Below are 121,896 nucleotides of genomic sequence, written 5' to 3'. Positions count from 1 at the left end.
CAAGGGAGGGGATTCTGCCTCTACTTTGCTCTGGTGAGACTCCAGCTGGAGTGCTGCATCCAACTCTGGGGTCCCCAGCACAGGAAAGACATGGACCAGTTAGAGGCGTCCACAAGAGGGCCACAAAGAACCTTAGAGGAAAGGAACACCTCTTCTACGAGGAAATGCTGAGAGAGCTGGGGTTCTTAAGCCTGAAGAACAGGCATCTTGAGAAGACCTCACTTCAGCCTTCTGGTACCTTAAGGGGGCTTATAAAAAGGAGGGAGATTATTTTTTTATAAGGGAAGACAGTGACAGGACACGGGGCAATGGTTTTAAATTGAAAGAGGGCAGGTTTAGATTAGATGTTAGGAAAAAACTCTTTCTTATGAGAGTGGGGAAGCACTGGAACAGGTTGTCCCAAGAAGTTGTGGATGCCCCCCATTCCTGGAAGTATTAAAGGCCAGGTTGGATGGGGCTTTGAGAAACCTGATCCAGTGGAAGGTGTTCCTGCCCATGGCAGCAGGGTTGGAACTAGATCTTTAAGGTCTCTTCCAACCCAAACCATTCTATGATTCTATGTTTTAGATGCTGCATAATAAAATTACGTTTGTTCTGCTTGCAATAATACATAATGCCATTTACAGCAATGTTAAGAAAATATCCACAACTTAAACATGAACAGAACAGCCAACAAAGCACAATAAATGAAACACACAGAGTTGCAGGGTGTTAGTTACAAGCTTCTGCATTTCCCTTTACATATTTTTGAGCTTACTTTTGTCTTTCTTTTGCAGTGTGAAAGGAATAACTACACCTATCAAACATACCACATAAACATACAGAAAACAATACACTTACTCCTTGGAGGACAATGAAGGGAAAATTTATCAGTTTCAGAACAGTAGTATAATACCACAGTTATGGAATCTATGCTGACTTTGCACACTACATCAAAAGCACAAAGGACTGGGACTCACATCTTCAAGGCTCAATACTTGACTGGTCAAGGGGAGAGGCCCAGCAGGCACCCTGCTGCCCTGGCAGGGTCAGAGAACAGGGCACTGGCCTTGGTTACCTCCTGGGTCCCTTCCAGATTTTCAGGAGACTTCTGTTTGCTTGCTTTTCAGCAATTTTTATTATTCTTACAATGTTCTTGCAAAGCTTTATGTCGGAACATTACTCAAACAGTTTCCTAAAAAAAAGAAAACTTGTGAGTCTGGGGACTGCTCAATTAAATTTGAACAACCTGGATGTTAAACTTAAAATGAACACACATTAACACCAAAGGCATTTTCTTTATGGTGTTTATTTTAAGCATTAATATTCCTCTGCAAAAAAGCTTTGGTCAGTCTCTTTAAACTTTGGATTGCTGTAATGTTTTTCTAGACTTCCTCTTTGATCATGAAGACTGTCTCTTCCTGTGACTTTCAGAGGCAATGCCTGAATTTTAGGCTTAATCAAATAGCCATCAACTCCATCAGTAGGTTTCAGGGGGGCTGGCCTGCTGGTGGGCTCCACCAAGCCCCTTTCAGCCACAGCGTCAGTAGGTTGTGGAGATGGTGGCACCTTGGTGGGTGTAACCAAACAGTCACCAGCCACAGCAGCAGCAGTAGCATCTTCGTGTTTCTTTAGCAATTGAAAAGTGCTGTCGAAAGGGCAGGAGGTTTCACTTAGGGTAAACAGAGTCTGGTCTGAAAACTGCGAGAAAGCACTGTCCAGAGAGCAAATTGATGACACAGATGGAGATGTCCCAGAAGAAGACTGGCTAGAACAGCTAAATCCTGAGCAAATATTTAATCCCTCTGGTGTTGGAGGCAGGAGACAATGGGACAGGTCTTTCCTTTCAATGTTTTGATTTGTGTTGTCACTTCTACCAACATTAATCCCCATAATCAAGCTCCGATTGCTAAGCTTTTGCCTTTCCATCTGCAATGATCGAAGCTGACAGAGATAGTCTTCATCTTCATGAGATAGGACAACATCACAGCTGGCTTTGCGTGTTGCCTTCTCATGACCATCATCAGTGTGGACAAAACTGGAGGCGAGGAGGGCAACTGCAGGCTCGGAGGAGCGTCTGTGTCTCCTCGAAGTTTTGAGAGCACCTGAGGTAGCGGCTGAGGAGAAACCCAGTGCGCCGGAGCACAGAGATTCATTCTGTGAGTTTTCTTGCGATGAAAACTTCAGGTGCATGCCAACAGAAATTGTCAACTGCTTTGATTTGATCTCGCTTTGGATTTCATCCACCTCTGTCTGCTCCGAATCACCATCACTCAGAGTGAAGACAGACTCCCTGCTCCGGTTATCTTGATCGCGGGTTTTAATCCAGTCACTAGAAGAAGAGTCAGCTTCATCATTCGCCTCATTTTCCAGGCTGTCATAGGAAGAGTCATTCTGATGGAGAGAAGCAACATCTGCAAGGACAAAACCAAGCGTTAACACATCAGTGACTGAACCCCCCTACTGACAAGCAGCTTCCTTTTTTTTTATTTTTTTTGGCAAGTATCCTTTACTTTCAGGAGTATTTGCCCTTTAAAGATTCTTCAAGCAGAAATACCAATAATTTCAGAAAAAATTACTATCTGATTTTGAAATGGAAAAGATCAAGTGAGTGCTAAGCTGCAGTTCAGTCAAGAAATACAGGATAATGGCACAATTAAGGGTTAGGTTTTTTTTTTTGTTGTTGTGGTTTCCTTCATTTGGTTTGGTTTGGTTTGGTTTTTTTAAGTGGTGAACTTTACTAGTACATAATCTAGCTGTAAACAATTATTTACATACATACATACATGTATTTAACGGGTAATTATCGAATTTTTCTTTTCATTATTGAATATTGAAAACAACATTTAACCTTTCTTTCCTTCTTTTAGACAAATGAAGAAAACAGGGCATACTTCATATTTCCATGGTCTTCCAGAAAACAATTTTCTTCCAGAAAATATATTTTTAAGAGCAACATGGTGAGTTTTAGTCTCAGTTTAAACAGGTACCTCATTTCCACTCAGCAGTGCACACCTGGGTCCTAATCTGTATTTGCGATAATTGGAATTACATTAAATCTCTTTTGCTCTGGGCCACTCTAAGCTGACTTATCTCACATTTGCAGCAGACACAGTTCCCACATGGACAGTTACCACACCTCAGTGCATGGCTGAAAACTTGTTCAGCTGTCACAACCTATTGTGGGTCTGAGCTCTCAGTCCCAGCACATCCCAGCACAACAGATCCCATGTGCTTCACTCTTGGGGAGGGGGCAGGCCAAATTTTACTGGATTTCATCAAATCTCACCTGGAGCATGAGGAATTCAGAACAGGCACACTGAGTCAGTCTGGCATGCCAATGCAAGTGCTATTACCACTTTCAGTATAGGCCAGCTGTGACAAAATCTATTTTACAAAAAATGCTGCTTTAGAAACACTTTAAGGAGAGACACAAAACTCCAGTCAAAATTACACAAAGTTGGAGAGAAAAAGAGCACTAAGAATAATCTGGAGAGTTCTGTCAACTAGTCTGTCAGACAATTTCACTCACCAGTTCCATCATTTTTCTGTGCTAGTAGCAAAATCTGGATGTCCCATTGAAATTATGGAGATCTCTCTCTTTTGATAGTGAAGAATAGACACTTTCAATCCTAATATAATGGTGTGACATGACAGCTGCATTATAACCATCGTTGATCATGACTTCATGATATTCTGGAGGCTGAGGCAAAAATTCTAGACTTAAGATGAAGCTTTCTCCAGATTTTTTTCCCTTTTTTTTTTCTTTGTTTCCCCTTCCTCTTTTTTACCTAGTGGCTCAAATGACTGGTACAGGAGCAAGAGATTCTTTGCAAGAGCATTCTGTGATATGGCTCAGGTCTTTGAATCAGTTTTTATGACCAATACTTTGGGCAGAGGAAATAGAACAGCAGTATCTGGAAACACTGCATGAAAAGGGAACAGCATTTTTCCTTGGAATAGACTGATCTTTTGTATGGATAAGTTTAGCTGTCTTAAGGAGATCAAAACATCAATCTGTATTACCTGAGCTGTTCTCTCTACTGCATGTCATCAGTATTTCTCCAAAGAGGGAGGTAATTTCATCTCCAAAAATCCTGCAGCAATTCTCAATGAGGAACTGTACCAGACTGGAAATCTGCAACAAAGGAATGGGAGAGAGACGCCTTGTCAGATCTTCTATTATTGCACTCAGGGCAAGCTCACCATACATATGAGGAACAGGAGCAAACTGTATTCCATGATGGCAGCCAAGAACTATTCTCTCAATCTGCTGGGCCCAGATAAAATGTCCTGGTATACATCATCATATGCACCTTCTCCATTTCTACTCTGTCCTGTTCAGAGGTCACCGCAACACAGAGCTTCTTGATGAGAGAAGCACTTCACTAATACACTGCGTATTGCTTTATGATCTCCCTCCCCCTCTTCCAGATTATGAGAATGGATAGATGAATGTTTCTAGAGCCCTGACAAGAGGACAAGTCCTGATCTGAAGAGGTACTGACTGTTTTCATGTTTGTAACCAACAGCGTGGTTGAACAGGAAGAAGGTTGGTTTGTTTTTTAACTACACTTAAGTGTGTCTTACCTTTTTTATAAATTCACTTTCTATATCAGGAGTGGAGGAAACAGGAGGCCAGAGCAAGCTAGGTGCAATGCAGATAGCCAGATTAAATGCATTCATCTGGTTCTCTTCAGATCTCATTTCTATACCATGCAGCACTCCAAAGATGTAACGTAGGAGAACAACATTAGCTCTGGGAAGCTGCTCTAATAACCTGAAAACATACACAAATGTAATTCTTCAAGTTAGTGACCATTTTCCATAGATACACACAAGTCAAGGTAATGGAATTACAGAAACAGGGTAACATGGTCCACTAATTAAAGCTGGGAGCGTGTCAAAGAGATGTTGTTGCTCAGCTGCTTTCCCTCACTGTGTCTCTGAACAGTTTTCTGGAACAACAGAAAACATCATAACACATAATTAAAATAATGCTCTGTCAAACTAATGAACCAAGTACAACATATGTCATGAAACCTGTCATGTACTTCACCTAAGCTCCCTGATAATTCACTATTCACTTAACCAAAACGTTCAGCTGTCTCTCCATGCCATCTAGTTGCCTTAAGTATATATGTGTGTAAGTATGTGTGAGGTCAGCTAGCATACCAAGCTCTGCTTCCCATGACGTAAACTTTGCCTACTTTCTGTTTTATACCACCTGCAAGAGTAGAGGCTTCCCTTGTCACTCTACTCCAGCATTTACACACAATTCCATCTTGGCTTCAGAATGGTCACTAAAATTTGAGATGAATCAGGGGAAATATATGAGGAACTGATTTCAGCTTCCCTTTCATCCAGGACTCCAAAGTTCCCTGAAGGTGGTTTTGGATTTGATATCAGGAAGAAATTCAGGTCCTGGACAGCGTATTTCCAAATCATATAAGTTGGTTTTGTTTTCTTCATGAAATGATTAATTTATTTACTGGTATCCACAAAAGGCAAAAAAGTGGGACAAAAGAGTCATAAAACTGTCTCATACAGACAATCATTTAAGATTATATATAAGTTTGAATGTTCTGTCATATACACGGAGACTTTCAGCATCTATTTTTAAAAAATTAATTGTAAGTTGAATATTTGCAATTCCGCATTCTGGGATATACATTTATAGGAAAAGAATGCAGAGAATATAAGTATATATTATAATAGTATTATATACTATATCATATAAGCATACCTTTGTATGCTTTTTATCTTCTCTTCAGTATTTCCTTGATCCAGCACAGAGACCCACTTATCACACAGCTGGGATGACAAAATGCTGCCTGGGATGTTGCGAAGAAAATCCTTATCAAGAGAAAAGAATAACAAAACACGTGAACAGCTGTTCTGGAGCATGTGAGGGAGTAGGAGTAAGACATGTAGATAGAAGAGGATGTATCTGTGCAACAGTGCTCGTTGACAAGCATAGTTACACACAGCAACTAAAACCAGAAGAAAATCATCTGAGATACGGAAGTACTTTAGATTATGCTTAAAGTGAATATTTTCTTGCCCTTTCCTTACCCTTTCCTGTCATAATAGAGATATTTGGAAGCTTCATCTGATGTTGCTGAACTAAAAAATCTGCAGTGAGACCAGTTATTTTGATGTTGTATAGTGTCTGTCTTCACTTATCCCTTAACTTCATTCGTAGACCCTGTTTCTTCTCCTTAGCTGACAAGCTCAAATATGTCCAGATTGTAAGCACTGCAAGACATCTCTGTTTTCTCTCCCCTAATCAATCCCTTTTGGTAATGGAGTACTTAAACTAGTCATGAATAGTCATGCTACTCCTCTTTCCTAATACCTCAGCCACTGGCAGCGAAACTGTTGCAGCTTAGGAAGAAGTCCAAATCCTAGCTTTCCAAACAAGCTAGGGTAAGGGAAGCTATGATGCTTTTTTGCACAAGGAATATTGGTTTTTACATAAAAGATTGTAAGAAAAGATAGTGCATAAAAGAAATCCAAATATTAATGGCAACGCTATAAACTCACCATAGTTTATAGTGTAGGGTATTACTGACACGTAAGGAAACAGGTCTGCAAACATGCCTTTTTAGTATTTCATATGCAGAGACAAAGAGAGTAGTAGAACCAAGTTGTAACAGAGACCTCAGAAAAACCGGCAGAAAAACAAGCTGGCTAGTCCTTTTCCTCATCCTAATTCAGTGGTAAACGCATTTGGAGATTCTCACAACATTATTGTGCCAGCCCATTCTTCTTAATTCAGTCCACCAATTCCTTTTTAGGCCTATCCCTGGAGAAAAGCCCTACTTGCTTGTGCATGGGATCTGTGCTGCTCTCACCCAAAAAGGAAGAAAGGAACATTCTTCACATACCTTAAACAAAGATGCTGTCACAAATATGGATTCACAGGCTAGGTCCACTTCAGAGCCTGAATCAAGCTTCTCCTTGAGCTCTCTGAAGGTTTTTGCACTTCCAGAGCGTCTGAAAATACCCTTGGTGGAAGGGCCCTCTTGGTAAAGGAGAGAAAGCATGTCCTGAAAAGAATTAAAAGGCAGACAGGATTTCTTATAAATATATTTTATTGTCCAGTGCCATGAAAATGTAGTTTTGCCACTTCTGCCCCAGCTGAAAACCTTTGAGTCCTAAAACAGCTCAGAAATAAAACACAAGTCAAGGCTAACCCTCCAAACCATGCCAAACTGCACAGCAAAGCTGTGATCTGGGGTTCTCATTTTAGAAAATCTTATAAATACTGTGCTGCCACTGCTGAGCTCTAGCTTCCTGCATGATCTTCCAGGACCCATGCAAGTTTTAGCCAAGTCATTTAAATATATAAACATTGTGGTATGGGAAAAGGAGAGGGGTCTACCTAATTCAAAGCTCTGCATCTGATGGTGGCCTCAGACAGACATCACTTTGCATGAAGATATCAGACCCTCACTGCTCATCATTGTAGTCAATATTATCACTGACCAGAGATAGACTTCTGTTCCATTACTAATGTCTGAAAGAAATTAGATTTTTATCTAAGCTGAAAAGCACTTTGTTAATATCTATCTGCGCTTCTTCAGCAGATCAGAGTCAGGTTTTTACTTCCTTTGCTGCTTGTGAGTGGTATCATACTTTGCAAGCAGCTCAGGGCTGTCAGAGGGATCACCTCTGGGGCAAGGTGTTCCCTCCTGGGAGGTCACCCAGAGAGGGCTAAAGCTCAGCCTTACAGCTATCCTAAAGCCAACGAGGCTGCAAAGGATTAAACAAGTGGGCAGCTTACTACATGAGATACTTAAAAGGAAAGGGAAAACAAGTAGATTCCTGCCTAGCTTTTAAAATAACAGGAGGGACTGATTTCTTCTGCTAAATAAGAGAGGAAAACAAGAAGAAAAGGAAATGCTGAAACTTCTTCTGAGGTAATATGTTTATGATATTTGCCAGATGCTTAGTTCTCTGCAGTGTCCTGTAGGTCATCTCCCTGACATGCTGGTCACCTCTTGCAGGCCTGCTCCAAGTGATACAGAATTTGTCATGTTTCTCTCTTCCAAAGGAGAAACACATGCAGACAGCCCCTGAGATTATGTGTATATACACAGTGGCCTGAGGACCAAGTTATCAAAAGAGACAGCAAGCAAAGGGACACTGGGGTGAGCCCATCATCATAAAACTGAATTATAGAACAGTAATGGCTAAGAAGTGGGGTTTGGGGACTTTCCTAGTCTGGGCTGTAAGGTAGGTCTTCCTGACACACAGCAGTGCAAATAAGTCTAATGGAAACTATTATTTTTACTTTTCCTCTTTAATGTTTCTTTCTCACTCTTGCAGACATTGAAGGCCGAGAATTCATGTAAGTGCAGATGCTTTGGAGAAGCACCTTCATGTCAGCAGGACTCATGTCAGCATTTTCATTTTCTTTGCAGGAATTTAGAACTCTGCCAACAAAACAGGCTGAGTTCCACACCACAGGATATCAGCATGAACAAATGCTTTGAAAATATATTTTGAACAAAATATCCACAAGATAAAAATTGGAAGCCCCTGTTAAACTAGCAAACCCAGACAAAATTACATGAATGAAGCTAATGGTGTAAGACAATTCAACGTGGCCATGGCTAAAAGAGAGCCCTTCAGCTGTGAAAGCAAGCTCTGAAGCAGATATTAAACACGCCTGCTGAATTCATCCCTGGTATTTTCCTTCTCTTGTAGGTAAATCCCACACAGTTCCCTAGTATTCCATTCTCCAGAGATGCTGTATGAATTCAGAAATAAGTTATATTTTGTGGCATAAACACAATGTTTAAGATTCAAAGCATGAAGTTTACCAAGCTATGATTCTATTCTTAGTAACTCTGGGGATTTTTTCAGATAAAAATTTACTAATATTTATGTTTTGGAGAAATTTCTGATATGCAGCATTGGCTCATCTCTTAAACAGAGAGCATGAGGGATCAGGTGATCATATTCTTACAGAGTCTGTCTCTGGAGGGCTTATTTAAATAATCTAAATTATGAAAATACACACTTCTCCTTCAAAAGAAAATAACAAACCCACACTATTAAAAGACCTGAAAAGTCCTAGTATGATTCACTATTCAGGCAGTGATAAAGCAGCACATCAAGCACAAGCTTAGGAGACAAAACATCTCTTCTTGTAAACTGGTGTAACCCCACTGATTTCAGTGGGGTTCTGGCAAATTCTTCCAGCCAAAAGTCAGGCTATTAGGATGAAGGGGGCTCACTCCTACTCTGTAAATACTTAAACTGCTTCATCAACGACAGGGTACCCCTCAGTCCTGACCAAAAATGTCACATATCTGCCTTAATTATGCCTAGGAATGGGCTCTAGGAAACCCTTTTTCATGTTCTTAGGCTGGTTTTGAGAGCACCCACAGCACTAGAGCTCTCTCAAGACAGAAAGAAAAGATGCTTCTGCAGCCTCCAAATTCCCACCTGTTTTTGCAGTGGCGTTATTGGATCAAAAACGAGGACTCAGAGTGCTTGCCTGTCCTGGAATGCCTTCAAGAAAGGCTCTGAAACTGTCTAGTTAGGGGCAGGTGGCATTCTTATGTATGCGTGGGCTGTCTATATGGGACAGTAGATGACATATTTATGGATTTGGGAATTTTATAGAAATCTTGGGAGTGGTTTAAAAAGTATGTGAACGTGGCATTCATTTACACTGCGTAAGTGAGGATTAGGGAACCAGCCTTACAGCATGGGTTATAAAGAAGAAATAGCCCAGAGCAGCAGGCTGATCACATATGTTTCTCAAGCTGTTATTAACTAAGCCTGACCACAGCACATGTTAAAATCTGAAGTTCTTGCTGAGAACCACAAATGAGGTTTCCTTCTGGAAATCTTTCTGGTTTCTTTGCTTCGGTACTTTTAATGTCCCATAAACAAACATGTTCTCATTTACTACACAAAGAAATTCCACCACTGTAAGACCCAATTCTGAGCCTGGGACTCACCAACAGGGGTTTGGGCAGGTTGTCATCCTCACAGATGGTTGTTAGCAAGAGGCCAAAGAGCTTCCCAGGAGCAGCAGATGTTGTGGAGAGGGGTGCATTGTCCAAATGCGTGCCTGGGCCACGCCAAAAAGCCCAATTTATGATAGATCTTTTCCTTTTAAATGACTTTTGGCTTAAGTCTGGGGAAAGAGAAAGGTGTTTATTAGAAGAAATGCATTTCAATTCTAGTTCCAGTATTTGGTTTTTGGTGGTTGCTATGGTTTCAAAGGAAAAAATGTCATGAACTCAACCAACTCCTTGGCATCCAGCTAAGCCTAATCCACCATGAATATATCTGTGCATGCGTGTGTGTGCGTGGAGAATGTGTTGCCTTACTCACATCCTGAAGAGGATACAGGATCTGCCCTGCGCTGCTGGACCACAACATCAGCATTTACCACTAAGTGCAGGAGGGCAGACCTCAGCCTGCTGACATCACACAGAGCTGGACTCTGGTAAATAACTCATTTTCCACCCACACGAGCAAAACCAAAGACCTTCTTCAGAAAAGAAGGTTTCCATCTTGGCTTGCTGACCAGAGGCATCCTAGTGTCCCTGGCAATGCAGGAGAGCACCCACTCCCTCCACAAGTAACACAAGGAATCAGCTAATGGGGTGAGATGTTTTCAGACCATGAAAAGCCACTGCCTTTGCTCTCTTATCTGCAATGCAAGAGTATCACTAGTCTTCTCACTCCAAGCATTTGCCGACCAAGGCCCAAGGACAGTGCCTGCCCTTTAATCAACGTCTTCCAGATGGCATTTCAGCATGCTGCCCACACACTGATGGGCTCCGTTTGTCCTAATTTTAGCATATTTCATGAGATATCGAAAGATCACCACTAATTGAAGCTCTTATTCTCTTATTTGCTGCATATAGAGAAGGAAAAACTGGTATTGGGATACAAAAAGGGTTTTTTCATATGACCTTTCTCAACATCAGACAGTGTAACCTCTTCTTAACAGCATGGGCTACTGCTAAGTGGGGAGGAGATGGGGACTGTTTATGATAGAAATGCTAACTGGGAAAGACTTATTCTGATATTATTTTTCAGTTTCAAGGTGTTTTCAAAGCCAATCAGCATAGATTATTAGCTGGTTCTTCCACCTGGTCAAACATTTTACTTTCTGCTGTTGTGGAGGGCAGAAGCAAGGCTTGTAGAATTAAGGATTGTGGCATAATACCAGGTTTTTCTCTCCAACACTTTATTCTCTCCTACACTTTACTACAATTGGCTTTTCAGCTCAAAGAGTAGTTTTCATTATACGTCATTCCATTCCAGATCATGCTCCTTTTGGGAATGGGTGGAAATCTTTTCATTAGACACTATAGGATGAAAAGTTACAGTTTAATTCAAAATGTGAACATATGAATGTGAAAGCCTGATGAAAAATTCTTTTCATAAAAAACAACAAAGATATACATTTTAAGCAGCCCAAAGCTTCAAGAAGTGTAAGTCTGGCAGTATCTAAGGCTTTACTTGACTCATCATGTTCTGGAGAACATAACTAACCTGTAACTTTCAAAATTACTTTTTTTTTTCTTTCAGATGAGCTGGATATTAGCACACAAATAAGGTTTTCTTCACTTGGAGTTCTAGTCACACAGCAAATACATACTGGTGTTTTTTTCTGTCAACCCTGCAGGTCTCAGGAAGTAAAAATTAAGAAAAGATGCTCTTTTGGACAACAAGGAAAAGCAGAAGTGAATAAAAAAGGAGTCTTAAAATTAGGAACTCTTCTTAGTCTCTTACTGTTTGCTCCCCTCTTAAAAGCCATGTCTCAAACCGACAGTGTGAGCAAAAGGTAATTGTAACTAACTGGCTCTCTCCAGAGACAGGAAGGAAATCTTAACCAGTGCTCTTCAACATACCAAGGCAGAAACCAAAAACTGATGTACAGCAATGAAATGCCATGTCACTTAAAAAACTAACATTCACTGAACAACAGGAAAACTCATCCTTTTAATATCCCCTTTTTAAAAGGCTTGAGAAGTCTTAAGCTAAAGAGTAGATGAGAAGGCGTGGATGTACACTTCCTTTCCTTGAACCTCTGCAAAGCTGCAATACAAGGAGAAGCCCAGGCTCCTCTCAGCCAAGACAGTCATCAATTATTGCTCTGCACAAGTACTTCTGTACAAAAACCTCAGGACCCTGCTCTGGTGGATTATTCAAGGCCAGAATCAGAAGAAAAGCAACACTATTTTGATGGAAAACTTTGCTCAGAGCTCACACCAGCCATCTCTTCTGCTCATATTTTACATGAAGGCAATTCCCATTCATAGGTAGTGTTCCAGTCATGGAAGTGGCATTTCCTCTTCTTGAAACTAATCAGAAACTTCTAAACAAAACTTAAGATCTGTCTAACAGCGTAGCATTCTTTCTGATCAAACCCCTAACTGTCAACAGTTTTCAAAGACCTCCTATCTGTATTAAGACTAATTGGTTGAATCTTTGCTTTCTAACAAACAATTAAATAATAATTTGGATTACAGAGTAGCCACTGGCAGCAGTTGGTTCTTTCAATACTTTAGACATGTGCTCATAAGCATTACTTAATGGCTATGTTTAACTGGAAGGTGACCATTCCTGTTACATGCTGAAAGGCCACACAGGAGAGGTGACAGAAACACTCCAGTTCTTCCACACATTAAATTCTCTGTACTTTTTTAAACCATCCTGCCAGGACAGCTGATGTAACTACACCACCACACAGCTTCTTATTTGACATGACGGCCTAGTGTCAGTCATGTCTGCCTGTCAACACCAACACTGCTGTCTAACCCTGGTGCATACTGGTGCAGCTGGTCAGCTGCTCCTTGCTGCCTCCAGAAGGCACAGCATGTCCAGCATAATGGTATCGATGCAGGGAAGTGATGGGAGGGAGGATAGCACAGCATGTGGCAGTGAAATGTGGGATTACAGATGCCGTTCTCTGTAAATTTGCCCTGTATGTGGCAGTGTGTCTAGTGGTTAACCAAAAACAAACATAGATATTTTGGCTTGCTGATCTGAAGATGAGCCCAAAGCCAGATCATAGCCTTGGCTTGCAGACAGGTACCTTTTGCCATTTTCCAAAACCAAAATAGGTGAGAAGGAGTTAGGAGGAGCACAACAAACAGCGCTGTATGCGAGATAGCCTGCTTTGCAAGCAGTCAGACTACATATCCCTTTAAGAGGTTCTGTCTGATGAAAGAAGGAAAGGTGAAGGGACTAAAAGCCTTCCTCCCATTTAGACCAATCCCTGTGCATGACATGCAGGCTGCCCCAGGCTTCTGCTGCCCCAAGCTAGCCTCACTAGCAGCTTGCACAGCACCGATGACAACACATCTGCGTTAGAACTCTACAGGCCTGATTTGCATTTCTATTTTCTCTTGCCAGTCAACATCAGCTGCCAAAGCAGGGTCTGTAAACCTAATTACACCCCTTTGCTAGATTGCCTCATTCTTGAAACATGCCATGAAGTAATATGTGATACAAATTACTGTGAAGGGGGGGGGGATGAAGGCATGCAGAAAGGAAATTAATATATATAAAATGTAATCAATTTACAGAATAATTTATAATAGACACTAGTATAGTTTACTATATTTAATTTCTAAAAACATTACAAATGGATTCTATTCATATATTGTGGGAGATCTTAGCTACTGAGGAGTGCACAGGGTAACAGTGTACATGTTATTTTTTTATGATACAGTCATCAGTGGTGAAGTAGGGTAGAGTTCCTAATTGAACTGCGCATGCCAGTGTGTTAAGCACAATTAAAACACACCATGGGATGTATCCTTGCCCGAGGTGTAATGTCTCAATCCTGTAAAGATCTCCTTATTTCTTTTATCATGAGCAGTGGTCAGTCATTGTGTCATTGACAACGGAGTGCAAAATAGAGAGCAGGTGCTCATATTTTTGCAGCATCAAGGCCAAAGGCAGAAGAAAATACTACTTTCTTCAATTTGTTCAAAGAGTACTGAAATAAAGAAGTTCTATTTGCTCACCTCATCTAAGTACTCAAGGACACGTCTGGACTTTGCCACTTGAGGGTCCCAGTGAAGTAGGTGTACAGCCCTAAGTACCGTATTGAGATAAAGGATGCTGCCAAATGTTGCATGGGAATTCTGTGCCGAAGTCAAGCCTTGACACCTGAACCGTAAAACCACTCAGCCTTGCTACAGAGCACAGCAAGGGCTGCAGAGAGAAGAGACTTACAAAAAATTGCAGGGGAGAGATTTTGTCTTTCTTTTGCTTGTTTTAGAAGAATCATTTGACAGGCAGCTTGTCAAAATGTAACTTACAAGGATGACACATATACAACAGCACACTGAAATCAGGGAGAGCTACATTGCAGAATCCCTTGTGCAGCTGGAAGGTACAACTGCACGCTCCTCTTCACTTTCCACTACCCCCAGTGCTGGTACATTTGCCGAGCCAGGGAGGAAGCCAGGCTATGAGTGAATGTTGCTGGGGTGAGCGGGGCAACGTACCGTTCAGCTGCTGGCACACGGCCACTTGGCTTGGCTTCAGCACAAACTGGCACTGCAGCTCCTGGGGCAGCTGCTCCGTCAGGAAAGACTCCTGAAGCTGCCTGGGGCAGGCACAGTGCTTTGATCCATGGGGCACAGCATCGCGAATGTGGCTCATTTTAATTCCAAAGGGATATTCATGTCCTGTTCAAAGAGAAATCATAATAATCTGTGTTGGATTGACTGGAGACTTGCAAAACTCCATCTGCCCTGGATGGAAGTAGATTTTGCTTGCTGGCCTGCAGCACTTTCTCTCTCCGTAATCTAAGAATTGACATTTTTCTCCATATTTACACAGGCACAAATCATACACTGGCAGATAGGGAGTTACTGTGTTTGGTGTAGTTAAGCAGATGTAAAAGTAAAATCAGACCTATTACAGCTGTATCACATAAAAGCCCATCAGAAAATACAGATGTTTACTATTTCTACTGCTTTCCTTGTAGCACTGAAAGTTTAGGTATTGATTGCTTGTATCATTCTGGAGAGAAATGAGACTTTGGGAGCAGTCATTTTTGCTAAGCATGCAAAACTCAAAAAAAATCCAGTGTGAAAGTGATCTTCTTTCCTTCTCCATGTTAAGTGCAACAGCCATCAACTCAGTCAAACGAGATACAATTATGGTTCTCATCTGAGGCTGAAACAGGAAGGAAACGTTAATCACAAGGCTAATGCAAATGAGCTACGCTTGGCTTTAACCAGCATCTTTGGGGACTACACAGACACAATTCATTTCTGGAGGAGCTTTCAAAAATGCCACTGGAAAGATGTTTTTCAGACTTCTCTAAAGATCTGGCAGATGAAATATATTAAATATGGATGCAGTGCTAAGACGTTTTAGTTAGTAGTTAGACTTGAGCACTGAGATTGGAAGAGACGTTATTTGAGATTACAGGCAGGATTGAAGCTTTGGCACAGTCAGAACTCTGCTTCTGATGCCTACCTATGATAAAAGCTGGCATTATCTAATAAACCTTTGCATAAATATCAAGAGCAGCATCACTTTCATACTCCAAGGATTCTTCTTTTCCAAGGATTGTAACTTGAATTTGCAGTGAAAGTCAGTCAATTAGAAACGCTTTACCATTTCTGAATTCTCTGGCTCTATGTTTAGAGCTGTGGCTGTGATTTGTTCTGAAGAAGATACACAATAATGGTCAGAAAGCCAAAGTCTGGTATGTTTCAAAGGCTAAACAGTTTGCACTATCTGTAAGGTGCACTTGGTAGACCTTTTATAAATATTCATGTTATCTGACTCCAGCGAAGCATTTGTAACTAAGGCTGCTTTGAGAAGGAATGCTAAGATTTACTGGGGTTAGATCTGCAAGAGGTAAAACCAGAAAATTCGTAAGTTTTTCTTGTTATAATCATCTGCAAACTCATATAGCACAAGTAAAGCTGGGCTTCTACAGGGAAAGGTTCTTAATAATGGGAAGGGATTTTTTCTTAGTGAATCAAGGGCCAAAATCAAATCACTCCATCCAATCACTTTTGAGCTTTGGGTTGGTTCCTGAAGACAAAATGTTTTGAAAACCATTTTAGAAAGAGAATAAGCACTGATTCACTCCTAATCAGAGGGGAGCTGTCAGACAGTACAAAAAACAGAGGATTGAAAAGGACTTCTTGAATCAGTTAACTTGAGTTAACAACAGAACATTTCTCAAAACTCTGCTGAGTTTTACTGAGGAGGGAAGTAAACAATGCTATGGAGGTGTAGGAAGAAGTATGGTAAAGCTGGACAGCCTGGAGGATGATGCCACCAGGAGGGGGTGAGTGGAGAGGCCAACTCTGCAGAAAGACTGGGGCTCATGCAGCAAAACTGGGGCAGAAATAAATGACCTTTTCCAACCTCTTTGTGACAAAAGCTCTTCAAAACAAAGGATCATCATCTGACTAGCTCCCCAAATAGGCAAACTTGTGTGACAGGGAAGTAAGAGAAAAAACAGGAAAAACAAAAGAGGAAACTGCATTTCAGTCTTCTCTGTATTTCTTGCTTCCTTCAGCACTAAAAGCTGAGTGAATATTGAAAAACAAAACAACATCAAGAACTTACCAATAAGAGGGTAAGGAGCATGTTCTCTTCCTGAAATCACCCACAGCTTGTAATCTTTTTCAGAGCCCTTTAAAACCAAAATTAAGAATAAGTTTGCCAGTCATTAAGGACAGGTTCATGTAAGGTTTCTCACAATGTAAGGATAATCTGCACCTTGTCAACAGCATTTACTTTGCAGTGCCTAAGTTTGCCACCAGCAAAGTTTCTGAATTGTGTCTGTCCTGTGCAATCTGGTTATGTGACCAGGATTCAGCTCTGAACATTGAGAGGTGCTGGAGCCCATCATTTCTGAGGGTAAAGGGGGAGGTTTTCCCCAATTCTTTCAGTGTTCCTGAAAGAAGAGGGATGGATGTCTCAGCCCACTCTGCCCTGCAGCACTGAGCAGCACCCAGCACCAAGGAGAGACAGGTCTGATCCCCCAGAAGGATTACAGCTAAGCAGCACAAGGAGGAGGAGGCCTGCTGCAGGGCATGGGGTAGACAGCAGGCAGTTCCTGTGAGCTGAGGTCACCCTTCAGCTCTGTCTTTAGTACCAGGGAAATCACACTCTCTGGGATGTGCTCTGCCACACAGGGACCCCTAAGCCTCACATCTGAGAACTCTGCTCCACCATCTCCCCAGCTTCTCTACATCCCCCTCAAGCAGGAGGAGCTCAGGTTTATGAGCCTGTGACCCATGCTTAAAGGTAGGGTAGGAGAACCTTCACCCAAGTCCTGAGCCCACTCTGATGATGCCAAGGCAAGGATGGCACCCATGGGGCTCCTGGCATTCAACGTTGCCCCAAAATCTCCCTGTAGGGCTGCTGTCAGCCCTTTTGAGCAGCCCTTTTCTGTGGAAGGGCTTGGGAGCACTGGAAGGTGTTTTCAGACTGCCAAGCCCTTTTTAAAATGTACAGTGGAGAGAATAAATTTACATCAAAGGAGACAATTTTCAAAAGACTGAAGAATGTGATCATCTTTGTGAAAAGTTGTGTAAAACCTCTGATTTGAAAGCAAATTCAAAATATTGCCTTTAGCATAAATACAGAAGTCAGTGTTGCAGTTTAATTGAAGAAAGAGAATAATACTTATTTCAGATATGATGGTGAGACAACAGAAGTAAAAGAATGGCATTTAATGTAAACCACACTCAGGACAAAAGGAAATAGCAAGTGGATAAATACACTGCATTAAAAGTAATCTATTTTACCTTAAATTACTTTTCAGTGATACTGCTAAATCAGAATAATTAAAATCTAAAAGTTTTCTGGCTACAAAGGTGGTAAATACCTCGTGACAGTATCTATTTAGCTCTAAAGTTAAATCCTACCTCCTTTTAAACAATTTGCCTACTATCCTGCATTATCTGGACCTTCACCCAGTGTCCCCAAGCCTCTTGAGACTCTTCCTACTTGCTGCATGCACCTGGTGTAATGCTGATACATCCAATAAAGCCTTTGCAGTTTGCTCTCTGACTGACAGAGCTTTTTGGCCCATATTAGCACTGCTGTTAAGTCAGCTAGCAGGGGGTAGAAGGAAAATAAATAGGCTTTGTAGACATCTCTGATGCCTCAGGGCAAGCAGCCAGGAGCAAATAAATACAGCTGAGGAGGACAGGAAAGGGTATTTGCTTTTCCTTTCACACATATATGTGAAAGGGATTGTTGCCATCAAGGGGAAGCAGGGGAAGGGAAAGAGCTGGTAAGTATGGCTTTCAGGAGGCAAACTGTTCATATCCCGACTGCAAATCCTATCCTTTATGGGCTTTATGAGGCCATTTGTCAGTATAAATATGACTGTCCCAGAAAAGTCAGAAAGTGTAATTACAGAGCTGGGAAACCCAAGGCCCTTCCTTCTGCCACACTTGATAATTTGGAACAGATATCAATGCCATTTTGCATGAGCTAGTTGTCATTTTACCAGAGAAACCACAGACGAAAAAACCCTGATGTGTTAAACCAGAGTGAACTCAGCCAAAGTAATAGCCTCATTAATCACATAATATGTGAAATGTAGTTTTTATAATTGCCATTGAAAAGTCATAAAGCTTCTTTCAAGTGGTCCTCTCCGGACTAAAATAAAAAACCTCACATAAGGCAAAGCTTCCTCCCAGTCAGAACAATACTATGAGGGGTTTGGGTGTTTGATTGATACCCAGGCTACAGCTTAATTTATTTAGCTTGTTTGATTTTATCGCTAATCTTATGATATGCCTATAATGAAAAAAGGCCTTATGTTCTAAAGAAGCAGTGAAAAAATATAGTATATTACTTGGGCAAATAATTCTGCAGGCAAGATTTTACATCTTGCAGATGGATTTCCTTCTTTTTCCACTTGAAATAAAAATGTAAAGAGAAGGAAACGGTTGATTGTAATACATACAAAAGAACAATGCTGAAACCTAACCAGCTCCTCCTCCTGCTCATCTCAAAGTATTCTCTTTGAATACTACCATTTTCCTGTTTTTTCTGTACACAAAATGAGGAAGTGCAAATGACACCCATAAAATGGGTAAAAATGAAATACATCACAATAAAGACTTGCAGTTGTAATATAGCACAGTCTCCTGATTTTTCTTGCAGACAATCTGCAATTAAAATCCTAATTTTAACTCACATCTTATCCTTTTCACCTTGCAACCCCCTCCATGAACTCCAGCTTCCTTAATTGAATAGACTACTGGATTCTAAGCTCAGGCCAGAGCCCCAGCCCTGGTGTAAATGGGATGTCTGAGACACAACAAGGTGGGTAGACAGAAATTGCTGTGCCTGAGAAATGCCAAGCTAGCGGAATAGATCCCTGTATTAAAAGCCTGTATAAATTAGGGATAATGGATGTTAGTGAATGCTAATTCTGAGGTTACTCCAACTTTTGCTGTGAATGTCCAGAAGCCGCAGGGAAGCACAAGAGTGGCACTTTGCTCATATTTAACTCTTCACACCCAAGGCTGTGGTAAGGAAAGACTTGATAGATTCTATGCAATGAGACCAACATGTGTATCAAGAGTAAGACATTTAAAAAACTCTTATTACCCAAACAGTAGACTGGCAGGCCAGTTAAAAAGCTGTCATCCAGGATCTTCTATGTGATTACTGGTATTGGTTGGAGCCACATTGTGAAACAGAATAAGGGAGCCAGAATTCTGTCCTTGGCATTGATTCACTATTACACCTGAGGCACTACCTGGTCTGGTTTAGAGCAAAGGAAGCCAGCTGAGGCAGTACTTGATATTGTAGGGATCGTTGCATTTATTTGGTACTACCCTGCATTACCATAAGTCCTGTAAAAGCCTTTTTCCAAAACAGTTTCAGGACATTGCGTGAATTGGGCGCATTCAGATTTCGTGCAATCACTTAGTTACATTCTTGTCTTACATAACTCTCAAGGTCCATGGACATTTAAAGTACCTGATTCAGACACTTGAGAGCAGTGCTTGTACTTGCTATCTGGGGACACAACTGATGATGCGTCTGCACATTTTGAAACCAACTAACAGACAAGTCAGTAGGTTTCCTGTTCACACTGAAGCATGCAAAAGGAGCTCTACCAAACTCTCAGTTCTTGTGTCTAGATGTCTCCTCTTAGGCTTCAGCAAAACAGATTTAAAAGCAACTTGAAACATGACTGATCCCTTACAGGGACGAGAGACCTACTCAAAACTTTTAAAGCACTTGTTAATCTCTGGAGGTCTATATATTAACAAGGCACTTCTGCTGCACTTCAATAACTCTGAATTGCTATCTTAAAGGCTTTAATTAATGTTCATATCCTAAAACTTGGAAATAGTGCAAGGCAAGATCTGACTGTTATAAGAGACTACAAAAAAAGACTCAATAAAACTGGTGTAAGGACTTACATTAATTCCCAGCTGCTGCAGGGCCATCAGAATTACATCGTTTGCTGTATCAACATTGGTTACACTTAGGGTTTTTGACTGTGAACAGAAAAAAGGAGAAGGGGAAAGTGGCATTAAAAATTTGGATTTGCAAAGAGTATCTGAGGTGCAGTAGCTCTGCATAATTCATTGTTGGAAAAATTGAGAATATCCTGTTAAAATTTTACTTATTAAAATAAATTATACTATATAGATAAAGGTCCAGCTGCTTGGGATCAAGGTTTGATTTCCTCTGCTTTGTCACATACTTTCTGTATTTGCTCCCTGCTTCCCTAGCAGCTCCATCAGAAGAGAGAGTGCCATGATTACTGGGGACATGACTTCCACATTAAAATATGCAAAAAGACAGGACTACTAACTGCACTTCAGACACTGCGTAAGGGGAACGCAATGGTTTGATTCATTTAAAAGCACACAAGTTTCCTTTGAAAAAAATTAAACATTTCAGTGAGTTTTTTCAGTGAAATATCAATTGTCAATAATTTCTGTCCTTTTCAACTGAAGTTCTCCCTGGCAAGAAAATACTGTAAACAGGCCATTCATCTCTAGCACCTTTGCTACATTCTATATAGATTTCTCAGAGCTAGATCTGGCTCAGTACCAGAAGCACTTCCTCTTGGTAATCTTTCATCCAATTAAAATGCTACCTCTCCAGCAGCCTCTAGAATCTGCTGATGGGCAGTATGGAAAAGCATGGAGCAGCAGAGATACCACTTTCTAAATAGTTATGGTGACCAGCATGGAGTGCCAAGCTTTGGTTGGTGAAAGTGCTGCTTTCCACAGGGCAGTCTTTCCAGAGCGAGATTTCAGCATCTGCTGCCTGGAATCAGTATTCCTCCAGTACTGCTGTGCAATGCTCTGTACCTCAGCTCCATGGATTGCATCGAACACACTAGGATTAATGACTCTATCCTCAGCCCTGCTGGAATGTGGCAGCACCACTGCCTTCATGTTGCAGAGGCAAAAACAAGTGGTGAACATGTGTCCAGAGTGGTTTTTGCTTGCAGAATCATACCCATGCTGGTCTCACTTCCAAGCTAACAGGCAACTCCCACACACCAAGCACAAGTTACTAAGCCCTGTTGGCTCCACCAACAGCACTACGCAGCTTTTGGATTGCAGCGGGTTCCTGGCCAGACTAAAGCCTTGGCAGAACAAAGGCATGCCCACTGCAACAAACCACCAGGCCTATCTGATGGCCCAAACAAGGGAAGGTGGCAGAGCTGTAATGTAGATGTTCACTGCCAGTCCCAAGACAGTTTGTGATACGCTGATACCTTCTGTAGTATACCAATTTTATGCTGGCCATAAGGTGTTCAGGTGAAACAACCCCCTAACATTTTACATTTAGAAAAGATCTGAGCTGTACATTTGTGTAGGTTCCTGACGGTAACAAGCTGCCATGGCAATTAAAGGAAAGTAGTGAGAATACTCTATATCTTGCTTCAGGACATATCTGAACGCTCATACCATAAAAAATTTAACATTTGCCTGAAGCAATGACATCTGGCTCTCAGGAGTAGGTCAGCACATTTGCATAAGTTTTGCTCTTGGCTAGAATATAATAAAATGGTTTGTGCCTTGTGTTCAGCCTTCCTTACTATCCAAAACCAAAATAGCGGCATCTCCAGCCGCTATAGCAGGAATCACAGTGCAATAAGAACTGTTTGCATCACAGAATTTCTATCTGTTCCTCCTCTGTTTTATTACTGATAATATCCAGACTATAGTGTGTTGTTTCTACGACTGTCAGGATCAGAAGACTATATCTGGCATAGGAGCTAATTACAACTAAGGAGAAAAGGCATTTAAAAAACCCCCAACAAACTCTGGTACAAGATTGCAACCCGAGAGCATGTATGATTTAGAGACTTTTACACCCGAGCAGACCTTGATCTGCAGTCTTGCATTTGAACTTCACAATTTTTGGTACTGTTTATTAATTTTTATCTTAGCCACCTCGCAATTATAGTATTGTTTAATTATTATTTTCTGAAAAAAAGGCAGACTCCTTTATGCTTTCATCTATGCAAATACAGAATTCTAAGTGGAGATTCACCGTTGGGCAAAGACCTCCAATGAAATCTAACTTCTGTCAAAATTTCTCATTCCCTTGCACATGCTCCTTGGAGTTCTGAGATTGAAATACAGATGTTACAAGAAAGAAAAGACAAATGTAGAAGAAGCAAAGGAAGAATGGATGGATTATCACTGAATAGGTAGGGTATCCCTACCTAGTAGGGTATAACTAGGGTATCCCTATGGAATTGGCTACATGCAAGAATTTATTTTAAATTGGTTAATAATTACTTAGTCAAAAAGGTGCAAATCACCCCGTGAATGACCTTTTTTACTATTTATACTTTGCCTATAAATTTACCAGCATCAATTAGTTGATGAAAAACATGCTTAAGGCAATTTCAGGGTGTTCTTACACACTGCTTTCCTGACTTAAGATCGCTATAAACAATAACACGCTGCAGCTTCACAGAATTGAAAGAAGGCAGTTGTGGGTTTAGATAAGATTTACAAGCAAAAAAAGGGTACATTGTGCTGGTATTTCTGAAGATGCTTACGCGTAAGTTCCACTAGAGGTGTTTCTTGGGACTTCACACTGTACAGTCTTTAGTTTGTATGCCAGAACCATTATTTCTTACCAAGCACACTGTCTTTAAAACAGAAGTCATGTATTAATACATTAAACACATGTATTAAAGGGCACAAACATTTCAGGGCTGCATATGCCAAGTCTTTTCAAGGGACTGAATCCTTAAAGGAGATTGCAAACCAAAGGAACCCTTTCAATATCCAGAGGATTTGCAGGTCACTAGCACTCATAGGTGATGTGGATTTAGACCCCTATTTAACTCAAGAGCACTTACATATGCACAAGTTCCCACGTCTTTTGCAATTATCGTCACAGGGATCCTTTTAGGATTGTCTTTTTCCTTCTCTTCTCTTATTCGACTGACAAAACAAGTACAAAACAAGTAAATTTTTAATATTGCAAATATAAATAGCAAGACATATTTAAATAGCAATCAAGCAGTAACTGGATAAGAAGCAGACTGTTTGCAGATGTACTGCAGTAGAAAGATCTCTAAAGAAAAGAAAGCACCCAGCAGCAGTATCTGGAAGGGATGCCAGTTGTGGTCCCCAGTAATGCCCTGTTGTATCGAAGTTCATTGTAGAAATCAGAGTAATCAGCAGAGAAAGTGAACAGAAAAAAATCAAGCTAAAACTACCCATCATTGTGATGCCTCAGTCTACACTAAAAGCTCCTCCTGGAATCAGTTACCTCAGTATAGACTAGTTCAAAGGACTGAACAGGAGAAGAGTGAACTGGAAATCATCCCAGTAAGAATGATTTAAACAATCCAGGAACTCTGAAGAATCAGATCAAGACGGAAACCTCAACCAGAAGAACTGGTGACCAGAAAACAGAACTATCACTAATAGCTTTCTGTCCAGACACTGAATGACGTAAGACAGCTCTATTTAGACAAACCCTCCCACCACACCCTCCAGCTTGGGGTATGTTCTGTAAGACCAAAATATAGCTGGCCATGAGCAGCAGAGAGGTTAGAGCAGAGGTCCTGAGCTGGGCTTGCTTAGCTGCCATCACCATGGAAAGAGCTCCAGGCTCAACTAGAGCAACAGAGGCAGAGGCTTCTGACACTGCATTGGGAAGGAACAATGTGTATTAAGAATTGCTCTGGTTTTGTGCTGAGCAAGGAAAGCAATTCCCTCCTTGCACAGTGATGGATGCATAAAAGGCATGCACCATCTTCTGCAGGGAGAAGATAAGATTTTTCTTTTCCTTAACAGCACTTGGAAAGAGCTCATCTATCATGATGGCATAGGCACCACAGCTTGGGAACCACTGGTCTAGACTGGGACTCTTTTCAATGTCTTTAAAGACAATACAAAAAAAGTACCTTTGCAAAAAAGAGAGCCATGTTTCCTTTTGTTCTGCAGACCTGAAAATTAAAACAAAGCAGGGACAAATCAACCATCATTCTAATACCAAAATAGTCCTCGTACAAACCACAGTGGAATGGACTGTTTCTTGGCTGGAATTTTATAAATACCTACAAAAACTAAAAGATTTATCCAGATTTGAATGAAAAGTCTGCTTCCCTGCAAAGTCAACTGAAAAGCCTGCCCATGAAGACCAAAAGCCCCAGTTACCAGTTTTTGTCACAGAATTCAAAACTTTACCAATGAATTCAGCAGGAAAAGCATTGACTTCTTAAACTAGTGCCCAAATAGAAGAGGAAGGCACTTTAAAATAAGAGGTTAATTCAAAAGTTTAAAGGTATTTCTTCAGGTACACAGACTTCTTTCCACTTTCACTATTCTAATTATCTTCTTATTTGTTAGTTGTTTTGTCAGCACATCACAAAGTACACATAAGCCCGTTGTGCTTAGTAGGGTTTAACTTTGGACATTTTAAGGCTTATCTCATTTATCTTTATCTCATTTATACCCTTTCAAGGATATAAAGCTGTCCAGTTAAATGTAGCTAATAATAGGACTGTTCAAGGAATCTAACCTAATTTTGCATCAACTTTCTTGATTTAAATCCTGTCCCAGATGGAGTAACTGCTATTCCCACTGCTGCTTTTGTAAATCAAGTTCTTCAAATTTTCAGAGAAGGCATTTAGGAACTACAAACCTTCTGAATGATGCTGTGAGGGGAATGCTACAAATGTAAATGCTACAAATATGACTCTGCTTTGGCTATTTCAGTTATGTTGGACAGGCATCTATGGACTCATCCATGGCATTTTAGATTTTTCAGTGTACCTCCAGACATGAAATAATTTCACTGCTATAAAATCTCTGACTCTTTCTTGATTGAGGCTATTGCTTTCCTATTCAACTACTTTCTGATATCTATAAAGGATCACATACTGTCTCTAGATCAAAGCTCATGTTTATTGGCAAGAGTTCAACTGAAAATCAATAGAAAATTTCATCTTTGTTTCAGGGCTATTAAGTGTAAAAAAACATAAACAGCACAACCATCTCAATAGAGTGCAGTTTGTACACAGCATTCTCCTTGGCTAAGGACAATGTGACATAGAAATTAAGCTGGATACTTCAGCTTTTGCTCTCTGTTGATAAAGAAGAAAATGCATTTTCCAAGATTCAGGCAAATTACCGTGGTTAAGCAGCTGGGATTTCAGGGGGATGTGCCCTCCCTCCTCCAAAGTGACGACAGAGCCCTCCTGCTGAGACTAAAATTAGCCTAATCACTCAAATTACCTCTACAGCCCTTATGTGTACTACAGTCAACGCTGTGAAGACAGATGAAAAATCTTTCTATTAAAATTCAGAGACTCTGCCTTAAGAGTAATTTTGACATTTTCTCTGGCACAATTAAATTGAACAGACAAATAGGACAAGGTCAGTATTTCACTGTATGTTTCCTGTTATTTCCAACACATGCTCTTCTGTTTAAAACTGTCTTATGAGAGTCTCTTTGATCCTTTCATTAGCTTGTCTGTTTAATATTTGTAGTTCATCTTATTAATTAGTGAAGGTGTTCATCAAGTTATACAAAAAAAAAAAAAGATAATTTCCACTGAGCAAGTTTGCAGCACAGACAGTGGTTTGCCAAGTTACATATTTTCTCAATTTTTAAAATTATAAGAAAGTACCATTGCCCATTTGCAGGGAGACAGAAGATGAGGTGTGGAGGGTGACTTGCTCACAGTAGTAGAAGGAATTGGTTTAACAATCAGGAAGTTGCTGCGCCCCACATTCACTGGTGTTGAAATGAATCTGTGATAGTCTCATTACCTGCCAGCCTAAAAACATTTAAGTAACTTGGTAAATAAAACATATCTCAATTCTTACCTGAAATTTGCCACACAGTTTGTGGTGGGCCAGCCCAAAACAAAGGACCTCTCTGGGTCTGTGCTGCCTTCACAGACTTCTTCTGTACAAAATGCAGTCCACATCTCACAGAGACGTGCTTGGCACTTTAGTTTGAAATGAGAGTGTGACCTGCAGGCAGAAAATCATAGGTAAGTCACACACATGAAAACATAGCAAGACAGATTAAACAACTAGAGATTTTTCTTCCTTCAGGCACATGTAAAGCTTGCATTGAAGTTGATAGAAGAAACTCTTCTGCTTCAGTTAAAGAAAACAATGTTTTATTGGGTTACATGTAAAAACATATCAATTTCTTATTTGAATGGGATCAACAGACCTCTTATTTGTGGAATAAACAGACTGCTTGTGGCATCCCTGGGAATCACCCTTCTTGGGGGAAAACTTCCATTCATATCTAGAGTTCTCCAAACCTCACCATGAGGCAAAGATTGCCACTTGTACTTGAGTCTCCTTTCAGTGACTTTAATGCTATCGAGGAGTTTATAATACAGTTCTATTGCTTAGCCCCAGGGTCAAAAACTATGATGAGTTTAAGTAGTGACAACTAGGTCAGGGCAAATGAAGCAATCTTGAAGAAAGAACAAGCAGAAAACTGTCATCTGTGTCAACTACAGCACAGGTCACCATACAGCCTCCACGAACTAGCAGCATAGTAGCTTTAGGTCCACATCACTTGGAGAATGAGCCAGAACTTTGTGCATTCTCAAAATATTCACTCATCTATAAGGAAGATACAAAATTTCCCCAATTTTTAAAAATTTGGCCCTTCCTGTGTTTTATCCTACTAAACAATAAGGGTCAAATTTACACAATTTCATATTTTAATTTCAACTCTTTCTTCCACCTAATTTCTCATTATAAGTCTCCTTCCTTTGTAGGATTGGTGAGTGCTAGTGCTATGTGAGAAACAAGTAAAACCTCAAAGTCAGTGCAGCTCTGTAGCACTGCAAAAGCTGCTCACTTCAAGCCTTGCAGTCGGAATTACCTGAGCTATGGTTCTCCTGGGCCAGCAGGGAAAGGCTGGAGGAAAAGTGTTCCCTACCTGAAACCGAGGGGACATGCAAGCAAGAGCATATCAGCTCACCACTGTGTTGCTAACATGATGGGGACAGTGCTAGACACCATGGTGATTAGGGCTCTATAAATAAATATGCCACGTAAGCAGTTTCCTAGAGCTTTGATACACATGGGCTACCTTCTCTCAGATTAGTCTCATTTACAAGGTATTTGACTTAGAACAGACTGAACTAATACAGTCAGAAACACGAAAGTACTTGAACCTTGTGGCTTTCAAGAGGACATAGGTGAACTTGCAGTCAGCTGAACCCTGACTGTCTGAGGTTTCCAGCTGACACCGTACTAACACGTGTGGCGAGATGGTGTGCAGCAATGCTCGCAGTGTTGAGCAAGGAAGGACTGTCAGTGTATATCAAATCTGGTAAAAAGATACACTTCAATTTGATTGTCATAAAATACTATAAAATACCATGTGAAGTTCCTGTATTTTTTAAACTAAAAGCTAAACACCATGTTCAGCTAAACTAAGATCATGGTGTTTCCTGATCAGCTGAACGTTTCACCTCTCTTCACTATATTATGTTCTGCTACCCAATCAAAGTACAGGAGAACGTTTCAGCATGCTTGTTAAAAATTAGTTTATGATGCAACAAGTAAGGTCTGTCAAGAATACAAAACTAACTGTATTCTGACTGACCACAGAATGAACTCTGAAAACGTAGATTTACAAAAAATACAGCTGTGAATTCTAATGTAGATGTTAATAAATGGATGTCTGGTCTTATGCCACCGAATCAATCTGTTGACCCTCCCCTTCTCCCTAACTTTTTTTTCCTATTACCCAGTACAGTGAACACTCTACATGCTGTTTCACTTTTTTAACATTTACAGTTCCTAAAGCCAGATCCCTACAGTGCCAGTAGCAGGTGTCAGCAGGGTATTGGCAGAAGCACAAGGATGTTCTCCAATCATGCTTGATGTATGTTCTTACCCTTTTTGCCATGCCTAGTCACAGCTTTCAGCTATTATCAGTATTCAAGTGGCCTGGTTTCCAGAGGCACTGAAACAGTAGCCTTCATTAACATCTAAAGAGCCTGAAGTATATTTTTATCCCTATCTGCCATGTCCTTTATGCAATCCATGGGTTCTCAGTATTTGTGATAAGTGGGCCTTCTACTTAAGTGCCAGAGCATTACCTCTAAAAATGAATATATCATTGCTGACTAAGGAAGCAGCATGACTGAATGTTTTCAAAATGGCCAGACTAAAATCTAATTAATATTGTATATATTTTTAAGGAAGTCCCCTAGCAAACGCTACTGTAAACATCAGGCAGATCTCAAGTCCACTGAAATCAACAGAAAAATCATGAACACCAATGGTGTCGGTATTGATGCACTCCATGCAGGGCACTTGCAGTTCCTTTTGCTTGCAACTGGATACTTTGCAACCAATAACATATGGAAGATTAACTTCTCACTGGATTTGCTAATCTCCTTAATAGGACCCTCTGACAAAAGCATTAATGGATCTAATGTGAGATTGTTACCATAATTCCATGTATGCACTCAACCATTAATTTCTATGTCCAGACATGTTGGGAAAATAACCTTAAAAGGCATGTGTATATACACAGGTGTATATTACAAAGGAGAAAGAGGAAATCATTTCTCTGTGCCTTCCACACAAAAATTTACGTAAGAAACCTTCATCATGGAATTGACAGATCCTTGAAGTATTTACTCTGCCAAATAAAAACACATGCTCTCTGTAAGAAATCTAATCAATATATAGAAACGCGTATATAATATTTTACATACGTAACTTTGATTTAGTGAGAAAAACTCTTTCAATCAATTCATTTGTGACATAATCTCCATATGAAGGCAGTGAAGGACAGGGTAGCAGAGGAGCACAACATGTGAGTATTATTCTTGTTTTTTATAAGCTGGTATAAGGCACGATCAGAAAACATAACAGTCTACATTTCAGAAATTATTAGAAAGTAGCAAAAAATGAACCTAGATGCCCTTTGTCCAAAGTCATATATGGACCAGTTGTGCAGAGGACTTACCCCTCACGAATTTCCATGGGAGTAATGCCAATTGGCTGTCTTTAAGCAGGAGCTCAGTGCTATACAGTACTTTACTCAGCAAGCTCAGAGAACACAAGATACTTGTTGCTCTCTTTAGGAAAAACTTGTACCTGTTTCCTGATCATACGAAGACTAATTATACATGAGCTCCCTTTGTACAGTTACTGGCTACCTGCAGCTGAGCTGACACGAGCACAACACTGAGCTGTACTGAAGATACTGTAGGGGTTCATATGCCTCAAGCCAAAAAACTACTTAAGACAAAAAGAGTATTACAAAATTTTAGCACCTTCACAAGGAATAATTCTGAAGTTAAGTCAGATTCAACTGCATCATTAAGTCTGTCCTGGTCTGACTGCTTTGACTCTGCACCAGGCTATTAAAAAGTCAATAGCAGTCAACAGTCACGGCCACAGAGCAATACACATGCTCAGATCTTCCTTCTAGGAACCAACACTGGTAAGACAGCTTTCAAAATGCTGATTTTTAAGTAGTATTCATTAGTGACAGCTCTGATGCTTTAATTGCTGACAGAGCAGCTGTAAAAAGAACATCCCAATTAGATCTTCAAAATACATGAAGTAATATCACTCAAAATACTATTTTTACCATTTCTAGCAAAGACTTGCCCCCCTTCCTTTTTCACATGCAAAAGCACAGTTTGTTCTCTTCCATCTTTTTCAAACATTGCAGTCTCTGCTCCACATTAAATCACATGCTGTAAGAGCTATTATTACTCCCTGGGGACCAGGTTTTTGTGCAGTTACACTGAGTAGTGCTTTCCTATGCAAATAGTCCCACTGGGACCCAGTCAAACCTGCAGTAATGTGCAGCTCAGCTTGGGGCTGTAACATAGCTTCTGCTCAGCATGCTGACCAGGGTGGGAGGGATTTATCCCTTCTGACTTCAGTCTTCTACAATTTAGGAGCTAAACTATGGCTGGATAGCCAGTGTATGGAGTGAGAGACCCCCAAGAACCTGACTCTCCTCACCCAGGAGAGGTGAGTTTGCTGCAGTAAGGTGCTGGTTTTGCCTCAGTGACTGTAAGAGGGGCCTAGAAATCTGGGTAAGTTGCAAATAGTTCACGTTTTAAAGCTGAAATCAGATGAGGTGAATTCCACTCTAAACAAGCAACAAACATAAATCAATACAGTAACAATGTTGTTATTGCTACTGCTGGTAGAATAGCAAGATTTCCCCTAAATATCCTTACGTTCACCACCCACCCATAGTAGAACATGTTTTGTGTAAAACATCCTCTGTGTTGTCACACCACATCAAGTGAGGGAGTTCAGCTGGGAGGGTTATGTTTACCATGTGTGATTCAAACAGACATGGCTCAGATTTCTACAGAAAACACAGATTTCTTCTGGCTTTTCCCAGAAGCCCCTGAAACAATTGCTTAAGCGAAATGACACATTGCAAAAGCCCAGGATTCATATTGAGATTGCCCACCCTGTGAAACCACAACACAGTGCCTTACAGAAAGTGAAGCTACATCAGGATTTTTTATTATTATTTCCCCATAACCCATAACAACAAGTGAAAGCACCCTCTAAAACTGCCTTAAACCACAAATGCTGCATGAAGCTGGCATGCTAGACACAGCTTGTAAATGTGACTTAATTGTGAATGGTAGAGTGAATAATCAGAGCTCAGCAGCAAGCCTGATTACACATGAACACTACCCAGACTGCCCAGCATCGCCTCCCCTTCCCCATGCACAGGACAAACTGCAGAGACATACACTGTAATGCCATCTGCAATCTCTGTTTTCTTACAGCTGCTCATCACTGGTGTGTATCCGAAGCAGCTTCCAGGTAAGGGTTAAGACCTCTAACCCCACCAATGGTGTTATGCACATCCCATGGGACTGAAGATGCCCTGTCTAAAACATGACAAGTTGAAGGTAGCACAATGGACATAGCTGAGCACCAGTGAGTCTTTTCTGTGACGGTGCACTCCCAGAGCAGAGAAGATTACTCAATGCAAGCAATACATCAAAGAACATCTGATACTTCCTTAAAATGTTGCATCCTGGAATTCCTCTATGGCTACGGGCCATACTCACTTGGACTTGGCAACAACCAGAATGTCTGTGAAGAGAAAAAGGTGTCGCTCCTGGGTTTGCAGACTTGTCTTCAGCTGCACATGGCCATCCAGGATGAACGTTCGGTTGTGACATATGAAAGACTGCACAAGAGGCCATGCCTCCGGGCTGATGGGGGACAAGCAGCCTTCCCTGAAAAAGGAAATGAAATAAATGGGATAAAGAAAATCAAATCAGCCAGTTGCCCGTAAATTGAGAACCAGGCAGTGAATTCCCATATCTGCTGCCAAAAGGCAATTTATTTGACCACATTTCAGTGAAAGGTGAAAGGGACTAAGAGGATAATTCAGCAGTCAGATTCTGACAGAAAATCTATTAGGGACTGTCTTCACTGAATCTTTTACAGCCTAACCACATCTAGCATTTAGCAAGGGACAATAATTTAGACATTTGTATTGAAGTCTTAGACAAAATACTTCACCTTCTGTAGGCTCTCCAAAAAGAGAGGAGACATATGCATGATGAACAGATAACTGCACAACCACCTTGCTCAGAATAGGACTCATATTCAGGGTTAAAAGTGATTTATAGAAAGTATTCCAACTAAGGACAAACACAAGGTGTAATCGAACCTTGCTAGAGATAGACCATGTACTACATGCAATATGAGATAAGGCTGCTCGGCCTTTCTCTCTCCCAGTATAAAATCCACAAACATTGAAGTAAGCTCCTGTTGCAGGTTTTGGTTGTGTGACCAGAGCTATGCTTGTCTAAGGCTGCTGGGTAATCCAAACCCAAGTCTATAGGGAAAAAAATCAGACTGTCTCCTGGAAGACACTGATCTTTTCTAAGGAGGTATTGCAGAGTTTATAGCCCAAGGTGGAGACATGATTCTCTCAACCCCTTCTGTTCTCCATAAAGAAGTGGAATAGTTATTGAAGCAGAAATAGAGTTTCCCTAGCATGATGGTCAGCTCACACACCCAAACGGGATATCCCTCATTTCTGAGTCTGGCTCTAACAAATGACTATTTATATGGAGCTGAACCGAATGAATGTGAGGGTCTGAGAGGATGACACTCCTTCTCTAGGGCTCACTAGATGCTTGTTGCAGGTCAGGCTCTCCCTTTCAAAGCCAGAGACACGGTTTCCAATTCTTACAGAAAAGTGCAAGAACTGAACCTGGGTCTCCTACACTCCGGTGGACCTTAAATAATGAATTTCTGGATTAAAACCAGGACCCATCAGTATCTTTACTCATGATTTTAAAATCCAGCTTTCCAGTTATTTGCTCTCCCTAGAGATGCCTCCAAGTCAACTATTTCCCTTTGGTAAAATGGATCAGTTCCATTTTTATTAAAATGTATTATTTTTTCTTTTTTTAAAAAAAAATAAGCTAACACTTGGCGGGATCAGCTTGGCAAGGACAGGCTGCAGTGAACAGCTTTGCAATTCTAGTTTATTCCTCGCCCCATTGGAATGAATGACAAACACCTAATGACTGCTGGGAGAAGAAATGGAGCTCATACAGTGAAAGTCACAAAACTAAATAGGAGGGAAATGAAAGAAAACAAGAGTGAGCAGAGAAAACCTTCAAGGAAGGTCATAAACCTTCTTGTACCTCTCTTAGAGCCTAGATGACCCACAACCCTCCTCTCCTTGATACTTGTGGCTGGATTATGAAGGATATTATTTAGGAAAACCTGACAGCTGGGAGAGAAAGGATAAGCTCCTAGACTGGCCTACATTAGCAGGACACACTTTCACTGATGTGTAAGGAGCTGGTGAGGATCTCTGCCTGCTGGGGAGAGCCTTGCATTCCCCTTTCTGGCTGGGAATCTGAATTTTTGAAAGAATTCCTCAACTTATTTTGTCTTAAACTATGTCTTAATCATGTCTTTCATTACATACCCCTTCAGGGGAGAGAGAAAGAAGCAGAAGGGATGTTTAGGAGTGTGGAGGTTAAAGCAGAGAAAGGAGTTTTGGAAAGGAGCATGTATCACTGTACAACAGTGATATATGCTGTGTGGCCAGCAACAGGAATTAGGGGAACAACAAGCACCTCTTCTACCCTTCCACTTCCATGGGATGGGAATTTGCCAATTCACCAGTTCACTGGTGAGTGTTAGGCAACCGGGACTCCATTTCATTAACTCCTTAGCAGGACTTGGCCCAGAAACTTAAGCAGAAATCAGGAATGATGATGAATTGACCTGCGTGAAAGCCATCCATGGTCCTTACCTCAAAGATTAAGGCAGTGATATAGTCACTTGTATTTGAACCCAGTACCAACAACAGCTAGGAAAGCCCTCTCCATGTTACACTGCTGTAACCAAGTTAGCAGAAGCACTCTTAAAATCATAGGGTCAGGTTTTGCTGTCTCCATATACGCAACTCTGTTTGATTATTCCTGTTTGTGTATTTTCTACATCCTGATTTGTAAGCCCAGGAACCTCTCAAATTAAACTAAGCAAAATCTTTTTCATATAGGTATGCAAATGAAGGTGTAGTAGGTTTAGTAATGCCAGTAGGGTCAAGCAAACTGAACTGCATTTTGACCCAGTGCCTTTTAAGCACATCTGTCATCTGAACTCTAAAGCACTCTTACATACTCTAATATTAGGGTTTACCTGATAAGCCTTATTTAAAAAAAAAATAATTTTCTTCCCCAGAAACAAAGTGGAAAAAAAAATCAAAGCCATTAATTCATCCAGAATCTTTTAAGGCCTCAGGAACAAGAAACATGGAGGAAATTCATGTCAGCAGTGCCAAAAATGTTGTTTGGAAAGCATGCTTTTGATCCTCTCAATTAATGTTCCATTGTTACAAGACATGAATGAAACCAAGTATTGTTACATTGAAGAAAATGCAGATCAGCAATATCCTTGGGCATGTGAGAGAGAGGTATTTCTGCAGTTCAGTTTTTACTGGCTCAATGATTTTTCTGGCCACTAAACGAGTCTAGTTTTGCAAAAGTGCTAAGTACACAAATACTGATTCTTTGAAAATTCCTTTTAACAGAGTTAGGCAAAACTCTGTACTTAAGTCAATGTGATTTGTGATATAATTAAAAAATAAGTCAGTGATACAGGGCTCTCTCTGCCTTCGCTATATTTCCCTAAAAGTCACTTTATGATTAACACATGTAAAAATCCCACAAAGTAACATCTTTCCAGTTTGGTAGGAAAAAAAGCCATCACTCAGGTTTGTTAAGAAGGAACTGTAAACTGATTCCTGAATAATGGGGATAGACAGGGATCCTGCACAGCCAGCAATCAGTCATGTTCCATTTTGTGTAGAAGCAAGGCTGACACTGATGTTTTGATGGCATTGCCATTGTAAAATGCTAGTCTTAAGTGGACAGTTTTTCCTAAAATACTATTTTGGAAGACTGAAATTGTTATGTGGGATTTTAACTAAGGAGAAACTCTTGTAGTTTGAGGATATCTACAAAATATTCTTGACTTATTCAGAAAAAAAATAAAATCACTGTACTGGCTAAAATTAGTGTAAAGATAATTGAAGATTTCTCTCCTGGCTTTTCCAGAAGGAAAATTTTTGCACCTGTTATTTTTCAAATTAATCAAAATAGACATTTTGTGCCTATTCAAAAGACACTATGATTTAAAAGAACTCTTCAGTTTTGTAGGTGAAATATATGAAATTGAATTCCACACTAGTCAGCCAAACACTGAAAACCACATTCCAGCTGCATTCAGTGTGAAAGCAAACACATCAATGCTCACTTCATCGATCCTGTATTTACCAAAAGCCATAAAGCACAAAAATTACTTCTTTTTTTCCCCTGCAGAGCTTCCTTGGGGTTTCCAATAAAACTGATACCTAAACAGCATGACCTACAAAATGTTTATTCTTGGTGTTAATGGAGATGTCAGCTTTATTATCTGTTTGTAGTGAAAACAATGAAAGAAATCATACTTTCCTAAGGAGAGTTTAACAGCCCACATTAAGTGGTTACTAAATCCATGATCCAAATGTCATTTATGCCAATGGGAAGCTTTCCCCTGATTTCAGTTGATGATTACTTCAGCCTATCTATGATTTAGATTAAGCTATAAGATGCCTCAAGGGAACAATCTGTTCCGAGGTGGCTCAGCTGGAATGAGCTATTGCAGGTATCTCGGCTGTAAGACATCCCTCTCAGAGACTGCTCATGCTCCATCCTAAACCTCACTCCATTGTTTTTATTTATTGTTCTGTACCAGAACTTCTCTCCGCTGATGATATCACTGCAGTGACAGAAGTCGATTTCCTCTTATGACGCAGCACCAACACTCTCCCCATGACTGATACCTATTGAAATAAAATGCCATTTTGCTTTTTAACCTCTGAAGTCCTTCACAAGAGGTAGGTGAGAAATCCACCTTTTCAGTAGCAGAGTAGTAAAATGGCAGCTATTCAAAAGGCTGAAACCTGAGTCAGCCCAGCCACGTGAGAGGCTGCACTTGGTCTGTCAAACACACATACATAATACCTTTCAAATTCCTCCTACAGTGAACAACATAGCCTTTATTAATTTCACACATGTGTTCTGTAAGCAAAACTACTGCGTGCCTCCAGCTGTGCTGAAGCCTGAGTAAGGGCAGAAGCTCTTTCCAATTTTCACAGAATCAATCATAGAATCATAGAATATCCTGAGTTGAAAGGGACTCAGGAGGATAATCAAATCATAGAGTCATAGAATAGTTTGGGTTGGAATTGACCTTTAAAGGCCATCTAGTCCCATCCCCCTACAATGAGCAGGGACATCTTCAAGCACATCAGATTGCTCAGAGCACTGACCAACCTGACCTTGAATCTTTCCAAGCATGGGGCTCTTAACACCTCTCAAGGCAACCTTTCTTATACGCCACCTTTAGGTACTGCTCTAAGGTCTTCCGGGAGCTTTCTCTTCTCCATGCTGAACAGTTCCAATTCTCTCAGCCTTTCCTCACAGGAGAGGTGTTTCAGTCTAATCATCTTCATGGCTCTCCTCTGGACCCAGTCCAACAGGTTTGTGTGCTTTCTGTACAGAGGACCCCAGAGCTGGACACAGAACTTCATGTGGAGTCTCACCAGAGGAGAGTAGAGGGGCAGAATCACCTCCCTCGACATGCTGGCCACACTACTGTGTCCCCCAGGACACAGTTGGTCCTCCTGGTTCCCAGGGCACTGCTGACTCATATCCAACTTGCCATCAACCAGGACCCCCAAGTCCCTTTCCACAGTTTTGCTCTCCAGCCCCTCATTCCCCAGTCTGTACATACATCTGGGGTTGCCCCGTCCCAGGTGCAGAATCCAGCACTTTCCCTCATTGAACTTTATGTGGTTGGTGATTGCCCAGCCCTTGCAGGCCCCCCTGCCTTCAAGGGAGTCAACAGCTTCTCCTAATTTAGTGTCATTGACAAACTTACTCAGTGTACCTTCGAGTCCTGCATCCAACTCATTTATGATGATGTTGAAGAGAATGTGCCTACACACATAGAGCTTGCAGCATAAATCTAACCTTTTCTTGGCTAAAGGCTAGAAAGGTCACCAAGCAGAACCTCTGCCAACCCTCCTCACCGTGTTCAGAGACAACAGAACTTATTTTCTATATCTCAAAGGCCACTTTTGAATGGTTCTAAAAAATGTGCAATGTATCTTTTAGGAATAATAAAGTCAATGAATATTCAACCTTAGTGTCTCTCAGTAAAGCATTCACTTTACCATCACTGAGTTGCAGCTTTGGGCTACAGCAACCCACTGAGAGAAGCAGGAGCTACTCACATCCTTTCAAGGCTAGTGAAACAGCAGCTATCTGCACAGTAAGAAACGTCTACAGTTAAGCCCACATCATGGATTTTTGCCAAAATGGATTATCAGTCAGGGACAACGTGTGATTTGTGACCATTAGAGACATCCCCAAAAGCAAGCCAGATCTAGAAGGTAAGTTCCTCCATTTTCTTAATAGAGCTTATATTGGAAATCAAGTAACAATATTTGCACTTTTTTCCTGTGCCTCCTACTCAGATCCTTAAGCTCCTAAAAGTCCTGTGAGAAGGAACTTCAATAACAGCTTAATAGATGCTTGCTTCATATATTTGCTAATGAGGCAGGTCCTGCTAACTGGAGCTTGGAAGCCAAGATGGTTTACAGCTGGAAATCCTTTAACACATATTACCCATATTGCACGGCTAGAGGGTGTTTTGCATTCAAGATGCTTAACTAAATAAAGTACTGAGAACAATTCTTCAACCAACCAAAAGCAAAGAGCTCCAATGTGGTGTGCAAGAGCTCACCAAATAAGATGAGATAAGATGAAAAAAAACTCCCAAACCCCTAACACAGCAGTGAGTACTGATCTGCCTTGAAGAGCTACTTACAGTGCACCACAGTGCAATGTTAAGACTGTCAGGACTTTGACATATATCAAACTTCATTATAAATGATAACTTGGATGTGACTTGCACTATATTCTAGCCAACTTGACTAAATCACCACAGATTTTGACAAAATCATCACACAAAACAGAACATCATGTTCTGTACGCAAAAAGAAGAGTGAAAAACAAAATGAAAGAAGATCTTTTCTTGTACACTCAAAAGAACTGTCTGTGCTTGGGACTGAACACAAGACAACGGAGATGGTCCTGTTCATGCTCCCAATTAATTTAGCCTCTATCATGTTTCCAGCTTGTTAAAGCATATGGCTTGAAGATTCAGTCCCCATGCTAGAAGGGCTGTGAAGAGAAAGGAGGCTACAACTGCATTTCACACAGCAGTCCTACCTCCAAAATTTATCAGCAAGGGACTTCATCTTTGAAAAACAGCTGAGGAACAAGCAAAGCCCCGTGTAGGTTCCTAATCCTTTGCTCAAACCAGCTGTAGATGGAAAAGGGCAGAAACGGAAATACTACATGGCTCTGCACATTAATGCTATCTAGCTCGAGATGTTCTTGTGACATGGCTTCTGGCTTGGCACAAACTCACAAATCCTCTATAGATGGAGTAAGGAGCTGAAAATAGGGATGCCAACAGTCATGCCCATTTCCCATGACTTGCTCAGTCCAGCCTGCTCCATCCCCACTACCTGTTCAGCATGACCATGCAAAGCCCCGTTGGCTTCATGAACAGGCATTCAGAGCTCCTTTCACCATAAACTAGGCAACATGCAGACAAGGCTCACCCACACAGAGCAATATGCAGCTCAGAGCCCTACTTAGACTGGCAGATATTTATATATACATATATATAAAGATCCTGTGCATTTTTAAAGGTGCTAACTACTCCTTTCTGTCACTGCCTCCCAAACATGGCCAGTGAGTGCCCTCAGTGAGTCACCCACATGCTCAGGATCTGCCCATTTCAAGTCCTCATCATCCAGAATATGCATTTAATGTAAGTTTATATGGCACTTTATTGTAATAAATAATAACTATACCTAGAGGGTGGAAGCAAGCAAAAAAAGTATAAGCTTGGAGTATAGGAGCATGTTCCAGGAAGGTGGTAGGTAAGATATGGGCCAACACAAAGTTAGTATGCAATTGTAAACCTATACCGACTATTTATAGAGGAGACTTGAATAGACAAGCATAAAGCTGTCTTAATCACATGGGCTGCCAACCTGTTTCTGAAAATCTGCTGTCAATTGATCCCTGCTATGCCAAGGGAGCTTCGTTCTGAGGATGCTGGGCATGTTTGCTTGCTGTTATCTATGGTAAATCTTATGCAGTTGAAGAAGCACTTTATGAAAACAGTGCAGCATTCCAGAAATAGCAAGTCTATTTTCTGCAGCACTCTGTTAAAGTCCCCTAGGCCATCACTGTTGTGCGTACAGTAGCTTTTGTACCATGAGGTAAGTTGGTTTTTCAAAGAGCATTAGTTACTAACTTTTAAAATGCCTGCTTCTGCTTTATAAGTGTTCTTTACTGGTTGCAACTTCTTTTTTCCAAGTAATGTATTTGAACAAACCCAAGGCAGTCACCCCTTACCCCTACATTTTTCCTTATGGTCAGTGTATCTCACAGAGACCTCTCTGCCCTGAAGCATGCGTTGGCTTCAGTTCACAGCCTCTAGTGCAGGGCTGTCCTCACTTTCTCTGTGCAAGTAGCTGGACCTCAGAAAGATACAGTGGAAAATACTGCACCCAAGACCAAGCAGTGAGTCCCAACAGGGTCACAGAGACTGTGGACCAAAATGTGCTGCAACCCTCTCTCCAGCACTAGCAGGGCAAGCACAAGCCTGAACAATGGAAGGAAGATAAATATTAATTAGGAGCAAGTTTTACTCAGATAAATAGACAAATTTACATTTTAGGGCAGAAATCAGTTTATCTATATTTTACACATCATTTATATTTAGGAAATTGGATACCACTCCTCTGCTCCTAAAACCTGATGTACTCATTTTAATGCTATACACATTGAAAAAAATATTCCAACTTCGATTATAATAGGATTCTAAAAATTGTTTTGTATAATCTCTGCATGATATCAAAATCTTATTAAATATAATAAAAATTATTATGATGAATAACATGATTAACACTAAATGTTCCAGGTGTCGAGGCATGTAACTGTATTACTCTTCTGTAGTCTAGCAGTAAAATACCACATAGCTGTAGGGTAAAATGCATCGTTAAAACAAAATCCTTGCACATTTCAGGATGGAAGCTTGGCAGCTTAACTGAAAACAAGCTCCACTTAAATAATTTTTACATAGCCAAAAGGACAATATTCTCCGCAGAGCAAATATGCACTACAGCGTGGAGGCTGGAGACAGGAAACACGCTTGTGGTTTGGTTTGCTTCCAAGGCTTTTTGTTTTATTTTAACAAACAGCTGCAAGGTGTTTATTCTGAAAATTTAGCACAAGGGTAAAATTCTCTATTGGTATAAATTAGCACCACACATTTTGGTCATATTTTGCCTGTTCCCACCAGAAAATAAATTAGTGCAAGTTATTTAAACCCTATTGAAAAGCTCTTGCAGTGTGGGTGTCCTCCAGTTCTGCTATATAGCTCTTACAGTAATCAACAAGTTCAAGGGGTTTTGGTTCAAGTCCCCTTGAGCAAGGGGGAGGTTTAGGAGATGACATATGCACATGCAGAAATCAATAAAAGTTTTTTGGCCTTTGGAATAATTGTTCCTCTGTTCACCACTGCAGCCCCCCCTCATTTTTACTGACTGACATAGTAGCAACACCTTGAGTTACTCAGTTTCCCAGTTGCACCAGGGAAATGCAATCCAGGCACTGTCTATCCAAACAGAGATTTCATTGTTCAGGCAAACAGAAAAACTCAAAAAAAATGATTAACCAAAAAAGCAACCTTTGGGGGGAAAAAAAGAAAAATAATAAAGAAAAAAAAAAAGGAAAAAGGTAGGATAAACAAAGGGCAAAGAAAAGGCCCAAACTTAACACCCCAGCCCTGCAGTTCTTCACTATTGTTGTCTGGGCTTTTTTGAGCTTCTCATGGCCTACAAGAAGTCTGGAGGCACAGGCTACTTTTGCTACTTTCAACACACCTTCTTCCTACCCAGTCTGAGGAGGGATACAGGGAAGCACTTCAGGATCTCAGGTTCACTCATGTCCCATTAGAAGGATCAAGTATTATTTTAGTAGGCTGAAGGGATAAGGTTTCTGTTCTACCTTAATTTTTTTGAGAAGCAGTAATTGCAATTGGGACATTTAATCCCACTTAATTACAATCGGGACATTTAAAAGCCGAGCTCAACTCCATTGATTTTGACTTACCTCATGGATGAAGCTAACCTTTTATTCAAAAGGGGTTTACATATATCTTCTTGCAAACTGTATTACAAGAGTTCAGCATAGGTCATATAATAAGCCAGGAACTCTGGGTTACCAAAAATAGCTAGGACATGCTGCAGATCTCTACAGAAACAAGTTATTTCAAGCTGATGTGCACATGAACTGAAAAGATTGGTGTGGGAATCTTAGGAAGTCCCTTGAGACCATCATGTATGGTTGTTAATGAGCCTGCATGTATCTGCCTGCCCTATTGTCTGCAGCTACCTGTCACACAGGCTGTAGATGGGTAAGAATAAGGCACTTGTGTGACTACGTCCTTTAAACCAGGAAATGGCATTTTCTAGGTGACTGCCTGGGTTTACAGCCTGTCAGTCACCTCATTCATATATCAGATAATACCAGTACCAGGAGGGCTGCTCACAGCCTCTCAAAGTCTCATTGCTCAACCATTCTGCCCCTTTAGACTCTGATTTTCCCATTTTCCAAGCAGTAATTCAGCTAGGCTCTTCTTCTCCTTGGCTCATGTCATCTGGGTAGTCAGCAGTTAGGCAACAAATTTTAATAAAAAATACATTCAAAACAGTGCAAGACTTCAAATATGTGGCCAGGTAAAGCAAACCTGGAATCCACTAGCTGTTGTTCCTTAACTGCCCTTTTTCAGGAGAAAACTTGCTGATTATAGACAAAGTAATCACACACAAAGTGACCTAGAAATAGCTGCATGTACTGCCTCTAAAAGATAAGCTCCTTCACCATGCTTTATCCTTCCGCAAACTACAGCTGCCACTGGAGCCACTGCTGACCAGCATTGCCTGTATCCCCAAAACATAACAGCAACTTGGGAACAGTATAGAGAGGAAGTTCACTTATGTAGGAATGGTGTGAGGAAGGCCAAGGCGAAGCTGGAACTGGACCTGGCAAGGGACGCAAAGAATAACAAGAAGGGCTTGTACAGGTATGTCAGCCAGGAAAGGAACCAAAGAAGGGGTTCCCCCCAATAAACAATGCTGATAAACTGGTAACAGCAGATGAGGAGAAGGATGAGGGACTCAACAAACCTTTTGCCTCAGTCTTCAATGGCAGTCTTCAGTGGTTCTCTTCCCACACCTCTCAAGTGGATGGACAGCAGGATGGGAACTGGGGGAGAAGAGAGATTCTCACTCAAGAGAAGATCAGGCTCATGACTACCTGAGGAACCTGGATGGACATAAATCTATGGAACCTGATGAGATGCATTCGAGAGTCCTGAGGGAATTGGCTGATGTAGTTTCCAAGCCACTCACCATGACATTCAAAAAGTCATGGCAGTCAGGTGAAGTCCCCGGTGAGTGGAAGAAGGGAAATATTGCACCCATCTTTAAAAAGGGTAGAAAAGAGGACTCTGGGAACTAAGAACCTGTCAAACTCACCTCTGTGCCTGGGAAGATCATGGAACAAATCCTCCTAGAAACTATTCTAAGGCACATTGAGAACACGGTGGTGATTTGAGACAGGCAACATGACTTCACCAAGGGCAATTCCTGCCTGACCAACCTAGTGGCCTTCTACGATGGAGCGATTACAGCAGTGGACAAGGGAAGAGCTAAGGATGTAATCTAACTGAAAGGACAGATCACAGAATATTCTGAGTTGGAAGGAACCCACAAGGACCATCAAGTCCAACTCTTAAGTGAATGGTCCATATGGGGATCAAACCCACAACCTCGCTGCTATTGGCACCATGCTCTAACCAACTGAGCTAATCTCAGGGTCAGTGGACTTCTGTAAAGCCTTTGACATGGTCCTCCACAACATCCTTCTCTGTAAACTGAAGTGATGGATTTGATGGGTGGACTGTCAGATGGATTAGAAATTGGATGGTCGCATCCAGAAGGCAGTGGTCAACCCCTCAGAGTCACAATGGACACAGCGACAAGTGGTGTCCCTCAGGGGTCTGTATTGGAACCAGCATTATTTAATATCTTCATTAATGACACAGACAAAGGGATCAAGTGCACCCTCAGCAAATTTGCAGATGACACCAAGCTGAGTGGTTCAGTTGACAAACCTGAAGGAGGGGATGCCATCCAGAGGGACCTGGACAAGGTTGAGAAGTGGGCCCAAGGGAATCTCATGGGATTTAACAAGGGCAAGGTACTGCACCTGGGTCAGGGCAACCCACAGTATATCAATACAGGCTGAGGGATGAAGCACTGAGAGCAGCCCCAGGGAGAAAGACTTGGGGGATCTCATGGATGAGAGATTGACATGAGTCAGCAATGTGCACTCAGCTCAAAAAGCCAATTGTATTATCCTGGGCTGCATCAAAAGCAGCATGGCCAGCATGGCAAGGGAGGGGATTCTGCTCCTCTACTCTGCTCTTATGAGACCCCACTTGGAGTACTGCATCCAGCTCTGAAGTCCTCTGCACAGGAAGGACATGGACCAGTTGGAACAAGTCCGTAGGAGGGCTACCAAGATGATAAGAGGGAGGGAGCACCTCTCCTACAAGAGAGAATTGGAATTGTTCGTCCTAGAAAAGAGAAGGCTGTGGGGTGACCTAATTGCAGCCTTCCAGTACCTGAAGGGAGCCTACAAGAAAGATGAAGAGAGACTATTTATGAGGTCATGTAGTGACAGGACAAAAGGGAATGGCTTCCAGCTGGAAGAGGGTAGGTTTCAATTAGTTGAAATTATTAGTTGAATAATTAGTTGAAATTATTTCCTAGGAGGGTGGTAAGGCACTGGAACAGGTTGCCCAGAGAAGTTGTGGATGCCCTATCCCTGGAAGCACTCAAGGCTGGGTTGGACTGGGGCCCTGAGCAAGCTGGTCTAGTGGAAGGTGTCTCTGTCCACAGCAGGAAGGTTAGAACTAGATGATCATCAAGGGCCCTTCCGACACAAGCCATCCTATGATTCTGTGATTCTGTGAACTGTGGGACACTGTGGGATGAACTTCACAAAGCCCCACCACAGACGTGAAGAGAGAATCTGCCCAGCCCTTGTACTGGCTCAAGTTTTTAAGGATCACTTCTTTAAGAGGGATGACCAATATGGGTGTCATATGGAAGACAGGACTGTCACTTCACCTGTCCCAGCCATAACAGGAACAAATCTGGCTTTGGTTTGCCTCAAGGGCTTTAAACTATATTTTAATACTAATACTACAACACAGGAATTATCCTATTACAGAGAAGAGATTACTTGATATACCTGCTGTTGCCAGCTATTGCAAGCATAATGACCCAGATTCCTTATGAATAGCCGTGCAGCCACATGCACCTGTTTCACACTCTGTAACTATCTGCCTATCTATTCAACAAGTTTTTTACATAGCTACTCAGGTATGTTAGTCAGAGGTTCCTATGCTGCCAGTGATCTGAGCTGTGGAAAAAAGCTATTAGAGGATTTCCAATATCCCTACACCTTATGATGGTAGTTACCTGTTCAGTGCTGCCAGCAATCATGCTGTACTGGGACGTGTGAAAGCACAACTCCAGGTGTTTGGGAGCTCTGGTCAGCAGGAGAGTGTCTAAAGAACAGAGGCACTTGAGAGATCAGGAAGCCTCTGAGACGATGTTTTTTCAATCATGGGTTTAGATTCAGGTACTGAAATTATTATCATGTCTTGCCCTTGAGGCTTATTATCCCTTATTGGATCTAGCCCCTGGTACTCAAACACCTAAGACATTGGCACAAAAGAGATCTAAAGACAGACTGTTACTCCCATGATATGATTACAATTCCTCACCAGCAGCTTTGTACACGAGGAAGCAGCTGGACCAAGAGAAGCAATATGTATCAGCCTGGGGAGAGTGTTCAATGTGTATTTAATGCTGACCCTTGTCAGAGGTGAGAGCACCAGAGGCTGCATATCAGCCTTCACATCATTAGAGCCCTTCTGCTTGTTTACACAAGATAAATGATCACAGAGCAGTCTGAACAAGTTGGTCTGTGATTTCCTCAGGTATGCTGCTGCCCAAACTGCTTGGCCAGACTGTCATCTGGCAGAGATTTTGTTGTCTAAAATCAGGGATACACAATGGCTGGACAACAGCTGCATTCTGCCAGACCTCAAGGCCTAATCCAGAAAGTCCTTAAAACGGTCTGCAGCCAAAAGCACATGTGGACACTGAGATATCTGGACAAGCACAGCCCTGCACTCATCATGATGAGCAGTGCCTCTCACTGTCTTGATCTTAAAACTGTCACAAACTGTATCCAGTTTAAAACTATATCAGTTTAAAGCACTAGTGTTAAACTATTAGTCACTTATTGAAAAATTAATCCCTTATTTAAACTTCAATACCCTGCTTCCAAGGCTTCCTTCTGGTTACCTCTAGTCCTTTCCATTTAATAAAAAAAGCAACATATCTCTAGGACTTGCAGCTCATTTCAATCTCCAGATCACTATAAGCCAGTTTCTACATCATAAATGAAGAACTGAGGGGTTTTGTCAAAAACCAACATATGCACACATACACACACTCAAAACAAAACAGAAAAAACGCAGCAGAGGGACAGGAATGCCAAACTCTAAGTTAAAAGGCCATTTGAGGCCTCAGAAAGTTCATTTGGTTCCTTGTTAACAGTTAATAAAATTTTATCCCAGCTACTATTAGGTAAAAATAAGTTTTGTGTTCAAGCACATGGTTTAAGGAAATAATACTCCAGTGTCATAATTAGATTAAATCAAGCATGAATTAGAAATACTATAAAAATGACAACTTGTACAATATCATCACAAGTTTTTTTAATTATGTGCAATTCCATTAAAAAGGAAGAGCAATTTGATACAAAATAACAATTAACCCCCCCCAATGCTATTTTTCTACAAATTCATATATCCTTACCTTATGACATACTGAGGGGAGAAATCCAGGAAATTTCTCATGTAGAGATTTCTGCCTATTCTGACTAAGCATAAAATGTTAAAACATCAAAACCTTTCATGAAATGAAAAAAATTTATTAAAAATCCTGATCAACTGTTTCGAGGGTGAATTAAATCTAAAAATTAGACCCAGAAGCAAAGAGCTTTTCATTTGCTTTGTTGACTGAGTCTTTAGGAACAGGATTTCCCCTCCTTATTGGTGACTAGCTGGAGCTTTGTGGAAAAAGTATCATAAATCAAGATAAAATGAGTGGTGACTGTATTCAATCCCTCACATTGGGAAACTATTTTGTGGGATTTTGTCCTTTTTCTTACTTTGATTCATAAAACAGCTCTTCTGTATTTTTGAGTGTATTGGGTCCCTCCAAGAAAATACTGTAAGATGAGGGGTGGAGGACACAGGGTTGGAGGTGCTGCCACTTTGATTTTCACCTTGGAGGACCACTCTGACAATGGTGACAGCCCTTCTTCTTCCCAAAAAACCTCAAGCCCTGTGGCTTCAGGAGGACTTGTCTTGAAAGGACTTCCTTCCATGGCATGCCTCTTCTAAGGGTCAATGAAGGTGCCGTAGAGGCCTCATCCCTTGTGACCACACCTTTTGGGTGGCTGGGGGCACAGGAGGAGGCTTTAGAGATGCCGTCTCAGTTGTGTGGGTGAGTGCCCAGCATTACCTGCCCATCCCTTGCTATCCCAGTTACCCTCTCACAATCCTTGGTGTGGCAGACCAGGTGTGGACCTGGTGTGGACCAGGGAATAGCCCCAAGGCAGGGCATGACCTTGACTGCCCCAAACAGAGGGAATCTGCCTCTGCTGCCGAAGGCACCAGCGTAAAGTGAACGTTTGCCCCATTGGCTTCTCCCCTCCCTGCTCTTCTGCAGCTTCAAGGGAACCCCCTCCCACCCAAACTGTGGCATCAGCATTTGGAATGGGAGCAGGCTGGGATAGTACCTCTCCATGCTAACTCCCACTCTTGGTTCTGAGCCCATGCCTTCCTGCTGCTGGCTGCTCCGGAGGCAAACCCCAACTGATCACACCTGTATGGCACACACAGAGACTGATACACATGGAAACTGGCACACACACAGAGCATGACAGCCTTTGCCCCTCAGAGCCCCTCAAAATCAGCCACGAGGTGTCACCTGTCTCACACCATCCCAGGGCTGTGCCCTGCAGCAGGGTGACCCTAAGCCATGCCCTATGAGCCACCAGCAGTGGCACCATCGACTGGCCCGGCTGAGGCGGCCCTGGTCAAAGGTGCCGCTCCTCTGCCTGACGGGTGGTGACCCTGGCAGAGGGGCGGCCCCAGCCCAGGGGGTGCCATTCACGCTGATTCTGATCTCACTCTGACAAACTCTGTCATGGTGCCTGTGGAGCTGTATGAGAGCAACACCCACCTCAGCATTGACAGACAAGGGAACGGGGCGGGGAGCCTCTTCCTCATGAAGGCCTTGTCCTGTATCAGCCGGTAAAAACGGCTGCGGCGTGAGGCACAGGGGCAGGTGCTCCTTCTCCACCCCTCCATGCCATAGTGCACCGGTGCTGAGCTTCACCAAACAAACACACCTCAGGAAATCACACTGTGAGGCAAAATTATTCACTATCATGGACGTGACTGAAGAATGAGCAAAATTATCGCAACCGAAATATCTATTTAACAAGCTAGTTGCTTGCAATGAGCTTTTATTCCTTTCCTCCCTGCAATCAGTTTTGCCTGAAACACCAAATACTCATCTTCCCTATAAAAAAGCCCTCTGGCGATTTACATTTATTAAAAGTCTCTATTTTTGTCTTCTTCTAGTCACATAGCTTGGATCATCCACATGTCTTCTGATTAAAACCCTGAAAACACAATGTCCAAGACTCTGGGAACACTCTGTATTTGACTAGCGCCAAGTGGAATGTATTACTAGATTATACATATGATCTTCGTTATCTAGGATATTTAGCCTTTGGCACAGGACCCCTGGAAGATAACATGCCAGAATCACTTACTGTGCACTGGGAGAAGGAAAAGCAGCCTCTCTGTGAATGGCATAACACTACTTCTACATAGCAAAGGGGAGAAAACACCTTGGAAACTTGTGAAATCCTCAGTTTTTACCTTCCACTTTTTCAACCATAAAAGCCACATAATAAAATTGGGTAGAGATGACATTTTAGGACCTTCCTTTTGGGGTTCTTTAGAAATTTGTTCAGAAAACCTTTTAAAAAATATACTTCAGTGTTTTTTTGAACAGCCTCTGCTTCCAGTTTACACCAAAATAACATCATAAATATGCTTCATGGTGTAAAAGAAGAGTTGTTTCATTTTTAGTATTTTAACACCTTTACTGTGTAAAGACACAGATCTCTAAATGGTCATGCAGACTCATAAATTGTGAAATTATATTAATAAATTTCAGCATGTAAAAATATCACTTTCAGTGATCTGGTCAGGTGTGCAATAGAATAGGGGAAGCTGCCAGTGACTGCAGCATATAGTTTGGCTGTCCCAGTGAAATATCTGAGATGGAAGCAGAAGTCTGACTACACAGACCAAAAACTTGGGTTTTGTCAAAAGTGAAAATTGTTTTGAGGGACAGCAGAACAAAGGCTGAAAATCTGACTTGAAACAAATCTTCATTATTCTGTATTAACTACTATGAGACGACAATACCTGATGCTTTAAATTCAGGCCTCAGACATTTCTGTTTCAAGCCTGTCATTTGTGTTGCACTGAACTATATCATTAAGTTGTGCAGGTTTCATTAAAGGACACCAAGAAACACTAAGAGGAAAATTACAACTGCAGAACAGGTCCAGGGCCAAATATAACTAACCCAAATCTTTTGCTGATTTCATACACATTAATGGAGTAAACAATCAAATTAACTTTTCCTGTATCTGAGAAAAATACCAAAAACTTACTTTTCCAGTGTATTTCTACTATAACTTTGCTCAAAGTGCTTCCAAAGAGGACATCTGATGATGTGGAACAGTCCTTAAATGCCTATTCATCACAATTTTGTGATGAAAAAGAAGCTGTGCAGAAAAAAAGGAAGAGAAACAAGAACAGGAAGCAATGGAATAGTCTCCATATTTTCACCTCTTGGGTGTAAGGGCCCAAATTCCACTATAACAGCTGTACTATTTACTATGTTCCTCTGCTGCCCGCAGGTACAAGTCAAGTGAGGCAGGGATTACAGCATGATTGGATATCCGTGCATCAACGTGCCACACAGCCATCCCATAATTCTTCTGCAGGCCAAATATCTTGGATCTATCTTTATATGGCTGATGTGCCAAGGTAAGATTTGTAAGGAAGGCTGAACTTTCATTAAACCAAACGCTATAGCTGGAGAAAATAAAGACAAGCTTTTAAGCACACAAGACTTTCGGATCTGCTTCTCTTTCAGGACTTGATAAGAGGACAATGGCACAAAACAAGCATCTGCTATGTCCAGCTAGATCATCTTGCCTTGGTCACATCCTTATGACAGATACAACAACATCACCACTAAAAATCCTTAATCCTCTGAATGCTACATAGACATCTCCAGATGTCACAATGGTTTCTTTGAATAAATAGCATTAATAAACTTTAAAATGCCCCAAAGTAAGTCTGTCCAAAGCAGATGCCAATGCATTTTATGAAAATGCTCTGTATATAAACCAGGGACACCTGACATATAAAGTGGTATAAAAATACAAACCAACTTGGCTTCTAAGTATTTCCTGCCCTTTTAAACTTTGCACTTGTTCATTAATTTCAACAAATATTGAGGTGAGCCAGCTGCTGAGGTGAGAGCATTCAAATAAATCCCTCACAGATGCTTGTTAACTTCAGATAGGAGCTTTATTATCTACAAGTCATTAATCAACCATTAACAAGTAAGTGTTATGGAGTCCCAGTATTAAGGTTCACTGCCAGAGAAGAATAATGGATTTTGCAGACTAGCTGTGTCTACAAGAAGGAGAACTAAGAGCTGAGACAGCTCTGAGGTAAAACATTTGGAGGAGATTAGAAAACATGAGAAGTCATTTTGTTGCTCTTCAGCTCTCCTTCAGAGAAAGCACTTCACAAGAGTTTAAGCATTTACACAACAAACTGAGTGGAAAGATCAAACTCATCCATCAGTTCAGTGATGAAGAGGCATGTGCTTTGTACAGCCAAACAGGGAATTCAGGCACAGGTTAGAATTGCTGCTCCTGTGAACAATAATAAACACCATCCAAAGTGTCACACTCTAACTCAAAAGACTCTGAAGCTACAAAACCACCCACTCTGACTTCAGGGTCCTCAGACTTCACCCAATACCTCTCACAAAGGCCACAGACTTCAGTTCAAACCAACTGCAGCAGCTAAATTGTTGCATGCCACAGACAGAGGACAGAAATGATTGAGGCAGCATCCATCAGTTATTAAAGCAGCAGGGTCGGTCAGGTAGGCAAAGCATTGCTCTTACTGCAGAACAAGGCAACATGCTCGCCTCTTCAGTCCTCTTCACCACAAAGTTTCCGCCAACTGGCCTTAAAAAAAAAGTCCTTTCACAAACCAGAAATAATTCTGACCTGGGCTATACAAGCAAGACATATTTACACTTCAGAAAGCGTAAAATTCTTAGGTGAAAACATACATATTGAGTGTGTATCACACTCGGTGCCTCTCCAGCTAACTCCAATTTCTGATATTTATGGAGCAGGCAATGAAACAAATTAAAAATCAGAACTAAAAAAAATGTTAATGTCTGAACCCCAGCAGGCAAATGAAATCTGCCTCTCCTATTTTGCAACTCTCTTTTTTTTTCACAGAGTACTTTCACAGTTTTCTGAAATACTGTGGAGTTCTACATGATATCAAACCAGGTACTAGTTAGATCAAACACAAACAACTTTCCAAAGCTCTGACTTCTTATACACTGACTACTTAACACACCACAGAGTAGGAAAAAATATTCCTTACAAAGCCATACTCTAATTTCCCTCAATAACATTTCTTCATAAAGAGCAATACACAGCTGGAAGCATTAACAGCCTGCCAGATGGTTCACTTCTCGATAAACACTTACATTTTGTAAGTTTAAAGTCTAATGAACTGTAGTACAGGAAGACAAAGTTATGTATGCAGAGTGGTTCAAATGGCAGGTCAGGGGCTGGGGCTGGACAGGGGACTAGCTCCATAGAAATTCCCATTTCTATGGCAGCTTTACATTGGCGGAGGGAGGAGGAATGGCTGATTCTGGCAGAGGACAAGGACAAAAAATGCTGAATGCTTAACACCCACATACTCAGCCCCACAAGTGCTAATACTGGACAGGAGAAGGCTTGATCACCAGATCCTGGTCCACAGCATTGTCCTGAGTCAGCAGGTGCTTCCAGATCCCTGGAGAGCCTGTACCATTCAGCAGGCAATGACAGAAGAAACTTAGCTCAAATTAAATTTCACAATTCCACAATAAACAATCCTGAGTTATGCCTGGCACTGCATAAGCATACAAGGCAAAAAGCACGGAACATCTTCTGCCCATGCCACCACCCCAGGAGGCACTCACAGCCAGTCACAAACTATTTACAACCGAACAGCCCAAATGTCACATGCCCAGTTGCAAATCGCAGAGCAGCTTTGCCCAGTTGGGTACAAACAGCTTAGTGTGGCAGCACTGGGGAAACCCATGAGAGTTCTGTCACATCTTTCAGCAGGCTTTATAGTTGTGCAGCTACCAAGCAGCATGAATTGTGTTCAACAGCCTGGCGTGGACAATAACTCAAAAACATCTCAAGTTTTGAGAATGGGGCTGAGAAAGTACAAAACAGTACAGCAAGCAAAACTCACTGACTCACCTTGAGGCCGATCTAGATCTGCTAAGTGCTTTGACAAAGATCAAAGACGGTGCAGACTGGCGTCTCTGGGCCAAACTCTTCATTTTCTGATTGGAAAGAGAAACAAAATGAAACCACAGGTGAGATTTGGAACAGTAACTGCATGTATACAGACTGGTTGCAGGCAGACTTCCATTTCAGACTATGGGAAAAAGGCTGAGTTACTGCCATCAGAAACCCTAGAGGGGGAAAACGGTTGTAAAATATCACCTTTGAGAAAAACAGGAGCATGACCAGAAAGCCGGTGATAAAGAAAAGCTGATTATTAGTGTCTATACACAGATACCTGTGGTACACTGCACACATGAAATAAACACCTAAAGATGGTCCTCAAGCACTTTTTGTCCCTTAATAATTTATTGTATTTTAAATTTATCAATTTTCCAGAGAGTGGCTTAAATTTCAAGTGTTTCATACACTTCTATGTCAGATCTGACATCTACCATAAATTAAGGTTTGGAATCTATCCACCTAACCTTATGTGCTATATTGGGCTACCTTCGTTTTTTTCAAATCTTCAGAGATGAGTGCATTTTCCTTCTCTGCTAATCTAGCAGGAACACTATATCTTGCCTATCAGTAGCCAATCCTGACAGTTTTTTCATTCCTGATTACGTATGGGAAAAATAGGATAGTGGGAGACAGGACAGTTGTTAGCACAGAACTAGGAAGAGACTGAGAAAAAGGAGACACTCAAAGACAGAGAACGCAGCATGAAAAAAAAAGACAAAGCACAAGGAAGAGATGCAAATATCAGTAGCTAACAAGGGAGCATGGATTTCCGTTCAGTGAAGTTGAACACTACAATAAAAATACTGAGCAAACAAACAATACTGCTTTCCCCAGAGGTAAAAAATTTCAAAAGCCCCCACGGAAGACAAACCCACACATTTCCCTGAACACAAATGTATTCACCACATCATATTCACTCTCCCTCCTGCAGCCAGAAGCAGGACTGAGTAGTCCTGGCCCTGACCCTGGAGCTGCTCTCTTCAACGGGTTGTGCAGCCTGCTGCCGAGGTGCCTGACCTCTCCTCTCACTGACTCTCCACCAGAAGGGTGATTGTTACGTTATTTAGCTTAAATACTTTTCAGAATAAACTGGTGAACAAAAGAACCATGGTCAAACTCCTCCTGAGATGCCAACAGGGCAGTATCCGATGCTGCAGTGGTCCCTTACACTACCCTGGCCACCACCCGCCAACCAGGTGAACCTTTAACAGTCATCAAGTCTCTGTTCTCAGCTAATCGCAAAGCATGACTTTCTTCCTTCGTCCTAAAAATAACCACTGACTATCAGGAAAAATATGTCAGAACAGTCAGAACAACTGATTCTTCTGCCAGTGTATGTGCTGGATGTGGCACACATTTTGTTTGGGCAGGTGCACAGCGTGCTCCCCTTGGAGAAATTGAACTCTACTGTACTATTTTACTTGCTTTTGACAAGGACATTTCTTTTATTCACTGCAATGCATCTGTTATTGTGTCATTTTTTTTTGGTTCTCCCTTTATTTATGTAAAGCACGCTTCTTTGTTTTGTCAGATACTCAGTTATAGCTATTGTGCAGCAATTGTTATAAATTCAACCATGTAATTTCAATTCACCTTTAAAAATTATCCCCTTCTCCCTATTTGATCAAAAATTAACCTTCTCAAGACTGATAAATTAAGTCTGGGAATATTTAGCTGTCTCAGATCAGACTATAACTGGGTAACAGCAGATTACTAACAAAAGAGATGCCCATTTTTGATAGATTTGAAATAAACAAATGAATAAACATGCTAATTTTTTCTAGTGAATGAAATCAGTTTGTCTTACTGCTAGCAAATCTGAAAAGCTGTTAGCAGTTTTAAAAGTAGCATAGCTGCAAATATGAAGGCAAAAAGAAATCTGTTTAACAATGCAGTCTAACATCCTACAGAAGATCAGCCACACATTTCACACAACCAGCAGATTTTAAGAGTTTATATAAAGCATTGACTCCCAGTGAGAAATCTATTGTAATTTACTCATTATTGGGTATGTGGCTTTTGGGGGGATAAAAACTGGAACATCTCAGGTCCTGCAAATGCAGTGAAAGTTTGTATACTTTCAAAGAGATCTTAATTCCTTTGACTTCTCAGGTCTGAAAAGAAAGCAGCATTTTAAAATCTATGGCAATTATGGCAATTCTTTTCATGCTTGTGTTAGCAGTGCTGAATAGTGCCTATGGTAGTGAGATTCTAGTCTTGACTTAAATGTCTGAAGACGAAGGTGAAGTCTAGAACTACAGCACGTTTAATAAGAGCTCAAATAACTGGCAGAGATAAATCTGTTGGAAGACGTTCCAGGCAGTCTGTGATCCAGCCTCTCTGAACTTGCTGAGAGCAAGACCCATTTGAGCAGGCTGCTCTGGGCCACCACGAGTCCAGGTCTGTATTACCTTCAAGGATGAGATTCCACAGCCTCGCTGGACAAAATCTTAGTGCAGCTATTAAGCAAATCTTAGGAGAAAAAAATAAAACGCCTCAAAACATAAAAGGATCACTGCAAAACTGAAGTGAGTCAGGTCAGCTGTATGCAAATAAAAACATTACACAGAGACACTGACTACAGACAGAAAGGGGGGATTTGTTTTCATTTTGCTATGTACAGAGTTTGGGAAGAGAAAATAAGTGACTATCATGACAACCTAAATTCATTTACTTTGAGAAGGAAGAGGATAAATTCATATTTGGTTAAGTTGAACTGAGATGCCTGCTCTCCTCAGTTTTACTGCCTTTACATGCAAGGATGGCAATGTGGAGAAGAGGAGATACATCCTGAACATCTGTAGTAAGAGCAGATGTTTGGGAACAAAAGGAGATGCAATGACCAATTATCTAAGTATGGGACACAGAAGCATTTCCCAACATATGTCCCACATCATTACCTCCCATTTTTTCATGTAAATATTAGAAAGGTCAACACCAAGAGAAATCCTCATACTTGCTGGCTTAGTCACATTCATGTGAAATGTATCATAAAATCAGTATCTATAATGAATGTTTACAGTGTGCTAAACACAAAGATGATAATCTTGTATCAGACAGGACAAACTAGAGTTATTTTTGTCTTCCTCAGATTCAAAAACTTGAGTTCCTGCCCTCTCCTCTCTGATTCAGGTTTAACTTCATATTTTCTGCATTTCTGGTGGTGGTTGTCTTGACTACTTTTTAAGAGAAACAAAAAAGTTTTGCATTATTAGTTGTTGGACTGACAGTAGTATTTGGCCACTTTCTGGTATAAACAGACACAGGCCTATAGATTTCAAAAGTATGAATTTACACCAGATATTGATCACACCTACACTCTGAAACACTGTTTCATAAACTGTGATGAGCAGATCAGCCCACCATGCTGAGGACAATAAGCTTGCAAACCATCACTGAAAATATGCTATCCCTCCTCAAGAATCAGAACACTCTAGGGATTACAGCAAAACTTGCATAAGTATCTCACAAGTCATCAGATGGAGGAAAAATCTATTCCTGACTGCCAGTTTTCTGCCTCCCAGTGGATAATGGTACTATATGGAATTTACATAAAATAATATATTACCAAGTTATGATATTGATTTCCTTTCTGTGAAAATGGTAACATAGAGTAGCATCTTCATGAGGAGATCAAAAGAACTGGAACTGTCTTGCACATTACATGTATCACTTAACTATATCACGCTTATAAAGAGAATTGCAGAGTGTGAATTAAAGAAGGGATTAAAAAAAATTAATGGTACTTGCTATTTATTTTGTGATGGCAAATAACAGAAGTAACACATATATAGTGTACGTAATATTTTCAAGTATTTAGAGGAGTTAAAATCTATGCAATAAGCGGACACCCTGCAGCAGCTACCACAACCATATAGGAGATAGGAGCAGGCAGGCTAAGGCAGGGATTGTGTGCTGTAGTTCCCCAGGAGCACACTGCCCACATTGACAGGTTTAGATGCCTGACCCACACAATGGTCAGACACGTGCAGGAGGATTCCTCTCACTCAGCCTCTGACTCACACACCTAAGCTATTTGCCCTGTGCTCCTTTTTGAGACAAGAGAGAGAAAAGCACACATTTAGGGCACAGTTCATCTTATCTGAGAACTTTTCCTTCACTGACTGTAAAAGAAAACTAAGGTGACCAAGAAAATTGAGTTAATCATCTCTATCCTATTCTAGCTGCCTGAGCAAAGGACAGGGAACGAGCAAATTTGTGAGCTCAGTAACACAGGGAGCAATTGTCTGCTTGTATTTTTTTGAGCTTACGATGAGAAAATGATGTTACCTGATATCTATTTAAGAGACTCATACAAAATAGTTGAAAAAATTATTTAGTTCCTGACTGACAGGTAAACATTGCAGAAATGCCTCCTCAGCAACGTGCAGATAACCTTGTTAAAGCCTCGTCAGACACTAAAGGATTTCATGCCCCTGATTTACAGGCTCACTCCAGAAGTGGGTCAAGGCTGAAACATCTCCTGGGTCATTTAACTGGTTGACGGGGACAACCCTCAGATGTGCCAATGCCTTGAGCTGAGGCTCAAATGACTAAGCTCTCCCTTTCACTGATTTATTTTTCTAATGAAAGGAAGTCTGATTTTAACAAAGCCTACTCTTTAAAAAAAGAATCTAAGTTATTAACTGAGCAATTTCATCCATGCAAACTCTGGTCCTGTTGTCTGAGCAACAAACCGTATCTGTGGCACACATTTCTGGTTTAGTTAGACATGAACCAAAGCACAGAACACAAATCCTTACAGACAACAGAGAGAGGAGATTCAAGCAAAATTAAGTAAACAGGCAATAATTTGACATCTGCAGTTCTTGAGTATTAGATCCTACATGACCTGTCAAGCGCCTCTCTTTCCTACTGCCACCATGAGGGACAAAAAACCCCCAAGGCTGAGAAAATGAAGAATTAGAACACATTGTTTTATGCATAATTTTCATTTCACTCATGGACAGACAGGAGAAGGAGTGCTCATAATTAAAGTAGTATCAGGAGGCATATCACAACAGTAAGTTACCATAATCCAGCACAGGTCACCAAGGTGATTTTAACCTAAGGACCAATTAGGTGGATGATTTCATTAAATTACGTCTCTTTTGGTCCTTATCAGAGATAAAATTGCTGCAGGATATATCTGTGGGATGACAGGAATTGTCCATCACTTCACTAAACAGTGTCAGAAGTGGTCCTGGACATCTGAGATTTCCAACACTAGCAGGTGTGATTTTGGAAGCAACCCACCAGATCCTTAGCCAGGATCATAGTAAACAGGATAGAGTATTGCAGGAAGAAGAAATCTCTGCTTACGAAGTTTTATGTTAAAAAACATACACATAGGGGCATGAGATCAGCTAACATGAGATCAAGGTATCATCACATACAATGGGAAATACATACTTTCTTTGCACAGTGAGACAAGTAAAGGGATGAAGATTATGTATGACTAGCATTACCCTTCCAATGCCAATAATTTGCCTGAATTTTATCCATTTAGTACACTGTTGGGGGACACTATAACTCTCCTTTCCCTGTCAGTAAACTGTTGCTGTATTTGTGATCAGAATCACAAAGAAACATATTTTTATAGTGATGGAATACCTTATTTCAAGTCTCAAACCATAAAAACTAATTTGCTAAGTGTGCAAAATGGTTATTTTTTGCACACATTGTAGGAGTAAATATTAAAAATTGCTGACCCCCAAAACATTTTAAGCAGTTACTTGAAAACTTCAAGGAGGCAGCAAAAATTCTAAGAGTGACTCCTTCTGTTGCCAGATACTGTTTTGTGTAAAATATTCAGGGTTGGTTGGAATCTAGCTCCTCTAAGAAGAGAGAAGTGAAACACCAGGAACTTATAAATATGGTTAAATGACCACAGCTGCTACTGCTGACATGGTTACCTCAATATAAAAGACATCTCTGCTGCATAGTTTGTTTTGATAAATTTGTAGAAATAAGCTCTATCTGTATAATCACTCTTACTCATGTTACTTCAGTCCACTTCAGAGTTGCATCAATTTACTGGTATTGGTTACTAAGGTGCTGAGAACACAACTGCGTTGGGCAGGACACACCTCAAGAATGAAGGAATGAAGGAATGAAGGACCACCGCCTCTCTAAGATCTTGCTCTATGGTGAACTTGCCACTGGCTGCCGCAAGAAAGGAGCCCCGAAGAGAAGATACAAGGACTCCCTGAAACGACATCTCAGCCTTGGCCATATTGATCAACATCATCCCTCAAATCGGGAGGTCTGGAGACACACCATCTATAACGCTGCTGTTTCCTTTGAGAACGCATGCAGGATCACTCTCGAGGAGAAAAGACAACACAGAAAGAATCGTGTCTTGCAGAATATACCATCTAAGGAGTCTTTCTGCTGTGCCTTTTGCAATCAGACATGTCTATCTCATACTGGCCTCATTAGCCACCAGCGTGCTTGTAACAAATGTGGATAGAGCCTTCCTAAATCTTCATTCACGAAGCCCAGCCATGATGATGATGATGATGGTTACTAAGGTAAACAGTCAATACAAAACTTCTCTGCAGGTCAACCACACATAGTCCAGTGACTCCAGTAAGTTCAGTAAAGGAGGGAATCTAGTCCAGAATTTTCCAAAAGCATTAACTAAAACACTGCACTTCAATGTCACCTTTTAGCAGGGTGCCTTGAGTGCATTGTAAGCATTTAACAGAGAGAACCTCCCACTGCCTGTGAGGTAGGTTAGCAGTGCAAACCATTTCGCATGCCAAGAAAAGGAAAAGAAATGGTTCCAGGAAATTAGTTTAAATAGTCATACAAAATACATGAAAAAAACCCTAGACATTTTCTATCTCTCTTCTGGTTCTATGATGTGATCAAGCATGTGATCTTTCAGCTTCATTTTGACAGCCAAGCAGCAGATGAAGTAGGAGTTCAAATACCACAGAACAATGTAGCAAATCTCAGCTAATTTGAGAAAGGTATAGTCAGGAGAATAAAAAGGCAGAAAGGTTCAGTGGTCGCTTAGTGTCACATATTTGCAGATATTTTTTGCCAGAAAGTAAAATAATTGATGTTAAATACATATTTGCAAACAAATTGCTGTGTCACAAGTATCAAAACTGATTTCCTGCCATCACGTTCTTCCATTTAACTGTATGCAACCAATACAAACAATGTAAGCTCCCTGGTGGCAAGAAAGACTTCCTGTATTGTAAAAAAAACTTGATGCTTTGGCACTGAGTGGAAGACAAAACAGAGGGATACATAGAGTCCATGGGACCCAAGTAGTAAAATAAATATTTGAACTGTCACTGAGATCCAGCTTCAGGCAAAATTAGGAATAGCCCACTGCTGTACATGCATAAAGGTAGGAATCTTCTTCCACAGAGAGGCACGAAGAGGTGGTGTGCTAGTAGTCTCAAGGGAGCACCGTGGACAAGCAGCTGAGCAGTTGGCTGGATGTTGGTGGCTGCCTGTGTCGGTTGTGCATGATGTGCAAAGCTGCCATATGCTGCATGGCCCAGCCAGGGTCTCAAGCTGCTTCTCCACAGGAGGATCTCCATCTGTACCCCTGTTGCATGTGCCTCCAAGCTGAGGAATTCCAAAAGGGCTGCCAAGATCCGTAAAAAGTAATATCCCCATTCTCTTGTCAGCGCTGGCAAAAACAAGGTCTGCATTCCTTTGACTGTGGGCTCTTTGGAGCAGGAATGGGAAACACAAGTGCTACCATTAATATTTGTCCTCAGAATGCTGAATTATGAAGTAGAACTTGTAAGAAAAAAGTGTTCATCTTCACAGTACTTGAACATAACTTCTCATTTCAGGTGGGTGCCTGGCATCAGGGCTCTGCCAGGTTGGAAGGCACATGGTACTCTGTCTTCAGCAAAAATGAAAGAAATGGTTGATAAAAATCAAAGCCACACATTTAGCCATCTCAAATTAGACCACAGTACTCGGAGAGGGTGAGTATCTACTGCATCATTTTGCCCAGCTGGGCAGCAGAAGGTACTCCACCACTCTGTGTAGGTGTATCACACACCCACTTCAGAAACCAATCAGGTATTAACTGCAGTGTAGTAGAAGTCTTGGCCAAACTCTCTCCAGGCAACCATCTCACCACTGACAGCAGCTGTCATAAGAAGAGGTCCCCAGGGCTGCAGTCAGGCTGTAGAGCTATGTGGCTTGGTGGGACACAGCACACATGGACATAACCCATGGAAATAGAGCATCACTTCCCAGCCCTAAGAGGCACATCAGCAGGAGAGGGATCAGGATTCATTTCTGCACCATTGTGCCATAGCCAGCAAAGTCCCAATGACTGCTTAGCCACAGGATTGAACACAATCTCAGCCTCTAATACCATGCATCCTAAATTCACCAGGTGGACAGATTGGTAAAGGACACCGTAGCCTGGCCAGTCATTCTAATCCTGCCAGCCTATTTGGCAGTCCTCTGAAGTGCACCTCTAAAGACAAGGCAGTGCATAGATTTAAATGCCATTGTGAGGCAAAATTGGTAAGGCAGGAAAGCACCAGCTCTTCTTTGGATAGAAAAACACTACAGCACTTGCTAAACCAAGGAGAAAAAAAGAATTCATGTTTTATACAGTGAGAAGAATGTGGTTATTACAGCTTGCTCATTTCATTTAAATATAAGGCAGAAACAAGTGCTTGGCTGTACGCAGAAGGGAGCATTCTGCACTCGATCGTGTCAGATGCTGAAAACCGATTTGAGACATCAAACAGATTTTACAAGCAGTTTTGAAGATGGGATGAAGCTCTTCTGCCATCAATTGTGATATATTTAGCGCAAGGCGCTTCTTCAGGAAGCCTCCTATATGTCTCTTGCACAAAGCACGTGTGAGAGCAGCCAGCAAACATCCTCATCTCTAGCAAACCCTCCCCTCGCCCTCCCCAGACACACACGCAGCATATACCTCTTAGATCCCCTGGATAACCATTCTGCAAAACCTTTGCTTTCCCCAGCAAAACCTCCAGACATCCACACAGCAAAGCTCCCTTTAGGTCTCCCCAGGACATCCATGCAGCAAACACTCTTGTCGCCCCAGCACATCCATGCAGCAACATCCCCCGCGCCCGATCACCGGGAAATTCATGCAGCAAAGACCCCTGGCTCCACCGAACACCATCCAGCAAACCCTTCCCGAGCTCCCCGGGACAGCTGTGAAGCGGCGCTCCTCACCTACCCCGGACACCCAGGCACCAGCCTCCCCTTGCCGCCGGGATATGCATGCAGCAACCCCGCTGAGGTCCTGGAGGTTATCGACCCGGGAGAGCCCGCGAGCCCCACTGGGCAGCGCCGCACCTCCAATTCCCCGGGGCACCCGTGCACAAGCCCTTCCCGCCGACAGCCCCCGCTTCCCCGGCTGCTCCCCCGGCAGTCCCGGTCCCGCCGGCGGCGTGCAGGACCCGGGGGCGATGCTGCGGCGATGGAGCGCCCGATGGGGCCGCGGTGCCCCCCGCGGGGGGCTCGCGGGCCGTGGCGAGGGCCGGGCAGCTCTTTCCCGGGTGGTCTCCAGGGACGGCCTCACCTTCTTGCTGTCGGCGGCGGCAGCGAAGCCCCTGCCCTCGCCGCTCACCGAGGACGAGCGGCCCGGGCCGAGGTGCTCCTGTTGCGGGGACATCACGTCCATGCAGCCCGGCGCCGCCGCGCTCCCGCCGCGGGGACACCCGCACCATGGACAGGGCGCGCCGCGGTGGGACACGCCCCCGCTAGTGGGACACGCCCCCTGTTGGACACGCCCCTTGGGACACGCCCTCACAGGCCACGCCCCCCGTCTCGGGCCCCGCTCTGCACAAGGCGGGGCCTGGAGGCGGCGGGTGGGGGGGTAATACGCATGCGCGACCGGTGGGCTGGGGGTGCGCGAGCAGACGGCGTCGGAGTGGTGGGCGCGCGCTAGTGCCGCGTCTGCGCGCGCTCGCTGCAGAGGCGGGAGGCGCGAGGGCATCCGGGGGAGCTACGGGATCCCGGGAATGGGGTGGTGCAGGGTCAGGACACTGGGGAGCTGTTGAAGGGTCCCGGGGTAGGGAGGGTGTTGCACTGTCCCAGAGCTATCGTCCCCTCCCCGCAGTTCACCACGAGGCATCGGTCTCCCCAGAGCCCTCCCGCGGGAGGGTCCCCACCTGAGGGCAGGCAGCGGGTTGGTGCGGATGTGCGTGTGGGTGTCCCATGGCAGCACAGGGGATGCCGTCGTGCTCCAGAAAGCCACGAACAACAAGGAGGAACCACTAATTACACTAATGTACGGCGCTGGCTCAAGAACAAATGGGTGCAAGTAGGCTATAAATAAATCTGAGCTGGAGAAGGAGAGAAAGCATCCTGATCGTACTGATCCTAAGAGGTGGAGGTTGTGGAGGATCACTGCCAGGCAGGAGCAGGAGGTGTAAGTGCCTGAATGGTGGTGGTTTGATGCAGCTGTCATGTTCGGATATCCCCATTAAGTATGATGTCTTCAACAGCAAGGGCTACTCGTGGTCACCCAGGAGGTTCTTTCTAACCCTGTCTTTCTACACTTTGTGAGGGAAAGTTTTATCTCCAGCCTTTCCAGCTGTTACAGACTCTACATGCATTTTCTCCCACGTTGATCACAAAAAAAAAAGCAGAAAAAAGAGATCCTGTCATCTCATGTGCAGCTTTTCATAACTACCTTTTTTCTTCTGTGAGAAGAGTTTTTACATCTCTGTGGTGAATTGGAGTGGAAATTGTTTCAGCTTTAACAAGGTTACTTTTCATCTGGAGAACCCAGGCTGGTTCTCCTCCTGGAGGCAGAAACCGATGTGCTGCTTCTATAACTTGGTGGCAGTGGTTCTTGCCACATAGTACTGAAACAGCAGTAAACAATGAATTTGGTTCCATGTTATGTAGCCACCCTGGACAGGTTATTTAGGCTCAGCATGTCCATGTGATAGTGCTTCAGTGATCTCTTTGTTGAGATTGATGTGGGCATCTGCCCTCTGTTTGCACCCTCATATCTGGAAATCAATGAAATCATGTAAGTAAAGGAAAGATGAAATATTAAAGGCAGGGATGCAGTGTGACTAATTCTGCTTCCTCAGAGGGGTTTTGTGGATCTGATTCGGCTTTTCCTTCTTACTCTGGCTGACCAATTAAAAAGTCATAGATATCTCTGACCACCAGGAGATACCTCCTGTGTGTCTGATTTCAGAAAACCCAGCAGTCTACCCCTAATATCCTTGGGAAAGAACAGTGGATGGTTAGGGTAGAGGTTTATATGCACTGTGTATGTTAACATGTCATGAATTTCACTATTTCCTCTTTGTTGCATTTGTAAAGTCTTTCAGCTGAAGTGTAAAACCTTGAAATGATACATTCTTGGTATCTGCCCTTATTTACAGACAGATGGGCATTCATCACTGAGGCAAAACAACATATAAAAAAGCCTTCTGAATTTTTAAAGCATGACTGAAAAACCACTATGTCAGCTGATTTTTGCACCTCTGGGCCTTGGCACAGGCCAGGCATCAGGCCAGCTCCGGGCGCCCATCCCTAGATGTGGTGCAGACCTCGTCCCGGTGCTCTCACAGCTCCTCCCATCCCCTTGGTTGTGTCCCTGTTTCTCTTCCTTCCCCTCCTTCCACCACTGTCCAAGTCCCTCGAGGGGTTTGCAGCAAGTGGAAAGCAAGCAGCATCATAGGCTTCCCCTGGCACAGCACCCAGCTCTATAAAATCGGGAGGCAAGTCCAATTACTGCTGCAAGCACCCAAGCCGGTGGGGTGCTATCCCGACAGGTCTACAAGTTTCTGTGAGAGGGCTAAGAAAAGATTCATTAGGATAGAAAAGAAACAGCATGAAATGTCTATTCAAAACCCAGAATATATTTAGCGATTTGGCAGCCTCTTTTCCAAAAACATTTGCAAGTGATGATATTCTCAGTGACGTTTTGGAAACAGGGCTGTATGTATATGTTTATTTTGCGAAGGAAATGTTACATAAGGTTTCCTAAATACTCGCACGTGTTCTTTTATCTACTACTTTTATCTAGAGGTGTTCTTTTATCTACTACCTTGAGCACATTTGCTACATTCGTCATTAAATACTGACTCTTACCTACTTGAAGGGACAAATAGATTAAAGTCTGGCCATTTGGTGACCAAGACTGGAGAAGCTGCTTCTCTTTGAAGCAAAAATATGTTCATATATGCAAACATACAGCCAGCATGTTTTTGTTAGCTTCAGTTCTTCCCTGGTGCCAATGTTTCCATACCTTTCCTTAACCTGCTCTGCCAGAAAAATGGATGGGAATTTTAGCACTGAAGATGTGAACTGGCAGGAGTGACTGGGAGAGAGCAGGGTTTTACAAGCCTTGCTTCCTCTTGCTGTAGCACAAATGACAAGGAGGGAGCATGCAGAGTACAGTAGCAATGTACAGGCAGCCTGAGGCACCTTGCCTGTAAAGAGACCTCTGGTGTGACACAGGCAGTGAGTGTCTTATGGTGATTAATCTCAAAGGGTAAAAACAAGTAAACCTAAATGGGAAACAGGAAAAATAGGTTTTCCCAAAAGAATGTTTAGAGTTTAACCGACAGTTTCTTTCTGGCAGACCAGGACTTTGTTAATTGATTTCTGTCTGGATTTTGAGAGATCCTTGAAAACTGGGGAAGTGATCAAGGCTGGGGACAGGATGTCATTGCAGCCTGTGCAGAATTCCCAGGACTGCCTCTGCCTGACGCTTAACCTGCCTCTGTGCAGAGAATCCCAATGAGATAACCACCAGGTCTCCCTCACTGCTTGTCCAGGGATGCAGAATTTCCCACATGGGCTGGTGTGGGGCCAGGCCAGCCAGGTGGCTGCTGCTGCTGCCCAAGCCACCCCGGGTCCTGCCACTCCACAGCACACAGCAGGTGCACTGTGACATTGACCAGGCTATAGGGCACCTACTGAGTGCTGCCTCTCATAACACCAATGCTGTCAGGGTTTTGACATCTGCTTGGCCAGTTCCAACCCATGTTGGTCTGAACAATGAAAAGATGAGGTGTATTATTGCACCAAAGCAATCTTAAACTGCACCATCATCACCACTAGCTAAAATCCTGCTTGAGCCCTGCCCCCAAGAAAAGACATACAAGGCTCAGGAAATAACATACATGTTCATTAAAAGATTTTCTTTCTGTTACCTTGGCCACAGTGTTGTGTGAAGAAAAGTACCAGAGAGACGGGGGGGAATTGAGGCAGAGAAATATATGGGTGTTGTAGGAAAATCATACTTGTACACAAGACAGAGGAGAATTATTCATGGACAAACCCATCCAGGTGGAAATGTGACCCCTGTAAATCGGCCACATTAGAGAAACCCAGAGTGAACTGTTAGCAAATGCAAGATACACAGGCTGCCTCTACCTCCAGTTTTTATGAGCTTTCCAAGCACATTAGCACTAGCAGACATTCCCTTCCAAGAAAATTATGATATCCAAGGAAATATGTGAGGCTATAAATGAGTGAACAGTACTTAACTTGAACTAAAAAAACGTGATTCTACCAAATCTGCCCCATAAGGGTACATTTACCTGAACACTGATTTTATGAACTTCACAAGTGCCCCATGCAATTAAAGACATGAAGTTGATCTGAATTAGAAACTCTAGAGGCAGCTGTATTTCAATGAGATCTGATACAACAAATCTCTAATATCCCAGTACCTAGAATCTCATGCTTCTCATGCATGACAGCTAAAAATAGGACCATATCCTGGACAGATTGGAGCTACTCAGATGGAGAAAAGCTGAGCTGAAGGGAAAGCTTGGAGAAGGAGAACAGGACGGATGGAATGGAACTGGAACTCAGCACAGGAGCTCTTAATGGCAGGCATTTACCCTACAGTGTGAATCCTTCATTGCTCATCTTCACAGTGTTTACTGCTGCTCCTTTCCAAAAAAGTTGTATTAAGCTGAGAGCATCCTCCGTACTCTCTGATTCCAGAGAGTCTGGGCAGAAGGTGGCCCAGCTACCAAGTCCTACCCCTCTGTTTTGATAGCAACCTGCTAATAAAACTGTTTAATGCTGTGTGAGTAGCTGCTAAGTGGAATTCATGAATGTCCTGGGATTCAGGCTACAGCAGTTATTAATGCTTTGTGCAGATAGGTTCACATTAACGGGGATTGCCCCCTTCAGTCCCTTCCCATGCTATAAAGTTTGCAAGGCCTCGGAGCCAGATGCTCTGCCTCAGAAGCTTCATAAGCACTGAGCCACACCTCACTTGGGTAGTTCTGTCAAAGTTCGTCAAATGAACAAAGATCTACCCACTCTCTCTATCCCAGAAATACACGTGGTCCCTTGTGAATGTGGAGTCCAAGTTTGCAGCAGGTGACATGTTTCCAATGGCAGGGACAAGTGTGCACATTGAACGAGGACCCCAGCTGACAACTCTGCTGTAGAAATAGAGTGCAAGTACTGGAAGAGTCAGCACTGGGTGCTCCACAGTGCTGGGTGCTCCACATGGAATCACCACTGTGGCCACTTAGAGCCATCCTCCCATGGCTACACCTGCTGCCAAAATACGAGGGAAGACTTTCATGTCCCAGCCTTACGGATGAACCTACCAATGATCCTACCAATTCTCTAACATCCCCTTCAGCCTTGTTACATATGCTCTGTGAAATTCAGTCTAGTGCATCAAAGGGAAGTTTGCCTTTGAAGGACCGCATGCTTTCTGCATGCAAACATTGCTCTGATTTAATTAGGTTTGATTTTATAATCAGTGTAGTTAAACCATTACGATGCTTGCAAGCAAATGTGGCTGGTGTAAGCATCTCAATGTCTATATAGCCCAATATCAACACCTACCATAAGCAAGTGACATTTGAATTTTCCTACCATTCACATTTTCCCTGTTTTTCCTATATCTTGCTTCTTATTTTTATACATTATTTCTTTTGTTTACATTAATCCTCTCATAAGATTGTTTATTTTGGGTTTCTCTGCACTGAAGATTTTCTTACGGTCCTTGTCCAGCATTCAGTCTTTCAATTGCAAATTGAAAGGCAAAGTTGAAAGTCAGTAACTGGATATTCATCCATAAGGGACCTCACATAGAAGCTAAGTATTAGACATGAAAGGATAGCATTTCATTTAAGATAAGGCCTAATCTCTTCCCTTTGTGAGCAACATTTCTGAACTTAATCTGAGCACTTCTGCCTGGAGTGGTTTAACTGTGCTCTCAGTTAGGTGAGTCGTGGTGGGAATACACAGTACTGAAACTGCAGCATAATCCTGAGTACAAAAGGCAGGTCCCTTTAAGAGAAGGGAGGTGGACTTTAGGAAACATCTGGTAAGTGTTCAAATATGTGCAGAACACACATCTCTTCAGTATAAGCTTGAGCCTTATAGGATCTCACTGTACCCATCACACTTCTTGACCCCTGGAAAACCCATGGTCCACAGCACTCACAGTGATGCTCAGCATCAGGGTTGGTTTCTATTCATATTCGACATAGTCTTGAGAAAAGACATTCTATCACTTGAAATTTGATGAGGCGGTGTTTTCAGATGTTTGTCCCAAAATTAGAGTTGAGAAACATGGTTATCAGCATAGATCATAAATAACCTGCACTGGTTTTTGTGTTAGAGCCAGGTGTTGCCGACAGACTCCCTGGAGCTCCACAAAGCATTGGCCATATTCACAGCCAAGTTTTCACTTCAGTGGTTTGAGGCACAGAATGATAAATTAGGTAACATGAGTCAGGTTGGCATATAAGTGACCAGTGAGAATTATACATTCATAACAGGAACGTTTATAGTAACTAGAATGGGAAGTTACTGAGGTTGTACTAAGAATAGAGCATCTTTGTTTTATGGCTGATGGGACTTAAATTTATGGGAAGCAGAAAGTGGACTGTTGACATTGGCTCTTTAGGAAACGCAAAGGAAACTCCCATGAACAGAGGACCCTTTTGAGTGTAACATACACTCATCCATAAAAGTTATCACATTATCATCCTTGTTCTGGATTCAGTTCAGGCATCACTTTATCTGTCTCTCTAATTCATAACCTAGACAGTTTTTACTGTTAGTGTGTTTAAGAACCCTGAGTGCTGTATTTTTTGTCAGTTTGTGTTTTAACATGATGATGGATTGTATTGTACTTCTGATCCCACCCTAGATTTGCTATTTTCCATTCACCATAGAGAACTCCCTTTTCCTAATAGCTTGTGGGTCTGTCAAGCTGTGAATGACAGACATTAGAAAAAAGATGGGCAAGATTTTTAGTTGTCCTTTCATAACACTGCAAAATTTTTCACCAAAAGACTAGGATGTTTTCAAAAGTGACTCAGATGAATAAAAAATGAGCTAGACATCCTCCCACTGACTGGGGATCCAAGAGGAAACAGCTCTATTTTTCTTGTACAGCATTGAATTACTCCAGATAAACTGATATACATATATTCAGCTTCTCTAATCCAAGGTAGGAGCCCAAATTTCACTGCATTCCATGGAGCAAGAATCATAGAATCATAGAATCAGACAGGTTGGAAAAAACCTCTGAGATCATCAAGTCCAAACCTTGATCCACTACCACCACGGTTACTAGACCATGGCACTAAGTGCCACATCCAATCTCATCTTAAAAACCTCCAGGGACAGAGAATCCACCACTTCCCTGGGCAACCAGAGCTTAAGACCATGCACTGTTGTCTTACTGATAGCTGTCTGGGAGAAGAGATCAACCCCCACCTGGCTACTACCTCCTTTCAGGTAGTTGTAGACTTGTTCCTCCTGCTTGTCTCAGCCATAACAGCACCACTAGCAATTTACAGATTAAATGGTCTGTTATATGAGTGTGATGGGTTGACCCTGGTTGGATGCCAAGTGCCCACCAAAGCCACTCCATTACTCTCCTCCATTGCTGATGGGCTAATCCCTGGTCAGTGGCAGGTCTGTCTTGGAGCCAGCTGGCATTGGCTCTGTCAGATATGGGGGAAACTTCTGGCAGCTTTTCACAGAAGACACCGCTGTAGCACCCTCCCATTCCCTCCAAAAAAAAAAACTCCTGGACATGGAAACCCAATACAGTGAGGGCTTAAATTCCTGGATCTTCTGTCTAATATGGACAACGAGGACTGTCAACCTCCAAATGGAGTTTAACTTTCACTGCAATGTAAGGGGGTGTAATTTCTGGGAAGGGGCAGCCAGCAGGAGCAAGGCAGAGGAGTACTCGAGGTCCCTGCCAGGCTCCTATTACAATCACTGCCTCTCAAGTGCTACTTCCAGCATCCTAACATCTTAGGGAAAAGAGCAATGGCTTTGGGGTGTTCCTGACTCCAACATGGTAACTGTAAGAAGCAGATTTAGGAAGGACCTTAGAAGACTCTAACCTCATCATCAAGCAGCTTTATCTGGGTCTTTCCTCAAGGCCTTTTGGGTAACTTGTTCTTAGAAATGAGGGGTGATGGGGATGTGTGGGCTCCCTTTTGAGCCTGTCTTTGCATTGTCCCCCCAACTGGAAGCTATTTTCCCTGATAGCTGATTGAAACCGTCTCCTCCTCAGTTAAGCTTATGGCAACTTGTCCTAAGTCCAGGGGATATAAACAGAGTTTATTCTTTCCTCCTTAGAGCTACCTTCTACATATTTGGACACTATGTCCCCACTTTGTTTCCAGACTAAACAATGCCAAATTCTTCAGCTTTCCTTGCAGTCAATGATTCCTAGTCCACTGACTCGTCTTGTTTTCTGAATTCTTTCCATTTGTGAAACAGGAGGCCAGGCCCAGAAGAGTTAACTAAGAAATCTGGGCCTGTTTCTCCACTTTTTTATTAACTAAAGAAAGGTGTAACTGTGGGGAGAGGTATGAAGAGGTTGGCAGTACAACCTTAATATTTTACAAAAATAGTTTATATTTACAGAAAGGTTATTGCTACTGGGGTGCATACATTTGGGTGAGAAGCTAAGCTGTAGGACAATCCTGGGTTGAATTATTTTAGGATTTGAACTTGAGGAAAAAAGGGGTTGTTACTGTAATCATAGAATCATAGAATGGTTTGGGTAGGAAGGGACTGTAAAGGTCATCTAGTTTCAATATCTCTGCATAAATCCCAGATCCTTCAAAACAAAAAACGGTTTCATAAACTTTGTTAAAAATTAAATTCTTAGATCACAAAGAAGGAAACAAAATAATCGGGGGGAAAAAAAAGGTTAAAGGATTTGGGAAAAAAAATTCCATCAAGTTACTGGAAGACTGAAAAAGTTCATTATCATGAATGCAGAGGATTTGGGGCAGAGGACCAGCAGAGAGGACTGGAAGGGTTGGAAGAGGTGTAGACCTGGCAGCTGCGGAGCTGCTGAGTCAAAAAATGCCACATGGAGCAAAAGGGGACAAGGAGGCAACAGAGGCACATCCCTTTGTGGGCATAGCCCTTTGTGTCTGACCATCAGCAGCACGGGCTTTGCTGGGTTGGTGTCAGGGACATCATCCCATGTTCACAGCTCATCAGACACCTGCACAGAGAGGACAGGACACCTAAGGGCCACTTACCCGGGCCACCAACCCCTGGTGAGCAGGGCAGGGAGCAGCATCACCTTGGCAAAGGAGTAACTGGATCTTCCCTCAGCCTAAAAATAGCAACATAAATATTGTGTATGCATTAATTATAACTGCTAATAGGATAGATTGGGGAGGGGGAAAGAACCGATTAGCGTGAAGCATGTTCAAATTCCTTCACTGAAAGCCATTATTTTTCTTAAAAGAGCGTGACTTTTTCCCCAAGGTGCTTTTAAATGTCGCGGTTAGATGATCTGCTTCTCATGGGGGGTTTCCTCTCAAGCGAACTCTCAGGCATGGGGTCAGAATGTAGAAGTGCCATACATTAAATATTTTGCACACAACCTGAATATAAGAACACCTTATAATTATTTTAAAGTAATTGTGATATAAGCTAATGGCAGGCCTGAGGAAAAAATAAAACATATGGCATAGATAATCACTGTTAGATGCTACTGGACTATTTCCTTGGGACATGAGACAGTATGCAAGCCTAGCAGCTTCACATTTTATGTATTTGCAGTTATCAAAACATAGTTGGCTGTGAGGATGTCTACTTGGTCATGAAAAACACAAAACAACAACAACAACAAAAACACCCACCACCACCAAACAGCCTAAAATTAATGTCAAGAAGAGCACTGGTATTTATTAAAAAGAAACCTGAAATTGTTATCACAGGACTATCATGTTGATTCTGCTGCCATTCAAGGTTCACAGATTAATTCTGCACTAAAGAGATTTGCTCTTACAGGTCAGTGGAAACTGTTGATCCTGAGAGACCTGTCAAGAAAAATGAGTGAATTATGGGGTATGGCCAAGTCATGTGCTTACCAGGCCAATTTCAGTAACCAAGGCAGCAAAAAATCCATTTCAATGAACTGAAATTAAAATGTGTAAAAATGTACAGTCTAGGTTTTACAGGATTTTCAGTGTTCTGCAGTATGACATAATGACACATATTTTTATGTTCTCAGGAGAATTCTGCTGGTTTCAAAAGGTTGAGCTGACACTGATGTCATATGATCCATTTATTCTACAATATATTCTGGCTTTGCGCTTTATTTAATGCTTTGCAATTTTCTTTGGATGTTATAATTTTACAGTTACCTCACTGGATCCATGAGGAAAAGTAAAAAGCTGCTAGAGGAAGGTTATTTCACACACAAAGTTTCAGCAGCCCAGGCCTTTCCTAGCTTACCTTTCCTTCTTCCCCACCTGAATGCAAATCCATTAAAAATGGTTCAGGAAACCTCCACCTTTGCATTCACATGCAAGATGCTCGTTATTCGTATTTCTTTAGCAGAGGTTTATAATCTGATGTTAATGAAACCTCTGGGGTAGCACTGTGTCTGAGAAGGAGCTGGTGCCAGAAAGGAGGTTGATGAATCGTTGCAAACCTCCAGTATTATCAGTGGAAGCCCTTGGAATTACATTCGGAACAAGAGCTCTCACAGTCTCTTTAGTTCAAAAGTTTCTATTGGCAGAATAATAAAAATCCCCCACTGCATCTCATGAATAGTTTACACTGCAAATTCCATAGCCCTGGCTGCTCCACTGCATGGGTCCCAAAGCACCACAGCCATGCTGCTTCTCATCTGCTGCTAGCCCCTTCAGACCACTCCAGCAGTGTGAAAAGCTCCATACCCCACATGAAAGACACCTTTCCTATAAGACCCCTTTCCAGAGTTGTGTGAGTGGGAGGAGGCCGGGGCACGGATGCAAAGCTGTGCTACAGCCTTGCAGGACTTCATGGGGAAATGCAGTGGGTGCTTTGCTAAGCGATGTGGTGGCTTGCAGAGCATAGGAGCTGCTCCTGTGCCTCCTAGGTCTGGACCTGAAGGATTAATGTCAGGTCTTTAAATCGTAACGTAAAAGCCCATCTCTTAAACCCCAGCTCCTCACAATGTCCAGTAGATTGAGGTCGTTTGCAGACTTATTAACTTGCTAAATAACCAAGATATGCCACAATATTGCAGGCCCCACCTATCTCTTACCCTTTCAAACCCTCTGAAAACAGAGTTGCTGATGGCATTTCACCCCAATATTTTGGGATAACAAATGATTTGCTCTTCCAGAGAGTCACACCAGAAAGCTAACGGTCATTACTGAAAGCTCCTTCTTTTACTCAGGGCTTTCAATAGTATAAAGTCTGACAGTAAAATAAATACCACGTTAGGGATTGATAGTACCCTGCTGCTAAATTAATATCTAAATGGCATTGTGGAAAGATTTCCATTATAAAAATTATTTTCTTTCTGGCCTATATATTGATCAATGTGGATTGGGTATCATTTTGTCTACTAGTTGTTGCTGTTATCAAGTGGAAATTATCCCAATCAGGAGCTTTCTTGGCCTTCGTGCCACTCAGCTCTCTGCATAAAGCACTGTAATTTTACACATCCCAGACTGTAGCATTTTATCAACTGCAGTGAGCATTTTCATATTGACCAGTAATGTTCATTTATGAGTGGGACCAGAGAGTTACTGGGGTAAAATACTCCCATGACACTGTAGAAAATTTCATAGGATGGCGATAAATGTAAAACGACAGATGAAGTGCATCTCAGTAGAATTATTTGTGGTAGATACGAAGTCACTGGTGTCTTAGCTGCCCTGAAAGAGGGATGAAAAGGATGGTGGGGTCCGAAAACCTCCAAGGATTTTGCTTTTGCTTGATCTCAAAGTTAAAATTTTCTTGCCTCGTAATCACTTCTCCCTCTTTGCTTTCTACAGTTACCTACAGCAAGGAATATTTTCCCAGGCATAAAAAAAAATTGTTTTCCCTTATTTCAACCCTGTTTGTTGTTTGTTCATCTTTCTGAATAACTGCTAGCATTAGTCATTTGTTCTCCATGGTGCTCATGTCCTGCCTGTGCTGTGAGGACTTTGAGGATAGCTGGCAGCAGAAAGCAGGCTGTAGGCCAGATACTTCATTCTGGACAGTATATTGCCCCAAACTGCAGGTTGGCTACCACTGATCCTGGCTGTTAGACCCCGCTTTTCTGTAAGAATGAATTGAAGGCCAGTCACCCATGAGATTGCTCTACTAGATGTTTTGTTATGCTTCATAGCTCTGTGTTTGTAGCTCTCCAACCAGTTTTCAATCCATGTGACAATGTTCATTTCCAGGCCAGTTTTGATTATTTTTCTTTGGTGTGAGATACCCTATCATTTACTTTGCTAAAATCCCAGAATATTTCCTTTGCGTCATTGCTTTTGTCCAGTAATGGTAAAACTCCATCATAAAATGTAATCAAGACTGTCTGGCAAGATCTTTTATTTAGAAACACATGTGGCTTATTGCACATAATTCCATTACCCTCTTGATGTTTCATCATTATATTTTCAATCTTAATGTTGTATTAAAGTGGAGGGAAGGGGGATACACACACATTTGTTTCATACCTGGTCAATCATTTTTTATGCATTTACACATATCCTATAATGGAGAGCACATATGCAAGGGAGATATGTTATTTTTCCATGTGGTTTAGGCTGTTTGTTTATTTTGTCATTAATTCTCAGAGAGAAGGTCATCCTTTCCTCCAGATGTTTATTACTTTCCAAACCAAAAGAGATTTCTCTCATAACTTGCATTGCAGACCTAGTACTTGTAAAATGCATGAGCCATGCCAACACAGTAATGGTTTCAAGAACTTTCTATACACAGAGATGTGGTTTACCACCACACCATGTCTTATCACAGTTTAGCAGGGAGCCATATCTTTTGATTAATAAACCAAGTCTTGGCCAATTTGAAAACACAGTGCATGGGTGGCAAGAAGCAGGAATGTGTGTGTGTGTGTGTGTGTGTGTGTGTGTGTGTGTGTGTGTATTTGGGAGAGATATGATGCACTGGTTGCTTTCAGTTTTTCCATTTACTTCCATTTTTTAAATTATTGTCATATATTCCCAACAAGGAGAAAAAGGGTGATAATCAGGAAACATTTGGATGTTGACAAATTGTAAAAAATTAGTCCAAATTTGTCAATTTTCAACCTTAATCTTTATACCTCTCTGTTCCTTTCTTAGGAAGATGTACTTATGCAGAGTGCATAAGCATGGATGTTCCTGGGGTTTAAATATGTTATCTCTACTCCAAAATTTTTTTTCTGCAGAATTTTTAATTACTGTGGGTGTACTCAGATACTTCTGCATAGGTTACTACTGACTGCAAGGAGAGCAGTCTTCAAGATAAACTCATATATACGTTATATAGAACTGACAAGGGACAAGTAAATACATTACAATTTCATACATCTGTGAGCTGGGAGGTGTATATATGTATATATGTTTTGCCATTGCAAATCTTACAAATGTGTTTCCATTAGGAGATTTAATATATATATTCAGTATATAATGTAAAAATTAGCTGTTTGTTTGGAAGGAGATAGCTCATATTTCTGATATATGTGAAGCTGAATTTCTTCAAATAGAGTCTCTATTTTTGCCTTGATAGCATGAAAATGCTGTTGGGACTTGCTAGAGAGATTTATTTTGCTAGCTGAAAGCTGAGTAGGCATCTCTGAGCAGCAGGTGGTAAGGACAAGAGATAGGTTGAATTAAATCACCATAATGAACAGAGTTTGATTTAAGGAGAAATAAATTTTTTTAATGACATCAAATTCCACTTGTGACTTTCTCCTCAGCACAGACAAGCTGTAACTACTTTATGCTGAGCAAAATATAAATCTTTTGGTCTGGTACTACAATAACCAAGATGTCAGGGGTAATGTTACTTGATTTAGAGTTTGTGGCATCCACTTGATAAGGAGAGGTGAGAGCCACACTGCAGAGCACTGCAGCAATAATCCCACCAAATGTTGGGACAGAAGCAGTTTCTTTCTTTCCCTCGTGGGATTTTCACTACAGACAAGTCCCAAACTAGTATTTTACATCAGTTGTCCTGAGGGCAAGGTCAGCAGCTATCTGCAATTCAGCATTTTTGTAGGCTTGGCCCAGAAATATTTTTAACTGAGTCTACTGCACTTTTAAAGAAGCCAAATGTCACACTGATCAACATCCCAAGTGCTTGGACAGGCAGCCTTTGGGTTTGGCTGAGAGGTGCAGTGAATCACCTGTGAGAGGGTTGTGACTTTTCAATATCTTGAGAATGGGGAATTCAGACCCTGTCTCTAAATTAAGTAATCCTCTGGAAAACTGCTGAGTCAGCCTCTGAATTAACTCAAAACTGTTTTCTGTTCTGAAATCATAGCACTCATATAAATTAGTTCAGCTCACAGTGGTACAGTCAGAAGCAGCAGAATGGGAAACAGTGGTACCCAGATGAAAATGAGGGGACAATGACTAGGGGGGGTAAGTAATTGGGCAGAAACAAGCTCAAGTCTGACAGAAATCTATCTTAATAAAATTATTGAAAACACAAAAAAACCAGCTCGAGAAAGTCAAGGTTGAAAGTATTTTGAATTTTGAACATACTTTAGTTAAAAAACTTGCTAAAATATTGTTTAATTAATAAAATTCAGCTGCATAGGTAGAAGCTGTAAAAATCCATGTGCTTTCTGATGCATTGTCTTGGCTGGTATTCAGAAAGAACCAAAACACCAAATATTCTGATAAAGTATCTCACAAGCACTGCAACAGACCAGAGCCTCAGCTGTCCTTTGCACCTTCACAGCAACACAGTGGTCACCACTCCTGGAGACCTGGAGGAACAGTCTGAATGAGGAATGCTCTGGGTCAGCTCCTTCCCACCTTAAGGATGGCTGTTGGGAGAAATAATCTCACAAAGAAACAATCAAAACATATTTCTACAAATCTGATACTCAAGAAATTTGCTTTTATTAGGTAAGACTGTGACTCAAACAACAAAAAAAAAAGTAAATTTTGCCTCCTTCCATAAGCTTTCTGCTGATAAAACTGGCTTTGAAGAAGGTGATTATTGACTGTCTAGCTTTTTATGTAAAAACAAAGAATTTTGAGTGAGAATTTCCTTCCTATGTGTTGAAATTGTGAGTGAAAGGATAAGGAATGGATATGCAAATGCAGAAAAGAAAATAGACAATATTTGTGTGTAAGACTAAAGAAATATATATTTTCCAGTTGTTTATGATTACTCTCATCCACGGGCAAGACAATTACAAATGACATCTCTGACTGTGTGTGTCTAGTGAGCTTCCCACTTCCCACCATCAAAAAAGACAGGAATGCTTCCCTTGTAGCTGTGACTGCTCCGTGGCATGGTGTGTTCATGCATTTATCATCTTCTCTCCATTGGTCAAAACTCAGTATCACACTATACCAACTCAGGCTTTCTGGACCAAAACAATGGCGAATCAACACATTTTTACCTTGGTCACCATATAACAGTAGCAACATGTTTCTTTTCCCCCATGACATAACTGGGAAATCTCCTTTAGAGTAAATCAAAGGCACTATAATCTGTTCTGCATGTCCTAGAGGGCTTGCTTCTATGCATTTCTGGCTTTACACGTTCCTCAGCCCCTCACATGTACACACAATCATGTGCACAGACACCTACCTGGATGGATTCATTATTTTCCTGCCCACCATCTGCTCCAGTTTCCTCCTCAGTTTTCAGCCAAAGGCTCTGGCCACTCATGGGGCAGCTTGGCCCCAGTGTACAAGCCACTAACGCAGTCTCTCAGCAAGCTCTCACACGTTCCCCCTGCCCAACCTCTCCACAGGTAGCTGCAACAGGAGCCAAGCAGGTAGTCTCTCCTTCCAGATGGAAAGAGAGCATACATCCCACTCTCCTGCAGCTGCAGAGACAGGAGATGTCTGCAGTCATAAAATCCAAACTGTGTGATCTTCATAAACCCACGCAACTCTGTCTCCACAGGACAGATGAGTGCTCTCTGGCACAAGCAGGAGAGCAACCCCTCTGGGAAACAGCTACTACAGTCCCCAGGTAAGGCTGAGCATCTTGAAAATCGAACCTCGGACACTGTGGTTTTCATGCTGGACTTGAGGGCTGGGTGGACATTATTTACTGCATTGTTCATGGCCAGAAATGATCCCTAGCAGTAATGACCACGACCTCTGCTTTGAAACCAAGGGTAATTGCCGTTTGCTTACAGCACTCATGGCATTGTACTGCAGTCATAGCAGCTCCAAGGAAGCAGCAAGTCCACATTGCTTTCCAAGAAATCATTTCAGTCCTGTTGCCCAGAGTTTGGCTTTGCACAGCCTGTCCAGGCAGCTGGTTTGCATGAAGACCCCATCAGCTGATAGTGTGTTGAAATCCCTCTAATGCCTGTCCTTGAGCTTGGAGGATAACTGGGAGGAGACCTCCTTCTCTCACTGTGCCTTTGCTGGCTATGGCAACAGCAGAGGACCTGCCACTGTTTCCCAACTCTGCTGCATGCGAGGTCACTACTGGCATGGGATTTTGTGGCTTGGCCTCTGGAGAAGATTGAAGCTATAAACTACTGAAAGTGCAGTCCTTTTTCTTGTCTCCACTAAAATCCATCTCTGCATTGGTGTGTCAAGCAGAAATGAACATTTCCTAAGTAAGAAATCATATGTTGATCTGGCTAACAAATTGCCAGAACCATTCTATAAGTGCCTCAGATTGTAAATCTGATATCAATTCTCTTTTCTCACCCTACATCCTGTTTTTTTTATATCCACAGTTAATCATTCCGACCCTTCACACCATGTGTCATGGCATGAATCCTACCATGGGAGCATAATGAGCTTGCCTGTCACCATTTCAATACCCTTGGGCCTCTCTTATTACCTACCTCTGGTAAGATGCTACCCAAGTACTAGCACTTTTACATTCCTGCAAATTACCACATATTTCTTGATAAAGCCATCTGCTGACTCAAAAAGCTATCACTTACTGCATGCAGTTACTTCTCCATGCAAAGGGTCCAGTTCCTCTGTTGTGCAATCTGTCCATTTGACCTTCTGACAGCAAAAAGGAGACACTTGCTATTTCCTCAGCATGCAAGAGGCAACCAGCTCTTATATGGGGTAATGACTTGACAGAAATAAGGTACAGTCCTTCCTTATTCTTAGAATAAAGCAGTAGCATGTAACTCCACTCTGAAAATATTAAAAATTGTCACTGCATTGTCTGCACATGTACTCCCTGTAGCCTTTCAAGAGGCCTACAGTTATAAAAAAAGGTGAGAATTACAGCTTCACTCTGGAATTGTACTGCTGGACATCAGTTAATGATAATAAAACAGAGCAACTACCTGCATGTTGGATTACATGAGTAATGTGTAAAGTTAGGCACCTGATTTGAAACTGTTTGTTCCAGTTAACTTCCAGCAAGAGTCATCTACTCTGCTGTTTCCTTATAGCTCAAGTTATTGATACTTTGCTCCTTAAAGTGGCTTTCAGTGCTGCCTTTCAAGTTTGTCCTGCCAGGCTGGGATGGAGGGCTTAGAGATGGAGAGCCTCTGATACAGGATCACCAGGGCTCGCACTCTCTGTCCCATGGGTTTCATGTCCACAGCCAGATCCAGCACCACAGGGCATGAGATTCAGTGTTCCCAACCCGTGGTCAGCCAGCCCATGTGGTATCTCTCAGACAGCCCTCACACACTTTCTCCACAGTACTTTTCCACTTGCTCACTGACGTATCTATCCTTATTTCTGAGGTTTGCTATATATAAAGCCAGCCATAGGCTTCAGCAAGCAAACCACAGAACCCAAACAAAAGAAAACTCATTCCTCATTTCCCTGGCCAGACCCAAACAACATCTACAACACTTCCCCAATTTAAACATGTGAGACTTTCTTGCCAGACACTGCAAAAAAACCCAAATCATCCTCTCTGGGACATGGTAGTCAAGCTGAGACACAGAACTGCACATCTCTGCATCTTGTGCCTCCGTCATCCATCTTGGGCGCCCAGATGCTGGAGATCAGCCCCTTGCTATCTTGGTTATCCAAGGAGTTGCTGCTACAATCTTTTTGACCTGTTGAATATGTTTTTAGCACTGTGCTCTGGATTAACTACTAATGTGAGGGCAGAGCTCTTTCTGGTTGGTCCTATGGCACTGTGGCATCTTCTTGATACTCTCCATGTGATCAGCACCCACTGCTCTGGTGCACTTGCACAGGCCCCAGGCACCTTCTGCCAGAGAGTTCTTGTCATTTGGGTTCAAAAGAATAAACCCAGTGCATCCTTTGATTACCTTAGAAGAGTACATTTACTTGCTTTTAGGTAACATGTTTTTTTTTAAATGTGATTTTCTGCAAATAGTTTTGCTACTCGCAAAATGGAAAGACTATGACAAGAAACTCCAACAAACCACTTAGACTCTAAAGGATTGTGCACGAGTTCGTTTTTAAAACAAGTCTTAGATTTCTGTGGCAATCCACTCCTTTTATGCAATTTCCTTTTTGCTACAGCCCTCAGGATAAGATGGAGTGGGAAACCATAGGCTGTTTCTATTCTAGGGTAGCCTGTAAGAAATAACTGTTAGGTTCAGCAAAACAACAGCAGCCTTTGGAGACAGAGAACATCAGCAGTACTGCTCTCCCTTTGCCCTTTCTGTGGGCACTCAGCCCCACAGAAACCACTAGCTTCTTTCCTCCTCTTCCATGCAAAACTTCTTTCCTCCTTCTTTCTTCACTCTCACATATTTACCTTTCCCCACTTTGTTTCCCTCCTTCCTGTGGTGCTTTTGCAGTGACCAACATGTCTGGTTTTATTCGCCCATCCTTCCCCCAGGACACTGCTGCTCCAGTGGCTCAGCATCTCTGGCTGTTCCAGAAAGCTGCCCCTTCCTTGTCCGACCCTCTCATCACTCTTCCACTTGCTTTGGAAAGTGCTCACATCCTGCCCAGATGCTGAGGGTCTCTCAACCATATTCTACCATATGGTACCACATCCTTCCACTTTATCTCATGGCAAATATGAAGATAATCGGACCTGCCTTGCTGTGATTCATGTAACCATCTGTTTGGGCTTCCCACTATTCGAGTGCTCTAATACCCGGTCTGCTAGCTAGCCAGAATATAAGTGGGCTTTTACTTTCCAAATTTCTTAATCTAAACAAACATGAAAGGCCAAATTCTGCTCTGGCCTCTGTTTGCACAAATCCCATTTGTGACATTAAATGGAGCTGTTTGAATCAGTGGAGTTTGGCCCAGAGTTTTCCAGCTGATTTATGGTGTCCATCTGGCTCCGCTTAATCAAGGAGAGCCTGGCCTGAGCACAGTTTTTAAACAACACTGATATACACAATACTCAGCTATGGCCACAACCATGTTCGGTACCGGGGCTGGTGACCCAGCTCTGTCCCTCCTGCATCACTTTTACATGTCTATTGAGCTTTCAGACACTACCTGTCTGGTGAAGTGGGACCTTGCCTTAAATAAACTCTCCGAAATGGGGATGATGAACTTTTAAAGAAAGCTTACCTGTGGCAAATTTAACTGCTACCAGGACTGCTTCTGTAAAGCACTTTTCACCAAGGGCTATAACATGTGTCTTCAGTCACAGGGAGAAAGCTGGAAGGCAGACTGGTCATCTCCGAGTTCCGCTTAATACCCAAAGTATTGGTTACAGTTAGCAGGACCTTGGGCAGACCTAGTCTCCAGAAATGTGTGCTGCAGCATCAGTGCTCCTGAAATCCCTTTCCCCAAATGCATCGGCCATGCAGAGCTCCAGTCCTCTGCCCCGAGAATCAGTGCTGCAATGGGGGTCCAGCTCTCACCATGTAGCTCTGCCAGCACCATAGGGCATCATCTTCCCTAGGGACCCCAGCAATCCCTGGAGTCCGTTTCCTGGCCCTATCTGGATAGCCAATGAGGGAGTTAAACCCAGGTTTGCAGGAAGTGTTCAAAGGAGACGTGGATAGGAACGGAGGTGGCAACATCCCTTGAGTACCTAGAAGTCCATTGTAAAGAAACAGGGCACCTTCCTGGTATGTATGACTAGTAGTGACAGGTGTACTTGAATCAGAGAAGAGCAATGAGACCTTCTCCAGTCATTTCAGGAGTCTGTTAAAACAGATTTTAAATCCTCCAGGATGCAGCCCTCAAAAAATCATGTTGTGTAAGGTGCTTCTCCTACCAGGCACTCTCTGCTTTGTACCACTGGCCAAGTGAAAGCCCAACAGCACCCAGTCAGTCCAATTCCTGGTGGAAATGTGAAACACTGAAAAGAGGAGTTTTTGAAACTGAAATACGTGCACTTTCTTCATTTGGAAAACAAATGACTCCTACAGTTCCTTATAGTTTTGTGACATGCCCAGCATCTGCAAGATTTTAAGACCACAGTTCTTGAAACCCAGTGAATATCAGGGAATCTCAACTTGCTTTTAAGAATTAAAAAAGCTCCTTTTCCTCGACTTTTCAGGAAAAAAAAATCCCTATTTTGAAACAAAGGAACCTCTAGTGTTGAGGTTCCAAAATCAGTCAAAAAACAAATATAAGTCATATGAACCTGTTAATTTTAAACCTCAGGATTTCTGAATGCCAGGAATTGGTGACACAAAATTTCCATACAGACAATGAAATGAATCTTCTAATCAGTCAGCATGATAGAAAGTCTTTTGGATGCTACCCACACGATTTGTTATTTTTATAACTCTTGGCTGGTTAAAGTTATTTTAAATTATTCCCTCTCATTACAGTTTGATGTTAATTAGCATATAGCTGAAAAAAGAAAATGTGTTAAATCTAAAATCAGGAGGAAGCAGAAAAAAAACCCCTAAGTTTCTGAATGCAATGCCATCACAGCCACGTTAGGCCTCCTAATCATTTCATGCAAAAATTGATATGAAAGTAGTGTCAAGAACCTACACTTTCACCTTTTTGACTCAAGCCAAGAAGGTCTCCAGAACTCCTCAAAGAGGGCTAGAGCTCAGGGATGTTCAAAATGATGCATTATAACCAATTTTTCAAGGACTCTTAGGAGAGGAGTTGGAGCTGTGTAGGGTCATTCTGCAGGGTCTTCCCAAAGGAGAAGTCCAGGGAGAAGATGTGAGAGCAAAGGGAGAAAAATTAGTTCTGCTGTGTGTGCAAGCAGGGTTCCCACAGCAGGAAAGTGACTCCTCTGCTTATTAGCTTCTGCTTTCTGAGTTCAATCTGCGTCTGGTACCCAGCTCCTTAGGACAGAGAGGAGCAGGCTGGAAGGCACTTCAACTCTGGATTTGCATCCTTTGTCATCCTCCCAGGCTAGACCATCTTTCCACTTCACTGTTTTCCAAGTATCTTCCTCAAGAGGACTGGCAGCAAAAGAAAGGGGGTCTAATAATAAAAATAACTTGCTTAATATTTTCCTCATTGATGACTTTGCCTTTTCTCTGGCCTTAAGCCAATTAATCCCTTTCAGCGTTTTCCTGCCTATTCTATGCCATGCTCTCTGACCTTGCAAACCAGTCTGTCATGCAGTGCAGTATGAAATGCACTCCTTACAACTGGATGAACTGTGCCTGCTGTTTCTCTCTTGTCCACTAATCCAGTAAGCGAATTCATCAGGTATGACCCACATCACTCGTTGGGGACTGACAGTAACTCACATGAGAGCCTCCCACAAGGCTGAAAAACAGAAGCCTGCAGCCCAAATGCTTTACTAAAGACAGTCAAATTCTTCAGTCATCATCTATGACCCAGTCCTGCTCTCCAGCATGAAGCAAGAGTAAAATTACTGTCATTGAGGTGATACATGAGTGGTTCTGGCATAGATGGGAAGAGATTTGGCTCTGCCATTTAAAATGCAAGATTATATTTGCTTTTAACATTCTCACACCTGGATAGCCTCCCACCTTCCTTGTGGGAGGTGGGAGCACAGCACAGTTGGTGAGGCAGGGTGCTGCGTCCGGAGCTGAGTCGGCTGCAGTCATCCAACCGTTCAAACCAGAAGGTGTGAAAGCAGAGGGCTGGAAAGTGCCTTGGAGATCACACAGTCCAAACCTCACACTAAGACAGGCTGCAAGACATCCAGGCTGTCTCTGACAGATGTTTCACTGACCTTGTCTTAAAAAAATTTTAATTATCCTTATAATTAGAAAGTTGTAAAATTAAATGTCTCAGGCTGCAAATTTAGCTGATTACCTCTTGTGTGCCAGTCTGGTCCCCAGGGAGGTAATGTAACAACGGATAAGAGGAGCTCTGAGAGCTCATTGGTATTTTGTAGGGGTTCAGGGTCAAAATCCAGGCCGAAGTAAAGATTTCCTTACTGCCTTACTAGTGAAACTGTTATTGATACAGTCACATTTTTTGGAGGATGAAAAGAGATGGGAAAACAAACGAGCATGTCAGAGCATGAAGGTGAGAACTGCTGTTCCACGAATCTCTCCCCATTGGCCTAGGAGAGGAGTTTGCTTTTCTAGCCTGCCCTGGGCATGTCCCTTGTATATTCTGTGCTCATCACTATTCAATATGATGTCATTGTTGAGAAAGAAAAAATGTGAATTTCAAACAGCAACATTCAGGTTTTTATCCATTTTTCCTCCAAAACACACGATGAGCAAAGTGTTGCTTTCACAAAACATTTCCATTATTGATGAAACAAATTCTTGGAGAAAAATTTGTTTCCCTGATCTTTCTGACAGTCCCTGCTCTCATTCCGGCCCCTTGCAAACCTAGGAGCTGGCTCAGGACTTTGACTAAGTTCTCTCTCTAACCTCAAAGCATCCTGGAGTTCTCTTCTCCATTTTCTGACAGTTTTTTTGAGATGTGAACACCAAAACTCCCATCCATATGCAAGAGTAATTACTGGCCTCTGATCCAAAAGAAGTTTGACCAGAAATTGGTAGTTTCACAAAGCTCTGTTAATGGAAATATTAAATAATATGTCAGATGGAGCAGGTTTCAAACTCCTACGAGAGACTAAAATGATGTAATATCTCCTTGGAAACACTGCAGTGTGGAGGTTTGAGAGTATGTGTTGGTGATACTACAGATTGTATAGTGTGGGACTACTATAGCTGCTGGCCACTGCAACTGTGCACTGAAAGTCTTTCAAGGCTTTTGGTACCCTGCCTGTTGGAGGTTATCTGTGCAGCGACAGATTTGTAAAGCTAAAAACTGTGATCTATGTTTCTGTTATTTTTAGACTCAGGCAGCCAAGACACAAAATGCACTTACACTCAAATTATGGATGTTTTCAAAGGGTTTCTGCACATCCCGATATATTTCACTAGACATCAATAGGGACAGTCATGCACTGGAAGCTAAGGATGTCTTTCGATGAATCATGACCCACATTTAATATTTAACTTGAATAAACTGGCTTTCCAATACCTGTCATGGTTTGAGATAGCCTCAAAATCCAATTCCCTAGCTCCATCCCCCCTCCCACATCTCAACCCAATGTGAGATGGGTTTTTCCAGACAAAACACAACCAGACTCAAAGTGGGGGAAAGGGAATATATTACAATGACTGTACAAATAAATACTATAACACATTATACACACGATCACAACTATCTCTGCCATGACATATAGTATTTACAATGGATCAGATCTCCTCTCCCCTCCAAATAAAAGTCCAGGAGGGAAAGAAGGACAGATCCCTTCCAGTCTCTCAGGCAGCAGCTTCTTCTAAGGCAGCAGGTCTCCTCATCTCATGCATGCAGCAGTAACTGGATTGTTGTAGCTGGATCTCTGTTCAATACACACAAGGGGGTCTCCAAGCCCCTCGGCTCTCCTTCGGTCCAAGCGAAGGCCTCACCTGTGGGCTGCCAGCAGGGACCAGACTCGCGTCACCACAGGTATATCACGAAATGCAGGGGCATCTTCGTGAAAGTCCCTTCCTCAGGGGATTCAAATTCCCCTTTGCAGAGCTCTGTGTTCTGTCTCAAGGCTGCTAGCTTATCAGCAGCAGCGAGGGGGGCCAAGGTCAACCCCCCCGCATTCCTTCTCCTTCCCGGTCCAGCATCAGGACGCCTTTGAGCTTCTCAGCTCCTCTCTGCAGTGCATGCTGCACTTCAAGGCTCTTTCAAGTAACAGTCCATCATCTTCCTCCTTTCCAGGAGGTCTCAAAGGAGTTTTGGGGGTTTGGTACAGTTCCTACCCCCAGAACTCTGAAGTTCTGCTGCGGGCTCTCTTCTCCTCAACTCTCCTTCCAGGAGTCTTCTCTCTGGTGCTGCATGTCTCTGTTGCTCCGTCTTATCTCTTCTGGCTCTCTGCCACCGCTTCTCTGGTCAGTGCCAGCTCGGCTGCTTTTCTCCGGCCGCTGCCCAGTTTGGAGAAAACATCTCCCAGCTCACAACTACAGGTACCTAGCCCAGCTTTATGCTGTTCCAGGTCCCTGTAGCCCCCAACTGGGGCTGGGGGCCCCAGAGGCCCCGAGGGGCTCCGGGCCCCTTTCCTCGTGGCTCCTACAACAATGGCTACTTCTTCCACCAACCAAACTACAACTCTTCTCTTCCGGTGCTTGTGATATGTTTTCATTTCTGCAGGAGCGCTCATTGGGCAGAACTTCAAAACTTCCAGGGGTTTCCACCCCTGGGGGTTACCACTTTTCAGCCTCTGGGGGAAAACAAGGTTCAAACCACTACAATACTAAAGATACTTATGGGGAAATTTTTGTTTAGACACTAAAGAAAATCTTTACTTTCTGGTTGCTTTGGCACGAATAAGCCATTTTTATCATATTTCCTTTTTAAGGTTGGATGAAGCCACAGATGCATTTGTACACAGCAAAATGAGATAATCTAAGATGAATATGTCAAGCCAGACTGCAAAAAGAGGTGATATTTAGAGTGGATGAAGCAACACTCAATATGAGATGCTGGTAACTTGGAATGTTACATACTGGATTACATTAAAAAAAAAAAAAAAAAAAGAAAAGAGGCAAAACAAGTTCTTTTTTCCCTTCCTTCTGAGAAATCACTTTCAGGCAAGCCTTGGGAATTAACCTATGATCTCATGTTCCCTCTTCTGATCCTCTCCCCACTGCAACAAGCAAAGATTTCTTAGAAAGCTTCTCCAGTCCAGTCTGCTGCTCTGTATAGCTTCAGCTCAGAAACTGGTCAAGCAGGTGTAGATCGACACAGATAGTAGAGGTGTAGCAAATATGCTCCTGGGTGTGATCCTAAGACTGGGCTTTTTGGAAGCAGTAGAAAGCTCTCCTTTGGTGGGAGAAAGCCCCACTCCCTGAGACGTAGCCCTCCCCAGTGGGAGATCAGCTGGGCTGGGCTGTCATTCACGCAATGCTGGATGAGGCTCTGCACTGAGGCTCTTGGAGTATGTTGCTTTCTGTGCAGAAAAACCACACCTGAGGAGCTCCAGCAGGGCCTGCACAGAGTGAGGGTGGGATACAGTGGTTCAGCATCACCATGCAGCTTGCAATTGCAACATGTCCTGCAGTCTGCCATCCAAGGTCCTGCTTTTGCACAGATACATATGTCTTTAATCCTGTAATAGAATCATAGAATGGTTTGGGTTGGAAGGAACCTCAAAGATCTTCTAGTCCCACCCCCCTTGTCATGGGCAGGGACACCTTTCACTAAACCAGGTTGCTCAGAGCCCCATCCAACCTGGCCTTGAACACTTCCAAGGATGGGGCATCCACAGCTTCTCTGGGAAACCTGTTCCAGTGCCTCACCAAACTCACAGGAAAGAACTTCTTCCTAACATCTAATCTAAACCTACTGTCTCTCAGTTTGAAGCAATTCCCCCTTGTCCTATCACTACATACTCTTGCAAAAAGTCTGTCTGCATCTTTCTTGTAGGATCCTGTCAGGCCGTAGCCTCCCTGGAAGGCTGCAATGAGATCACCCCAAAGCCTTCTCTTCTAAAGGCTGAACAACCTCAATTCTCTCAGCCTTTCCTCATAGGAAAGGTGCTCCATCCCTCTAATCATCTTGGTGGCCTATGCATGGTGAGTAATTCCTGTGGTTTTGTATGCATGGGACTAATTTGGATGTGATTGTCTGTAGGAAGGAGTCTTATGTGTCTTTATTATTATTATTAACATAAACATATGCTCAGCATCAACATAAAGCTGTTCCAGCCACAACCACTGAAATACAGCCGCTCTGTCCTAATTCCTTGCTAGGTTAAAAAAGAAGCTAAATCACTCTGCATGGAAGCAGCTAAAACTGGAGAGAGTGTGAAAGTTTGCCGTGTATCACATTTTCCTGTTTATTGTCCTGAGGGGGCTAGAGTGCTTATGATACGCAGTAGCACAGGTGACAGCAAGGGCACAACAGTCTGTCTGGCGATATCTTCTGGTCCAACACACACACGGAGGCTATTTATTTCTATATATTTCTATATGTTATTAATCTGATTTTTCAGAATGAGGGCACTGCAGAATGATAGCTTCTGTTCCTGCAGGGTGGAACACAGATCAGTAAAAAGGGAAAACATAATCCTGTATTTAGGGATGAATTTCATCCACCCAGCGGTGCAAACTTCTCCAACCACAGCACCCTCCAGAACTGCTCAACCATGACCTGGACAATACCCCTCTGGGGCTGAGAAACTGGATGGTATTCTGGTTTTCAACTCCCTTTTGCTATAGTGAAATATTTCCAGTAATAATAGGAGCTGTTCAATGTGTGGCTCAAACATTTGCTGAATGACAGCAGCACTGGGACTTTGCAGCTTAGAAAATTCCTTGTTCACCCTTATGTGATGTGTGAGATCATGGAAAGACAGAGCAATTCACCTTCTGCCTGCCAAACACTTAATCACCATATAAAAATTTTACAGCATCCCTTGGTAGATATATATTAGCACCATTTAACTACTTGCAGATATTTTTCAGAGAAAGCAAATTAAAAGTATGAAAGAACAAGAGATAAGCAGGGCAGTCATCTCAGTGGGAGAAAGCCACAAAAGGAGGGCAAGTGAGTCTTGGGAAACAATTCTCCTCAAATGGGCAAAGAACTGGCCTTTTAAGTAAGTACATGTTCACTTTTTATCTAATGCTAGCACCACTTACAGTAACATGTGTGCTTTTTTGGGCAGTAACCAGAGAGAACATTTCCCTGGCTAATCTGCATGCCATTAGGTAGGTCCTCAAGCGTCTCTTGCTGTTGATAACAGGGTCAAACAAATGCGGCAGAGTTCATTCTTGTGGATGCCTGCCTCCCTGGTCCCAGGAGGAGCAGCAGGTAGAAGTCAGGGATGGAGAAGCTCTGTGCAGCAGCTTCACAGGTTCCTGTTCCGGAGGTGACCCTGGAACAATGGAGGAGCTGGGAATGTAGCTCAGGAGGTTGATGGCTTGAGGCCAGCGTTGCGGACGGCTGCAATGGGAAAGCAGAGAAGTACTGATGTGATTAGCTGGATCAGCTGTCCAGGCATACATACACCCCTGCACCATGGGCTGGGAAAAGTGCCCACATACTAATGAGTACAGAGACATGGCAATTAGCTTGTAAGCGCTTTGGATTAGGACCATCTGTGCCATGCTCGTACAGTACCTGCTGCAATGGGCCCCTCAGCCTGCCTGGCTGAAATGGTCCTACAGGACAAACACCCGGAGCAAGGAGCTCACACTTTTCCTGCTATCACTGCAAGTCTTTTTGGAGAAAGCAGGGAAAACAATTATTTTTCAAAAGAACATTGTGTTATAACAGCTCAGCATTATAAGCAGTTATAACTGCTCAGAGCAGGTCAGTCTTGAACTCAGTAACACTCTCCAGACGAGGAGCATAGCAGAAACACATGCAGGTTTTTGGACAGGAAGGGAGAAGATGGCCTGAAGACAATTCTGTGGAAGATTCAAGTACATTTACAGGAAAAGATAAATGATTCATCACACTTCTAATAGGGTTATAGCCCTAATTGGAAAAGCAGTAGACAGCACAAGCGATCAGACTAATTAAGAAGGAGCAGAATGACATCAATTCTGAAAATCAGAGAGGGGAGAAGAGTTTTGATGCAGTATCTTCAGGGGACAAGCTGAAACTTTCCAGCATAAAATCACTAAATCAGAATTTACAGCTCAAAACCATGAAAGAACACCCAGGAAAGGGGTCCTGAGAACCACCGGGGTCCAGTACAGCACCAGGGGAGCTGCTCATGCCCTCCACCCAAGACTAGACATTCTATTCGTTGTCCCTTATAGTCTAACAGTTCATGGTAGGAAAGACTGCAAAAATTTAAAACAAATATGTTCCTGGGAAAAACTTCATCTACTTGCTTTTTTATTTGTAAGACAGCCCACACTTTATGAGGAGAGGATGTGTGCAACTAGTTTTGCATCTGTAAGGAAAAAATACCATCCGCTGTCTGCCAAATTTATTTGATCATTCAACCTACCAGAAATGAAATAACAGTGATTTTGAGACAGAATAATAAGACAAGTGTTTGACAGTGTGTGTGATGCAACTGGAGATATATATTATAAGGTTAACTGGGTTACGTGAATGTGCTGCTGGGTCAGCAGTGCCACCTGGCATTTTACCATTCTGTGTAGACACTGTAGGATTTTCTTTTCAAAAATCCATCTGTGCTTTAAAAATCCAACATAAATTAAGAAAGTTATGCAATTACTGTATATGGTACATCTAACTATGCTTTAGGATCCATTTTATGCAGAGATACCATTTATTACTGATCTCACTGTATAAGTCCATGGTTCCAATGAAATCTTGAATAAAGCTCCAAGAGGCTTCAGTGAAGCTAATTTTTCCTACTGAGTTCACAGAGGTCTCATTTCTGAGTGCAGACCACAAGCTGAGAGAAGAAAGGTCCAATGAATCAGGTTGTACTTGAGTCTTGAGTAGTTCCCTGCATTCAGTTCCCTCCCCTGTGAGAGATTTTTCAGTGTCTTGTGAAAATGATTCAGGATCTGTGCCCCCATCTCTCAAATGAGGCTAATGCTTCCTCACTGAAACAGGTAAGTCTGTGGAGGACAGCGGAGAGGTCAGAATCACAATGGAGGCAAGGGAAAGAATTTTAGGTCCAGGCTAAGTCCAGAATAGCTCAAAGAGAACAGGCAAAATCCCACATGCAATGAAACCACCACAAGCAGAGGGGCTGGGCAGCAGAGAGGGTCCTTTCTTGCAGGATCATCTGAGCTGTAATGAAACTCCCAGAGGAAAGATGCAGTGACATCATGGGAGGACTTTGCTAGGTTGTCTCCTGTCCCCTTCCAGAACACGATTACTTCTGTAGTCCACAGCTTGCTGGTGTACCTGGTTTAGTCTTCAGTCTCCAAGGACACATTTCCTAATGCCTGTAGCAAAGACCTATGCCATTTTAAACAGTGGAATGAAACCAAATATTGTCAAGAGTATCAAACCCTCCAACCAACATGTGCTGCAAAGTTCAATTCAATCCTGAGCATGCATAACCTTAGCACAGCATCCAGAGTCCAGACTGAAAATCACCTGTATGTCTTCAGAAACAAAAGAAAAACATGAACAAAATAGAAAACATGAGTAATAAGAAACTGATCAAAACCAGCACCCTTTGGAAGTCACAGCAGATTGAGCTCATGGGTGCACACATCAGCTGTTCCCCAGAAAGTTTTTCAGAAAGTCAGGTAGGTCCTGCTTATTCTTCTCTGGGAAGGGGCTCCCCAGCTATCAACCTAAGCAAAGAACAACATGACAGGAGAGTGAGACCTTCATGCTGCTGATTTGTGAGCATGTGGAAATAGCTACCGTGCCTTTTGTGGTGTGCAGGTGTGCAAATATTAAATGCTGCTGTCCTGTAGACTCATCCTAGCCAGAAAGAACAATGTGAGTCCCCTCCTCCTGCAGAAACAATCTGTGTACATGACTCTCAGCTCACAGTGAGCACCTTGACAGTGACAGGAGCCTGTGACAGTGAAGCCATGTTACATTTGTCCAACGTTTCTTTCCAGGACTGATCCATGTTCTGAAACACGGAATCTCCCAGGCAGCTGGATATAGGGGGTCAGGCAGATTTTGGTTACCCAAGCAACTCACATGTTATGATTCCTAAACAACTGAGATGTTGGAAGGTTGAGGACACTGGAGGGAAATTATTATGGAAAATAGAAATAGTTTTCCAGCCATACAGACACACAGTGGTTAGATCTGCTTATTGACATGTTTTCAACTCCTCATTTTCTGGATGGCCAACAGATTACCAAATATCAGACCAGATATTTTATTTTCCTGCTTGCCCTTATTAAATTCAGACACCAGCAAAAGAAGAGCCTGCCCAGGAGGAGTACAAGGGGTGGCTGTGTCCTGCACTCTGACATGGCACAGTGCCCCTCGGGTGTGCTGCCTGCAGTCAGCCCTTCACAGCTTACAATTGTCTCATTAGCTCAAGGAGCTGCAAAGTGCCAGCTGAGATTGTAAAATAGAATGATGAAAATTACTGAAGGTCAGGGCATCAGATCTTGATGCAACACCAGTCAGCATTACTCCAGGGACACCAACACAGCAGCTCAGTTCACTGGACACCAGCGATAGCTGCTTGCAGATCATCCTCATCATCACATTTTGAGATTTTATTAATGTTTACCTGAAACTGTTCTAACTGGCGAAGTGCTATGCTTGGATCTCACACACCAGGCTGATTTCCAGCCCCCTGTGCTGAACAGTTTCCACTGTAGATCAGTGCCTGTAACCCCAATAACCTTAATTTAGCTTCATAGCCCCTGATCTGAATCAGTTCCCCAGTCATTTAATTTGAGGCTCATGATTAATTATGTAGGTAGCTCATGTTAATCAGCAATTTGTTAACTGTCAAAATGTCCCCACCTCCCAAAAGACTGTGTTTCTCTAGTGTGAGGTGTCCTCACAAGGAGGAACACAACATGGAGCTGGTCAGACAGAGCAGTAGTTTTGTGTCAGCTGCTGTCAGGTATTTCAACTTTGGAAAAATTAGTCCAAATTCTCTTTTTCCTCTTTACCTCCTCTGAACTGTATTTGCAAAGGTTAGCTGGCACTCACAGGATATAGCATTAACAGAAATTCTGCCAATTACTTGAGATACCGTATCAAATTATGGTCAAGGCAGCTTTTTTGCAAGCACAACATGAGTCACATCTGAAATCAGCCTCAAAGCACAGCCACTGTGATAAGCAGGATATATGAAATCAATTGGTCTGACTCACATTGTCTATCCATCAACTTAGCAGTGATCTGTCTTTTCTGATAGCCAGGTCACTTGCCTGCACACCTTTTTTAGGCAAATTTAGAGCAAAGTGCAGGCCAAGAGGTCTGCTAAGCAGCCCCATGCAGAAGCAAAAGGAATGAGAGTCACAGAATGTAAGAAAATGTCATAGAACATATTAAAAGTGATCCTCCATAATTGACTTCTGACCTTGGATGGGTAGAGCAACCATTGGCCTGAGCAAAGACCACTCAGCTCTGAATATTCAGCCCATGGCAGTGTGCCAGCTGACAAGATAAGCAAAGAGGCTGCAAGCCCCTTCAAATAAAAATGGATCATAACACTCACTTTTTGCAGCAGTCCCAAATACCCAGTGGTCAAAATCAGTGTAATCAGAACAAGATAACCCAACCACACCTACACTGGTATGACTGTGCATCCCTAAGCAGCCCCTACACCACCCTAGTGGCCCAAGGCAAAAGAAGCCTCTGGACTTCTTCCCCAGAAAGCCAAAATTGGGCAAGAAAGAGATACTAGTCTCTTTTCTAATGGCTCCATCCTGGCCTCGTGAGCTCCTCTCTTTCCTACTCCACCCAATATACTGTCCAGCCAGGCATGGAATGGTGCCACTTATCCAAAAGCAGCCATTGGACACAACTTGGGGGAAAAGGCTATGTGTTTGCTGAGGACATAGCTGATTTGGCTGAGTCATTAGGATCTTTTTGTTCTTCCATATCCCTGCCCATTGACCAAGTATGCCAGTCTCCTTCAAGATATTTTATGTCCGAAGTTGGTTTGACAGGTTCATGCCCATTCAGTGTTCTGGAGGTGGTCTTGTTTCCTAGGGAAGTTATGCCTTTGAATGTCAGCAAATGTATAAAGTATATAGTTGACACTTTGGCAGTCCTAATTTAAAGATTGTGGCTTGATTTGTGAAAATTATTCTAGAAAACAGCAGTCCAGTTTGTCCCCATAGAATCTCAGGCTCAAGACCTGTCTTCCATAGATTATTAAAGCAGATTATTAGCAGCCACAGAGCATGTTTGGAGGTGTCTTCTGGAGCTTTGACGAGTTACTTCACGAACCTTCATCATAGAATCATAGAATCAGCCATGTTGGAAATGATGTCTGAGATCATCAAGTCCAGCCCTTGATTCACTACCACCGCAGTTACTAGACGCAGGCATTGAGAAGATATTGAAGAAAACAGAAGCCACAGAAACTGAGGAGCCCTTTGGTAGACTGGAATGAGACATGAGATGAATGGAAATATAAGGGGATGTAATTTGCAGAAACAGCTATTAGACACAAGTTAGGAAGCTGCAAGGAGAGAAACCCATCTGTCATGGACTGCCAGTTGTTCAGCCACCATCAGTCTATGGATAATTGGACTGACAAGGTACAATGTTCCACTACAAACATTTGAATCATTCTTATAAAAACAGGGCTAAATAATGATGCTTTGAACTAATTTCTGGATCTGAGAATTGTGACTTAGTAAAAGATATGCTCATTGCTAAGGCTTTTGTGACAAAAAATATGACGATTTTGGGGAATTGGTTTATCTAGGATGCTTGTTGTGCTTTCAGATTCAGACAAGTAATCACAGTTTGCAGAGTGACTGCTTCTTGGCTAACAAAAGAGAATTGAATCTGAAAGTTTTAAAACACTCACAGCAGCTGGCTCCAAGAAGCTCATGCCATTCCCCAAGAGTCTTCATCCAGTTCTGGAGCTAAGCAACATACTGGTTTTGGAATAGCACAACTCAAGGGAGATTTAAAAATTAGCATAAAAGTTTAAATTATTTTTGATTAATTTTTCTTGGTGATTAATTAATCTTTAATAGAAGATATTAACTCATAATTTCCTGCAATATTAACCAAATAGCAGGATTTCAAAATCGTGGTTCTTCCCTGAGTAGTTCATTCCGAATTCAAACATTCACCCCTTAGTACAGCTTGTCACCTATTCTTAAGTGAAAGTCAATGTTGAAACCAATCAAGAGAAGAAGCAAGTACTGTCATATTTGTAATTAATTTAATATCTGTGAGGAACATCAGTACTCTGGAGTTTTAAGGTTCGCACTGTTTTGGAAATTGTGTTCTTTCTAGGCAATGTGCCATCACTAAGAACTCTTTTGTACCACGAGTTTCTCATCATTCATTTCACTGACGAGATGTTTTGGGACAAATCATGCATTGCTAGAGTTCATTTTGAGGTTTGTCTTGTACGCATCCCAGTGTGAAACATTCAGTTCTACCATGAAAAATTAGTCTTGTGGACTGAGACATGGAGGTGACAAGAAGCTATATCACTTGATGAAGAAAGAGTGGAAATCTTGTAAGTTTGGTAGTTGGCATCATCACTTTTGAGAAGACTTTACACCTGGAAAACACCTGGTGAAGCTACTAAACCCCAAGTACTGCAGTTTCCCCACTGGAATCAGTGGCAATGCACCACTAAACCAATATCTGATACTTTTAAACCCCTCTTTATTAAAGGAAACAGGCAAAGCCAGATAATAAACCTTTGGAAGAATTGTGCCTATTGGTATATTAATCTTCAGGAACAGGAGAAGCAACAGATGTGATCCAAGATCAACATTCCCAAGATCAACATTTTATTAGGAACACTTACCTCCAACTAACAGGTGTTTAAATTGTTTTATCTGAAAACTAAAAGGCAAGTTCCCTGTATTTCAGGCAGGGTTGTCTAAAGAAGGGCTCACCCTGTGCTTGTGTCATCCTCTGCGAGAAAATCTTGTGTGAAAACCAGACCGGAATGGTTGTAGATGCCCCATCCCTGGAAACATTGAAGGTGAGGTTGAATGGGGCTCTGAGCAACCTGATCCACTTGAAGACGTGCCTGCTCATAGCAGGTGGATTGGACTAGCTGACCTTTTAAAGGTTCCTTCCAACCCAAATTATTCTATGATTAAAAACAAATCTTGAAGGAGGTATGACTTAAATCTTTGATAGTGGTAAGTGCGTCCCTTCGAGCAGTGACAGTTCAACATCACACATACTGCTAGAGACTTATGTATTTTTTTTAAAGAACCTAGTAGCAGCTTAAAAAAAATAAAAAGTTTCTAAGTGAAACTTGCAGCCTTTTCCCACTGGTGTTAATTGGTCAGGCAGTCTATGGACCAGTGTGTAATGGAATAATTAGGGAAAAAAACCACATTTCCCACACTAAGTATGTGTGATATCACCACTGCAACATGGAAATATTACAAGTATCGTAGTAAATTTTGCCACAGACAGAAGTGGACTTTATTTCTACTAACACCCATTGTGCTGTGTTACTAAGCTGTGTATAAGCTTAAACAGAAAACCTGGCAGCTGTTAATAGCCAAACAGTCCTTCCTTCTCTGCTCCTCCTCGCTCCCCACTCTCACAGCAAGGGACAGACTGGGTGGGGCCAGGGGGCCAGTGTGCCCCTCTTGTCACAGATTGCACTGGCTCAGCCATAGCATGAAGCCACAGACTCACCCTGTACCTTGATTTTCACAGCGGCACTCTCTGTTTCAGAAGTCACTGAAAATAAACAGCCTGGCTGAACAGAGACCATGTGCGTCTGTGCCTCTGTACAGAGGGGTAGACTGATGGTGTCCCTTTGCATAGTAGTGATGTTTATACTTGGGATAAGGAATTGCCAGCTTCTTCAGTGACAGTGTGCAGACACCATCCTTCAGTCACGTGTTCACTTAGCACCAGCAGTAATGTAGAGATGTTTCTCCAGCACCGTGCAAGCTTTGCTGCCCTTGTTGCAAATGTGAATTTTGTCCAGGTTATCATCCCTATCCCTCACTCCACCCTTGGAGCAGCTGAGGACAGAGTTAGTCAGGTCCTGGCGTGAGCTGCCACCAGCCTCATCAGCAAAGTGACACCCATGGATATCACCCACACTCAGGTACATGTTTCCCCTCTCCAGTGAGCTATATGCCTCCGTAAGATCTTGCAGGAAATTCACCCAAAGCTGCCACATTGGAACAGCACTTCTGGGGCACTGGTCCTCTCATCAAATGTCCTCCTTCCCCTGGGCTGAGACAGGCTGAGAAGTGCTTAATGCTTGGTTACAGCAATTTAACACTGGTGCAGCCAGGGCTGACTCGCTGTGGCTCATCAGCTTCAGTACCTTAGCAAGGAGGCAACAACTTGGGAAGCCCCCATAAATCACACACTCACAGCCCAACTGATCTGAGTAACCTCCAGGTGCCCATGGGCAGGGAAGAGGAGAAAGTCATTGTCTAAACTGCATGTAAGCAAGTTTGTTTGTATGGCCTTATATTCTTAAGCAAGATGTGGCCTAAGAAATAAATACTGGAAAGTGCTGGGGAGAGGGAGTAATGAAAAAGTTGGTAAACAGAACCACTGTGGCACAGCATTTCATGTTTCTCCTGTTGCTTTTTCTCATCATGTGTAATCATAATAGGGCATGCTTTTCCCACTTGAATTAATCAGCATTTGCACTTACTGTGAGTAGAGCTCAGGATAAGCAGACACTCTAAAATATGTCCTTATTAACCTCTGTAATCCTCTCTGTGCCTGTTAAAAGTGATGGCAAATTAATATGTATTATTCTGTTCTACTTAATATTTTTTTTACATGTCATTTCGATTTCAGTTTCTGTCTGTTCTACTAGCAGAGAGGAGAAAATAAGACAGTAATTCTGTCCTTCACTTTGTAAGGAAAAGAATAGAAGCCAGAGGTCTGTGAGAATAACAAAAAGCCATATTTATAAAAAAGTCACCTCCTTTCTCTTGATCAGTACTAAATAGATTTATTAGAAATACAAGTACTCACAAGGGCACTGTCAATTTAAAAATTACTGCATCTCTGCCTGGAAAGTACTTACTGTCCCTTACTCCAAATAGAGCTGTAGCTCAGTATAAATGAAAGCAAAGCAGAAGTAGAATTCTCTGTTATTTTTGCCTTTGTTTCCCCCATCCCAGTTTGTACATTCATACAGTCTTCTCTATCTCTTGGCAGCCATCTCTTGCCTCTTTGTATTTACAATAACTCTCCCTCTTCAGAGGTTTGTTTTACAGTTGCAGCAGAGGGGAAAACATTTTCATTTTTTAAAAAAAAGAGGTATCAGGAGGTGGGAAGAAGACAGATACCCCTCCCACACCTGTAAGCCAACTGAATGTAAATTGAAAGGTAAAAAGAGCTTAATTTTTTTGCTAGGATTTCTAGTGAGTTCATTGCTTGCCGTTTGTCACTGTGCACCTTAAATCACCTTATTTTTGTTAATTACTAATGCCCATGCACTTACAGAAAGGGAGAGGGAGAGGAAGTGGTTGTGGTGGTGAGGCAGCAGTCCCCCCATGGCCAGGGGTGGCTGTGTGGCCCGGTGGTGCAAGCTACCCTGTGCCCTGCTCCCAGCCTCAGCTGTCCAAACATGTGGATCTACTGCCCAGCCACGGGCTGCCTCTAAATGTCATAAAAGTTATGAACAACAGGTTCTTGTTCCCTGCCTTCTGGTGTTTGACCCTTTGCCCCTCTCTGGAGTGAGGTCCCCAGCTGGAGCACCTTGCCTCTTTTGCCATCTTACAGTGGGCACACACATTTCCATACTTCTCCTTCGTGACTAGGAGTGCCAGAGGGGAGTCCTTCCCTTCCACAGCCTGCAGCAGCATATCAATAGAGATCTCGCAGGAGCAAAGAAAACCCTAATTTATCCTCTCTCCCTTGAGCACTCTTCTATTTCTATTTGACTTCTCTTGAGTTTGGGGAACAGTCCTTCAGAAGCAAAGTATAAAAATCAGGAAACAGTCATTACTGCAGCATATTGCTTCCAGCATTCAGGTTACAACAGAAATGCTGGAAGAACCCCTTTCATGGCTCTTAGGAGCAATTCTAAAGTGCCTTATAATAAGTATGTTTTCCAAATCTTCTGTGAGCTTAGCTTCCAGTTATGCTATAAGACTTGTCTGAATTCAAATTAACATTACATTCAGAAAAAAAAAGACAAATATTTGGTGAACCCATAATAAATTCAGGATGGATGGATACTAAGAGCAGAATAGTCTATTCTTAGAATTATGTAAATGGGATTTAAATAGAGTCTCTCACAAAGGTTGTGCAGAGAGATAATGGCAGGATTACATGTCTAATGTACCAAGCTATTTTGGAATCTGGAAGTGTTCTTTCTCTGAAAATTAATTTTTTTCCCCCAGTGCTACCAAAAAAAAAAAAAGTGAACCTTATTTTAATCAAATGCTAGGTTTATTCAGGTTAGTTTTCTAATATCTATAAGTTGCTTCGGAGGGAGGTTCCACTGGGAGCTGATTCCAGGAAACCAAACCACAGCTTTTGATTTGTGCATCAGTTTTCAGGGCTCTTGGCAAGGCAAACATGAAGCCCTGTCGTCTTGCAGCAAGTGCCACAAGAGTTTCTTTTTGGGACAAGTCCTTCATGCTCTGAAGGATTCCATAGGGGAATGGTAGCAGACAAGCACTTTCACACACTTTCACATGCGCCATCAGGTCAGCAGTGTGATGCTGAGGAACAATGCCCACCTATAGGATTTTGAGCCAAATGACTTTGCTCTTTATATTACTGTTGTTCCTGCTACTGGCTACTTGGCCTTTGTCCCCTCCGATGGCCCTTGTGCTGGATGCACACACCTATATCCCAGTGCTCTGATGCAAAAAGACCCCCTCTTGCAGTCTCCCAAGCAAATCTGCAAACACTGTAGAGTCAGCTCCTCATGGGTTACCCGAAATGGACTGTATGTACACTCCCTGTATTGCTTAAAAGCTTTTATGAAGCAGCAGACCCTGGGGAGCACTGTTGGCCAGCAATCCACCATTCATTTCTCTTGCCCCACCAGCCTGACTATTTATGAGGTGGCATGTGATTTGATGGTACTGGTTCCACATGTAATGCTGATGTCATGTGTTTTAGATTTTAAATGCCAGTTTCATTTTGTAGTGCATAATAATTTGTTTCTTTGGCAGTCCATAAAGAATTGCACTGAGTCTTGGCATGCCTGGCTGCAACAACGAGGAAGGGGAAGCAGGAGGACTTAATGTGCACTAGGGGTTGTATCAAGAGTGGTGCAGTTTAGGTTCTCTGCCAAAAACATCATCTGACATCAAGATACATCTATGCATGCCTGGAACATTTGCTGCTCCAAGTACTTTGCCAGCAATGATGAACAAAGTCTGGCAGTATCTGGGCAATGCATGTTTGATGTTAATACCCACCCAGCAAGGTTGATGTAAAGATGGGAAAGTGAGGCAAAGCATCCCACTAAGGTTACAAAACCCACATGCAAGAGTGAACTTGCACAACTCCCATAGCTCCAGCAGAACCATCCTTCCTCTCCCAGATACAGGCATCATCAGATTTTGGCCATATCTCCTCTAAACACTGTTCTGGTTAGAGGCAGCCCACACCTTCAAGCCTCTATTCAATTTTTTTTTCTGATATTAGAGTCCTCAGTGGAATCTATCAAACCTCTTATCTAGTTTTGAGCTAGTTTCCAGTACAGAATGAGAGGGGTACATTTGGGAAAGAGATGCTTGAAGAAAGAGACAAGCTGGATAAAGAAATAGAAAATAAAAAAATTTTTCTGGCCTAAAACACTGATCAGCAGAACTTACACTTCTAAGGGAATAATAACAGGAACCAGCAAGGCACACAATACCCATGGTAGTAAATAAAGGTATTGCCATCAAATACACATATGTATGAAATTTCATGTGCATTTATATAGGAAACAAAGTCCTTCCAGTAATTTCTGCTGCTCACAGAGGTGTCTGTGCCCTGCTGGAGCTTCTCAAACACTGGGATGAACGCTGCTTGCCAGGAGATGGGTGCTAGCACAGCCCCACATCATTGCACCAGAGGCATGTGAGGTATTTCTGAAAGAACTGTAACTTCAGAGTGCTGTAAGAAAATTCATTCAAAGGGGGATCACTTTGTGGCCATAACAGTGTAAAGAGCACCCTATTAGTGCACTGTTAGCAGTATACATACTGGACCTACGGCAGTTGAGTCTAGACTCTCTCCTGTCTTTACTATCTGTTCTGCTCAGATAAAATAATCTATCCTCATGAAAATCCACCCTACCTGCACAGTCTGTGTATGAATTGTCATTACTATCTCAGCTCCATCAGTCTCTGGTAAGACTTTTCTACATAACTATGCTGGCAGAGACTAGCTGTGGCTGAAGGTGGCATCTGCTATTTACTGGCATCTACTTAGCATAGTATTGTAAGTGCACTACACTACACTGCACTATACTGCTGTGGTTTTGTATTACATTTACATGAATGCAGTTGTATCAAAATTAAAGTTCCTGCTGATGTCCTAAAACTAATCCTAGCATCCAAGTCTGACTCAGATAAATTCTAAGGAAAAGCTTAGAGACAAAAATTAATCACCCTGAAAACCGACAAGAGAAGAGGAATTCTTAGAGGAATTATTTCCACAACCTGGTTTCTGAAATAAAACCATCTACTGCTCCCAGTGCAAGCTCCCATGGATCTGGGTGCTTCATGGGATGTCTCTTGGGGACACAGAGCTGTCACTGCTGCCTGCAGACAGGACCCAGCTTCCCCAGGGACAGGCAGAATAGGACAGCCATCCCAAAGCCCACACTGGGCCACTCCCCACCTGGGAGCCTGTGGTTGCATGGCAGGGTTTGACCCGAGACTCGTGTACACTTTGGAACCAATTCTGTATCATGGGCTGACGAGCCCAGGGAGACCCTGCATGGGCTGCATCAGGTGCTTCCATAAACCCCAAATTTACTTGCTGATGAGGTTGGCCTCTGCCAGGCTGCAAAGCGCTGCCTGCTGCTAACTGCAGGCTCAAGAGCTCTGCAAGTAGAGGCATGGAGCAAAATCACAGTATATCAGGTCAAGCCAGTACTTATTACTGCATATTGCTGCATGTTCTGACTTCAATTTCCCATTCCTCTCTATGCCCTTTTTTGCTCTCTGGCCTGAAGTGGCTTTCCCTACTGAGACAAATGAAGGGAAAGCTACTACCATCTTTAAATGGATGGACATAGTTAGAGAAAAAAAAGCCTTGAGGAAACCAGAGATTTCTTTAGGAGTAGCACGGCAAAAGAAGACAACACAGGTCCAGAGTAACTGTTCTAGGTGCAGTATGACAATATTGATCTGCCAGACCATTAAAAAAAGGTATCTGGGAGAGCAGAGATGAGATGGGAAGACCCCAGCCCTTTTTCAGCTTTGAGGTGGTCTGTCCACATTTCTTTTCATCCTTTCTGTCTGTAGATCTAAAAAAAAAAGATATTCTCTTCCAATATATTCTGCCCTGCACTCTGAGGCTCTTCTGGTAATTATTTTCTCAGCCGAAGGGCTCTGATAACGCAGTGTAACAAGCACAGCACACATGCCTTGGCAGGTTGACTAGATAAGACTAATATGACAGAGTTTTAACATTATTACTGACGTGGCCAAAAGCTCAGTAAGAGCTGAACATCTTGTTCTCATGATATATTGAACCTCTTCTCTAGACCAGAGAACTCTGAATAAATTTCAGTAGGCAGCAATCACTTAGGTGATCACTTTGGACTCCTCACTCCGCCACTGCTCCTTAGAAGAGTCCCAAGGGAATGCATTTGCAATACACTGACTTCAGATTTCCCCTGTCAGAAAGCTTTTATCAAAGCAGAGAAGTGAAAGATCTCCATCATCCAACACTAGACATGCCAAGTCCACCACAAAGGGGCCAGGACACAAGCAACACATATGCACACACATTAATGAACTGCAAGAAAAAGGTATTTTGCAAATATGATTGCTGTTCAAAAATACTTAAAGAATTAGTGTAGAGATTTCAATGTACAGCCTGCCTAATTTCCAAGCAATGGGTGGAATTATGACTGTACTATGTGTTAATCTTGCTCAAGCTCCTGATATATTTTCCAGAATTTCAGCCTCCTATTACTTTAAATTAAACGTCTCCTTTGTTAATTCAGTTATTCCTTTGGACGTGAGCCTTGAGTAACTGAAATGCATGTGATCTGCTTGTAGATATCTGTGAATCCTGCACAGCCTGGAAAAACAGCTGTGACCAGTAGAACTTCAGAACAAGAAGTAAACAGAGTTATCATTCCAAAAGGGTTGGAAAGAAACACGGTGTCACTGTTGGCAGGGAGACTCAAAGAACAATAAATAATTTGGCTTTTTTTTTTCTGTTAAGAGCATACATGTGTTCTGGTGCAATTTAGGAAAATATTTATACTGAAGACACTACAGCACCTTACATCCCATATCATCTTTCCAGTTCTCTAATTTTTAATAAAATCAAACATAATTATTTACTTAGGTATACATATTTATTACCCACAACTACAATGGCCCCAGTGAAGAAGAAAGATGCTTTATTGATCCTAGAAACATTGCTTTCTGGACCACATGAAGTATTTTTTTAGAGATATATTTTCTAGGTATCTGTGGGCTCTGTCTCCTGCTAGTTCATTCCCCTTGCCTTAGGAGAGACACCATTGCTCCCAATATATTCTTCTAACCTGTTTAGTTAAATATTTCCAGCAATGTACAAGCCAGTGCCACCCCAGGCAACCACTCCACTGCTCACTGCCTGTGCCATTAGAAACTGGCTCTGCACATCTAGCCCAAACTGCCCCCAATGACTTTCAAGGCATCAGGACTTCTTGTCCCATCTCCTGTGGACATGAATACACTTTCTGCCTGAGAAGCTTCTTCCAAGCAAAACGATCATGGCATTTCCCAGCACTGCCCTTTCTGAGAGCAAACAGAGGTGCAAGTTTCGGTATATAACAGCAATACACTGTTTCTCTCCATTCCAGTGCATGGAAAACCAGCCAGTCAGCACAGTCCATTGTCCACAGTGGTATGACTGCACTGTCTTGCTCATCACATCTCCTTCACAAAGCCCGGTGCAATAGGGGAGTGCAGTGAAAAGGTCATTGTGCTCCTTCTTCTTCATTACTCGCATCAAACGTGCAGCTGCAAAACCAATCTCCACTGTGACCCTGTGAAACAGTAGCCATCAGGAGCGAGGGGTGCAGGGTGTAATTTTGGATGCGCTCATGGAACTTCAAAGAAAAATGTGAAGGAAGAATGTTCAAAGAAATATGTGAACTATTAAGACTTAAAAATTAGGTGAGCCTCAACTCATGTCCAGAAAACTGGCAGTTTAGGTTAAATTCGGTTAGTTGTCCATGTGCCCCAGGCAAAGCCCATCGGTAAAACAGGCCTCCTGAGCTGGACAAAAGCAGCAGCTCCTTTCCTCTAAATCTGGCTGCAGAGGCTGCGTACAGCATTCGGCCAGGGCAAGCTGCTGGTCAACATGGTTTTATCAGCAGCTGGAAATAGTTTGTACTCAGAAGATTCATCATCATGACAGCATATCATAAAATGTGAAGTTAAAAGGAATGTAATCTCACAACTCATCAAATAGAAGAAATTTGTTGTGTGTTGGGTTTTCCTTTAGTTTTTCCTTTTTTTTTTTTTTAAAGACAAAAAGAAAGATTATCCCTTAAAATCTTCCTAGCCCAAACCAGCCTTAAGTGGAAAAGTCTGACTTTGGCTCAGTACCTTTGTGTGACCATGCTGAAAACTTTTGCAGTGATTGCTGCCTTGGAACCCCTCATCCTCTGCTTACTGTAAATATTAACTCTTCAGGGCTTGCAGTATCCATATCTGAGCTAAACACAGCAAGGGAGATTTGTGAACTGACAAAAAGTTAGCTATCTCTTTAGTAAAGGCAACTTTGAGACAATTAATCAATTAATATTAGGATAATAATTTAAATGTAAATTTCCAAGCTAATCATCTAGTGCCATAGGGATCAAGGCATCTCCCAAAAGCAAAGTCCTCTCTGCCTCAGGCAGGTGGGATGTATGGGGACCTGCAGCACCACACCCATCACAGCAGGGCAAGAAGCATGTGATGTGTATTTTGGATTCCTAAAATCTCCTTTATCGGCAACTGGGCATCTGAAGAAGTCCCTGATGCTTAGGCCCATTTTACATCACTATTTCATGCAAAGTTGCTTGAACATATCACCACCTCCCCCTGCCCACAGCTGTTGTCACAGCTGAGTGTCTTTCATGTGAAATAAAACATGAAAGGTGGGCAGACCTCGTGGAGCCCTTGACATATCTCTGGGATATGCTCACTGACTGGGATCCCTTTTTTGGCCATAGTCATCTGCTCTGTCATTATTTTAGAAAGGGTTTGTTCTGACAGGACACTGGGAGAATTGGGCGTGGAGGTAGATGAGTTGTGTTTGTATAGTAAGGAAGGTGTTCCAGCTTTTAGCTAAAGACAGAATAGCTTTTAATTCATATAATCTCCTTTTAAAGTGTATGTCATAGACAGATCCTTGGGAAAAAAATTGCCGTCTCCTGCTCTAGCTGGGGCAGCTGGAAAATCATGCTCAGGATATCTCTCATATCCAGGGATCTTTATTTCTCCTGGTAAGTGAGAATGATATTGTAATCAAATATTTCTTCATGAAAAAATAGCTCTGTTGTGAGCACAGCTGTGTCCTTCCTGCTCCAGAGGGCCCCGGGGTCCCTCCCCAGGACCCTTACTTTTCTCTACGACCATGAGTGGAGAGTGGAGGCGGGGCTGGATGTGCAGGGGTGTGTGTGCACTATGCTGACCCTGATGGGGAGGGGACGCAGACAGTGCTGACAAAGCATCGCTACTTGTAACTGAGTTAGCAGCGCATGATTTATGACTAGGCTGAATTTAGTGCTACCCATATAACTGAAATAAAACCCATGAAAGAGAATTGCAGCTTGAGTCAGTGGCCGTAAATCAATCAATCCCCAAATCTCTGGGATGTTAGGGGATGAGAAACGCATGTACTTGTGAGCACTCCTAGACTCACGTACTGGGCTCCTTGGAAAGGGAGTCTGCATTTCATTTGATTTGTCCAATTAGTAATAAGTACAGTACAATATATATGTTTTCAATTTTACTTTCTTAAAGATGCCATGTCTCCACTCTCTCCCCTATTCCCTGTTTTACCTTTTCCTATTCATAATATGCTCCTAGCATTTCAGTTTCATATTAGTAGAAAGTAACATTTAGCCTTCTGCCCCAAATTGTCTCACAAATTAAAATGAAATACGTAACACTGCTCAGATGTAGCCACATCAGGAAAGAAATCTGGCAAAGGCTGAAAAATAGAATTCTCCATGATGAATCAGACCAGAAAACTTAGATTTTCATAACTTGGGTGCCAACAAGTAGACCTTTAAATTCACACTAATTTTGTAATTCATACTAACAGTACTTAAACTGGTTTTCTGGGATGCTCCAAAGGAGCTTTTCTGGGTCACATATTCAGATGTTTAAATCTTAAATTGGAAGTTTAGTTTTAGGCACCTGTTTTTGCCATGTCAGGAGTGGGTCACTGGTAAGCTACCAGCTGCATGGGTAGTTGGTTCCTAACCAGCAATGGAGCTGGGATACCACGTCACCATTTCTACCAGGGTACACAGTCACCTTCCCAGTGCCCTCTGACTTCGTTCTTTCATTCAGCTCCCGTCTAAAAATGAAAATTCCCTTCCCACTCCCATTCCCTGCAGCAGTGTCCCTGTCTGGGGAGTGGGCTGAGGACATCCTGCAGAGCCAGGTCACTGCCCCCAGCCCCATGAGTGAAGGCCAGGCTGTTTCTCCCACCCCTTTTGTAGACTGATGCCAGCGCTACTCCACATCTCTCTTCTGGGATACACCCACAGCTCCAGCTGCTGAGTTAAAAATACTTCCCTGCCCCTTATTATTCGCCTCACCAGGCCAAGGCAGGACTTTGATCTAAACCGAAAGGCATTCCCAGGGATATAGTTACAAGAAACACATTCTATAAAGGCTCCTCACCATTAGGCTTTATCTTTGCTTAGTAAGTTTTAATTATATACACATGATGAGGGCACTCTGGGAACAAGCAAGGCTGTAGTAGGACCCTGTTTGATTTCATACACCTAAAAATCATAATCAAAATGGGACCATTCCTTAGCTTCTTCCTTGGTTGTTTTCTGGTGAGAACACACCTACTATGATATTTGTTTTCGCTCAAAGCAGCTTATGCTTATGCAGCACACAAAACTATGTGGTCTGGTACAATTTCTCTGCTCCTAGAGCGCTGTATGCTCCTGTTCATGTTGTAGAATGGGAGAAACTACCTCTTTTTACTGTTTGGCATTTTGGCAACCTGTGGACTCTGGGTGAAGGATTTTGCTGCATCCCCAAGTTGTCCTTTGTTCGACATGGGGGATGTGTTTCTGGCCAACTGTGGGTGACTTCATCACTGCCAGCCTGTTTCTGTGTGTCAGTTTATATTAGACAAAAATGTGATAAGGCTATCTTTCAGTAACTACTGTATCAGTGAGTTTTTTTAACTAACCATGTTCCTGAAACAAGGAAAGGGAAGATCTTTAAAATAGCTTATGTAAAGTTTATGTGGTTATTAGAGCTGGAGCCTTGTTTCTTTTGGGTAGATTCCTTAGGGCTTTATGCCACTTGCTTAGATCAGTTCTGTGTGAGGGTCTTGCCTAAGGTGTTTGGTTCAAAGCCTACTTTTTCAGTGGTGGCAGCTATGGGTATGCCAAAGATCTTGGAAGAGCTGGGGGGAATTTTGGGTTGGTTTTGGTTGGTTGGTTGGTTTGCAGGGGTGGGTGTTTTGTTGGATTTTTTTTTCTTTTTCTACCATTCAAGCAGTTTAGGATTTTTATTTTCTTGAGTATTTTTGGAACAGATTAGGGAGTTGAGGCACAATCAGTTTCCATAGAAAAAGTTACATCAGCTGACACTGCTGGTCATCACCAGCACCAAGCTGTGGTTCATCTCAGCCACAGGTTTTGCTGCACAGACATCAGCAGCTAGCACTGATTATACACAGGGAAGAAATAAAGACATACTAGCTCTGATTCCTGTTCCACCAACACGGTTATAAATCTGAAGGCTCTCCATTAAAGTCGGCAGTGTCATACAGGTATGAGAAGTGACTCACTGCAGCCAGCCATGCTTAACTTGCTGTAACCCCAGCAGCTATTCTTCATGTGGGTCTCATTGCTTTGCCCATTAAACCTTGCTGGATGAATTGAGCGAAGTTTTTCTCTGAGAAGGGTGCTAATGAAGCACAGCACATGATAGTTTGGTGAACACTCAATCAGCAGTCCTTTCCCCACACTCCCCAGGTGAGCAGAGCATCCTGCAGCAACTGCTCAGGGGCTGCTGTGTGTCCCTGGTACAGCTTTCTGCAGGCAGCTCAGCTGCATGGGGCAGTGCTGAGGAAGCAGAGACACAAGGTACAGGAGGTACCAAACAGGAGACCACTCTGAGCCAGAGCTGCTGTCTGAGCCCAAGCTGCCATCAAGAATTAAATAAAGCAGCCCTGACCCATGTGTAAGTAGGAGAAAAGCTCTTTAAGGCCAAGACCAGCAATGAGGTTCTCACTGCCCAGCACTTGTCCGATTTGAAGGCCACCAGTGCTGTTCCTCCTGCTTGTGTTCCTCCTTCTGTTGTTCCTCCTCCTCCTTCTCACTGCTCATGCTTGCACTGGTCAAGTATTGTCCACACCAAGAGAGAAGACATCAGCCTGTGTCGCCCCTGAGTGCTCCCTACCTTACACTTCTCAGTCAGCTGCCTATGGGCAGGGTTCAAATCTCTCAGGTTGCAGGGGGTCACTAAATTTAGACTTTGCATATTTTGGAGGAATGAAATAAGTCTTGGGATGCAGGAGGCATGGTGGCATCTTACTTTCTGATTACAGAAGTCTTAACCAGAAAAATATTTTTCCAGCTGGAATCCTCTAGTGAATTAACTTTATGCTTAATTACAGGATGATGTGGGAGAGCTTTCTGTCAAACTTACTGTTTCCCAGAACTGTGTTTTTAAAATAACCTATCATCACAATGCTGACAGATTTAAAGAAAAAAAAAAAAAGGAAAAAAAAATCAGGATCTGTCATTGCTCTGCCATTCTTGACATCCCAAGCAGAAGGACTTGGGGAGAATGAGTTTGTAAAATGCTACAGAAGTCAAGAGGTTTTGGTCTGTGTCAGGCAGATGATAGTTTGGTGAACACTCAATCAGCAGTCCTTTCTCCAGGACCTGCATGCCTCCAGCCCACAGGCCCCAGCAGAAGTAAAGAGGATGCAGGAATCAGGATTGGTACCTTTTTTCCTAACCCAAAGAAGAGTCACTGGCACATGGAGATGCAAAATCAAATGGTATGTGAAACTTCCAAGGTCGATACCTGTCTCAGAGTCAGAAGACGAAAACATCCTTTTATTTCATTGCAGTCTACATGGGGAAATAGTACAGCTACTGAGGCTGCTGTCAACAAAAACGATTTCAGGTAACTCCATGGGGCTGCGTGTGAAGAATGATATTTCTCCTCAAAAATAAAAGCATGAGAATCTAGTTAACATGCCATGCAAAATGAGCTGGAATTCATTAAGACAATGAAAGAGCCTTTCAGTCTGGAGATGGGAATCCTGACCAGCAAAGACCTACAGACAGCCCAGAGCAGTACTCTGGCCCTCAGCTGCAGTACAGGAAAGTATTTCTTCCTGTTCCTTATGGGATTTATTATCGAAATATTCTTTACATCTGCTAGGAAAAGATAGATAACTTCCTGCATTTTGCAATGAGGTTGCCCTTGCCCAGAGTCATCTCACCTACATCTAAGCACTTAATTTGGACACCTGAAATTAGGTGGTTAATCACTGTAGACTTCCTCTATAGAAGTCCTCCCCACACATCTTTGATATTGGTGAAGCAGCCAGAGCGAGAACCATTTCCAAGGGTGTCCCAACAGGTGCCTGAACACCTTTTTCAGGTGTTCAGAAAGGTCTATCCTGTATAACTCTCTCCCTGGAGCACTCCTATGTCTCACAACTTCTAGGATTGAATGGTGCAGAGAGTAATTTTGTGAACTGGTCCCAGCCATGAGGCTAAGTAATGTTAAGCAGTATATTGGCAAGGTCCGGACCATCGAAAGCTGTTTCTTACCCACTCCAGCTCATGAAGCAACATCTGAGGGCCCATTCCAAACTGGAGGACATTGAACAAGAACTAGGAGTTACCCTAACCTACGAGAAGGCTGCAGCATCTCTCTGCAGCCCTGGGAGAGAGAGCACAGGGCAGGGAGTGACAGCCACTTCTGCACAGAAGTCTGCCGGACCCAGACACCTTCTGCTTTTTCTTCTTAGCAGCCTGCTCTCAGCCCTCCTGCTGAGAATATTCGAAATGCACAGTTGTGGTCTTTAGGTACATGTCGTTTACAAGATATGTTGTCCTTCTCTCTAGAGAACATCACGGTAACTCCTCTGCAATCTGGGGCCCGTGTCATACCAGTACGTGGAACTGCAGGACATAAACCACATCTACTGCAAAGCCTGCACAGATTCCTTACAATATGTGTAATGGAAATAGGTGAAATTCAAACAGTACGCTTAAGTATTTTTCTAGTCCCCATTAGGGTTTTGTAGCTCTCCTTTATTTAAAGAATAAATTTCTGACACTTAAAAGAAACTAAACAACTGTGTTTGAAAGCTTTAACATAAAACAGCCTCAAGTCTGCTCTTTCTCTTGGGGAAATTGTTCAATTCACTATTAAAATGTCTTTGTTGAGAATGTGGAAGTGTTTGGATTAAATGTTATAATTACTTTCTAAAAATGGATGAAAAACCTTACATGGGGTCCAAATATACAAACGCATGGAAAATGCACGTGTACCCAAAAAAGCAGTTAAAAAACAACTGATGCAACAAGTGTTTGGAAAGAAGTTAGTACCAGGGTCATCCAGGAAAGAACATTTCCCAAAATGCTGAACCTCAGCCACTTTAACTAATATGGCAAAACCAGCACAGGCTAGTGCATGTTAACAAATACAAGTGAAACCAAGATTATTTTAAGGTTATTGTGTGATGGCCTTGCTTAAAGTGTCATCCCATAAGAAGAGGATTGAAATAGTTATGAATCCCCTTGGATCCATTACAAATCCCAAAACTGTAGTCATTTCTTATACCCTTGTTTCACTAAGTAAGGGGACAGCTCCTGGGTGATTAATTGGGCTGATGATGTTGGACAGAAATTATTTTGCCTGTGTGATTTTCCCTGGTATTTCTGTATTCCTTACTGTGTGCTTGGAGTCGCAAGCAGCAGGTGGGTATTCCATCATTTTGTGCAAGGGGTATGAGGTGTTAGCAAAGCTGTCTTACTTTGGTTGTTTATCTCCTCCTTGTAAAAACAGCTACGGCCTCATCCTTCTGGTTGTATGCTGAAACCTGCCTTAGAGCCAAGATTTATTAAAGAGTAACATCTGCTTGAATAAAAGAATGTATTGGGTTAACTGATGGCCCAAAGTCCAGCCCTACACAAGCTGCTGTTCAGCCTCATGGATTAGAGCCTAGCATCCCTGCACTCACCACAAAGGTCCCCATGAAATCCTCATCTGCAGCACACCAGCTTACAGACATCCCTGAATATCATAGAGTTAAATGCACTCCTTCATCCAGACACTTAATTATTTCCATTTTCCAAGTCAGGCTGCACATGTTTAGCTTTGGTGATTTGTCAATTTAATTTTGGAGCTGAGGGCGGGAGGCAGGGTGGTGACAGCTGAGAGCATGCTGGCACGAGCCCCAGCAGTGCAGAAGTCCTGGTGCAACGGCAGGGAAGGAGGGTCCCTCCCTGACTCTTCATCATGCTCTGGGGAGGCACCCACCGTGTGCAGCGAAAGGCTTTGTGGTTGTGTTTTACACCACCCCCATGCTGATGTTAAGCAAACTTGACATCGGTACAAAATGTCCCTGCAAGATGGGAGTTTTCAAGCTGTACCAGAGCTAGATCTGTATTTTCAACGTCTGTTTTCAAAGTCTCTCCCCGAATGCAAGGACAAATCTGACAACCTAGTTGTGTCAGATGTGTGTGAAGTCACTGAACTGGGTGCATGTATCTTTCCTGCACAAGTTAGTTATCCTAGCTGCTGAAGAAACCAGAGGTTGAGCCAAATACAAAGCAGAAATGGTCCCTCATATTGTGTTACTTGGGTTTTGTCCATTAGTGACAACAGACAGCATGTAAAACTCCATAGGAGCCTGTGTCACCCCCAATCAGGTGGGGAAAGAAAAGTAAATAAAGGATGTTTTTCAAGAAATGGGATTTGCTTTAAAAATAAAGCAGGATTGATAGCTTCTGTACCATAGTCACAGTATTATATTCTGCTTTCTGTTTGCAGCATTTGCCAAGTGAAGCACAACAAATCCCTTGCAATTTCTGCATTGCTGAGAAGATGGAGACAGGCAATGTTACCAGTGAAACCATTAGCACTCCAGCTGATGAACTATAGGAACCAATTTCTATACAAAATCTTGAAACTTGCTTACCTCTTTGCTGGAAGAACTCTTGCCTTTGTTCACTGCCACCCACTCAAAGCAAGGTCCACTTCAAAGTTGCAACTGGTTACCCAGATGAGTTTGAACCCTCTCAAGGATTGAGATGTCACTACCTTTCTGGGCCTCTGTTCTCATCTTTATCTTCGTTCAGAAGATTTTCTCCTTATGCAGGAGAAATTACCTGTTTAGCTATTTGTCTACATTGGTTCTTGCCTTTCTTTGTTCACGTTCAAGACAAGACCAGCTACATTTTCTCTGCAACTCCCATTAAGTAGCTAACAATAAAGTTATGCCCCCTTCAAGCTTCTCTTTTGATGGCCAAACAAGCCCAGCTCCCTCAGCCTTTCCTCTCAGCCATGTGTTCCAGTCTCCAACCAGCTTGGTAGCCCCTTTCTGGACTCACTCGTATGTGTCCATGTCTCTCTTACACTGGGAAGCCCAAAAATGGATCCAGCACGCCAGATGTGTCACACCAGGGCTGAATAGAGGGTGTCAAGGCCAACCTGCTGTCAAGGCTTTGCCTAATCAAGCCCAAGATGCCACTGGATTTCTTTGCTGCAAGGGCACACTGCTGGCCCATGTTCAATATTTTGTCCCCAGGATCCCCATGTCCTTCTCTACTAAGCTGCTTTACAGCCAGTGGACCTCCAGTCCACACTGTGATAGAGGGTTATTCCCTTCCAGCCACAGACTTTCCATTTGTCTTTACTGAATTTTACGAGGGCTCTGCCACTCCATGTCTCAGGGCTGTTGAGATCTCTGAAATCTCCAACAACTCTCTCTTGACCTCAGAGTTTTCGCTGTAGAAAGTAACCAGTTTGGCCAGACACAATTTTCTCTTGGTAAGTCCAGTGGGGCTGGATTCCCATCACCTTTTTTTGCTTCAGATGCTGAATAAGGCTTTTAGGAGGATTTGCTCTATAATCTTCCCAGAAGCTACAATGAGGCTGACCACCTGCAGCCTCCTCCCTGCCCTTCCTGTCGACAGGAGTGATGTTTGCCTTTTTCCAGTCAGTTTCTGGCTTTGTCCATTTCATGAAGCTCAGAGCCACAGCACTCCGCTCTCTTTTTCTGACTAAGGACCCAGCTCTGCTGAAAATAATCCTCTCCTTATGCTCTTAGAGGGCATCAGAGACCTCTGCTACAATATATTCAGCTACACAGCACAGGGGCAGGGTGAATGTTGTGGTGGGATTTTGTTTCTAATTCATTTTGCTTTGCCAAGGGAAGAACTGTCATGGGGGGAAATCAGCTGTCATGAACTAACTTGCTGTCTTTCTGGGACAGAGCATCCACTGCTATTCTTAAGGAGCAGGTAGACTACACTCAAACTCTCAGTCCACCTCCATCAGTCTTTGTAGTCACAGTTTTCACACTGACATAGCTGTCACTTCAGGCACCAACTTTCTCTCCTATTTTAGTATGGTTTTAAACCTTGAGAGAACTGCACCTGCATGTGAAAATGTGAGGCATATTTTGTTTCAATATTAAAAAACCAAATTTACCCTTTTGGGTATTAAAGTAGATCTGGTAGAAACTGCTCTGAAGGTGTTAGACTGGGACTGTCCCCATTGTGCTGGCCACCTGTCAGTGGAAAACATTACCATCTGTAATTCAAACATACGTGTGCAAGCATTTCCCACAATCAGAGTCTGCATGTAAAGGATGAACCTCTGTGCCTGTAACAGGTATCCTGTCGCATCACCTTTCACCCACAGCATCCTCAGAGGCAGTGGAGAACATGTCCACTTCTGGGATGGCCTCGAGTCACTAGCCATGGGACATGGGAACAGCCTCCAGAAAACTAGTCTTCATTCACAGCAAAATCCTCTCTTTGTTACTACATAACAAATTGTTTTTGTGGTCTCATCCAGAGGATAGTAGTCAACAGCTCAATTTCCAGATGGGAATCAGTGACAAGTGGTGTCCCTCAGGTGTCCATATTGGACCAGACATTTTAATGTCTTCATCAATGGCATAGACAGTGGGACCAAGTGCACCCTCAGCAAGTTTACAGACAGAACCAAGCTTAGTGATGTGGTTGACACACCTGTGGGATGGGATGCCATTCAAAAGGACCTGAACAAGCTCGAGAAGTAGGTCCATGAGAACCTCATGAGATTTAATAAAACCAAGTTCAAGGTGCTGCACCTGGGTCAGGGCAACCCCTGGTATCAATACAGGCTGGGGAACAAAGGGACTGAGAGAAGCCCTACCAAGAAGGATATGCCATATATTTGCTTGCTGGGAAGATTTATAACATAGTGGATAAGCTGGACAGCTTATGGAAGAGAGAAAATTCCGTGCTCCAAGAGCGTTCCAAGCAAGTAAAAGCTATAGAGCACCTTAATCTTCTTACATCTTGTGATGCCTTTTAAGGGCTATTCAAAGCCCGCAATCAAGGAGCTGATTTTTATCTGAGGAGCTGGCACAACCTCGCTGGCTGGAGTGACATGAGCTTTATTTGGCCCTGTGAGCTTCAGGAGAAAATAGCTTTTCCCACCAGCCCTGTCTATCATCTGCCCAGTCCTGCTGTGATATGAGACAGTACATGCAGAACCATCTTTGTAGTGCCAGAAAAATCATTGTTAGTTTCCCTGCTGACATTTTGGGACATGACACCTTCACAGGGTGGATCACAATGGGGTTTCCCATGGAGTTGCAGGAGGTGCTTTGTTTCAACCAAAGCACCATTGAAGCAGGGTAACAAACCCAGTCTCCAGCAGGGCTGGGCAAGGCTTTAATCAGCCATTTATCCAGCTTATTGAAGTGACTGAGTAGCAGCAGATTTGCTGGATCCCCCCCCCCCCCCCCCGAAATGTGAACAATGTGCATTTCCCAAGCCTCCAAGAACTTGGTAGCCACACCAGTGCTCCTCTGCACTGCAGAAACCAGAGGGCTTGTACAGAGCCTGGTAGCATATAAACGGTGTTTTAAGGTGAAGCACAACACATAAAGCTTGCTCTGGCACACAGCTGTGCAAAAACAATTTGAGGCTAGAGAGAAATCTGGGTGCACTGGATGTAGGGAGTGAGAAAAGGGGAGCTAGGACATTAATTTAAATGGAAAAAGCTAGCCTACATGAAAATTGACTTTGCAAAGTCTGCTTATTTGCACTTCCCTGATATTTCCTGTCCTTCCCCAAGCACGGGGTAAATTAGTCATTCGGATTCTGTGAGTTATTTGAGCAACATTAAAAAATAAATGACAACTCACCTCCTTCTATGAGGTTGAGAAGCAGCTGTTTGTATCTGGCATAAGTCTCTCCATGGGAAATGATGGAGGAGGAGAGAGGAGAAATTATTGACCAAAATGTAAAAATTCCTAAGCTCATCACACTGGAGCTTCCTGGGGATGTCTCAGGGCTTCCAGCATGTGGAGAATGGATGAATCTCACCAGCTGAAAATCAGGAATGACAAGAGTAAGTCACACATAAAGCCAGCAAAAAGATCTTTATTTTGGGTGATCCTTCTTTCTAAACTCTCTGATCAACAGCAAAAACAGAAAAGTTCAGATTTCTGGGGTGATTAATAAAACATCAGTTTGAACCATCTCAAAGTCTAGGGAAACTTAACTGAGTTTTCTGGTGCTCAGATGTTGTTTTCCTCACTTCCAAGCACAAAACCTTTGGCTTAAAAAGGAGAATATATTAAAAAAATCAAAGTAGATAGTTTACCAGGGTGCTAATAACTTTAAAGGAACTATTTCACTGTCTTCTCAACTACAGCAAAAGGAGGGCTTGGACCAGATGCTGTAAATAGGAGTTGTGTATTACTCAGATTTGATCCAGGCTGTACAAACCTCCTTGCACACCTGCCCCAGTAAGTCCCTCTGAGACTCCTCAGTAAGCTTCAGAGACCAAAAGCATCTGTGGCATGGCACAGCAGTGCATGACAACATCCCTCTACAGACACCTTCCAAAATTCAGTGATGCTGTGCTCGCTGCTGCTGAGGCAGCAGGAGTTCATGCAAACAGATGCTGTAATCCAGCACAACGCAAATATTGGCAGAAGCTCGGAGAACTTCTTAATGTTTATTTATCACAAACTGCAGTGAAACCTTTCCCAAAGGCTCCTGCCAGCTGCGGGTGGCAAAGCCAGTGTGCACTGCGTGAGTTGCTGGCCTCATACTTGAGTGTACAACCCTCCACCTCCTCAGTCACAGATTCTAGCTGAGATCCTCCTCAAGGAACACAGGATGAGCATATCCCAGGTGCTCATCAGAAGCCACCAAACATTGCTGGGGACAGCTTTAGGGTCACAGGTTAGTACCATATCAGGGTGTGCCTTAAATATGTGTGGGTGCTCAGGCCTTTCCCCCGGACCCTTTGTTTTAGTGTATTTACAGATCTTTTAATCCATCTTGGGAATGATATTCTGGAATATTTAGTTAAGAAATATGCTTACCCGGGAAATGCAAGTTCCATTTATCATGCCAACCACGATTGTGTCATTGCCAGCACCCTTCCTGCTTGCTGTTACTAGCTAGCCCAGTCATCTACTTTTCCACATTTCTGAGTTTTCTGAGGCACAGGATATCTTCTTATATGACTTACGTATCTTCTTATGTTGTCTTCCCAAGTCTTGTCCATGCAAAAATAATGAGTAATTATCTTTTTCAAACTCTAGAGACACACTTCAGAAAAAGTGTGGTCAGAAAAAAAGAGGAGTGCTTCATTTTGTGGGAGCAGCTCGCTTTCTCTCACCTGCCAGAAAGAAACTGCATTTCACATGCATACACATATTTGTTTGACACAGAATTATCAGGTTTTGCCTTGCCTTTACTTTCTTGCTATACAATTTGCTTCAGATCCTGACAGAACTCTTTTGGGATAAGAAGACTTTTAGATGCAGAAAACAAAATCTGTATACTTTTAAAAAAGTAGTTTTAAGTGTCTCTTCCCCTGCCAACATATTTTTGATAGTGTAGCAACAACTTATTCCAAATATGCTCATCCCACTTTGCAAATCTTGTGCAGTCAAATAACTGACAGCTGTTGAGCCAACTGTTTCCCATTTCAAAGAAAAAAACCCAAAATTTATTTATAAAAGAAAATGTCCAGTCAGACATTCTTCCCTTTCTGTTCCACAGATGCCTGTTTGAATAAAACCTCCTTGCATTACTTATCTGTGGAGCCCTCTCTGCTCTGCCCAAGGTTTAATTACAACTTTGTCAGAAGTGAGACACAGTAAGCAAAAATACACAGTGGATCTGGGTACTGAGGTTTTTTTAGAGTCTACATATTTCGAGCCCTTGCCCTCTGTCATTATCTCCTGCACTCACTTCTCTTCTTCCTCCCAGGCCTCTATGTCCCTCCCACAGGCAGGTCATAGCTGCCCTGGGTTGCTCAGCAGAAATTTAGATCATGTCATGCTGTGCCACTCCTACTGGCCTTGGGTGTCAGTGGCCAAGGACCCCGGACACCCCCAGCACTCATCTCTACACATCTTCCTGGTCTCCAGGATCTTCATCCTCCTTACAGGATCTTCCCTCCAATGTCCTTCTTTCTGAGATCACATCTTAAAAGGGACCCTTCTATTTTGGGGTCAGCTCTTCTATCCAGAACCCCAAGCCCACAGTTTTCCCAACTAAATGTCCATGTGCAGAAGCCCAGCATATGATCAGCCTCCTACCTGGTGGCTCTGTCTTATGGCTCCTTATTAATTGGAATATTCAGGTTGTGCTGCTTTTCTTTAGTTCTTATATTACCAATGTTTGCAAGCAGATCATCCTGATCACAGCTAGAAAGTAATAAGTTTCTGCTTCAGTATTCAAAAGTTCAATTTTCGACAGTCACATGCTCACACATACATACTCAATGATCTGCTGCCTGTTAGTGTTCATAGTTTAAGCTATTTTTTTCCCCTACAAGAACTTTCAATAACATGTTCTTCCCGAGAATGGAAATTAACTACAATTACATTTGCTAACTTTAATTTCACTCCCTGTGATGAAATTGCTTGTATCAACTATTGACATTTTCTATGGATGGTACACACATCGATATGTCCAGTACCAGTGTAAGCAATTTGTAAAAGCAACACTTTCAAAACCAAACACTTTCTATGTTAGGAAATACATTACACAAGTTTCCATTCCAATGTTAATCTACAGCAGATTGCATGAGGAGATAGATGTACTACACTGAAGGGAAGTGCATAGAAAATATGTAGGAAAAATCATGGGTTTATGCTTTTGATGTGTTTTTCGAAGACCATCAGTCTGCATGAACCTCTAAAGTGCAAGGCTTAGCTTGAACACAGTTCAGGAGTGCTGAGACATTTGAGACAACTCGAGAGAAGATGCTGCAGTTGATGCAAGAGGTAAGGACCTCTTACTATAGCACCTATAGGAAATGGAAGCTATTAGCAATGCTTGTCTGAGAGAGGCTCAGCTTTCATCAATTTTCTGTGGCAGTAGGTTTGGAGATCATACCCACCTCAAGTCAAAGAGGAACACCAGGCAGAAGTCAGAAAAACCAGTGGTGGCTCCAACAAGCACAGTGAAGAGCTGGGGTGAAAGTCAAGAAACTGGAAAACAGTTGGCCTGCCAGATGCTGGGTGCAGCACTTGATTGTCAGGCATATACTGAGAAAAGCTGGCAGTCTATGTTATCCAAATGAAGGAGTAATTTTCATTTGTTACATTCAGCTTGTCTCTCAGCAATTGAATACTTTCCCACTCACCCAGTGTGAGGTTCATTCCCATTCTCTCAGGGATGGCTGTTGCACATAGTCCTAAGGCTCTTGCTTCACTGCCAAGCTGCTTGTTCAGCTTTGCTGTGGCTGTTACACTGCATGCCCAGACACATGCTAAGACCCAACACAATGGCACTTGTGAAAAATGTTCATAAAAACAAAGGAATTCATTAGAGGATGCAGAGGCGTGAGAACAGTAACCCCCTCCTGGGGTTTAAAAGAGGACCTAACTGATCCTGAAAGCATCAGCTAAGCCTTTACTACTTCAGGATCAGTATCTCCCAGGACAAAAGACGAAATGTAAGATCTTAATCTTTTGTAAGACAAAATGCATCTTGGATCTTCTTGCTGTCTCTTGTGCATATAGACAGATGTAGAATAATCTCTGGTTTTATTAGACTATAGGCCAGTAATGTTTTTTTGCCAGGCAAGCTTATGAATGATTAGAAGGTTGTTCAGCCAATGCCTTTTCCACCCTCACATTCCAGTCTTTTCCAAACACAGCACCTCAGAGCACAACACCAAGGGCACAGTAGCTCTGCCCTGAACGTACAGTCAGTAATGTCTGCCAGTCCTGATACCTCTGTAGAGCAATATACAAGGTGGGAGTGCAGCATACTTGCATGCACTGGAAGATATGGATGTGGTCATGTATGCTAGAGGAAGGAGAAAAAACATCCAGGGTTTGACATAAAAAAAGCATATGCTCTGGTCTTGACCTGCAGGTATCTGGATATACTTCTGTCCTGACGTGTTCCTGCTATGCAAAGAACTATGTCTGGCACAGAAGTAGCAGCTGACTGCCCACTATTGCATCCAGCCCCAGCACCAGCATGGATGCTGATACCTTCTCTATCAACTGGGTGACTTTTCTGATGGAATAGTCCTGGTATTACAAATGATATTATTCACACAACTACTAGAAAAGAGAGATGGCTGGGACATGATTTCTTGCAACAACAAGTAAACCCAACCTGGCCATTTAAAGCTGTGAGCCATGAGACAGACAAGACTTCCTTCTGCTGTGGAAGAACTGCAGGTAAGCAAACAGTGTCCTAAGAAATTGAAACATTTGTTTCTACTTAGATTTTGTGGGGTTTAATAATTAATAATAGAAATAAAAAAAAGAAAGAGAGGTAAAGGAAATATATGGATGAAATTTGTGACATACACAGTAAGGCTGATATTTTGGTGTACGCACGTCAAATGTAGTTGAAAATTATTTCAATTTAATAACCTTTTATATTTCAAGTACAACTCAGACGGAAATATTCACAATCTTCTATAGTGGTGATTCAGGTGAGAATTAGTTTTTTATGACTGCAAAAAGATTTAAGTTCTATTACTCTCTTAATGAACTAGAGCATATGTCACACAAATTCTCCATGCATTATCCTGTCCACAGGCAAAAATGTGAACTTTGAATTTTTACTAGGGACACATCTAGCAGAAATTAGAGGCTTAAATTTTTCCAGCTGCCTTTGCAGTTCTTCAGTTCATTGAAGTTTGAAAAATTCTAAAAAATTATAGTCCAGCCAAGGTCAGTTGTAACAAAGCATGTTATGTTTGACCTGTGCAGTGCTCAGTGCTAAGTGCTCACTTCACTTTATGTTAGTCTTTCCCACAAAACATTTGAAGGTGAAAGTGTGCCCTTAATCTTAGTTCTCTTTTTGTATGTTTATAGTGGTCTGCATACAACAGTACTTGTCTGCACCTGCATTTATGAAGAAAAAAATTTAAGGGCATATAAGGGTAGGAAAAACAAGGCTAAAAATAATTGTTGTTATTTGTAAAATGTCTTCTGTGACTTTAAGGGCTTCTATTTAATCCTGGTTTACATGTTCATACATGGAAGTTACCAAGTAGAGGGTTATTGAGTAGGAAGATGATTCCCATATACAGACCGCACAAACTAAGTGCACTGATGGCTGCTACAGAATGGTGAGAGGAAATTCCTGACTGTGTGTGACAAGCTTTAGCCAGACTAGAAAGCTCAGGAATGTTCCACCACCCCAGAGGTTTTTTGCTGGATGCATGCAGGTCATGCTTAACACAGGCACCAGCCAAATGCTGCCCTTACAGAGAAAATTCCACAAAGCCGTTTCTGTCTGTACTAGCCAACACAAGAAACTGATATATGCTTGTTCTGGAAGCTGCACACAGGGCAGTAGTGGGAAGTGGCCATTTCTCAGCTGGACACTGGAGGAGCCAGGCCAGGTAGGGGTGCTGAGACTGGGGTGGGGGTTGCTACAGTCAGAAGGTGTTGGTGTATGTCTTGTGGGGGCTAAATGAAAAGATGGTCCTACAAAGAGTCTTTTCTTTACCCTTATCTTTGTTTTATATTTGTATTCATAGCCTTGAAATATTTTGTAACTGTTCTTTTTCACTTGGTCTTCATCTTGCTTTTTATTCATCCATCCATCCATCTATCCAATCCATCTATTCACACAACCTCCCAAAAAAAGATTCTCTTCCTTATGCTAGCATTTTTCTTTTTTTGCAAAACTTTAGGTAGGAATGAGCTGCAAGGTGTAGATGCTCTCTCTAGTTCTGCCTGTTCCTACTTTCATTGAGACACCTTTGGTTTCTTGATGGGCAAAATTTCAAAATGGCCAAGGCTAGAAAGCCGAGGACTGAAAGACACAGTGCCTCAGCCCTTCAGAGGGGTCCATTACCCCATAACTCTGGGAGAACATTGCACAGTCATCACTTTCACTTGGTTTGTTCTGCGTGCCTGGGAACATGCCCAGGCTGTCTACCCTGTTAAGCTGATAGCACAATCCCAGCATCATTTTGGAGCAGAACAGCTAACCCACCCCAACCAGTTGCTGGACGCAGCTCAGGCAGGATTCACAATAAGCCATGTCAGTGCAAGCACTCTGTTGCTTCACTGCTGTCCTCAGAGCCAGCACTGGACATGTCCCATGTGCCAGCACAGACATAGGCCCTGGGACCAGAGGACAACTTGTCTGCTCCATGACTAGTCTTGTGGGAAAAGCTGTCATTGCAAGGAGGCACTAGGGGAGCATCTGTGAGGTTTGGGATCAATGCAGACTGACAGGAGGTATGCAACCACTCTGGGGAACGCTGATGGCACATGTTTGAGAAGAAGAACGTGGAAGTGATGTTTGTGTTTCGGGCAGGGTTACTGGAGAGCTCTGTGCTGGAAATACAAGCCTCAGCAGCTGAGTGGCTGTGGCTTGTTCAAACCTGGCAGCACAGCAGGTGATTTTCCTAGAGAGGAGCCTGCACCTGCATGCCTTGCTCTGAGGCTGACCGTGGTGGGTTTGTTCCCGCTCCATTTACTCAGCATTCAAATGCATGCTGGGAGCAGCAAGCA

General features: G+C 42.5%; 1 protein-coding gene across 1 annotated transcript; it reads right to left on the bottom strand.

The window, feature by feature from the left end:
* Window positions 1-1,269: 1,269 nt before the first annotated feature.
* ARHGAP20 (Rho GTPase activating protein 20) lies at window positions 1,270-61,671 on the bottom strand. The gene is given in 16 exon segments (XM_027653119.1): window positions 1,270-1,380; window positions 1,383-2,393; window positions 4,006-4,117; window positions 4,570-4,759; window positions 5,726-5,835; window positions 6,870-7,031; window positions 9,960-10,138; window positions 14,481-14,663; window positions 16,573-16,639; window positions 20,406-20,483; window positions 23,327-23,411; window positions 24,383-24,424; window positions 26,310-26,459; window positions 31,535-31,705; window positions 51,956-52,041; window positions 61,557-61,671. Coding segments are annotated over 16 exon segments (2,772 nt in total). The 5' UTR covers window positions 61,659-61,671; the 3' UTR covers window positions 1,270-1,336.
* Between the last annotated feature and the right edge of the window lie 60,225 nt (window positions 61,672-121,896).

This window comes from Corapipo altera, unplaced genomic scaffold (assembly GCF_003945725.1).
Source record: "Corapipo altera isolate COAL_440 unplaced genomic scaffold, ASM394572v1 0, whole genome shotgun sequence".
In the NCBI taxonomy this organism is placed as follows: Eukaryota; Metazoa; Chordata; class Aves; order Passeriformes; family Pipridae; genus Corapipo; species Corapipo altera.
This window is presented reverse-complemented; position numbering and strand designations above follow the sequence as displayed.